This window comes from Columba livia, chromosome 3, assembly GCF_036013475.1.
Source record: "Columba livia isolate bColLiv1 breed racing homer chromosome 3, bColLiv1.pat.W.v2, whole genome shotgun sequence".
NCBI classification, from domain to species: domain Eukaryota; kingdom Metazoa; phylum Chordata; class Aves; order Columbiformes; family Columbidae; genus Columba; species Columba livia.
The window spans coordinates 20,272,770-20,377,737 of NC_088604.1; the positions used below are offsets into that span (position 1 = coordinate 20,272,770).

The 104,968-nt window shown below is 37.2% G+C and overlaps 1 protein-coding gene across 2 annotated transcripts; it reads left to right on the plus strand.

Annotated features, from left to right (window-relative positions):
- The first annotated feature begins 17,618 nt into the window (after positions 1-17,618).
- Positions 17,619-104,341, plus strand: PXDN (peroxidasin). Of its 2 annotated transcripts, XM_065055986.1 has the most exons (23): positions 17,619-17,968; positions 44,258-44,329; positions 45,907-45,978; positions 52,554-52,625; positions 59,732-59,803; positions 60,331-60,402; positions 62,375-62,544; positions 63,873-63,990; positions 66,034-66,203; positions 67,150-67,422; positions 68,837-68,953; positions 70,117-70,275; positions 72,626-72,738; positions 73,754-73,910; positions 77,652-77,760; positions 78,227-78,384; positions 82,757-84,260; positions 85,042-85,176; positions 87,286-87,494; positions 96,952-97,072; positions 99,400-99,532; positions 100,633-100,746; positions 101,393-104,341. In XM_065055986.1, the coding sequence occupies exons 1-23, from the start codon at positions 17,742-17,744 to the stop codon at positions 101,513-101,515; spliced, it is 4,470 nt and encodes a 1,489-aa protein (XP_064912058.1). In that variant the 5' UTR covers positions 17,619-17,741; the 3' UTR covers positions 101,516-104,341. The 2 variants fall into 2 exon arrangements, with proteins under 2 accessions (XP_064912058.1, XP_064912057.1); XM_065055985.1 differs by lacking the exon at positions 52,554-52,625 and having other exon boundaries at positions 17,623-17,968.
- Positions 104,342-104,968: the final 627 nt, after the last annotated feature.

Sequence of the window (104,968 nt, forward strand, 5' to 3'; positions counted from 1 at the left end):
ATCCTAAGTGACCAAGACAGGAGCAGCCATACAAATTCTAGGCTGTCTCTAGGCTGCTCAGCTTCTGGGGGAACAGGGAAGATATAGAGGGTCCAGGATACTTTGCACCGCAGAATGCAAAGTAGAAAGGCAGGTAAAGCCGTGTAGTAAACTGAGGACATCACAGCAAGAAAGTGGAAGGTAATTTTAAATACCACCTTGTATATCCATGATATGGAATATATTTATTCTGTAGGTAAGACAGGCAAAATTTCAGAAAATCTGACCTCCCTTTTTAGCATCAGATGTAAAAGCTTATTCTTAATCAAGTATACATGATATACCCAGATCAATTTAGTTTCTTTTTAAGCTGGTGGCATTATGATCACGTACTGCCATAGAATGCTTTTTACATTAGAATTTGGTTTTTCATATTGTGAGACTTTTTCTGAAAGAAACACAACAAAATGGCAAAGTTTATAGAAAGAGTGAGAAACTGCAAGAGGTGAACAGATTAAAAAAATGAACATTTTTTGGAGGTTAGCTGTATTTTTTTCTAATAATCTCTAGCACACGGTTATCCAAAACATGAGGCCTAAAAAGACATATAGGAGATTATTTTGCTTCATATATCCACCACATGGGGTATTTTACTGGTATCAGTTGTGTTAAAGAGGAGGCCATGATATGAAGGGAAAATGAAAGAAGTACAATACACAAAAGAACCTTTACAGCCATCCAAAGACATTGCAAACACTAATCACCAGAGGAAGGAACCTACAACAGTTTGGTGCCATTAACACCAAATGAAATAGTATCATACAGGAGAGAATTGTCAGGCAATTCTCAAATGTATTAGAGCTCTGGAAAAGTCAGAATTCAGCTTTTTGAGACAGATGGGAAACAGATCAAATATGTTTGAATCCTCCTTTTTGGAAACAATAAACAAAAAAAACCTACTCGTATGGTGAGTGGTAACACAAAAGTAATTCAAGATTTCCAGTCATGGCATTTTGTCTGATTTGTCATCCCATTGCCCCTTCTCTAAAAACTATTTTTTATGTAGAAATCACTATACTGGATCAAGATGGCGATGCCCATGAAGCAGTAACCTGCCTGGGACAATGGCCAGGGTCAGTCTCTTTGCAGAAAAAGCCCTGAACTGCTTACAAAGCAGCTGAGGGACAACCTTCCTAAAGAGGTGTTTCCCTCTGAATCTCAATAGATAGGGCTGGCTGGGAAACATAAATACTACAAATCTCTTCTTAAGCCGTGCTGTTGTTTTATTTTAACTCTTTATTAGTAAAACTTTGGATTTTTCTTGCCCAGATATTTTCAGTCATAGTGTCCTTTAGCAGCTCTCATGAGAAATTCAACAAAACATTTTTGCACCGCCATATACCTATATATTTACAAAATTATTTCTGATGTTATTTCAGAGTACCAGAACTTTTAATGCATGATGTAATGTTCTTATAATATGAAGCTGCATTTGTATGCAGTCCAGAGCTACAGGACAAAAATATTAAATATGGTAGTGTTCAATCCTGATAAGAAGGCAAATAACTGTACATCAAATATAAAGAATATACTAGTTATAAGCCTATAATTTTGTCACCTCATGTCCAATAAAATGGATCTGTGGCCAGAAAGCAGGTACCCCCAACTAGACCTGGTTCAATACGTGGTGGGCTGGTATGATGCAGGGTACATAAAAGCATCGTGCTCTCCACTTTAGGAGTCAGCTGATGGGTGGTAGCTGAAGCAGTCAATGCCCACTCCCAGCTTCTGTTTCCTGCCAACATTAGTATTTGTCCTGAGAAATGCTTTTGCCAAAGGATACGAGCCAACTCCTCTTGTCTTGCAAGACTGGTTTTCCATCGTTGTGATCAACAGACCCTTCTCTGTGCCTGTGGACATAATCCTCAAACTTTCTTTGACTTAATCCTTCTTGAGCCTACTGTGCCTAGTATCCCAAGCAATGCCTTCATAAATAACACTAGATGTCTCTGTTGCTATTGCCCAGAAATACTTTCCATGTTGTTACATCCTCATATTACATTACATTACCGATGGCTCCTAGACCTGTGATCAACAGTTACATTTTGATCAAGTTTTGGAATATAGCAAAAAAGTTCTGCTATTTCTAGGCAATCTTTAACCTTGCCTTTTTATTTAGTCTGTCACATCATCAGGTTCCTCATATACAATACAACAATTCTGTGCTGATCAATCTTCCCATCTTTGGTCGTTTCTGTTTTTTTTATTTAAGATCACTAATGGGATTATTTTCCTCAATAGTACCAAAAAGAGACAAACAATGGCAAAACGATATTCAAAAATAACTCTGAGCTCTGCCTTGTCACTACTATATATAGAGAAGTTTTACTTCTGTCAAAAAGGGAAAAATCATGTGGAACGGGACATGTGCAGTCAATTATTCACATAACACTTTTTGTGGAGAAAATCAGATCTAAGTCTAGAGCAAGAGTTTTTAGTGCAGACACTTTTTTCAATGGAGGCATTGATCTCTGAACAGAACATTTAACCCTGTTGACAGTAGATTTTCTTGACTACCTCTCATGGACTGTTGGGAATAATTTTTGGATTCTCCAAGGCTCACTAACTGTATATTGATAATCGCTCCTCTTTCAAATGTTTCCAAAGAGCACAATCAGCCAAACTGTCTATGGAAAAGATCAAAAAAGAAGAATCAAAAGCTACAGGACAGGTACACAGGGTCAGTAAAAAGCAAGAGAAACATGACGGTAAGACCATCAAGAATAGAGGCATATAAACTAAAGATGGTAACAAAAAAGAAAGGAAGAGTTGTGCTGTGGTATCACAACCATTCCGAGAAGAAAAAGGATGCACGATACTGTGGAGCTGGAGGATGAAGGAAGTTGCTCAGAAGCCATTTTGTTTTTCTGAGATTCACATATTAGCACTTGCATTTATTTCTTCTTTTTGCGTTGGGCTCTGGGCTCTGCCCTGTCTGAAAAGTTTGCTCCTTTTGCAACTGCTCATTTAGGCAGTGAACAAGAGAAGCTTTAATCTTAAATTTGCTTCAAATGTGTCCTCCTTTTATGATCTAAAAATGAGAAATTCTTAACACTGAAAAGTCAAACAATGCTTCACTGAAAAAAGCAAAATTCTTTCTCCTACTGCACATCAAACGTTAGGACAGCACACACTTTCCATGGAGCACACGTCTGAGGAGCAACCAACTGCACTGGTGGGATTGCTGATCAAGTTTCTTTCTCCAACTCCAAAATACTGTGTTGCATGACAACAAGCGAGTATCCCCCTGAAGAACAGAACCTTGGGCCGGGTTGTCTCCTTTATCAGATCTTGTAGCCTCACATGAGGATGTCCCTTGCTCTGGACTCCTCTGGTAATGCTTGTCCTGATGGGCCTCACCAGGAGCTCCGGGGCTGCAGGCACCGGGAGAGACCTGCAGCAGGTTCAGGGACACCAGCAGCTACAGCAGAGAGGTGACTGGGCTGACCACAGCACCAGCTGCCTCAAATCACACTTTAGAAGGAGGAGTAGGAGTTACAGTATATTTACACAGTCCTAAAATTACATTTGGCCCTTTGAAGGCAACCACGAGGCTGGTGTGGCCCCAGAGAAAATGAGTTTGACACCCCTGCTTTAGAGCATGCTCTTAGTTTATGTCCTATCTGTGGTTATTTGTCAGGAAAATGTGGCATCAATTTATATGCAGCAATTACTTATAATGGGAACAGTACAAGTAGCTGCATGGTTTTTTCCATTTTTGTGGTGATCATGAGCTGGTTGCGGTTATTGTTAAATGGTTTTGTTACTTGACTTAATATAAATAAACGGGATATATTCAATAGGATCTGAGCAGTGTGCAGTTAGTAAACAATATGGTTCTTAAATAACGAGCTGTTGAGTGACCCTCCTAACATATGGAACTGCTTGTACTCCGTTCTTCACTGACCACAGCTTTTATAAAGAGAGAACAGAAGTGCACAAGTCATTACTGGATTTACACATTAAGGAGGTGTAACAAAACAAAAACAGGTTTTAAGATTTTCACACATTAAAATCTTTCCCTGTATGGACCATGTTGTGTTTGCCTGAGACATCATTCCTAAAGAGAGTTATCCTCCACATACAAGAAACTTTAGGTTTATTTTTTTTCTTGTAACATTAACACAAAAGACTAGACTGTGCGTATGTGCACATAATCTTGAATTGTGAAGTGTGCTGCCTCCCAAAATCCCTGGCCATGCCCCAGAGCCCTCAGGCCCTGGCCAGGTAAATGCCCAAGATGTGTGAGCCACACTGATATTTAATCAGATCAATGTTAACACCTCTGCCAACAGACATATTTAAGTGTAGGTAGAAGTCAGGGCTTCACTCTGATATGAGTAATGTCTAATCCTTATTACTAAAATAGACATTTCAGCTCTTATGACTACACATGACACGATACCTATTCACCTCTCATGTCTACACTTTTAGAATTAATCTCCTCTGTTTAAAAATGCTGATGCTCCAAAATTTCTCATTTCCTAAGAAAAGATGGATCAGGAGAGCCTTTCTGTGGTATGCCTCTTGGACCAAGAAAGAGCTTTATCTTTCAGCTCACATTCCACTAACACTGTGAGTAAACTGCAAAAAGAAACGTTCACAGTAAAATTTGGTTTTACTGCTCCATCCAGAAAACTGGCATGTCAACAGTTATAGCAGCAAATGTAACTAATTCAAGTCTGTTCAAGAGAAACATTCCTGTCAGGTGACAATTTTTCTTAGTCTCACCTCCTTAGTTATATGCTACTTTCTTAAAAACAAACAAACAAACAAACAATCTTTTGAAGTTCACTTCCAGTTATTCCACTCTTTCTCATTTGTACCATCTGTGGTTATCAGAATACATGTGAGGACAATTTCTGAAAATAACTTAGCCGAATTTCCATCCCAGGAGGCATGTCTGGAATACACTCCCTGGAAGAAAAATTCATTCCAGAAGAAAGAAAATAGTGATCTTTTTAAGCCATTTCTTTTACTGTAGGACAGCTGATGCAAAATATTTAAAATTAAGAGCAAAACTGTGGTATGTCTAAAACCAGATATTGCATGATCAACTGAACTGCTAAGTTTTTGTAGTCATAAATTGGATGACTATATACGATTATAAGTATTGAACTGTCTGGCATAAAAAGAGAATCCTTTTCAGGGTAGGTGGATAAATAGGCAAAAGGTGATAGCAATATTCATGGCAAAGGTTCCACCTCTAATCGGACATGCTGATTCAGGTGAGGCTGCATTGCACATGACGTGATTTAATCTATAGATAAGGATCATGCAAATCATCCCATGGTGCATCTTGTCTACACATGATCAGAAGTTATCTGAACAGAGGTGTTCAGCACCCTAGAATATTATTGTTCTTATTGCTTCAAATCCTGCCTAAACCTTGATTTTTTCAAATTGCAATTTGAATTCATCAACCATTTCCGAAGGAATCTGATATACATAGTTAAATGCAGATTACAAACAAATCAATAGATAAAAGGTAAAATAGTTATGTTGTCTGTTATTATTAATACTCATCTATTAAATTATCTGGTTTAAATATTCCAGGTGTACTCGTTCAAAATCTCACTGAAGAGAAACTGGGACTTTAATGAGCAGGACTTCAAAATGTGTGAGAAGATCCTGCGCTGGCTTTGAAGAGAATCTGCCTGGGTGTTCTCCTCATAGTAAGCTCTCCAAAGAAGGCCAAAAAGATTCCAGGCATAAAAACACAGGTTTCAAACAAAAGTAGGAGTTTTGATTTTTTTAAGCAGGGAAAGCTCAAAGCAGCTAGAAGAGAAATAAAAATGATTGTAGAGATGTCCCCAGGAGAGCATGTCCTTTGTCCCTGACTCAGCCCTTGCTTAGGCCCCTTGGTCCCAGGAGACTCTTGGAAGCCTCTGCTATGACTTTCTTAACCCCCAGCTCCTCACACCAAGGGGGAACCCTTCTGTGTCTTTGCAACTGTTTCACCTTCCTTGATATTTTTTTTAATAACACAAATTTATAACAATCAAATGAAATGAACACCGTGACTCAGAAAATGGAATTAGGAACCACTCAAGCACCTTCTGATCTTCTGGTTTTTAAATCTAACACTAAATACACTTTGTGCCTTGGAGAGAAAGAGCAGGGAAAACATTAAGAAGGATGAAAAAGGAAGTCTGAAATAAAGAATTAATGACTGTGTCCTTTTAATTCTGGTATCTTTGCAAAAGTTACACACTAAAATACTAAAAGCATGTTGCTTGTGATGATGTTACAAATGATACTGAGATTTTTTTAAATTATTAGTATTATTATTATTATTTTAAGGGCGAGTATTTTGTACTAAGATGCCAGTCAACTGTTAAAGAGGACAAGGTGTTTTCTTGTCTGTTTGTTTCTTCACAAAATTCTCAATTAGACTTCAGCTAATTGAATTTCAATGTCATTCTATTTCACCACAACTGAAAAAAATACTGTGCAAATTATAATATGCCATTTTGGTACTGGTTCATTATACATTTGTCAGGTAAAAGGCATTTGGTGCATATTTACAGTAAAAATATTTTCCCTTTTTCAGTAGGGAGAGAAGACATGAATTAAAGTTTCAGATTGAAACATGATATATCTTTACTACAAAGCATTTCAAATGAATGGAACATTTTATTCGCACTGGATTTTAAAAAATACTGGCCTTTTTGATAAAAAGTTGCTGTTTTAAAAAAAATGTTCCTTCCTCACATTCATCATTTCCTGACAGCTTTTTTTAGCTGCTGTTGTTCTGCTAGAAAAGAGAAACAGTGACAATAGAATGAGAACTAACAATGAACAAAAAAACAAAGAAAACCATAAAAAAAAAAAAATCGAAAATGTGCTCATTTTCTAAAATTACACAGAATCACAGAATGTCAGGGACTGGAAGGGACCTCAAAAGATCATCTAGTCCAATCCCCCTGCTGGAGCAGGAACACCTAGATGAGGTTACACAGGAAGGCGTCCAGGTGGGTTTTGAATGTCTCCAGGGTAGGAGATTCCACAACCTCCCTGGGCAGCCTGTTCCAGTGCTCTGTCAACCTCACTGAGAAGAAGTTTCTTCTCAAATTTAACTGGAACCTCTTGTGTTCCAGTTTGAACCCATTACCCCATGTCCTACCGTTGGTTGTCACCAAGAAGAGCCTGGCTCCATCCTCGTGACACTCACCCTTTATATATCTGTAAACATTAATAAGTGTCCTCTTCTCCAAGCTAAAGAGCCCCAGCTCCCTCAGCCTTTCCTCATAAGGGAGATGCTCCACTCCCTTCATCATCTTTGTTGCCCTGCGCTGGACTCTCTCCAGCAGTTCCCTGTCCTTCTGGAACGGAGGGGCCCAGAACTGGACACAATATTCCACATGTGGTCTTGCCAGGGCGGAGTAGAGGGCAAGGAGGACCTCTCTCGATCTACTAACCACCCCTCTTCTAATACACCCCAGGATGCCATCGGCCTTCCTGGCCATGAGGCCACAGTGCTGACTCATGGTTATCCTGCTGCCCACCAGGACCCCCAGGTCCCTTTCCCCTACACTGCTCTCTAATAGGTCATTTCCCAACTTATACTGGAACCTGGGGTTGTTCCTGCCCAGATGCAGGAGTCTACACTTGCCCTTGTTAAATTTCATTAGGTTATTCCCCGCCCAACTCTCCAGCCTGTCCAGGCCTCGCTGGATGGCAGCACAGCCTTCTGGCGTGTCAGCCACTCCTCCCAGCTTAGTGTCATCAGCAAACTTGCTGATAGTACACTCTATTCCCTCATCCAAGTCATTGATGAATATATTGAATAATATTGGCCCCAGTACTGACCCCTGAGGCACTCCACTAGATACTGGCCTCCAACTGGACTCCGCACCATTGACCATGACTCTCTGGCTTCTTCCCTTTAGCCCGCTCACAGTCTACCTCACTACCCGTTCATCCAGACCGTACTCCCTCAGTTTAGCTGTAAGGATGCTGTGGAAAACTCTGTCAAATACTTTACTGAAGTCAAGGTAGACCATGTCCACCGCCATCATCTATGGCCTCATTAAAGACTATGAGGTTGGTCAAGCACGACTTCCCTTTGGTGAAGCCATATTGACTACCCCTAATGACTCTCTTATCCTTGATATGCCTTGAGATGGCAACAAGCATAAGTTGTTCCATCACTTTCCCAGGGATGGAGGTGAGGCTGACCGGTCCATAGTTACCTGAGTCGTCCTTCTTGCCCTTTTTGAAGACTGGAGTGACATTTGCTTTCCTCCAGTCCTCAGGCACCTCTCCCGTTTCCCATGACTTGGCAAAGATGATGGAGAGTGGTCCAGCAATGACCTCAGCCAGCTCCCTCAGCACCCGTGGGTGCATCCCATCCGGACCCATGGATTTATGGATGTCCAAGTTGTTTAATTCCTTCCTAACCCAGTCCTCATCAACTAAGGCAGACTCCTCCATTGTCCTGACTTCCTCTGGGGTCTCAGGGGTACAGGGCTCCTCAGGACAGACTCCAGCAGTGTAGAAAGAGACAAAGAAGGCATTCAATAACTCTGCCTTCTCTGTATCTTCTGTCACCAGGGCACCCACCTCATTCATCAGTGGGCCTACATTGCCTCCGGTGTTAATTTTATCTACCATGTATTTGAAAAAGCTCTTTCTGTTGTCCTTGACCCCTCTTGCCAGGTTTAGTTCTAATGAGGCCTTAGCTTTCCTAGTTGCCTCCCTACACCCTCTGACAACAGCCTTATATTCTCCCCAAGTGGCCAGCATCTCCTTCCATGATCTGTAAACTCTCCTCTTCCACTTGAGCTTACCCGGCAGTTCCCTGTTTATCCACGCAGGTCTCCCGTCTCCCTTCCTTGACTTCCTACGTGTCGGGATGCTCTGATCTCGAGCTTGGTAGAAGCAGTCCCTGAATACTAACCAACTATCTTGGGCCCCTTTACCTTCAAGCAGTCTTGCCCATGGGATTTCCCCTAGCAATTGTTTGAAAAGGCCAAACTTTGCCCTGCTGAAGTCCAGGGTTGCAATTCTGCTTGCTATTCTGCTCCTGCCACAGGAGATCCTGAACTCTATCATTTCACGGTCGCTGCAACCAAGGCAGCCCTCAACCTTTGCTGCTTCAACCAGATCCTCCTTGTTAGTGAGGATGAGGTCCAGCAGTGCACCTCTCCTGGTTGGCTCCTCCACCATTTGCATCAGAAAGTTATCATCAATGCACTGGAGGAATCTCCTGGACTGTGGCTGGCTGGCTGAATGGTCCTTCCAGCAAACATCAGGGAAGTTAAAATTCCCCACTACAACCAGGGCCTGACACTGTGAGGCCACTCTCAGCTGCCCATAGAAGGCCTCATCAACTTCCTCACCCTGATCTGGTTGCCTGTAACAGACGCCCACAACAGTGTCACCCCTGCCAGCCTGTCCCTTAATTCTCACCCATAGACTCTCAACTCACTCCTCATCCGTGCTGGACAGTACTCAATACATTGTAGTTGCTCTCTCATGTAAAGAGCAACTCCACCACCACGCCTGGCTGGCTTGTCTTTCCTGAAAAGGACATAGCCATCCATGACCACATTCCAGTTATGTGAGCTGTCCCACCATGTCTCTGTAATTGCCACCAGATCATAATCTCCTGCCCGAACATAGGATTCTAACTCCTCCTGCTTATTCCCCATGCTGCGCGCATTGGTGTACAGGCATTTCAGAGAGCGAGCTGAGCACATCGATTTCACCACTGATTTCTTCCAACTAACCAAAGTTTCAAACTATATGATAAGGATACGTAATAGAACCTTAAATCCTGTAACCCAGACATATTTTATAGATATTGTTACTTCCAGTCAGAACTGGATGGGAATAGCTTTCCTTTCCACAGGCTATGCAAAAATAAACAAAGAAGAACAAACCGGACAAATGTCCTTTTTGTACATGAGTGTAGGACAGAAAGACTAGTGGAGGATTTATTGCAAGGATCATTGAGAATATAATTACTATCTGTGCAACTGAAGATAATTGTATAATACATTATATTGATTTGCATGCAAAAGGTACTGCCACAGGTTTTGTAGTGGGGCGTTTTCTCTATTTGTTTCTTCAGTAGGCTCTGTTTTGCTTACTCTTACCTAAGCGTTGCATCTGGAAAGGCTGTTTCAGTCTCCGATGGGTCATTCTAATATTCAAGGGCCAAGAGAGCATAGACAGTGGAGATTAAATCTTGGGCATGATGCAATAGTACGAGTTACAAATTAAGACCCCTGATTCCACTGCTACTGTAACTCAGGGTTGGCCACCTGGAGCAAAGAACACATTTTTGTTTTGTTCTCCTTTTAGTACTTATTTGTCTGTCTGTATTCGCCTTTGCAGGAATGTCTTACTGTCTAGAATGACTTAATCCTAACCAGAGATCCTGTAACAACAACAGAACATCAAAGGTGACTAAAGGAGGAAGATCAAACAGGAATTAGGCAATCCAGGGAGCAATTAGAGGACATCAAAACTACCCTGAGGGAGAGAACAGCACTGAGCTAGCCCACCCTAGTTGAACAGTCCTATTGACTTTGAACAGCCAGGAAAACCTGGATGAGATGAGGGAGGTCTGTTGATAGCCCAAATCTCATACAACCTGGCTGAACACACCCTCTTGCCTCTTAGCATACTTGGGTATCTGACCTGAAAGTTCAAGGAACTGTATCTTTCTGGTTTACTATTTTTAAACACAAAAATCTCTATGGAGTAAAATATTTTTCTAAATGTTCCATTATATCACATTACTTCTGTTTTTTTTCAAAGACCTTTGTTTAACTGTTACTCTACTCAAACTATGGTAAGTAGAGTTTGCTCCACAAGAACTGTTGCATTTCACTGGAAGGTAAGGCCATGATGACTAGAGCAGACCATTCCTGTCCCAGATTGCATCATACTGGTAAAGTTGCTAATGACTCAGCTTTTAGGCTTGTGAGGCATCTTGCCCAAGCTAGTTGCCTAACCTCATGCAATTGTTAACAGGGAGATGGGTATTTCCAAAGGGCAAGTCATCAGATCACAAAACCACAGAGATGTTGGCTGGAGGGGATGTCTAAAGGCCTCTTGACCAGCCTCCTGCTCACACAAGGACTATTGCCAGCACTACCTCATATCAGCCACATCTTTGTTTAATTGAATCTTGAGAATCTGTCAGAAAGAGGATTCCCAGCATTGCTGTGTAACCCATGCCAGAGCCACACTACCTCCCTGATGAAAAATATTTTTATGCAATGTCCAACTTAAACATTTCAAGTCACAATTTACAACCATTGCACCTTGCTACATATATCATCTGCCACTACAAAGAATTGTTTTGCTTTGTCAGTTTTTGTAGTTTCTCTTCAAGGTGTCAGTTTGCTGTTGGATCACAGCCTTGCCATCACTTCAACGGATGAAACAAGCCCAGATCGCTTAGCCATTGCTTATAAGTTATGTACTCAAGGCCCTTGGGCATCTTGGTGGCCCTCCTTCCAGTTTCTCATCATCTTCTTTGATCTGGAGAGCCCAGAACAGGATGTGTCTTTCCAGGTGGGATCTCATATACACCAGCTAAGGAGGAAAGCAGCTTCCCTTGATCTGCTGATTATGTTTCTCCTAATGATAATCATTCTTTTAAAATTAGGATCAGAAAACATTTACATCGCTCTGGAGAGTTCAACAGTACTTCTAGCACCCTTCCTGGGATTTGGTATCCCCATGGCCAGGAGAGGCAGGGCCTGGCAGACAGGAGCAGGACAGCGGGGGACACAGGGCAGCGCCAGTGCTGGGCAATGAGCACCTCCCTGGGGAGTGGGATGAGCCAAGGCTGGGCCAGGATTTTGACACATGGTTTGGGGTTGGGATCAGGTCCACTGGGGGAACGGGGATCAGACACACCCCTGGAATGTCTGGGCAGCGTCATGGGGATGGGGCTGTGCTGAGACACGGCTGGAAATGCCAGTTAGCTTAAAAGTAGAGCTGCTTGCCCTCACAGGGGAGGCTGACTCTTCTCCTCATGGACCAGCTCTGCCATTCCCAGGCTGGCCTTGAACCCTGGGCTCAAGGTGCCCAGAACCCTGACAGTTCCTGTCTGGGAAATGGGCACAGCTCTTCTGCATTCTTCTGTCTTCAGAGAAGGAGTTGTTTTTTATTTATGTCTGTAAAACTTGTGTCCGGTTGGCTCTGATACTGGCTGAGGCCTCCAGGCACAGCTGCAATACAAATAATAGCCTGGAATCTCTTTTGAGTGAGTGAAGTATTTCCTCAGTGTGGGGAAGGGATTCAGCTAATAACACCCAATTTCCCATTATGCTGATATTAAGGAAAATTACTTTGTGGGAAACCAGGAGCTCATTGGTTCAAATACACTTGCCTTTTGTAAAGTCTCTTCAGGGGAGTTTTCTGATTTTCCTTTAACATTGCAGGCTACCTCTTCCACTAGGTATGTTGGCTGGCTATACAGTAAGAGCCCATGTTTTACTACATTTTTAGCAGCCTGCCAAAGGAAGCCTCAATGTAATTTTTCATGTTTATTTAATATTTTTTTAGCATATCACTTAAAAAGTCAAAAGGATAATAAGCAGTTTATCCTATTGCATTATTTTTCAATCCTGACTTCACTAGCCAATACAGGTTGACAAGTGTCTTATCCCCAGTGTGTTACCTGTAACAGTTGTGTGAGATAACTAACTAACTAACTAACTAAATAAATAAAAGCTTATGGACACTTTCCTAAATATCAGAGAATGGGTTAGCAAGGTCCATTTCCTATAGCTACGCCTAACAAACTCTCTCTTTGAAATGGAGGAGACATTAAAACACATTGAAAGAAAAGAAATATCTGTTCAATGTGAGTTACACTGGCTGATTTAAGATACAGTAAGCATCTTGGGCACACACGGTAGCCTGGCTGAGGTGAAGACTCAAAGATACTTTGGAAGAGAACCTTTTAATTTTTTGCCAGTTTATATAGAAACTGTCCTAGGAATTTCTTGTTATAAAGAAACTAACAGTGCTTGTTCTGGTGATCTGCAAGAAATGAGGCAATTAAATATATCCTAGCACATTCCAGAGAATGGTACACTCTTGTTTGAACTCGGAAGCAACCTTCCTCATAATGTAACCAGTGAAGGAGTCATTTTTTTCTATAAATTCATATTATATTCAGGAAAGGGATATCAACATCACTTTCCCAACTGAGAGGAAGAAGGATGTCATTGCCTCTGATCTGAACGTGAAGAAGCATGAGGTATTTCAGCAAGTATGTATCTGAGTATAGTGTAAGCTTTCCTGAATAGTTAAGAAAATCTTATGAACAAACAAACATTTATGAATTTAAATAATTTATTTAGCTGGTATCCTGAGTTTACCATGCTTGCTGACATGCCATCCAGCTAGCCCATGACATTCATTTTTCATATAAAATAAAAATAAAAGGCACAATTATATGCTCTCAAAACCAGTCTGAGTTTTGCTTCTGCCTTTAAAAAATTAAAGATCAGATACATTTAAGTTTTAGAGTCCTGTGCTGGTATGTTATCATAAAAACATTATAAATATAAGTTTTTATGGTGCTTCTTCATCAGTTATTTTGACAATCTGCTCCTTTTAACACTTACTGTTATTGTGGAAAAAACTGGTTCTAAATGATAAACTGGGTCTTAACTTCATGCCTGCTGAAGTCAATGCAAAGTGCTCCCATATTCAGGTATCTGAAGACATATTGAAATGTCTTGAATGCCTCCTTTTATATCCAGAGATAGAATGTTAACATGGAGATACAAAATTACCTGAAGAGGATTTGAGCTTATATTTCTTACAACTGAATTTTTAGCAAAACAGAAGATAAAAATATTAACTATTTGATCTTTTTGAGAGTTTTCTTTTTTATTGCTTCAGCAAAGCAAAAACTACAAAACTAAATTACTGGTACGGAATAAAACCAGCAAGTGGCAGTATTCGACAAAAATCTGAGAGGGAAGTAGGAAATTTTTAAAAGCAAATGGAGATCTACACTATATGTAACTATAAGGTAAGCACTTCTCCTAGTATTTAGAAAGAAAGATCTCTCATTTACAGCACAAATATCTTATTTTTTTCTTAAATGAAATCCTCAACTAGAGAAATCAGAAGACAAATTTCCCATGGATATTTATATGTAGGGTCAACAAAAATGACCCTACACATTTTAGAAAAATTCTTCTATGAAAACGAGCTAAGAATAGAAAGATATATCAAAACCATTTGGAAGTCTTATTTATCAGAAACCTTTCCTGACACTAATTTAGAATAGCATGCAATCAGTATTAAAATCACTGTACAGTTTTTTTGCAGTGCTTTTCATAAAAGAAAATAAGATGTAGATAAATCAGAAAAACAACAACAAACTCCAAACAAAAACAAACAAAAAAACCCCCAAACCAAACCAACCAACCAACACCAAACAAAAAAACTCCTGTAAATTTAAAAGGTAACAAAGGTGCCAGAATCAAAAAACGATGCTAGCATTATTGAAAAGTATAACTATGGAGTGATGTCTATATTTTCAGCACCAAAAACATGCAAGGACCAGAAGACTGAGAGTTAAATTAAATTCATAGCAGAAGTTTTCCTCCAATCTTTAAAAACTATGGTTTCATGAATACCAGAAAAGATCACACAAAAAAAGCCTTTAGGCCTGACTTCCTACTTACTGAAGTCACTGAACTGTTTCTCATTGATTTCAGCTATTATAGCTCTGAATAATTTGTGGCTCAAGTTTGCTCAAGACAAATTTCCTACTCCTGTTGTTTTATTACACAAAAACTCTTAGTGGAGGAACAAAGAAAGAAACAAACAAGCAATAAGATTTGAAGTTGTAAAATAAAACAATAAAAACCTTAGGAAACAGCAGAAATTTGCCTTCTCCATTGTGCAACTGCATTAAAATAGTCTTCAGACATTTTTCACAAGTTTCCTACTTTATTTAGTTCAAAGAATTAGTGATAATCTGGGGATGAAAACTCTTCTATTCCAGAAAGTTTGTGAAGAACACTTAAGAAACTGTGAGGACTTCTAAAAGTTAGCCTAACTTATAACACATAATAATTTAAATACTGTTCATATGCAGCTTTAATTCAAATGGATTTCCTTTTTAACTCATTCTCTGAGCACGTTTTTAAACTCTCCCTTTACTGCTGGAGAAAATCTCATGAAAGCTTTTTTGGATCATCTTATTCACCTCTGCGAAGACTTTTCAATCTACCCATATTTCTCTCATCTCTTCCCTGCCAAACTAGCATTTTATAGACTGAAAACAAGATGCAATTCTTGGCCTCAGAAAATGTAGCCTTGAGTCTTTAGTCAGTGCACTGACAAGGAAAGAACTGACTGCTGTCTCAGCATCCCAATGAATGTCAAGTTGATCTGCGTTATATTTTAATTAGAAGCATTAGTATTCTATCCAGTGTCTAGTGCTAAGCTAATTGCACACCACCTCATACTCTACCAGATTCCACAGGGCATGAAAAAGTCTAAGTTAAATGACTTATGAGGCATTAACAATATATCAACGGAGAGCCTGGAGGTTACATGTAACTTAAACTAAATGTCAAGAATGCTATATAGCATGTTAAGGCTAAATTACCTAATTAGAGTGAAAATATCTATGCACTTTTAATCTTACTCTCAGAATTACATATGTACAGCATAGATACTTCTAATGCATAGTACAATAGCCTATCAAGTGCCCAAATGCTAAAATCTTTTCAGAACAATTTTCATTTCCTGTAGAAAACAAACTTGACTATGTACATTATCTTTTAAAGAATCATCAAAAAGCACCAAAATGACACAAAATAAATTTTCATCATATTTTCCTAAATGCTATGAATATTCTAATTCAGTGATATCTCTATGTTACTGGGTTTAATTATCTAACCTCAGATGTTCTGCTGTTTTTCATACGGGCACTGCAGGAGGACAGATTTACAACCTCCAAATGTTCTAGTGTGAGTGGCATTCCCAGGACAAAAAACTTACTTGTTCCAACACTTGCACTTCTTAGGTCAATAGTGCCTGAGCTTTTCCTGGACCAGGAAACAAATATAAGTTTCAGATTAAAACATGCATATATCCCAACACTGATTACAAATGCAGAGGAGATGATACACATAGCAGCTGCTTGCTGAATCTACATCACATTTTAATCTGCTGCTTCTGTAAACTCTCACAAGCTTCTCCACGCTCCCAGTTAGCCAGCCTCCAGCTCCCTGCGAGGATGAAGGATGTTTTAAAGGGCTCAAGACTCCTTAGAAGAAGAATAACACTTCTATGCTTCCATTAGCTAATTCCTTTTGAAGAGATAAGCAGTGTCTTGCTTTAGAGAAGAGAGACACAATGACTCAGGGAATGCATAGTCAAATAGTGTGTCTGCAGAAAGAAAGTTACAGGTAATGACTCATCTCAGCATATTTTGATTCCAGGCCCATCAGTAATTTCCAGCACTTGTAGCACATTTCCAGGTTCTGATTTCCCACATGAGGTGTATGACTTGGTGTTACAAACAAACAAACAAGCTGTTCCCTGACTCATGTGCTAAAACTAAGTTTTCCCAGTAAGAATCAAAGTAAGAATTGCTATAGTTAAGTTTCAGGCAAGAATGGCCTTTACATAGTTTCTTGAAGAAAAAAGGCATGCAGGCAACCCTGCAGAAGTGCCATGGCTTATTTCTGGGGTGGAACTGAGGGTGCTGACTCCCACCATTTGTAAAACAACGTGTTGTTGCTACATTTAATAGGTTAGTTGTGATGACTGTTATTGTCATCATAGAAATGACATTCCAATGTTTTCAGCTGGGACAGTCAAGGCATGAAGAGGGTTGGAGAAAAGGTATCTCTCTACTTTGGAACTGACATCACAGAAAAAAGACAACATATTAGGGCAATGTTAGAAATCTCAAAGATAACCTATTTTTGTGTTCTCATGCAATTTTTGTTTTGAGAAAGAGTTGAGATCTTGAGAGATAAGGCTGCAACCGTTAAGTACAGTTACATTCTGATAGTCTTCTCACACCTCCTTGACAGCGTACACATTTACACACCCCAAACCATCAGTCGAATGTAATTCAGAGCAAATCTGACAGATTTTCCTTGTTTGGCCATAAAGCTGCAGCGCTAAGAGGTAACAGACCAGGGATTGTGTACATGGGTCTTTCAGACTGGGGCAGAAATGGGACTTAGTTTGTTGAACTTGCTTCTTCCCGTAAGGGTTCCTCTTTCCCTTCTCTTTATTCCTCTTTGCATTCTGTTCTCTTTTCCTCTCATTTCCCTTCATTTTTCTTTCCCTTCTCCATTCCCCTCACTTCATTTTCTCTTTCTTCTCTCCTCTCCCGGGGTGCACGCAGTCACCCGTCTCAGGGGGTACCTTCACCCCCCTCCCTTCCCGCGGATGGAGGAGAGAGCCGGGGAGAGGCCGCCTGGGGGGGGGCTGTCGGGCCCCCGGCCCCGGCGCTGCCCCGCGGTGCGTGCGCAGGGCGGTGCGGAGCCCCCGCGGCGGGGCGGCCGCCCAGCCCGCCGCCGGCCGGGGCGGGCCCACCGCCGTCCCCTCCTCCAGGCTGCGCGGGGGGACGGGATCGCCCCACCGCCGACCAGAGCTGCAGCCGCGGCCGGGGAGCGGAGCGGGCGCGACGCGGACCTGCCGGAGCCCCCCCCTCCTCCTCCTCCTGCCCCGCGCCCTGCAGCATGGCCCGGCGCGAAGCGGCGGCCGCCCCCGGCCTGTGCCTCCTGCTCCTGCTGCTGCTCCGCAGCGGGGGTCTCGTCCCCCCCGCCGCCGCGCAGCCCCCGCCGCCACCGCAGCAGCGCGGGAGCGTGTGGTGCCCCAGCCGCTGCCTCTGCTTCCGCACCACGGTGCGCTGCATGCATCTGATGCTGGAGAGCGTCCCCGCCGTGTCCCCCCAAACCACCATCCTGTGAGTACCCGGGCGGGGGCTGCCGCGCCGGCGGCCCGGCGGGCAGGGAGAGGGGCGGAGGGAGGGCAGAGGAGGAGGAGGGGATACCTGGGGTGGGAGGCACTTTGGCTGGCGGTGGAGTCTCAGCCTTTTGTCTGCGGTCGGGGGAGGGGGGATGGACCCGCGCCGGTGGCTCTGCCCGGGCGCCCCCCTGACTGCTGACGGGGCTCGTCGGTGAGCAGCGTCTGTCCGTCTGTCCGCTGGTCACCGAGGAGCTCCACCAGCAGCGGGGAGGCGCCCGGGGCTGCCCGCGGCTCGACGGGGCCGGGCTGGGCTGGGCTCGGCTCGCCGCCCCCCAGCCCCGCTACCCGCTCGGCCCCGCGGCCGGTCCCGGGGAGTGGCGGTGCCCGGGGCGCCCCTGCCCGGCTTTGGCAGCGCGGGGGGCGGGCGGGGTCTGGCCGGTGCCCCGGGTTTTGCGGGGGTGGTTAGAGGTGGATATTCTGGTTAACCTGCGGATATTATATCTCGAGTTTAATCGTCCCTAAAAGGATTTTGCTGCTTCCTTACTATCCTGCTTAAAAGCGTATTCAGTTGGCCAGGAGGGTTGCTAGGGATCTATGTAGCACTTTCCGTTCATTTCTGAGACATGGTGGGGATGTAAGAGCAAACCGGGACCCAAACCCCGGACTTCAGGAAAACTAACGCGGTTCGAGTTCCTGCAAAGGACTGAGGACATGCGAACCTGAAGAGTTCTCTATCTTTTGTTTTAATTCGGGCACTAATGTGTCAATTGAAGTGTCCGGCCATTCCTCTATAGTGTCTGATCAATGTTTTGAGCAGGATCGTGTTGGTAATAAAATTCAGTATTGACAAGGATTAGCATTTATTTAATTCACATTAATTTTAACAAAATGCCAACATTTCCAGCCATATTTGCCTGTAATAATTACAAAGATTTAAACGAACATCACAAACTGTTTTGTTTCAAGGCTTACCGTAAGGACTGGATTTGTTCCACTGACCTCCTTATATCGTTACTCGGGCTCAGAAAGCTCTTGGCATCAGCTCTGTCCTTCCTTTACACGCAGCCGTGGAAGCTCAGCAGAGCTTGGCCCTGGGAATTTTCTGCAGGGCCTCTTGTAATAAATTGACTTGTGACTTTGTCAGATATTTTCAAAAGGGAGCTATAAAGCCTCGGTGTGTTTCAGCTTCCAAGTATTATTTAATGTGGAGAGTACAGTAATTTCACATTAACTGAGACCCTCTTTGGCAAGGAGCACAGCCTTTTGGCAGAATGGGATTAGTCCTGCAGTACTTGTAAACCTTTTAGGGAACAATACAGGAAGTGGGCGGTTAATGTTTCTTACATTTGAAACAAAGTACATTTACAGAGCACCTTTTGCCTTGAGATTACAGGAAACTGTGTAAAGCTAGTTTAGCAAACCATCTTAAATAAAAAATAATAATAATAAAAAACAACTAAAAAAGGCAAATCTTTAGAGTATGGAAGTCTTAATGGCTTGGTTTCGTGTTAAAGGTAGAAGTGTCTGCAGCAGCAGAAAGTATGAGATGAAACCTAGCCAGGGTGGAGCTCCCCTTACGGTGGGTATTTATAATTTTGCAGTGAGTCAGAGGAGAATGTGTGAACAATGCATGCATTATACTTGTCTAGCCCCACTAGTGTATCGAATTATCTAGTATCCCAAATCTGAAGTATCATTCTGGTATAATACAAGCCACAATGCAGGAGAAGTAATGAAAAGGAAGTTAGAAACATTTTTTTCCACTTGACAAAGAGCAGTACTTTTCAAAATACACATGCGGATGATCAGCATTCTTCAAAACATGTCTTCTGCTAATGGGTATTCTCTTTTTTCACCAATGAACTAGGGGATAGTTATAAATAAAGTAAGTAATATTACGTCTGTAAATGCCCAATTACTCCTGCTACAGTTCTGCTGAATGCATGCGAATGGGAAGGAGATGGGGCAGAAGACAATCAGGCAATATGAGTCTTTTGGACAAAGAACAATGGTACCGCTTATTTAGTAATCAGTAGTTTGCAGGTACCAATTATACATAAATAGCTTACCTATTGTGTATAAATTGCCTACTTTTAGCTGTAGTATGTACTTTCAGAATAATTATTACATGTCTGAGGTACTCATTGAATTCCCAGATGGTTTACCGCTCATTTTTACCTTACTGCCATGCAGAACGGTGGTTCTGCACAGCAGCGTTATGCCTAATGGAGGTCGCCCATCACCACAGAGGGCTTTTTATGCTCAATAATAGTTTCTTTTTTTTTTTTTTAAGTATGAATATAAGAAGCAGTTATTTCATCTCCGGTTTGGCTGTTGCAGTTTGCCTTCCACGTGGAGCCTATATATTAAATGTACTTTCTTTAGTGGTGGTGTTGATAGCTAGATAATTATAAATAGTGGATTACATTTAATTGAATACCTTCCCCTTTAAAACATGGACTTACAAAATCCTGCAAAGTGTGGTGCTGATGAGTTAAACCACTGGCACTGGTGAATCCCACATTCTTGTCTGTTTTATTTCTTCCTTAGGACAACAGATGGACCATACAATTTTGTAAAAAGAAAAAAAAAAATCACCAAAAGTTTTTCATTGTTTATAAGTTTATATAGTAATATTGGGTTTTGCTGAGCACTAATTCTGAAAACTGTCCCATCTTGGAAGCTGAGTTTACTTTGCTCTACTTCACATATAATTTGTTATATGGATTAAAACAATGTGGGCCCCAGACCAACAGCGCAGCCAAATGTTTTTCTGCACATATCAAAAATATCTACTCCTAATCTCAGGCTCCCTTTTGAAAACTGCTCATAAGATCACCAGTTGCTGACCTTGCCAGTGCTACTTCTGGCTGTACATTTTCTCACTCTTTCCTGCTTCCCCCACTTTCTGGCACTTCCCCCTTCCCTGCTGCAGCCTGCATGCACAGCTTCCATTTCTTCCGTAGGGTGGCTTCTGCCAGCTTCAAAACTATCTTGCCTAAATATGACCAAAATCCAAACCTGTTGTCAAGACAAGTTACACATACTCAGACCAATACTAAACTTTGTTCAGAGTTTTTCTTGGTAGCACTTGGATGCTCTCTGATTTTTTTTGCTAGCTGTACAAGCATCATTGCATTCACTGCAGCTGGATCTCAAAGACTGAATAAGAACAGAAACTAGCATTCTGTTATAAACAGAAAATATAAAAATCAATAAAAGATAATTGTCACAAAAGAAAGTGAACCTCAGTTGCACTAAGAATAGGATGCAAATTATTGAGAAGAAGAAATTATTTTGAAATAAGTCACTAGTAATAATATTTGCTACAGGGAATTATTACTTTGGCTCTCCTGTTTGTCTGTTATGAATAAAACACGTGAGCATAATTTTAAGTGATCAGACCTTAATAGGACTTCTAAAACTGCAGTCATTCCAGGTGAGTAGCTTTTGAAGGTAGTAATGAAAATTAAATTGAACATAACAGTCTCAGTGTTGCTTGTTACTGTTTTTGTTTCCATGATTCCAACATATTCTACACATTGGATTGTTTACAGTGCATACCTTTTTGTTTATTGATTTTCATTTCTGGTTTGTAGTGTAAATGTTAAGGGTTTATCCGAATGGAAAAGAGAAAGTGTTAGTTGTTTAATTCTCTGAGTTTCTAAACAGCTGTGTAAGTAATACTTATACTTTTTTTCATAGCTCCATGCGAATTTTTGTGGAATCTGATGTACAGTTACAATGCCAGTTAAAAGCATTACTGATGCTTTTCAAAAGCATCTATCTTAATACAAATTAAAAAAAATAACTGAATTACACAAATCACACATCTACCAAAGAGACAGGGGTAAAGGAAGCATAATGACATTTTTCTATTTCAGTGTTGATTTGTGATAACATTATGCCTCTTAACAGAGACATTTAGGGAAAATAAACGGGTGATATGTATGAATTTTGTCAGTGCAGGAGTCTCTGGGCTATATAGCAGAGTGATGCATGCTATTTGCAGATCTGCTGTTTGCAAATTATGCGTTTTCAGTCAGCAAACCATCATCCCATTCTTATCTGAAAAAACAGGATCCTCACTTAAGATAAGAAATTTGAAACCGTTTTATATAACTTCCAGTAAGCTAAGCAATTAAGAGAGCAAATAAATACACCTCAACACCGTGAAGGACAAGATTGTAGTCTCAAATCTGGACTGGTCGCTTCACTGCTGAGCATCGATTTATATTTAGGAGGTAGTTGAGAGATATGACACTGGAGTAAGATTTTAGTTAATACACAGAGATTTGTATACACATAGTGTTCAAAAAAGAAGAACAGATACTGAAGGTTTACTTGAAGTGTTTGAGAATAACTGAATATAGATCTTGACACACTTTTGGCTGGGCAGCAAACTGCATTAGATGCCAGTGATGATTTACTTGATTTACACAAAACAGAGGGAAAGCATAAGAGTATTTGAATAAAAGTTATCTGATGTCTTACTTTATGGAAATTTTATGACCAAGTGCAGAATTCAGGTTTAGATTAAAACACCTACATTTAGGTATCTGTAGACCAGAGTCTACAGCCATGTTTGCTATCTGAACTTTCTGTCTAGTGAGTAGCAGCTCAGCCAATACAGTCCATAGTTCCCGGAGCAAGAGCCTCACTTAATGGGAATACCTATGACTCGATTCATATTCCAGTAAGAAAATTATTTTTAGCCTCTAGCTGCCTCTTCAAAAAGGAGGCAGGTCTCCCATTTGGCCTGTGTCATACCTGCTTGCTCCCAACAGATGTCTCAGATAGCCTGGGACATCTGAACTAGCAGCAGGCACCACTGTTTGGATCACAACTGAATTAAGCTGCTGCTGTTTTATTAATTTATTTACGCTTTTTCTAGCATGAGTGTGTTGACTTGTCTTCTGTTGACAATAAAAGAAGTTTAAACATGTGTATGTAGATGTTGATATTTATTTGTCTAAACAAAAGTGGAAAATATTTATCAGAAGTGAATGTTTTCATAGTATTTTGGACAGAAGGAACCTACTTGCAAAAATTGAGCTAAGGAGTCATACACAATACAGAAAGTAACTTAATTTAAAGTATGTTAATTGTTGCTAACGGGAGAGTATTTTTCCTCCATTAAGCCCTATTCTCTGAGTAGCAGCAAATCAAATGGATACTGCAAAAGATACCAGACCTCCGCAGCAAAGCAACTTTGGGGGGTGTGCAGGATGTGAACCCTGGAAAACCATTGCCAGGCAATGTCTGTCCCACTGATGTAAGGAGCCAAAACCAGGGCATGAATGCATTAAGGAGACATTTGTAGAGTTTGTAGAATATGCTTGGCCATTAGCAGGGGCAGAAGGGCACACCATTAATAGGGTGTTTGGGATTTGCTGGGAGACAAGGCAAATTTGCTGAGGGAGGCAGCAGAAGGCCCAAATGAATCACTAGATCCACTAGTGGGGAAGTATTTTTGTCATCTCAACACCAAGTTAACCTTCATCAAATTCTTTGTTGAAGAATGGGAAAACATAGAGCAAAAACATACCCATAATTTCCTGCAAGTATCTTAATGTACGTTTAACATGCTGTCATCAGATGAATACATTGTCTTATGTTGCAGTTAATAAATATAATTTCTGACTTTCATCTTCTTTACTAAGATGTGTTCTTGACCAGTAAATACTTAACATTTGAGTGCTGAAATTCTAAATATGTATTTATTTACAGACATACATCTGTAACGAGTAAAGCCAAAGATCCATTTGACCTAATAGCTGTTCTTTGAGAGTGACTGAAAGGGCAGCTTATAAATAAGTATATAGCATACAACAGTGTATAGTGGTTCATTCCTATAATAATCTGCAGTTTAGGGATTTTCCGAGCTAAATATTATTTCCATATTATATGTAAATCTTGATTATTTTCTACTTCGCAAATTCTTTAACAGCCTTTTTTTTTTTCTTTCCAACTGATTTAGCTGTTAGGTACACTGATAATTTTTTGGTACAAGGAGAACTATACACACTAGATGGTGTAAATTGCTCTCTTCTTTTGTTTGAAGCCTGCAAGTTGCTAGCTTCACTTGGTGTACCCCATTTCTTCTGTTAGAGTGAATACTCAATCTCTCTCTGTCATCTCAGTGCCAGCCATGATTTTATGACCTTTGATCATAAGTTTCTCCATTCATTTATTTTTAAAGTTGAGATATCTTCTCACTGAAAGGTTGGTGTTCTTAACCTCTCATCATCTGAATTGCTCCTTCTCCGGTCTGCTGTGTTTTGAGATGAGGAAATTATAACTTCCCCCAGTAGTTACGTGGATGGATCTGGTGTGTGAGCTGAGGATTTATACATCAGTATTAAGATCACCTCTGCTTTTTATTTTCTGTTTCTTAATAATTCCCAACATAATATTTCCTTCTCTTGAACTGTTACTTTCACGGAATTATCAAGGGTAGTTTAAGGTCTTGTCCATAAGTAGTAATGATCAGTTCTAGGTCCACCATTTTGTTTGTAAAGTTTGGTTTTCTCCATATACATTACTTTGTATTAATACATGTTAGGTCTGTATTTTGTAGAATCATAGAATGCCCTGAGTTGGAAGGGACCCACAAGGATCATTGAGTCCAACTCCTGTCCCTGCATATGACAACCCCACAGTTCACACCATGTGTCTGAGGGCATTGTCCAGTCTCTTCTTGAACACTGTCAGGCTTGGGGCCGTGACACCTCCATGGGGAGCCTGTTCCAGTGCTCCACCATCTTCTGGGTGAAGAAACTTTTCCTAATGTCCACCCTAAAACTCCTCTGGCACATCTTCCTGCCATTCCCTCAGGTTCTATCATTAGTTGCCAGAGAGAAGAGTTTGGTACCTGCCCTTCCTCCTCCCCTTATGAGGAAGCTGTAGATGCCATGAGGTCTCCCCTCAGTCTGCTCTTCTCCAAGCTCAACAGAGCAAGTGACTTTAGCCGCTCCTCATAAAGCTTCCTCTCCAAACCCTTCACCAACTTCACAGCACTTTTCTGGACACTCTCTAGTAGCTTTTTATCCTTTTTATCCTGTGTCACCCAGAACTGCACACAGCGCTGCAGGTGAGGCCGCACCAGTGCAGAGCAGAGCGGGACAATCACCTCCCTCGTCCAGCTGGCAATGCTGTGCTTGATGCACCCAGGACAGGGTTGGCCCTCTTGGCTTTAGTAGCCATTCATAGACTGTTGATAGGTCCTTCTGCTGTTCTTTCTGGTCAGACTGTGTTAAAATAGATCAAAATCATAAGCAAAACTTTGTTCTCTCTGTTGTTCATCGCTCTTCCACTCAAGAATAAATTGAACAACGTAGAACCCTGCATGGCTTTCTGTAAAACTCTACTGGTAGCCTTCCCTCACTACAAAAATTCACCATTTACTAACAAAATCACTTTATATGCTCATCTGGACTGTGTAGGATACCTGTTTTCTAGCTGTTTCAAAATATTGTCTTCTAATTCACAAAGCTGTGGGAGTTTGGACTGTGGTCAGCACAAGATTTTTTTGTTTGTTCTGCTGCAATGTTTTAGGAAGCCATGGAGATTATATAAACCAATGGATCACTTGGTATTGTTGTCTAGGTACTCAGTTGAAAATTACAAATTTAAACAATTTTCTGGCTTCCTGATTCTGCTAACAGATAACCTCAGTGTCTAAGCCCTTATTAAGTTTTCCCAAAAACCAGCAACATTTAAAGTGGTGAGTTACATAAATTTTCATCATTACTTTGGGGAATTTAGAGGCAAGAGGGACACTGAATAAGAAACTTTGGAGTAGCAGAGACAAACATGGGATTAGTCACTGGAAAGAGTAAGAAATGGATGCTTGGACATGAGTAAATACACTTTTTTCTCTCCTAATTCCCAAAGAAGGCTGGTGGAAAAATAACAGGGAGATGCCTTTTTCTTGCATCATCAGAAGGGTCTGGATCCGAGACACAAGGAGAGGAGTGAATGTCCCATCTGACATTGTGGTAAACACACGCCTAAGAAAAATACGACTAATAAATATTCCAATCTCCTCCATTTTTTTGAGTAGCTCTTACTGACTTGTTTCCCAGGTGAGGTCAGTGCTCATTAAGAGATGACATGGGGATGTCGTTAGCCAGCAGAAAACTCCATCATTTAGATATTAAGTAAATGTTAGGCTGCCCATGTGTACTTACAGATTGGCTCATAAGTAAACTAAGTTTAAATTAAACAGCTAAAAGTCTAGCAGAAATGGAAAACAGGTAGTATAGCCAGTAAAAAAAAGAGGACTGAGCTCAGCATGAAGGTAAAATGAAGCTGTGGAAAGAAACCAACATAGCATAATAGAAGAAATTGTAATTGTTACTATGACATCAAAAATAGCAGCCAACTATACAGAAAACAACAAAAGAAGAAAAGAAATACTGCATGGAGTGTAAAATTGCTTAATATTTTATTTTTTTAATTACAAAATGCCCTTTTACAGCCATTTACTGTGTATAATGGATAAAAAGAGAATGTTAGATTAAAATTTTCAGGCCCCAATTCTATTTTGAGCAATTGAAAACCAAACTGTACATTTTTACCCCTATTGATTCATCTCTCAAAATGGTATTTTTTCAATTATCTCTTTTTGGATTCAATTTTCTGAGACTTTCAAAGCCTATTGTAGCTTGTTTACAGAGTTCTTCCCCACTTCATATATTATTTTGTGATCAGCTATTTTCTGCACTCTGGATCTCATCTTACAAAAACGAATTTATGCTTTGTTTTGTATACATGAGTAATCCCCAGGCTTCTGATTCTTCCTGGGCTTGGACTTTTGCTGAGTCTCTTTCCAGCAAGCCAAAATGTTTACAGCCTTGTAGGCTAAGACTTCACTTACAGAAAAGGTCCATTTATAAAGGTGACATTTAAAATCTGTATTACACAAGCTAAATATTTATAGTTGCTTGTCTTTTTGGAGAAGTTTATATATAAGAATAAGTTAATATTTTAAATACTCTTGTGTATGTCTGTGTCTATATATGTATACATACACACATGCTATACATATTGTGCATATGTATGTGTGTGTATACATATACGCTAAAATGGAAATAACTGAACCAAATTGTCTTTGCCACTTGTTCCATTTGGATTTGATGGAAAAAAAAAAAAAAAAAAGAAAAAAAACACCTAAAAAAACCCCCAATAAAACCAACCAAAACAAAAATAGCTTTACAGGCTTTGTTATTGCAAACATGGGCAGAGTTTCAAGACAATCCAAAGAGGTGGTGCAATGAGAGCTGGCTGAGCTGGAATGGAATGACATAAATATTTCCTTTTCCTTCCTTTGCTTATAGGGCTGCCAAATTTGATTTCTTTTTGGTATGGAATTACTACTGTTGCTAATGAGAGTCAAGTGATTATTTTAAAAAGGAAATTGAATGAATGTTTAATTTATTGCAAATAACGAAGATTCTCAGACTTCTTGAGAAAGACGTGAGAGAGAGACCAGTGTGGGCTCTCAGCTTTGTGTCTTTTAGTTTGATCTGTTTTTACAAATATTAGCAAAGATTAGAACATTGAAGAGTTTGTGCAGTGCCTGGTGTGGCTTCTTGAAACTTACGAAAGTTTGTAGCATGAAAACTGTGAGGTTTGGTGCAGTGTATTCTCTCTTGTGTTTTGTTTGTTTGTTTTTCTGAGTTGTTTATAAGTTTTACTAAGCAAAACAATGAGCATACATATTTAAATCCTAAGTTAGTTTTAACTCTTTTTTTTTTTTTGTGATCTAATGTTGTTCAGACTTACAGGTCTTTTATTCTGTTTCCAAACGCCACTCCCTGGATCTTTCGGAAACATTTTCTTTCAACATTCTTTTGCCTTAAATCACTTATTACAACAGTTTGTTCATTGCCTGGCTGGTCTAAAAAAGGAAAAGAATGTTATTTTGTACACAGCATTACCTCAACTAATGACTGTTTTTTGGTAAGCAGCATGATGACTTCTAAATGTCAGATTATTTGCATTGTGTTAGCCAGACTGATGGATTTAATAGCCTTTTATTACCCATATGTCTCCTTTGTAGGAGAAAATATATAAAGTAAGCGAGCCCATGCTTGCTTTGACTGATCTCCAGGCAGTGTGAGCTTCATAGCTGGGGCAGCATGAAATTCAGCGCGGACTTCTCAAAACAGCTAAATTCAGAGACTTGTAGCCTCTGTCCAAGATCCACCATGCTCTACATTGTTCTGATGGGCCACTTTGATATAAAATCCCACTGTTTGATATCTCGTGGTGGCTTCTGTTTAATGACTGTTTATCGTGATAATCAGAAAAAATTCATGATAATCAGATTAAATCTGCCATGAATATTTAAATCTTTAAAGTGCATCTGAATCAAAGTCTTATAATGTTTCAATGGTAAGGAAACATTTTTTTTACCGTTTTTCAAAAATATTTTGGAAAATATGTGGAGCAGTGTGTGGTCTGGTGCACAGATAACTCTAGTGAGCCTTTCAAAATTTGAAATAAATACAAATAAATGCTGCATTACATTGTCTGCTAAGATAATGTAAAAAGCTGGAGCAGCAGTATGGTGGTGTGGCAAGCCTGTGTAAAATACACACCATGATTCATTTGCTGATGGGAAGCTGCCTATCAAAGCATGATGCCTTTTAAGTGATATTTTGTCACTGTTTGGGATAATAGTTAATTTGAGTTCAAGAAAAAAATATTGATTTGATAGCATTGTGATAAACTCTCTGATAAATTTGAAAGGTGAGAGTATTTTAAGTTATCATAAAATTCAGACCTTTGGCTTAGGTAACATTCTCAGTCTTAAATAAAGAAAACCCAGATACTTGGCTTAAATTGCCAGAAAAAGGACAGACTTCCATCAGGCAAGAACAACTGCAGAGCTGCAACAGGGCTGCAAGAGCTGGAGAGAGCAATCGGATTATGTGAATAGGTGGTTTGCACTGGCCAGGCTCAAGTCATTAACTTTCTGATTTACTTTTATTGGCCTGGGCAGAGCTTAAGTAAGTGCGATAGCACCTATGCAAGGGGTAGAATCAGCTAAAATAAATCCATTAAAATGTTCGCTAATTAGAATTTTCTGTGCTGTATGTGTAGATTGAAGATATAGCTGTCAGAAGTGTAAATAATTACTACCAGGCAATTATTAAAGGTCTGTAAAGACCTTTCTTAGTATAGAAATGTCTCCTATACTGTATTTAAAGCAATTTTTAAAACTTGAACTATTCTTTTTCCTGAGTTAAATAATTTGAAATTTCTAAAATTTGGATACATGCTGAAACATATTTCTTGATTCAATAAGTGACAGTTTTAAAAACTTAGCCAGAAAATCTTCTGATCTTCCTGTTATGCCATCAGTGTTTTCTGAGATGCTTTATACTGTGTCAACTTCATGTTCTTTCTGGAGCAGGTGTTTTCTTTTTGACATGTTCTGCTTTCCTTATGCATTTTGGGTAAGTCTTACATGTGAAGAGTTGCATAAAACTAGTGGAAACACAAGAAATATTGTCTAAAATGTAAAAATAGGCAGAAATAATTTAATTGGAGATTTCCAACTGAACGGTTTGGCAAAGTAGTTTAAGTGGCAGAAAGCAAGACTAATAAAAAAGAAAAATAACAACCAGCATTCAATGTCAATCTTTATACTGGTCATACCTGTGTAAAAAATATCTGTCCATCAATGGATGTAAGACATAACTATCTTTTGTAGAATTTTGTGGGTATGCCAAACACTTTAAATAGTACAGGGGAAGTTTTCCATTTTTTATGAACTTGCAATGTGAACAGCACTTAAGAGAACAGGTATAGGAGGCAGGTAAATAACTTGTGTATGGCCCACACTCAAGTACTCAGGTGTATTAGGCAGGTCAGTTTTGTAACTCTGTGGCATATGTTTATAATCCCTTATTTTTCAAAGAAAGAAATCAGAACTAGTTGTGGTTTGGCACTCACCATTCAACAATATCAAGTTGAATTCAAACTAGATTTGCCATTTCAATATTGGTGAAGTTTGAATTCCCACATTATGTATGAAAACAGTAATATCTGTGCAACCCAGATTCTTCAGGTAACAGTTTTCCATTATCTTTCTTTTACTTTTTTTTTCCTGTGGATATCTGTGAGGAATTGTTTTGTAATAGTATTAGCATAGTGCAAGTACCCATCTTGCTTGTCAGACATTGTTTATGACAGAATTTGTATCCTGATTTTTTTCCCCATACCTACCTTCCTAAAGTCTTCTCCTGAAAATCAGAAAAAAAAAATATATATAATCATTAGTCTATAATAATAAATGCACCTTTGTCTATTACCTGGACTAGAATTTATATTTATTTGATCCTTAAATATTAAACTATATTTCATGTACTTATTGGCTTTTGCATGTTGACTTTGCTTTGAAAATATCCTTATTTCTCTGAAGGACTATTTCATTTTTCAGGAGCCAATCTTCTGGACAGTATTAAAAAAAATGACTTTTTAAACAAGCTGATGATTGCAGTGGAATTAATTTAATTTATTTTTTAACTTTGAACTCTGGAGATAATTGGGCACTATGGTATATGCCTATAAAATAAATCATTTTTAACATGTGGACTGACGTGTAAGAAATTTCCAATAGCATCAGGATTTGAAAAACTTACTGAATGTCTCTGTGGATTTAAAATTTGCCTTTTTTTTCTCTCTTGGTTGATTTGTCTTTTGTTCTGCAAATCTGTTGTTTTTAACTGCATAGTGACAAAGCATCAGTGGGATGGGAAATAAAATTCAGCTCAGTGTTATCTTCAGGATTTGTCCCTCTAGAGACCAGAGCGCGTCTGTCATCTCTCAGGAGAGATTTCAGCTGCGACACTACTGTAGTAGCACAATATCTGATGCCAGAGGAAACTTTAGTAATGAAATTTATGTGCTTAAGAAGTTAAGTGCTGGGTTTGTGGCTTGCACTTCTCAGCCTCTTAAATTCTACTTAAGGTGTCTTAAGTATCTGTGGAAATCCCAGCCATGAAGTGGCATTTGTATGCCTCTGGATCAGAGGGTGTATTTATACTTCTGACCAGTCTTACCTCGGTTATAGTTTAGCTGTGGGTCCAAGACAATACTTTTTCAGGTGAACTTAAAATTTGGTGGATAATATTTGTGGGAGAGACTTTTTTCACTGGCTTTTAAGCTATATGTGTGGCAGTGTTCTTAGTCAAGCGGAGTAGTTTTACATTTCCAAGACATGTAAATATGTATTTTTAGTTGTTAGAAACATTGTAAAAATCTATTATTCGAAGCTGAAAAGTAATTAGCAGATATTTTTGGTAATTTTTGGCTGCAGATACTACTCAGACTTCTTTTTTTTTTTTTGAGATGACTATATTAAAAGATGATATTAAGTAATGTATTTAAGTAGTTAGTCTATTTAGTACATTAATGCTAGTATGTACCCATTTGCTTTGTTTCAATTTGCTCTTTTAATTTACAAAATAGAGATTGTACCACTTCACAGTTAAAAAAACTCAACCCAGAAACACTCTTTGAGTGGTACTTGGGTTTCTTTTGGCTGCTGGGTGTCAACAGTAGTGGCTTGTTTCTGCCCTTGGTCTTCTCAGTCAGTTCTCAGAGTTAGCAGAAAAATTAGCAAGGGAAAAGCATTTGGTTTCACTTGAATCATTCCCTGATTTTGTGGCCTGTGATGTCTGTGGCCCCTCATGTTAGCCCTGGTGAAAAGGTGGCCTGGCAGGCGGCGGGAGGGGAGGAACTGCTTCCTGAGGAAGCTGTTAACTGGCCCCTGGGGCCTCACTGGAATGGGCCTGCACTCAGGGAAAAACCTTAAAAATAAACGGAGATTGTGATACAACTTGAAGGGACAGGTTCTGCACACACAGAGGACTGTAAACACCCCTGTTGAGATCTTCTTGCAGAAGAAGTCCTCTTCCACTTTCCCTTCTTGCAGGTGAGGGAGAGCCACCTGCCCCGCACTCCATGTTTCCCTGGGCATGCTGCTTCCACCCAGCAGCAAAAACAAATGTCTTACTTCAAAAACATTAAAATTAAAAATTTTGACTTCCATGAATTAATTTTTAATTAATCTCCCCTCTGTTGAGTTGTTATGCTAGGTATGGACCTGTTGGAGAGGGTCCAGAGGAGGCCACAAAAATGATCAGAGGGCTGGAACAGCTTTGCTATGAGGACAGGCTGAGAGAGTTGGGATTGTTCAGCCTGGAGAGGAGAAGGCTCTGGGGAGACCTTATTGCAGCCTTTCAGTACTTAAAAGGGGCCAGTAAGAATGATGAAGGCAGACTTTTAGTTGGGCCTGTTGTGATAGGACAAGGGGTAATGGTTTTAAACTAAAAAAGGGAGGAATTTTGTACAATGAGGGTGGTAAAATACTGGCCCAGGTTGCCCATAGAGGTGGTAGATGACCCATCCCTGGAAACAGTCAGACTGGATAGGGCTCTGAGCAGCCTGATCTAGTTGAAGATGTCCCTGCTCATTGCGGGGGGCTAGGACTAGATGACCTTTAGAAGTCCCTTCCAACTCAAACTATTCTATGACTCTCTGACTTGTTATGTGGCTATTTTAAATTGTGATTTTTCTGAAATGCAGGTTTGCATTTCATTTCGTCTTTTAGAGATATTTCTAATATTTTATTTTCATTCTATTTCTGCAAGACTAATCAACCCATAGAATCATAGAATCATTTAGGTTGGAAAAGACCTTTGAGATAAAGTCCACCTCTAAACCATGTCCCTAAGGATCTTACCTATGCATCTTTTAAACACCTCCAGGGATGGTGACTCCACTACTTCCCTGGGCAGCCTGTTCCAATGCCTGACAACCCTTTCTGTGAAGACGTTTTTCCTAATATCCAGTCTAAACCTGCTCTGATGCAACTTGAGGCCATTTCCTCTTGTTCTATCACTTGCTACTTGGGAACTGAGACCGACACTCTCCTTGCTACATCTTCCTTTCAGGCAGTTGCAGGCAGCGATAAGGTCTCCTCTCAGCCTCCTTTTCTCCAGGCTAAACAACTCCAGATCCCTCCTTTTAACTTCTGTTTTATTGTATGTGCATATGTTTGAAAGCATTTTTCTTTCCTTTTGAACTCTGGGAATGACCCCTTGAGAGTCCACGTTAGATTTAATGTGTTACTGAGAAGCGCATGGATTTGCTCTCCATATGGCCCAAATAATATTTATATGGCCTGACTGATAGCAAGTTTGAAAGTGATAAGGAGTGATGAAAATAAGGATGTAAGTTGTAACATTCAAAATGGAAAAGTCTTTAAAAATGGCATTAAACTGTAAAGACTGAAGCAGCACAGAATCATCTTCACTTATACTGAGACAGGAACTTTTGACCTTGGGAACAACATGCGTACAAAAATATTTTCTGGCTAAAAGTGTTTCAGGCTTCTTTCTGGTATTTTTGTACTTTGTTAATGTAATGAACATTACAGAGATACTAAAAAGTGATTTCTAATAAATTGTTGACTTACTACTGTCAATATGAGAAGCGCTATGAAGGGGGTACATTTTATTTAGTTTAGTTCTACTTTTGCAATGTGAGGTAAAATGAGATGGGTGTTGATTGATTCAAATTATAGAATGTGATTAAAATGTATAAAGCATAATAATTGTTATTAATCATTGATTCTCTTGATGCATTCTGTAAAGTAACCTGTTCTCTAATGAGTAGGAAGCAGGAATTGGAAGTGAATAGTAGCTCTAAAATTGCTTTATTATTTTTTTTCTAGTTTTGATTTTGATAGGATGGGCATAGAAAGAAGAAAAATGAAGGAATTATCTTTATTCCCAGAGATTCCCTTCCCTGAAAGTCATTCAGTTGCGTACTTTAAGGTTGAGGCTCTTCATAGTCAACAAGCAGCTTCTCCCAAGAGCCAGGAACACATGGGTGCCTGTGCCGAGGCAGGTTGTACTAATGAGGAATGAGAGGATAAATATGAGAGAAGTCCTGACGCAGCCTTGTCACTCTCAGTTCTTCTGAGTTTGCTTTGCCAGGAGCAGGAGGAGCTGGAGGCAGAGCAAGAAAACAGCTAATTTATCTGCTCTGGCAGCCTGTCATTAACTTCAGGAAACAGAAAATAAATTCCAAGAGTTGCAGCTTTTTCAGTGAAGTGACCTGGGATTTTCCATGAAGTGGAAGGAAGAGCTGTCACATTGTCTGAAACCGGGAAGCGGGTAGTAGAGTACCTAAATTTTTGTTTTTACGCTTTATGCAAGCCAATAGTACCTTCCATATTAATAGAAAATGTTCTTGGCATTCTGTAAGAACAAATATCTAGATAAATTATAACAACACCTGAGTCTGTTTGAATCTAAAATGGTAATCTCTGTATTGGAAATACATAATGGTTGGAAATATGTTCCAATAAAATCCGCCTGGTACAGAGGGAAGAGTGACGCATAGATTTACAATGAATAAAGGCTTTTGAGTCAAATTTAGATGCTATTTTTAGTTGCAGTAGTTCCTTCAGTTTTCCACATCCTTTGGCTTGATGTTGATCTTGTATTGCAAGACTTCTTTTTGAACTGAAGGAGACAAAATGTGTATTCTTTAGTAAGGTCATTGGCGTTGTAGATGCTGGATGTTATTTATTGGTATAATAAATGTAATTCAATCTCCCATGCACTGCTTCAGTGAGGCTGCCTGCCCCAGGAAAGAAAACCCAAAACAAACAAAACAAAAAACAACAACAGACAAACAATCATTAAGAACTGCTGAAAAAAAAACACAAAAAAACCCAACAAAACAAAAAACCACATATGAACTTCAGTGCTTAACCTCTCTGGACCTATTTTAAGCAAAATAGTGTTACTCCTGACTTACAGCTGTTTGCTTCTAGTGAGTGGAATCTGAAGGTAAATACACTCAAGCTGGATGCATGGCTAGACTATCCTGTTTTTAACAGTGAATGTCGTTAAGTACCAGAATGACTTGCTTTAGGTTTTACTTGATTCATGGTCCTTTGAATCACAATTTTCTATTTTTCTCAAAGGCATGGTTCAGCTCTGACAGCAATAATTGCTGTAAGACAGGAACTTCTCTACCATTGTGTGATTTGGCCTGTGTGGGAGGTCAGAGGATGATAATATTTCTTCCTGGCTTTCAGTTCTTTTCTCTGAGAATATCAATATTTCATGGACATAGAATTTAGACATAAGCATCCCTGTGAGACAGAGAAGTGCAGAAACATTATTTATTTTGCAAAGCGGTAGATGCAGGGGAGAAAGGCTAAAGCATAAAAGCAGTATTTCTGGTGTTTTTTTTTCCTCACAGGCATTAATTCACATGACTGTTAATAAAATTAAACTGTTATTGCGTTTGTTTCAGTGGTTCATGCTATGTCATACACTAGTCAGCTTCATTTTTTTGCTATCTTCTTTTGCCTGCTATAGAGGGTATACTTTTTTTTTTTTGATTGAAAAATACAGTTGAAACAAATACTGAGAAGGAAACTGAGGTATCATGTCCAACTGTCACTAATAATCTAAAAATATTTCAATGTATCAGTAGCTCTTTACAATACAGACTGTGCCAGTCATCAGTTCACTGTGTGCTTGTCCTTATCCGTCATGTATTTCTGTTAACATAGCACTCATGTGCAGCTATTGTACCTTAATTTATTGGGCATGGCACAAATACAGGACAAGAAAGCAGCCCGTTCCCAGAGATACTTCTGACAAAAATAATCAGTAATGAGTCATTTGGCTGTACTGTTCACAACCCTTTCATTGTTTGGTTTTAGAAACAGATCTCTCTGAGAGAAATAAAGACAGATTTCACTTTTTCTTGTTATTCCTTCAGACTGCAGAAATAGCATTACATCTCTTTGAATTCTACCCACACTGTTAAAAGGTTTTTTGATTATTTTTTTGATAGCATGAGAATTAAAAACAATTATAAAATGAAATTTCTAGTTTCAAAATACAGTGTTTCTGTAGCAGAGGGAGTACTCTGAAGTTGGATGGGACAAAGAGCCATGATCATGTCAGAGTGAAATTTCCATGTATAATTCTTGGCAATTAAGCCTACATGCCTAAAACTTTGAACCAACAAATCCTACTTGAGTCCTATAAATGGCACTACATAGCTGGTTGGAAAAGTTGGCAACAAGGGCAGCAGAGGGATCTACAGACTTAGTAAGACAATACTGTATTGCTTTTCACCGAGTTCACATTTAAATGTTTTCCTTTCAACACTAATGGCAAAATAATTGTTAGTTAAAACAAATCCTTAGCTCTTGGAGAAGGCTGTGTCATAAGCTCTCCATTCACCAAAGCTGCACCTGATTAATATATATATATTTTTTAAGACTTATAAACTTGAATTCCCTTTCAACAGATATGGCATATTTTACAAATCAGGTACTGTAATTGGATAATTGATAGATCATCCAGATTTAATTCTGGATACTTTTGTAAGCATGGCTTTATGATCAAGGTGAGTACTGCCAAATGTTCTGCATCCTGTTCTATAGTTTTCAATATTTCTGTGATCCTACCATTTACTTTTGTTAGCAAAATTACAGTATACTAGATATTGCAGACTATGATAGCCACTCACTGTGTAGTAATTATGTTTTAGTTTCCCATCTTAAAATGCAGTGGCTTTATTTTATGTGCCAAGTGCTGATGTACAGATAATAAAAATCTCTCCAAGTAAATTAGAGAAAATCACATATTGTATCTTGTAATTAGACTGGGGAAGAATTAATCCAGGAAATGAACTGCCAAGAAAAAGGTGAACGATGTATTTTTGTTTGTAAAAGAATCACTAGGGCTAAATCGTAAAACCAGGCAAAAAAAACAACCAAAATCCTAGTTTCTCTGGTATTCTAGAAAATGTTCCACCGTTAGCGGTGAGGATTACTATAAGTAGTGCTATGGCTGAAAGTGGGGCTTGGTTTTATTTTTTTTTAAGTGGTGGCCTACTCTTTGTTTGTTCAACAAAGTGACACATTTTTTTACAGGGCAGTAGTTAAAGCAGCATTAAAGTGCCATTGACATCATCCAGTTACTGCACTGACTTGATTATATAACCTCTTTTGTGCGATTTTCATGCTCTGCTCTGTTTGAATGTTTTTACTATGCTGATGGCTGTTTTTCATTTCCTGCTGGGATGACCTTGAATAAAAAAAGAATAAGAATAAAGTAGACATAAGCAATGTAGTCTTGCTGGCATTTGCAGATCTTTTGTTCTGTGTTGAGAAACATAGTAGTTTGGCATTTATGGTATAGGTTATTTCTGCTGGGTAGTAATTAATCTTTAACGGTTAGAAAAAAATTAATGTTTTTCTCGTATTTTGTTCTTTTGAATTTACCAGTGGCAAAGAGATGAGGTTCTGACAGTTCCTACCTTATTAAAACTTCTGAAGAGAGCTAAACAAATGATAAATGCAGTGGTCATTCTGTAACTTAAATTATTATTTTAACCAATTAAATCTAACAAACCTATGAATCTAAAATTTATCTATTAAATTGCTCCCACCTTTTTTTTTTTTTAAAGGAAAAGGAGATTAACTAGTTTGCACTTTTTTCCAGATTCAGTATATGTCATGCAGCTGAAGGAATTGCTATTTTTCTGTTTTGGCACTTCTTGCTCATAAACATTTCAGAACTAGCCTTACAGATAAAGCTGAGTAAGAGTGCATTGTCTTTTGACATATACACTTTTCAGGCTTTTTATTTCTCTCGATATCAGAAAGTTGTAACAACGATAAATCCATCCTTTGAAAGTAGTTTGCATTGTTTCTGCTGATTCTTACCCTTGGTTGGGTAAGCCACCTCCTCCTCTTAATTTGTCAAATGAAAATAATAAAGATTATTTTACTGTACAGTTTACAATCACATATAGATGAAGACTTTTTGCTTTAAACAGTTTTCACTAGGCGTTTTTAAAGTATCTGCCTTTGGGGCAGGGGGTTGGCACAGGGCTTATTCTTTTATGATCCGCAATTAGCATTTGAGAACCTTTCAGTTTTTAAGATTTACTGGAAGAGGGTGGAATCCTTTCAGATGTTTCTATTTTGCTGCTGTGGTGATTTTGCTTATCTCATGAAATATCTCTGAATGTAAGCTAATTTGTGTCCTAAATCAATATTTTACTGTTCAACCCTTTAAATAAGGTAATGAGATACTTATCATCACAGCTAATAAAAAAATCAAGATTTGGTTTCATTGGTAAATGCTTCAATATTTTTCTTTTTAATGAAGATTGATTAAAGAACTCAATAATGTGTCAACATTGTGTTTCAAACATCAGGGTATTATGTGACTATGTTGATTTCATCCACATTGCCTTTTTCTTGTCCAAAGCTAAAAGATATACAAATATTTTCGATTTAAAGTATGAAATCAAATGCTTTCAATATGATAGGCTAGTACAAATGCTTGTCTTCTAAACCTGAGTTTAATTGCATTGTTCTATTTTGCCAATGGTAAATCTGATCCTTTGGCTTTATTCTGTCTTGACAAATACTGGTTTTGGAGAAACTTGGAAGTCCTACTTTTTTTTTGGAAATCCGTTTGTTTGTTTCAGTTTGATTTTCATGTGGTATTTCTCAGTATGAACATATTAATGTGATTTATTACCTATTTTTTAGAGTTAGAATTTTTTAGGGTTAGTACTAACACAAGCAATGAATGCTTGGTTAGATGAGCTACTTGTCCTCCTGATCCTGCGCAGTGAAAACAGTAGCAAATGAATGTAGATGAGGTTCTTAGGGACATGGTTTAGTGCCAGTCTTAGGTTAATGGTTGGACTCAATGATCTCGACAGTCTCTTCCAACCAAAATGATTCTGTGATTTTAAATGAATGTATTATTTAAAATTTGTTCTTTAATCTGAAAAGGATTTTTGCATTGATCTTTATCAAAATCAGGAGGGCTGTGAACGGAAGATGAAATTACACATCATGCCTAAAATTTTCTCTTTGCATAAAGAATTCTGACTTGTTTTGGTGTTGAGTATCCACAACTTGATCTGCAGGCGGCCACCTTCTGAGGTGCTTGACAGGGGTACACGATGATGCCTTGGCCACCCCTCTTTAAATCAGTTGTAGAACTGTTCATTATTTTTCTTAGTTTGACAAAGCAACAGAATCTTTAGAAGTCAAACATATGCAAAAGGAATTTGAATTAAGATTATTGAAGTACACCCAGTCTAGTATTTATAAAAGTAATGAAATCTAAAGCCTTAACTCTTCTCCCTGTATGTTGGTTGTTTTCAATAGTTAAAAACCAAAAGAATAAAGGAAGACCGAACTTCAAGTATGTTTTATAAAAAAGTTATAATTTTAATTTCAGTACATGGTTTATCCTGAGTAAAACCAGTCCTTTCCATAAAAGGGTTTCCTGTATTTTAAACAGTGTGATATAAAACTTCTTTAGTTGAGTTTTCTTGTAAGTGGCTTGATGTTTAAGGTCAATATATTTGAAAGCTGTATTGTTTGCTGGTGTATCGTGTGTGATTTTTATATTTCAAATATTTATTAATGACTTTTGTAGTCATTGCTTTATTTATTTTATAAATACCTCCGAATTAGCTCCATGAATTATCACAGACCAGATGATACAGGGCCAGGAAAATAGTCCCGAGAGTATTTGGTTTACTTGGTATCATCGGCACGTTGTTTTGTTTGTGTTATTCGAGGGAGATGTAATGCTTCACAGTGATGGGCTTAGCTTCTGTGCAAGTCTGTATGGCTGAAGTGTATTTTTACAATATAAATAGTTAAGCTGTGAAGGGCTGCAGGAAGGAGGAAAATGGCAGTTGTTAGTATTTAGGATGTTTTTGTGATTTAACAGAAAGACAAGTTTTAGGGTTTTATGTAAAAGAGACAAATCATTATTGTTGTAATGGCTCTTCCATTTTTAAATATGGAGTTACCTGTGGGTGTGTTTGCAAATGAGAGCTAACACTGTTAGCAAAGTGTTTTGGGAGGTCAGACAGAATTTCTTTGAAGGAAGATGCTTAGGTACAGGACCACAAGCTTAGAGAATTCAATACAAGAAAGCAGCAATAGCATACTCTTCCTTAAAAGTATTCTTATGTTGCCAAGGTATAATTTTAAGAAGTAAATGTTTTCAGTGTGAAACAAACAAGAAAGGAGACAATCTGAGTTAGGAGTTAGGTTTACTAGATTTTTATTTGAAGAACTGAACGCATGACACTTAGGTTTAGATTATTATGCAAAAGTGATTATATTACTCTGAAATCCCATGCCATCATCTTAGGTGTTTGCATTATTTTTATTGGTTGTTCCATTTATTATTTAGAGATTAAGAATGGGAAAAATTACAGTCAGCAACTGGGGTGGACTCTCTCAGTCTACTGATTTAACCTTTTGGTGCACTCCAGCCAGCCGGTGGCAATCAGGCTTGCTGAGCCCTGAAGAGAAATGAATGGGCAGGGAACAGGCTTTGTGAGTAAGAAGTCATGTGGCAGTGTGGTTGGGCAGGATCTACTCTGAAAAAAAGCAGACAAGAAACCTCATCATGCTGATTAGCCACACATTATTTAAGCAACACAAAAATCTCTGAGGATCTGGATTGTAATGGGCTACCAGAGCTATCCTTACTCGTTATTCAGCCTAACACAGGCCTTGCTCCTGCTGTCCACTCTCCGAGGGCATGTTTCCCTGAGCTCCAGTTGCTGTTATGTGTTCTGAGCCCTTCTCCTGTCCCCTGGAATGTGGTCAGTTCTCATAAGCTGGACATGAGGTCTGTACCAGAGGAGAATGAGAATGACATTTCAAGCCTGAGAAATATGTAATCATTTACGGAGACTTTAATTTGCTTTGAAAAAACTGGTGGCTGTCTGATTCTTCCCTTTCTCATTGCCGTTCAGTTAATTATTTCCACTTCTCAGGGATTTATAACTTCAGGCTCGTTTCTAATTTCAAACATCTTCCAGAGTATTTGCAGCCACTCAAAATTTGCCAACATCTGCAAACTTAATGAGTTTATTTTTTTCTTTTTACCAAGCTTGTCTTAAAAATATTTAATAACTTATGGGAGATTTCTGCCCAGTTCTATTGATATAGCATTTCAGTTCAATGACTAGTCTTTGCTTATCCTCTTTTTCCCTATCAGTTGAACACTTGGTTTACAGAAATTTCCTCTAAACTGTACTTCTCTGGTTTGTTTATGTGAATGGCCTGTGTCAAAACCCTTAAACTAATGTGTGCAATGTATACTCTATTTTCTTTATCTACTTGACTTATTATCCTGTTATATAAAGACGTTAAGACAGCTTGACAGAATTTCTTCTTGAGGAATCTACAGTGGTTATGGCTTAACTTCTATCTTCTGTGTACAAGAAATACCTTATGAAGTATAATTATATCAATTTAGAGAAAAAAATAGCTGCATGTTCTTTGAGTAGCATTTGTGATTTGCCTCATTCTTTATTTTGTGGGATTTTGTACTTAAAAATTGCTGAAAAAACTTCAAGTTAACGCTTAAAAATGTTACTTCCTTTGAAGAAAGAGCTCCCCTTTGAAGGAATGTACCAAAATCGCAATCCTACATTTTAGTAAGATTAACATTGTTTTTTCTCCAATTTTAATGTAATTGTAGTACTAACTTGAAACAAAACATATAACTAAGTGTTCTAAATATGTATTTTTGTCATCATAACTTTCTATGAAACATTTTACTTACAAATATCAAATGCACTGGGCTCTGGAGAAAATTTGTGTGCTGTGTTTTTTTACAGCTCTTTTTTAATACCTCTATGCAAAATGAACACAAATGGGTCACGTTTCAAACATGATGTAAGTCTTAACAACTTCATATAGGAAGGGAAATAGAGTGAGGAGCTGGGATAAAATATCACTATCTGCAGCAATAGTAAATAATATAAATGATTTTGATTGGTGTTGCAATCCCTAGTTATCCGTGTGAGTTACTGTGGAATGGATTTGACAAACGCTCATTTTGATGCTGACTCAGAGCACTGGCTCCTTCATTGCATTCATCAAAGTTACATATTTATCAGCTCTGCTTCACTATAGAGAATGAGCTTGCTTTTCATATGGATGAATGTATATTCTTTTTGTTCTAAAAAGACATTCTGCATTCTGTCTATGCCCACTTTGGGTAAAGTTTTATTTTTAATTGTGGAACTTAAACAAACAAACAAACAACAATTTGAGCAGTCCTGTGTTGTTTAGGAGCTAAATATTGCTAGCTGTAATGGTATTTTGAGGCTTTTGAAAAATACTCAGTTTTCCATATTTCATTAATGAATATTGGATTTTTGCACTTTTGATCACTTTAATCAAAATTAAAATGCTTGCTTTAAACACAGTAAACTTTCAGAAAATCTACAAAAAGCTCTCAGTGAAGTGGAATGTCTTGTCCAGTGATGCTCACAGAGGGATCTGCTGTATCTTCTCTCAATGCAGGCTATGACATTCAATGCTTGTTTAGAAAATCTCAGCACCTCAGATTCAGTGGCTTGTAGACAGCATCGCTTTCTCACCAAGGACATGGGTGTTTCATGTGTCGTAAGTGAGCATTTCTTGTGTGTGTGATGAACAAAACATGATGCTGTTTAGCTGCGACTAAAGAAGGTGCTTTTGTAAAGAGCAAATTCACAGTGTGACAATTTGTTTCTCTAAATCTGGAAGTCCTTACTTCAGCTGGGAGTTGAGCAAGGGGTCTGTCTCATGTCTACAGGCAGTTTACACATCTAAATAAGGGATAGCAGTTTGCATCCCTAGTTAATTCCAGTCACTGGTCAAATATTTTGGTGGAGTGTAATGCAAACAAAACCATCTCTAACCCTTTCCTTACAATGAATAGTAGGCCACATTCTAAAACACTTAGGGAGAAAAAGTCCTTCTGAGGCCATTATCCAGAGCTGAACAAGCCCTCATGGGCCAATTCAGGAGGAATGATGTGGAAGTACAGACTTCGCAAAAGACTTGAGGCAACTACACCTGCCATTACCTACAGTCTCAGTCACTGGTGTTCTATGGGATTAGTATGCAGCTGACTTTTTCTCTGCTTTTGTATATTTCCTTTGACTAAGTGCCAAATGCCAGAGAGACTTTTTGATGACATATTACCTGTTAAAATGCATTGCATATTTGTGGTTTTATTAGGACTAGTTTTGGTGCTGAGATTGAAGGTAAGACAAGTTTCTGTCCTACTCTTTGGAAGCAATTGATAAGTGTGTTCTAGGAAGGACAAGTGCAGTAAATGTCTTTCAGATTTCACTTACTTTCTGTTTGCTTCCCTCCTGTTCTCTTGCCAGAGCCTATAATGTCCTGGTGCCCTTGGTCTGCTCTTAGGAAAGAGGCCAGATCTGCTGCCCACCTTCCTTTCCCCTGGTCCCAGTCTTTCCTCACAGTCCCTCTCTCACCTGTGTGACCTCCCAGGAAGCTCTTTCAGTTTGCTAATCAGGCAGAAAATTGTTACTTTTTGTTTGGTTTGGTTTGGGTTTGTTTTGTTTTGGAGCCAGGCAAGGGAAGGAGGTGGGCAGAGATGGTAAAGTCCTACTTCTTTCATCAGGAGAGAGATTTGAGAGTGGCACAGCCACAGTGTTTCCCCACACCTGTGTGCTGCTGCCATCTCCTCCCTGTCCCTGCTTGCTCTGCAGCACCTTGCTTGGGAAATCAGAGTTTCCCTCTCAGGGGACCAGTTCTCATTAAGCTATGGATATAACAGCAAATTGATTATGTTAAAAACATATCAAAAATTAAGACAAAATAAAATTAAATAAGAAAATCAATAGCTTCTTGCAGCTGGATGTACAGTTTTAAATGCAGGCCAACATAAGGCATTTAAGCCCCCTTACCCAAAACACAAGAATGAAGTGGCGTATAAGTCTTGAAAGCCATCTCTTGTTCTCTGAATTTTTTTCTGATCCCAGTTTTTCTGTATCTGTTTCACTGTATTATTTACAAGCAACTTTTAAAATACAAAGACAGTTTAATTTAGTGAAATACAATTCAACATCCAGTTACAAGATGCTTCACTGTGGAAGAGAACATCCTTCATCACCACGTGTCCAACTTAGGCACAACCTTCAGCATTGACTGCTGAGGCTGGGTTTGATCAGTCCTCTGCTTAAACTTGTCAAAGCAGGGTCTGGATTTGTTTTGCTTTCTCCTTTGGTTAAAAGCTGTAGTTTATGGACAGAGACTGGTCATGGTGATCACAAAAGACTCATACTTAGTTCAGTTCTTCAAATGAAAAAATACGTTGATTCATTTTTTTTTTTTTTAATAACATGATTATTTTTCTTTATTCTACAGAGACCTAAGATTTAATAGGATTAAAGAAATCCAGCCTGGAGAGTTTAGACGGCTTAAAAACCTGAACACACTGTAAGTTCTTTATCAACCCTGAGGTGCTTTCCTCTTTTGATTTAATAAGATTCATTTGGTAATGTGCCAGATTTGCTCACTTTTCACAGGTAAGTAGTCTCACACATTTCAGTTTTAACACAGGTGAGAGACTGAGGTTTAGGCACAAAGCAATGAAAGCAAAACCAGGTATGTGTCTATTAGAATAAAAAAGGAAATTATTTAAGTCCTAATGTTCTAGTAGAATTCTTTAATTGGAAATACAAAAAAATACAGACCTTTACTATATGTTTTTTTCCAAATTGTGCAAAATTACTTTGGTGGGATATCACATAATAAAACAGAGTAATGTCAAAGCTGTTCAAAGGCTCAAATGTGCAAATGTGTTGCAGTTACAAAATATTTGACAAACTGTCATGTTTTGAACTGTGCTATTCTAATGTGCTCAACAAGACTGCCAGAAGTTAAATGGTTTCGTTCCTACTGAGCTTCCTTTTACAGATGTCTCTATTAATGTATAGATTTGTGAAGAGAAGTCATTGTTTTCTAAAAGACTTTTACAAACCCATATTACCAATAGTATGTGTATTATTGTTTTAACTTATAAGAGTATGTCCTTTGTCATTCCTTCAAACATCAACTTTTGAACAGATGCGTGTATGTTTCTTTACTACATTAGCAGACATGAGGAGGAATTACAAGGGGCACTTGTTCATACTTTTAAGTGTACATAATTTACAATTGCAAATTTGACTGTTTTCTAGAACACAAGTAGTGTATGAACTGAAATAGAATACGATACCAGTGAGCTTGGGGCTGTTACTATCGATTTATCTTGCATGAACATAACAAAAAATGTATCGAGGCATCTTGTAGTGTATGTTCACACCAGAAGAAATGATGTGACTTTCCCCAAAAAGTATATTGTCCAAATCTGTGCTACCAAGACATTTTTACTAGCTATCCCTACTCCCAGTCACCCAACCTGTGTTGGCAGTTGATCCCCAGTTTCAAATCGCAGTTTCTGTCAGAATCCAGCCTCACGTTTTAACTGTTCAAATCACTGATCCAAGATCCGCAAGTCCAATTAAAGACAAGATTCACTAAGTCTGGATTCCATTCTCTTCATAAAACCATTGCATGACAGATGAGGGCAAATCGGTAAATACAGATAGTTGTGTTCCTGTATGATGTAAAGTGCCCAGTACACACAATACCACCAAGAAACATCTAAGAAAAGTCATTTTAATGCACCTGTTAATGACAAATCTTGGTTAGTCAATTTTATTAATTTCAACCGCCTGTGTAGACTTGGGACGAGGATTATTTTTGCTTCATCTTCATTTCAGATACCCACAAAAAGCCACATAATTCCAGTTTTTAGCTTGGGGTTTTTTTTGTCTAATTATTTTAGTTTTCTCCTGAGTAGTAGTGGCACATCACTTTTTTTTTTTTTTTCTTCTAACAATTACTGCTAGGGCAAAAGCTTTTTTTTTTGTTACTAAATTTTCTGCTACATTTACACCTACTATTATGCTTTTTTTTTTATCTACTGTTCAAGTATGTTAAAATAAACAGCTGTTTATTTCTTTTCACAGGCTTCTAAACAACAATCAAATCAAAAGAATACCTAGTGGGGCATTTGAAGACCTTGAAAATCTGAAATATCTGTAAGTTAAATGAATGCGATTTTTTTGTATCAATATGTAACTGAACTTCTTCAACAGGAAGGTGTTTTAATCTGATTCACTATCTCAGCAGATAAACTGCTTTGAAAAATACGTGAAATGAATTTATGAGGTGGGGACAACTATAGATCTTTGTTTCTAAAAGTAGATGATTTGAGATTTGCCAATATAAGACTGATATCTTTAGGCAGTAGATTTTAAAGGTCTTACTAATTGCTTTTTAGTATATGCAATTTAAAGATAATCTAAAATGGCATATGGTTAGAGGTTTAGGAGATTACTTCTTTAAAGGTTCACTGAGACCATCACACAAATACTATTTAAGTTTATGTTTTGAAAAGTGTTTTAAAAGCAGCTAATCCAGGATTGATGTTTACAGAAACTTGTAGCTTACATAATCTTTTACAATACTCATAAATTGCTCAGTGGATTCAGTATAAAATAGTAAGAGAAAAATCAAGTCAAAGTCAAAATAGAAGAGTACCTGTACAACCATAAGGTCTGTGTCTTCAGGCAACTTGTATACTTTAAGAATATCTCCTCCCATTTTTAACAAACATACCAAATGTATTCATTATCTGAAGAAACAGAAAACATTAAAAATGTTATTTTTATCTGCAAAAAATACTTTAGTTGAATAGTAAGTCGTCACGGATTCTCAGCTCTAGTCTCTTGAGTCCAGCTCGTGTGGTGTCACATAGAAGAGTTTAACTCTACTGTCTTGGAGTATTGATCATTGCTTGAGGGCAGTAAAGAAAAAAATGGTCCCCTTGAGATTTCATTGTTTTGAAAACAATTTAGAAGCTTATTTTTTCCATCTGGTTTTCAAGAATGCTGCCTCAGTATCTCTAAGGATGTTGGAGAAGGGAGGAAAATAAAAATCCCATAAGTCTGTGCAGATGCATTACCTAGTTTTCCCCACTGTGTTTGATTACATTTCATGGTCTCATTTTTATGTGTATTGTTTAAACTCTATTGAACTAGAGGAAAAAGAATACTGAACAGACTATCCCCAATGAATTATTAAAGTCCATGATGATTGTGTTTGTTACAATGTGTGTTTGTATGGTGGATCTGGTAGTGGAGTACGTAAGGTCTACTAATTCAGGATGGCTAAGCTTCCTTCCATAGTCAGCAATTCTGCAGAAATACTACTTGGTTCTTATTAGTTCTTTATTTTGGCATGCTTGTCTTTGGCTAGCTGTAGTAAACCTGAGATAAAACTCATCTATGGACTCCATTCAGTTCAATAGAAGAGTGAAAAGAGATAACTGAACTATGTGTTGTTTGTTTTCATATACATGTAGTGAAGTTTAGATATATCTATATATACACATATAGATATACTGTTGAGAGGAAGATCCTTTCGTTCTTCTTGTTCTCTGGAAAATCTGGATATAAAGTTCATTGTGGTAATGCATTCAACTGCAGAGAGCTCTTCTTTAAAGCCATTATCCCCTATTTTGCAAAAATAAACCTTAAGATCTTTTTACCTATTTCAATGGTGATATAAATGTTCAGCCTTGAACTGTATAGCCTCAACATTATAAAAATACTGGTACTGGTCAGATATTGATACAGAAGACTCAAATGTACCCGATAAATACAGTTCAGCTGTGAAAATGTTAGCCAAGTAAGTACATGCTAAGTATATTCAATGGAACAAAGGAAACTGAATGGACTACTTTTTCCCAATAGAATGAACCAAAGTAGAAATTAGGAGGATGAAAATTGTGTTATTTATTAACAGTCAAAAATATTGTTCAGAATTCAATGTTATATAACCAAATCATATGAAATATTGGAGCCTTTGAATGGCCTGATCCTGTGGATATTTGCAAATCTAACTTGTATTATCCTGTTTTAGAAAATGAGATCATTAGTCCCTGTTGTTGTGTTCTTATGAAAACTGAAGTACTAGATTGCAGGTGGTTCTGAAAATGTATAATTCACTGAGTAATTTTAGAAAACCTCTCATTTCTCAGTGGCTTTGATTTAGTGAAATATAACTATATAGTAACATAACATATATAACTATTAGTAAATGTAATTATATAAATACGTATAAAAATATATTTTTAAAAGTCTGAGAGACAGATGTTAAGGCCCATTTTTGTATCTCTGCTGGAGTTTTCCATCTTCTAAACAAAGGTTTTTCCATCAAGGCCAAAAAAAGTCCTGGGAATTTCAAGTGCTTCTTTGTACTGTTTGTTTCTGAAATCCAAATTAGAGGTCTATCATTTGTATATGTTTTCAGAATTGTTTGTCTTGACAACAAATTTTGACAGAGTAATATTTTCTCCAATTCCTTTGCATTAAAAATATCATTGTAAAAGTTGGAAAGAAATAGATGTAATTACTATTGTTTTGCTATGAAACCAAGAGGATACTTTTTATTTCTCCTTTTCTGCCTGTCTTTCTTATTTCATATATCTTAGTGGCGGTAATAGGGTTCTTTAATAAGGATCAAAAAGGCATTAGTGGCTTGAACCTCATTCATAATATTATTTCTTTCTGCACTTCAGTGATTCCGTATAATGTTTTTTGCCTTACATTCCCTCTCTGCAAAGGATTATAGAAACAGTCTTGTCTGAAATAAACTTTAAAAGTTGTTGTCGTATGAGCAAAATAATTGTTAACTTGTCTGTAATTTGTTGCTCCTGATACAAGGTGTATGTATCCATGATGTATATGGTACACTGAATATATTTAATTGACATCCTGTGAGTTACTGAGTTTACTAACTAGAGGTGGTAGTACAGAAAGATGAGAAAGAAAAGCTTCCCAACTGTGTAATATAGTTGCGGGCACATTTGTGGAAACTTGGTGGGATAATCCTTCCCAATCCCGAAAGTCAACAGTTTATTCTCTGAGACAGAAGATAATTGGGAACTGAAGGAAGAGACACACAGTTTTAACGTGTAGGATATTAGAAGTTTTGGAATCAGCAGTGGAAACAATGAGGTTAAGTTAAAAGGAAAGAATTTAGGGCAGGTATATGGAAAGACATAAAATATAGATAAGTGATTACAAAGAGCTTTCCAGATAAAGAGAACATGCTTGATTTACAGAGCAGTAAACTAGAAGTGAGTGTCAAGAAAGTGAAGGAAATAAAAATGGGGAATGAAAATGACTTTGGCAACAACACTGAGACATGTTCACTTAGTAAGAAACAGAGAGGTGAGGAATCACACATGGCAACAGTGCAATAAGCAAATGATAAATGGAAATTAAGAATGTATTAAATGTATATTTTCTGGAAGTACTAAAAAGTAACATGGGAGATTTGTTTAGCATTTGGCGAATGAAGTAATAATGGCAGAAGATATGCTGTAAGTTGCCAAAGTGCGAAGTTGCTCACCTCACCCTCTAGAAATGGGACTAGGTCACGTTTCCTTCTGTGCCTTCGACCGCCATTGCTGTCACGGTCATGTGACTTTTTCCTTTGAATACCTCCTGTGATTCTGGATCTTATTTCTTTGCAATTCATGTTGCTGATTCCACACGCTGTCTCTTTTATGTCTCTATATACATCTCTTTGCTATATTTATTTGCTTTATTTACTCTACACTGCATGATAATACCACTATTTCGAACATCTTTTTTTCTCCTGTTCCAAACAGACATATCTGGATCTTGCTTTCCTTAAATCACATGACTTGCAATATAGTCCATAAAACCCTAGAATTATCCTCCTAGGGTATCTGTCAAACTTTTAAACATAAACTTATTCTTTTCTAATTTTCCGATAACTGTTTACCTACTTTTTGTTCATTTCCCAAGTGTAGGACCAGTACCTCTGGTTTCTAGCAGCCTTCCTTGCATTTCTGGAAAGAGGGTTGTTTTTTTTTTTTAAACTCTTATAAAAACAGTTAGTAGTAATTGCCAGAAGACACATCTTAATCCATTGTGTATTCATCCTTTCAAAAACTCTAACAGTTCTGTTCTGTAATAAAGCTTTTAGGTAAATCAAATTATAAAGTACTTTGTCCTTAATTATACTTTAAATCAGTTTTCTGCTAATGTAACTGGGATAAATGTTGAGTTGTGTGTTTTGATTTGTTTTAGTGCAGTTTCACTTGTTAGGCACAGTAGCATTTTAGAAAGACATAAGTATTTTCAATGGGCGCTACTTAGTTGTATTTTGTATTCTGTTGTCTCCTTCATTAGGCAAGCATATAATTTTTTATCTTTCTGTTAATATCCTCAAGAAAACATCTACACGACTAAATGGAAATGTGGTTAACCATCTATCACAGGACATACCTTTTTGTACCCTTGGGGTGGCTGAGATTTCTCTGTGGAGGGGGGACAGGATGGACTGAGGTCAGCTGAGTGTCCTGCAGCTTGAGGGTTTTCTGATCAACATGGAAAAACTTGTGGTTTAAAGTTCAATCCCAAATGAGGTCCTACCACAGTGGCTTGGTAAGAGCTTCAAAAGTGGACGTGGAAGGCTACTCCCTTCCCTGCAGTATGGTGGTAAAAGTCTGTAAAACTACAAAGTAATTATCCAGGTCTGCCTCTAACCCACTGTTGTTCTTCACTCTGCCTTACTTTGTCTGCAGAGAGTAAATAAAAGTTGCATCAGTGATTCTGGTAAAACTTTTTTTTTTTTTTTTTCTTTAATTTGATTAATTCAAACTGCTTGAATAAAATTTTTCACATACTCACAAGAGATACTTAACTGACGCTAATTATTAAAAGCATCGTAGCCCATTCAGGTTCACTGGTCTGAGCAGACATACAACACTCAGAGAAATAAGAGGAATTTCTGAACAGCCAAGTGGAGTGTATTAAGAAAGGTAAATAACACTTTGGCTGTTCAGTCTTTGAAATTTTCTAAGGAGTGAGAAGAAATGGTGTATTTGAAACTATCACTGGAAAATAAGATAGAAATCTGATATCACACAGATTAAAATTAAGGAGAGACAAAATTGGAATGACTATGATCCTCAAATGAGTTGGTAAATCTGAGTCAAAACAAATATTTGAATACCCGTGAAATGATGTTTTTTGCAAATAGATTAATTCCACATCCAAAATAAGTGTGATATACACATTCTCTCTATTTTAAATGATTTTAAAAGTTTTTACACTCATTTCACATGACACTGTTTTTTTTTTCAAGTTTAATTTGTTCAGAGTTTTGAGCATTTAAAGAAACTTGCGGATTTTTGCTTATTAGTTATTCTATTATTGGAAGAACTCTGCTTTTCACTCAGATGTCTATATTAATTAAGCACATTTGAGCCTCATATGAGATTCATGTATTGGGTTCTCAGCAAGCAATACACTGTAAAACTAAATTTAGACTCAAAGGAAAATTACTACTTCATATTGTCTCCCAAAGTTATCATGAGGTGAACATCAGATGTCTACCACTTTTTTCCTTATTAGGCCCTATTGTGAAATGTTGCCCTTTTTCAAGTCAATGTGAAAACCACCATGAGTTCCAGCAGAGCCACTATTTAATCTGTTGCATCAAAAGAACTTTGCTATATTTCCAGTAAGTTACTGAAAACTGTAATAATAGAAAAGCCAAACCCACTACTAATAAAATGCCTGCTAATAGTCATTTGTGGTCCGAAGTCTCTTCATCCCTTTTTCATAGAATCCATGCCTGATTAACTGAGTTTCAAACCATTTGTCATTAATTGTTAGAAAGTTCTTACTGTGAAGCTGTTCCTAACCTAACACAAAAAGAGTGGCTGACTTTGAACTCCGACATATTTTTATTTGCTGCCTCCCTGCAGAAACTACAGTAATCAGTAATTTCTGCAACACCCTCTCACTAAAACATCCTTATATGTAAAGCATGATGAACTTTATTACCTACAGTGTTCCATCCTGTTTTATTTTTATTGTGTAGAAATGGTAAGACAGCACAGGTGAACATACTGGTACTCTGCATGTGTTTATTCTATTTATATTATAGAGTATCAACGGGGACCTAATGTCCATATTCTACACAGTGATAAAACAAATATACAATGCTGTTTTATGTATGCAATGCCAATATTCTAACTTGTGTTTTTTTGTAAATTTTCAAAAGGTGACACAGGCAGAGTTATAGAAATTCTTACTACTTGCTCTCCAAGTCCACTAAAAAGACCAATTCTGTCATAGTTTGGATACTTGTTCCAGTATCCACATAAGATATTTTAAAGAAAGTAAGAGGCCAATGGCATCCCCAACGTGTCACTTCTGATGCAATTCTGTCCCATTAAAATGAATTTATTTTGGCTTTTGGCAAGCCCATCAAGAAACTGAGGGGCAAAGAAACAGTAAGTAGAAACAGCGAGCACTGGGAAGCCCAAACCATCCAGGTGACAACCTCAGAGCCTACAATGCCCCAGACTTTTGCCTTTCCTGGCAAATATTTGGGATGAAATCTCAATGACAAAGTATTTTTATGTGTACATGTTTCATTTTTGTTTTGTATATTTTTTCTAATATGTAGTTGAAAAGCTGTCTTCATGTGTCAACTTAATTCTTCTTTTCCACCTTCATGTAGCTCTTGTTTGTGTACTAATATTACTGATTGTTTCTTGTTTCAGCTATTTGTACAAGAATGAAATCCAGTCAATTGACAGGCAAGCATTTAAAGGACTTGCCTCTCTAGAACAACTGTAAGTGCCTTTTCTCTTCTGTGCTGTCATCTCCATGGTTCCCCTGCAGAGGAAAGTGCACGCCTTGCTCCGTACCTCCTGCCTGCATGCTCTGCATGGCTGCACGCCCTGGGTTGTTAGGCAGAGAGCCCCACAATCACTTGCATGTGGAAAACCAAAACCAATCTCTGTGTCAAATTCCTCATGTCCGTGTTTGTCTTTTGTTTGTGATTTGCACTCCCAGTGTCCCTATACATTATTACATAGCTTTGATGAAGTGCTATTGTGCAAAATGTTGAAAACTGATGTGTATTGCTTAGAGAGAGATTCTTATTTCATTTCTGTAGGTTTTATAACATTGCAATTCCTTTGATTGCGGCAGTTGCTTTGTTTTGTAATGGCATAACTAAAGCTGAATTAGTTTCTTGAAGTTCAATCCAGTTTTGTTGTATTTTAAATCAAGAAGAGATTTAAAAATTAAAACCTTACTATTACTGATATGCATTAATCATTGCCCTATACATACGTTTAAAAAGTATGAAAGTTGATTGATTGTAATATAGATGTTTCAGTAAAGTCTTCTAGAAAGATTGATTAAAATCACACTCCTTTTGCTGTATCTTAACTGAAGAATAATGGCTGTTGAAGAAGAATGAAAAATGCAGTCATTACCATGACAAAAACTGCTTGTAGTGATTCAATGAAGTTTAACTATATTTTGTTTTATAATCAGAAAGCATTGCTATGCGTTCATTGTGGTAATGGTTAGAAAAACAGAAAGAGCTATAAATGCGTGACTGTTTCACAGCTTGGCTGCCAAATAATAGCACTAGACCAATGAGTTTTGTAGCACATACATTTTGGGGGTTGAAAATCTTCTAGGACAAACATAGATGTTGAAACTTCTAACAGTTACCAGTGTATTACAAATTTTCTATGACATGTACCAGTTTCCTTGTTACTATAAACCTCTAGTGGATATTAGTGGACACAGTGTGTATCTGAAATAAAAGGACACTTCGTAAGGGTACAAAATGATACAATCTCATTTTAGAGGGCAATGGAACCTTCGGAAGAAAGAGCTTCTACACAAACCAAGAGCAATAATTATAGAACATATATAAATATGTCATTTGTTTCCTTAATGCCTTCCTCTTCCTCTTCTTCCTACTCTAGAAATGATTACTGAAGCATATAAGAATCATAGAATCATTTCGGTTGGAAGAGTCCTCGGGATCATTGAATCCAACCATAACTTAACCTAACCAAACTCTACCACTAAACCATGTCCCTAAGAACCTCATCTAAATGCCTTTAAAACACCTCCAGGGATGGTGACTCCACCATTGACCTGGGCAGCCTGTTCCAGTGCTTCACGACCCTTTCTGTGAAGAATTTTTTCCCAATATCCAATCTGAACCTCCCTTGGCACAACTGGAGGCCATTTCCTCTTGTCTATTACTTGCTACTTGGGAGAACAGACCAACACCCTCCATGCTACAACCTCCTTTCAGGTAGTTGTAGAACACAATAAGGTCTCCCCTCGGCCTACTGTTCTCCAGGCTAAACAGCCCCAGCTCCCTCAACAACTCCTCATCAGACTTGTGTTCCAGACTCCTCACCAGTTTTGTCGTCCTCCTCTGAACTCTCTCTAGTACTTCAATGTTTTTCTTATGATGAGGGGCCCAATACTGAACACAGGATTCAAGGTGTGGCCTCACCAGCACTGGGTACAGTGGCACAATCACTTCTCTAGTTCTGCTGGCCACACTATTCCTGATACAAGCCAGGATGCTGTTGGCCTTTTTGGCCACCTGGGCACACTGCTGGCTCATATTCAGCTGCGTGTTAATCAACACCCCCAGATTCCTCTCTGACAGGCAGCTTTCCAGCCACTCTTCCCTGAGCCTGTAGCGCTGCCTGGGGTTGTTGTGACCCAAGTGCAGAACGCAGCACTTGGCCTTGTTAAACCTCATACAACTGGCCTCAGCCCAACGATCCAGCCGGTCTAGATCCCTCAGTATGGCCTTCCTGCCCTCCAGCAGATCAGCATTCCCACCCAATGTGGTGTTGTCTGTAAACTTACTGAGGGTGCACTCAATCCCCTCATCCAGATCATTGATAAAGAGTTTAAACAGAACTGGCCCCAATACTGAGCCCTGGGGAACACCACTTGTGACCGGCCGCCAACTGGATTTGGGTCCGTTCACCACACATCTTTGGGCCCAGCCCTCCAGCCAGTTCTTCATCCATTGCAGAGTACACCCATCCAGGCCATGAGCTGCCAGCTTTTTCAGGAGAATGCTGTGGGATATGGTGCCAAAGGCCTTCCTGAAGTCTGTTGCATGTATAAGGGAAGAAAGAACCCAGTATTTACTGTGGCTGGCAGGATCCTTCTTAAACCCCTGTGGCAAAATTCTTAGCTGCTTATGTAGTAGAAATATCTTTTTCTTTGGAAATTTCTGCCAAGAGAATAAGATCTTTGAATCAGATCTCGAAACTCACTTGTGCCAGAGTAAATTCTGAAAAAAACTTCATAGTTTTAGATGCTTAAACTCACTGAAGCCATACATATTTCGTCACCTAAACCTTCAGTCATGGCAGGGTATGAAGGTAGAAAGTCAGCTGATGAAAACAGCCACTTAGTACCAGTTTCAACCCTGTTAGACCTGCAAGACATACGTTTGTGTTTGGCAAAGGTGACACAAATCTACAGGAAACTTGCCTTTTTTCAGAGCAGCAGCCAGAAGGCAACGAAAGCTGCCTCTATGTGCCCGAGCTTAGACAACTGAATTCCACCTGAAATGTCACAAATACTTGGCTTGGGAGGTCGCATGTTTGCTGTATCTGGATCCCAAGATGGAGCTCTAAATGCAGTCTATTTCCAGATGTGTGTGCATTGCTTTTCTTCCAAATATCTATTATATTTTTTGAGATCTCAGCGTAAGAGCTGTATGTATCAGGGACCAAATGTGTCCTCTGCAGTCCTTAACTAGCAGGATCCCTAAATACTAGTGGACTTATTGAAATCTCTTTACTTGATCTTAGTGGAATACTAATTACGTATTTTAACTTTCATATTAACATACTATTTTTGTTCTTTATACACTATGATTAGAGTTTGTCTGTAGTTTGTGTACACAGGTACATATTTTGTGGGGAAAGTAATAGATAAAAACATCTTAAATATAGTGATGGAGCTTGTTATATTCACTTTATTTCCCTCAATTCAATTTTCAGTACCTCTTAAATGTTGCTGTGATTTTTTTTTTAAGTTTTATATTACAAAGAGTTACCTATTTTTGCATATCTGTATGTGAGAAGGTATGCACATTTAACACAGTGGAGCCTGATTAAAGTCTTAGTGCTGCTAAAAATACCTACAGTAAGCAGTAATGAAAGAGAATCAATTATTAAACAAACAAACCCAAAAGGTATGAAAAATTTCTTGAGAAGTAAATCCTTATTATTCTAAAATAAGACTAACTAGGGACAACAAACCTAGACGACTGGAAACAGATATTTATCTAGCCTTATTTTAAGTCTTTAAAGAGAGGATTCCATAATCTCCTTAAGTATCCTCTTCCAACGTTTTGTGTCATTACTATAATATCTTATTTAATTCTCTTTCCTCATGGTGTAAGCCTGTTAATTCTTGTCATGCCCTTGGGCAGGGAAGGCTCTTTGATAAATGTGGTAAAAATGTGTTTGTTGATTCTCTTTCAAATAATAAAAATGGCAACATCCTGTTTACATATTCATGCATGATACTAAACTAATGGTTTTTAAGTACTTCCCCAAAGGTGTGGAGATACTATTAGAAACAAAATATTGGCACATATGATAAAAGTAAACCTCTACAAAAATATTATGCCACAGAAGATACAATCTTAAGTTTATTGCTCTGAAAAATGCCAGTGAGACTGAATTTTACTGTAAATGTTCATCCTCCGAGATTAATAATAACAAAGAGAAAATCTGTACCATGCTTATTTGATCATTATCTTTCTCTAGGTGTGTTTGGTTTGGAGGTTTGTTTTGTTTTGCTTTGTTTTGTTTTTTCTTTTTTTTTTTTTTCCTTTATGTATTTCCTTCTGTTTCATCCTTGATAGTGAATTCAGAATTAAAAGATGAAGACACAAGAGTATTGAAAATCACTCTTGCATGCTTTTTCTTTGAATTTCCGTTATGAAAGTCTTTTTAATATCAAATTCATTACATCATACTACTATTTTTAAGAGTGTTTTATATTCTGAACATAAAAGATGTCTATAAAGACATGTCAGTATGAGATTATTTCCTGAATATGATTACTTTTAAAGTGAACTTCTAGTCCAAGAAATTATCATATTAATTACAATATTAAAATCCTTTAAGAAACCATTAATGTGGTACATAGAAGGAAAGAATGTAAATGATTGATAAACCTAGGTCATAAAATGTGATTAAAGTGTAGGTTGTAAAGCCAAGGATATTTTATATTTTTTATTGTAGACTTACAATGCAATCTTGTTTCCGTATCTATTTTTTTCAGAACTGCAGTTGTTGTTAATTGCTTTTTCCACATATTTAACACCTTGTTCTGTTCATAAATTGCCTGAAAACTTGCTCAGGAATTTTTTTGAGGTCATAATTTAAACACCTGCAAAACTGAACTAGCTTGTCATATGAAGCAGTTCAGAGTATTTTCCAGTTGAACTTCATGATTTTTGAGCTGCTTTAGGCAACGTGATTTCTGATGAGGTGAAGTTAACTGTTAAAATGTGCTTCAGTGCCTGAATTGGTGTAGTTGCATCTGTGATGCTTTGAGGTTGTAAACAAGGCAAGGTTTGTAACAGAACTAGTGTTTTAATTAGACTGATTAATTTGGTTGCAAAAATGAGTTTTCAGACACATAAATATTATTTACATCTGTAATTGTAGTAGTCTTGAATACTACACAGCAGTTATGAGCTGTTGCTTCACTTAGGCTGTCTGAGAGAGGTGTCCTTTCTTTTTCTTTGTTGATTTCACCTCTGATCCATGGACCTGAAGAAGGGGTTGTGTGCCTCGATGTGCTTTTGCCAATGTCATTTGTTCTAGCGAGAGGTGTTACTTGTACCTGCAAATCTTGCCTTGTCATTACCAAAGAAGTAAAAGAAATAAATTTATTGGGAAGATAAGGAGATGCATTTGCAAGGTGCTCTTGAATCATAAAAGTGCAAGCAGAATTAACAAAAGTTAAAAAGGGAAAAATACCTGTTGACTGCACAAGAAGCAGTGTAGGTAGTTTTTTCCAAGATTAAAGCTGCTTCAGAAGTAACAAACCCTATAGCTGTGTCTGCTTTTTCCCTTTGTCCTCCTTCACCGCAGTGATCCCCAGCTTGCCTTGTGCTCTCCCAGCTGCTGCTGCTGCTGGGGAGGTGGTGAGCAGAGCCTGGTCACTGGCAGGGCAGCCACCAGCTCTGTCCTGCCTGTCCTTCCTCAGGGCTGGACCTGACTGAGGTATCTCTTCTCTCTGCTGGTGATCCTGTTGAACCTTGCAGGAAGTATCTGCCTCTGAGATGTCTGTCTTTTTAATTTAGATTCAAAAGGGAGATGAAGACTGGCAGGCTCAGCATGACTACACAGTTGTTTCCTTATGCAAACAGGATCATCCTCTATGCTCACTGCAATTTGTGGCCACGCGTTGCGCTGGCACTGAGCAGACTTGACAACGCCAATGCGCCTGATCACATCCGTGCTGATTTATTGGCTTTTTCTGTGGTCCTCATTCATCGCTCCCTGGCACCGTGTGCCGGCTGGCGCTGGGGCCGTGCGGCCGGCGGGGGAGCTGGGAGAGCGCCAGACACGTGCCTGGCTTCCCGCTGCTCGCACCTCCCAGGGCTCTGCCGTAATCGCTGCTTGTTCCCGCTTTCCTCTCTCCCCGGCGACCATTCGGCTCAGCTTGCAGAGCAGAGCACGTGCCATGTTTTGCTGCAAGGGAGTTTCCACATCCTTTTGCTTTTCACACTGAAGGATGGATTTTTCAGGAGATTTGGGAGTCTGAGATTTTCTCTGCTTTTAAATGATGGGCTTTTTCATTTTCAAGCTTACAGTGATTTCTATATATGCACATTCTCCAGATGTTCCCGAGATTGTCAGAGGTCAAGTAGGAAACTTTAGGAGCTTTGGATATGATCAGGATCCAAAGTCTATAAATAATTTCCACAGTTCGTTGTGCAAATCTTATCAATTACTTCTTGTTTTCTCGTCTGCAAGATTGTGGAATACTTCCACAACGGAGTCAAGACTGAAATAAGTCTGCCTCTGCAGTCCATTTTCATAGCAATAACAGATCTATAATCTGGTTGATTATCTTACTATTTTAGACTTTTTCAGTTTTGCAAGATTAACAGCTGTGTAAAATTGTTGCTGTATAATACTAATAGCTTACATAAGCATCAACAGAACATCAAACAGAGCACAGCTGCGGTGCTTGATTGTGCCCCAGTTGCTGAGAAGCCCTTTGTCTAAAAGTGATTCAATCAAACTTGGGTTTATATTATTATGTTTTTGGCTTTTGAGGGTGTTCATAGCTTTAAATGCCAGAATTAATGGGCCAGAGCAGATTACTTCTCCACACCTTATGAAATTTTCCCTCAATGTGATAACAATGAAAACAGTTGCCCACTAAAAATGTTATTTTTCTGGAAACTATAAATGTTTTCTAAACAATATGCAACATTTTCCTGTATTTTTTTTTTCTATATATATTTATTCAAGTATGCATACCAATGAAAACTGGACTTGACAAAAGAGGGTTCAAAGTAGTATTTCCAAAATCTCCGAAGTGGTGGTTTCAAACAATTTCCTTTGCACATACATATACAGACACACACACACACACACACAAACACACACACACACGATAGATAGACAGATAGATAGATAGATAGATAGTGGTCTGCAAACCCTTCTTGTTTGTCATGCCTTGTATTTCTCAGATTCAAGTACAGAATTCAGATGATAACAGAAACAAGCCACTATGTCACTATCACCATTTGGATGTGTAAACAGTGTGTAAACAATAACAAATGCTTTATAATATTTCAGCTTCGTTAAGAAAACTGTTTCAGTATTTTTCTTTTTGTTTAACGTATTTTCAGGTACCTGCACTTTAATCAAATAGAAACGTTGGAACCCGAATCCTTTACCCATCTTCCAAAACTTGAAAGGCTGTAAGTTTGTTTATCTTGGGGTAAGATTCAGAAGTCAGCTTGCTTCTTTGTTTGAATTAAGTCAAGTGTTTGAAACTGAAAAATAATATTTTTCTCATTCCCACAGATTATTTTTAATCTACATTTTTTATTGTAACTACTATGTAGTCTTTGCCAAGAATGCCTGGGTCAGGCTGATCTTATAGGCATGCAGCAGTGAGCTGTGATCTCTGTTTGGCCTAAAATAAGTGTTATGAATGGAGAAGTAGATGATTCATATGATTACTTTTTTTTTTAGTTTCTCATTTGAATGCTTATGAACTCTCTTCTTTTGATTAACTTGGCCTTTTAAGACTTCTTTTTTCCCTTATGGACACACCAAATATACCTTGGAGACCACTTTAAGAATAGCAGCCAAATAGCAGCTGAAAAATATATATTTTTTAAAATTTTGTAGAATTACTTTAAGGACTTCCAGAAGAAGTTAATGAAATGAGTATGTGTCAAAATCTGAATTATCATATGAATATTTCTCTGCTTTTTAACAGATTTTTGCATAACAACAGAATAGCTCATTTGATTCCTGGAACATTTAGTCACCTAGAATCTATGAAGAGATTGTAAGTAAATTGAATTATTATTGAACTAAAGGAAGTTTAAATAATCTAATGATACTGTATCTCATCTTGCAATTTTATCTTCCTTGAAAATGCCTTTCATTGTGTAATTGTTTTAAATACTGTATAATTTTTCCTAAGATGTGCTCCAGTTGTTTACACACATAGAGACCATTGCTTTATATACTACACTCTTCAGTGACTGACTAAATCCTTTTGTTTTTTTCCTGTCTTGGAATTATTTGTAGTCATATGGTCTTGTTTTGTTGACCAAATAATATAGACAGCTCCTTCATTGGTTTGTTTTAATTTGTTTGGTTTTTTTGCCTCTCTTCTCTATATGTTACTGGATGATCCTTCTATGATCTCTTTCAATATTTTATTACTTTGGTATTTTCTTTTCATTGTTTTCCTTGTCCTAATCTGATGACAAAAACAGAGTTATAAAAAGGTACTCAGTAGTGTAAGGATAAATATATTATTTGCAAAAGCCACTCCAGAAGCCAGTTCTTGAACCGCCACTCGCGTGGAAAAGAAAAGGCTTCTAAGTCCCTCAATAGCATTTGAAAACTACATATTGATCAGAGTGCCATAGTAAAATGAATTTCAGAGGGTTTTCCATCCCTTATTTGGATGTCCACTGATCTAGCATAAATATTATCTAAAATATTGAAGATTGCTGTTTTGAGGCAGGCAGTCAGGTATTAACACTCCCCTTTCCAGGAGGACTGCGGAGGGTGAGCTGTGCAGTCACAGCGCCAGCTCCACCAGGAACAGAGATGGCAAGGGAACAGCAGGTCCTGCTGGCTTTGAACAGTTGTGGAGCCACTCCTTGAACTAGGGGTGAAAGGCAGAATTCAGTAAATTTTGATGGTGAATGCACCTTCCAGTAATAGCTGCTGCACACATACCTCTCTTAAAAGTCCTGTGGAGTTCAAGTGAACAGAGAACGATGCTTCTTTACATAATGCCTCGGTAAAGGGGAGTTTTAGTAGTGTCTGTTACTGGAACAGGACACTGAGCTAGACTGTCCTGGTACTTTCTGACCTGAGAAAGCTTATCCCTAAAGGTAACATCATGACATTCATGTTCCGGATTTAAATTCTACCAATAACATCTGATATACTAGGAAACATTTGTTACAATAGCTTGTAAACCAGTTTTCCTTGGTCTTCCCTATTTTTCATAGGAGAGCAGGGAATAAAAAATATTTCGGCATTTTTACAAGAGGTTAAAAAAATATTAAAAAAATGATCAAAATGTTTACTACTCCCAAAGATAAACCAAACTGAGGTTTCTTTACCACACAACTTTATTTCCAGTTTAAATACGTACACATCTAATTGTACAGATTTCTGTATTTAATGATTTTTTTTTCCTACAGAGCCCTCCACCAGAAAGTGTGGTGCTCCATGTAGTAACAGGGCTCTCCACTACTGGAAAGAAAGTCAACAGAATTTATGCGTTCTCATTATCTGCAGTAGGCAGGTGTTTTACAAAGTTACTAACCCACTGAACTCGACAAGAGCTTAATGCTTAAATAAAACTGTGGGTCTTTGTCTCAGTTGCCTGATCAGCAAAATGGGAAGCTGTAAAAATGTCAGGTTGGCTGTCAAGTTACTACAGTAATAAGTATTAAATGGGAAAAAAAAGTGTATAAGTTTCTTATTTAAGCAAAGTTTATATAACGTCTAAATAAAACCTGATTTATTCACTGAATGCTGGGGTTAAAAAAGAAACATTCAGCTGCTTGTTATGTTGAACATGGTCCAAACCATGCAGTGAAAATAATATGCATTTTTGTAATAAAGACTACCAGAATGCATATAAGTGGGTGACCATCACCTGTGTTCCAGATTACCCCTTGTCTCTATTGACAGAAAAAGGTGCTGCCCAGGTTGCAGAACCATTTTGATCTCAGCAAAATAATCAGAGCTTGCTAAAAACTGTTGTGGCTGCTTCATTTTTTGTGCAGGCGTTTGGATTCAAATGCTCTCCACTGTGACTGTGAAATCCTGTGGCTGGCGGAGCTGCTGAAGACGTACGCAGAGTCGGGTAATGCTCAAGCAGCAGCCACCTGTGAGTATCCACGGAGGATCCAGGGAAGATCAGTGGCCACCATAACACCAGAAGAACTTAATTGTGGTGGGTTTACCACTTCCTCCTGGATTCTTTAATGTGTTAAAAAGTACCCAGACTTTGTTGTTGTTGTTGCTGCTAAGAGTTAGTTCTTCTGTTCTCATGGATAACACTGACCACTTCTCGTCAGTATTGGTTATTTCCAGAAAACTTCCTGTGTTCCTTCTTGGTTTTTGTCTGCTTCTGCTGGAACCGGTTGCTTCCACACCTCAGCTTATCTTTAATAAAACAAATACAGCCATGTTTGACATTTATTGAGGAACTAAATGTGACTAAATGTGAAAGAGTTTATTTTTCCTTTTTGTATTTCAGTTTTGATCATAAAAGGATTGCCCACAAGGGTCTTTGGTGTTCTGTTAATAATGTTTGCCCTTTTGTTCAGGGGAAAGGGACGAAAAAAAGCATACAGAATTGCTTCTGATTTCTGATTGTTAAAACTCTCGTTTATGTTATTGGAATCTGGGTTGGGTCACTGGATTTATTTTTTACTCAGCTATATTTGCAAAGTGAGCCCTGCACTGGCACTGAAATCACACCACTGAAAGATCAATGGATAAGCACTTCCATGAAAATCCTTTTGTTCACCTGTATTCCTTCAGCCTAGGAGTGCTCAGGCTGTTCACTCTGGGTGTCCTGGGGCTCAGCCCCAGCACCTCTCTTGCTCCAAAGCCAAGATGAAGGTTTCTCATCATGTGATGGGCCTTTGCCTGCTAGATATAAAATAAGTAAATTGTCCTTTTGGTTATGTGTTGGGTATAATTCTGATAATGAGAATTGTGACCGTAAGCACCTACAAAGTTCTTGAAAAATACAGTAAAAAGGAAATTTGGTGCAAGAATAATTCATATGGCATTCTGCCAGCTCTCTGCACATCTAAGGAGCCTGAATATGGAAATGGCAGGAAGCAAGCTGGACAAATTCTTCTGTATGAGGCAGGTTAGGCACTGATACTTATCTAGAGGAAGTTATTTTAAATGGCACTTGTGCTTGCTGCTTTCAAGTTTTTCCTTCATAAGCAAATTGAGCAAATTGAGCCTCTGTTCAAATAAATAAAACAGCTACTTTAGAACCTGATACAAATTTGCACAATCCATTTCCAGTCTGCTAAAAGGTCCTAAGGAACAATGGAGGAGGCCAGAAACGCCACAGTCACTTTTGCATGTGGAAAAGTGTGTTTAATCCTGATTTAATCCTGATTAAGCATATAAATATTTTAAGGTAAAACATTTGTGAAAAATATTTTTCTACAAGGTGTATGGAAAATTTTTTATTTACCATTCTTTAGTAGTTTTAGAACAAGTAAGTGTTCCTCATATGTTTTATTGTTGATACAGAGAGGCCAAGAATTACATCAGAGCCTCAGGATGTGGACGTTACCTCAGGGAATACAGTGTATTTCACTTGCAGAGCTGAAGGCAATCCTAAACCAGAAATTATCTGGCTTCGAAACAAGTAAGTTTAAAGAGGAAGTAAGAAACTTGATGTAAGTATGTTTATCTGTGTGTGTGTATGTTTTTGGGTGCATGTCCACATGCCTTACTGGCTAATATATGGAAGAGTTACATCAGAAACCTATTATAATTAAAAGAAGTGTATGAAGTAATAATGACCCAGATCTGTTTTATTAGTAATTCTGAACACTTAAGAGCTGATAATTTTAGAAAATATTAATTTGTAACTATAGTACTATTGGTAAATTTTTAGCTGTAGTTATACCTGAAAAGTCACTCACACCTGTAGAGCTGTGAATCATTTGTATGCAAGTACCTGGCAATCCAATATGAACATGTTGTATGTGCAGTCTGTGGGTTTAGCCAGTGATTGCATACTCTGTGCAGATCTATTTGCATTACATTTTGAGGCAGAGCAAAAGCTACTTTTTTTAAAGGAGTTCAGCTGGATAGGAGTTAGGTTTCAGAGGAAGCCTTCCACAAGCCCCAGCTCTTCAGAGGCAGCTTTCCTCCAAGGTGTAGCTCCATCCCAGAAAACGAGAGTTATAGCAATTTGGGTTGGAGGGGATCTCAGGAGGTCTCCAGTACAGCCTCCTGCTCAAATCAGGATTATACCAGGTTGCTTTATCCAGTTGGGTCTGAAAAGCCTCCAAGGATGGAGGTGGCACAAGCTCTCTGGGCAGCCTTCTCCATTGCTTCTCCTCACTGGCTAGGGCAGGAAGAGAAGCCCTATAAAGGACAGGTGTCTTCCAGCAGCCCAAGGGCCAGCCTGCTGCAGAGCAGCTGCTTGAGCTCTGCCCTGCGCCTGCTCCCTCCAGCAGCACTGGGCACAGCATGGCCAACCAGCCATGTGGGAGCATGTTGCTTCCCCATAAACAGTTGTTAATTTATGACAGACACGTTAATTGTGAGTTTACCTCTAGTTTATTCAGGCTTTGGCTAAATAATGCTCTAATACAAATGGAAAACCTGATCTGGAAAATAAATTCCTTCACATTTTATATTATCAAATGAACCATTTTAGTTTGTTAGTTGCTGATAAAGTGGAACAATTTGGAGTCCTGGTTCTGTAGCTTTGTGCTGATGTCAGTAAGAACCTCATGTGCAGCAAGGGTACAGCGTTTATGGCATATGTCAAGAACAGAGCCTTGAACTTGGATGGTATAATTATTTCATTAAAATTTTCTTTGGCTCATGTACTTTTTATAATAAACAAAGAAAACATGTATTCAGAATACACATATGAAAGAGTTTTAAGAAGAAATTTGAACTTGGGGTGTGGGATTGTTGACTCTGGCTTGTTTCCTGGCTGCATGAATGAGAGCAAAGCTCTTTGCAAGGTACTTGAATATGGCAAGATTTCAGTCAAAAGCCATTGACCTGTTGAGCAGTATGTAGAATAAATCAGCAGTCAGACTGGGTTTTGTACATGGGGGGGTGAGATCTCATCCCTCCTCTGTGCTTTGTTCATCTTGTAGTAAGGAATGGACTGAGAAGCAGTTCCTTTAATAAAAAACCCTTAATTGTTCTTAGTTAATATCACAGAAAAGTATCCATGACATAGCCTGAAGACCTGATCTTAACCTACGTTTCAAGCCAGTACAAATTCTAATCATTAGTACTCCTTGAGAAATCCAGACAGAGGTTTGCACAAAGATGGTTTTACAGCAACTAACCTCTCTCCTAGCAGAAAGTATCTTGAGTGTCGAATTTACATGAAATACTTCCAGCAGAAACAGTCGTAAAGGAAAATGAGACCAGCTATATGTATTTTGTTCACTCTTTTCTCTGTAAGCATTTACTTATAAAAGTATTTTGACTTTTCATTTTGAATATGTAATATTTGCATAAGCAAAATTGGTTAATTTTTTATATTTCTTCTCTTCTGGATAAAACAAAAAGTTCTATTATTTTACTTAACACAGTAAAACTTTTTTTTTTTCCCCATGAGTTATTTGGGTAATATATTTTGTGTTTTATTATTTGGTAGTTTTCTGTGCTTGTGATTTAAAGGTTTAACTCCAGCAGATTGTTTTCTTCACAGTAATGAGCTCAGTATGAAAGAAGATTCCCGTCTAAACTTGCTAGATGATGGCACGTTAATGATTCAGAATACTAAAGAAACAGATCAAGGCATTTATCAGTGCATGGCAAAAAATGTGGCTGGAGAAGTGAAAACTCAGGAAGTTACTCTTAGATACTTTGAGTCACCAGGTAAAGAATATCGTCTGAATTTTGCATTCAGATAGAGAATTATTTTGATAAGAATTTTGCTAAAAATAAGATGCTTTAGCTATTGTATGTTCTTGACATGTAGATTTCTTGTCCTTGGGCATCTTAAGAACTAGATCATGAGGTTATAGTATCTCTGGAACAAAAAAACAAATCAGCCAGTTAATTATTATCTTCATTGTAGTATGCAATTCTGATTATAGTCATGTAGGCTAATTGTAAAAGGGTTAGGAAAAGAAGCTGTTGCATTGAGACATTGCTCAGTGCAATGATGTTGTCCTTGGGTACCTGAAAACCACAAGCTTCCAAACAGGCCACTCATGAAAGCTTTGACACACCAAACACAGCCATCCTTGTCAGGAACCTTCTAGCCTGAGTCTCTGTCTAGCCAGAGCTTCATGTTTGCAAGTACTAAATTCCTGTCCAGGTCTGTAATGTTTTCAAATTCTAAACTTCGTAATGAGAAATTTTGTTTTGACACTGAGTGTCAGGTAATCTTAAAATGTCACTGCAACACACACCTGTGTTTGGAAAAAAGTTACCACAATGTAGCTTAATCTATTTTGTCTTTTGAGCATTTGTGGCAATTTTTAGCCAGTTTGTTTTCTGGGTCTCAGTTTCTGTGCCTCTGAAGAGACCTTTGTAAAGATCAGGAAATGAAAAGGAAATATTTGAAAATTGTTTTAATAGGAGTTAAGAGAAAACATCAGTGCAATTGTATGAGCTTTTATTTCTTATCTCTTGATATTTCTACATGTCTGCAGCTAGATATGGCTTAAAACGAGGCAGAATTTGCACCAAGATTAGAAGTATGTTGGAACAGAGCTATTATAAAACCCCTAGTTTCCCCAAACTGTTGCAATATTCAGCTAAATTAGTGCTATGTGAACTAAAGTTCATATTTAGGCATTGCTCTTTTTTTTCGCAGCCCGGCCTAGTTTTGTGATTCATCCACAAAACACTGAAGTTCTAGTTGGAGAGAGCGTTACCTTGGAGTGCAGCGCAGCTGGGCACCCTCAGCCACGAATCACCTGGACCAAAGGCGACAGAACCCCTTTACCAAGTGACCCTCGTGTCACAATAACTCCATCAGGAGGACTTTACATACAAAATGTGAAGCAGGAGGACAGTGGCGAGTATACCTGTTTTGCAACTAACAGCATAGATAATATCCATGCCACTGCATACATCATAGTCCAAGGTGAGTAACATTACACTAGGAGTGAAATGCTGGAAAACATATTAGGAGGAGCAGATTCCTTCAAATTGTGTGATTTCATCTTTTTTTTTTTTTTTTTTTTTTCTGAATTGTCAGAGCCGAACTAAAATCATAACAGATTTTTCTTTTAATTACACTATTCTAGTGTAGTCCATAGGAAAGTTGCTATACATTTCATTGACAGTATATGATATATACTAATTCTCTGAAAGTTAAGTTTAATTCATTATTCTCAGAAGTTAATAATTGGTGTTTTGAAATGTATGTTTTTTATTATATGTTTTGTTTGCCAGTGTCCAGCTTTGGGGTAACTAAATGTTTTCTGTAATGGGTAGCAATTGTAGAAAATATAGCTTGTGTGTGAAGTACTAGAAATGGAGTTTCAGGTACAGATCTGTGCTGCCTTTCTTTTGTAAACACTTGAGTGAATGTGCGTACATTTTCTCCTGAGTTTTCTGGAAACTATCACTCTACTAGTTGAGGCATTAGCATAGCTTTTCTGGAAAACAAAACTCTTAAGTACTCTAACTTATTGTGGTCACAATAACCTTGGCATTATATGTCAATAGTATGAATATAAAGTGTTTATATTCATATATATATATCAAAAAGTTTCCTGTGTAGATGGAGACTATTTTTTTTACAAATGTTTTAATACTGAAACTTTTATTTGCAGTACATTTTGAGTAACCTTTAAATTTGTTTCTGTCGTCATATTAAGATATCTAGTTGGCAAACAGTTTAGGTTACAAATGCTTTGTTCAATTTTTAAAGCTGTACACAACAACTTGTCTGTGTGGTTTGTTCATTTTTCATTTACCAATGGTTGATTGTGTTTTGAGAGCTGAACAAAATTTCTTCTGACGCTGATAATGCCATGATGTTACTGCAAAAACTGGCCCGCACTCCACTCACTGCTTTCCTTTGTGTAAAGAAGAAAACAAGCAGCTCAGGGTGGTTTTGACTACATTGCATTTTCTTCACGATTTAGCTGAGGATTTTTTAAGAGAAAGAGAAGAAGGTATTTTTAATCCAGGGAACACTGTGTTTGATTCTACAAGTCTTACCATACTTCTTATATTATATCTATGGCAGCAGATCCCAGAGGCCTTTGCTGACACCAGGGCCAGCTGTGAGGGAGATGTTCTTTTTGCACAAGTGGCTGCCCTAACTCTGTGCCCCATAGTGGTCACAATATAAAACAGGGTCATTAATATCTCTTTTACCACCTATATGAGATATTCAAGTCACACAGAAAACTGTTCATCATTTCAAACAGTCATACATTTTTCAGGCTTCATTTTTTTGTTTGTGTTTTGTTTTGTGGTTTTTGTTGTTATTTTGGTTTGTGTTTTGTCGGTTTGTTTTTTAAAACATTTTGTTTTCTCTTCTGTAGCTCTACCTCAGTTTACTGTCACTCCTCAAGACAAAACAGTGATTGAGGGACAAACCGTTGACTTCCCTTGTGAAGCACAAGGCTATCCCCAGCCTGTTATTGCCTGGACTAAAGGAGGTAAGTGTGTTCCTTTTTTACTTTTAAACTATTAGAATAGTTTGACTGTTATTTGGGAGTCACTGGTACACTGAAAGAAATTCCATGTGTTTTGATACTTCAGTCTTTGAAGGAAACAGGGCTCATCTCTCTGCTTTAGCTACAAAAGGCAAGGTGTCCCACAGAACCTAGCTACCTCAGCATTTTTAATTATTCAGCAGAAAAGTCGCTCAATATATGTCCCCATAATTGATTCCTTATAATAATTGTTTAAGAACTATGAGACAAATCGCATTTGGTACCGATCACTGCCAGTCTGCTGCAGAAGAAATGGGGATAGCTGTCATTAACTGGAGATTGGAAATTAGGTAGGATGTGCTCCCTTCAGAAATCAGAACAGTCCAAGCGGTAACTGACATCAGTATAACTGCATTTCTGTCACTTAATGTGCATTGACAGGAACACCGGGGTGTACTCTGCAGGCTGTTTTATTAGGTTGTGGCTTTAAAGGCAGTAAGCCAAATCCAGTGGGAAGAAATACTGTAGTGGATATATGATTAGTAAGTAAATATTCCAGAAATAGCTCTGTCAGGCAAAAGAAGTATTAGGAAATTCTAGATCATGGTAGATAAAGTAGATTTTTAACAAACTCTTTGTCACTTTGATGCTGATAATATCCCTCTTTCTCCTTCTGCTTCAGTCAAATGAAATGTCCAGAAAAGAAGAATAGGGTACAGGCACTGATGTGCCTTTTATTTTGTTTTTATTATATTCAATTTTTTCAAGGCTCTATGCATTTTTCTATGGATTCTCTAGATGGTCTAGGCATATGAGATTGTGTCTTACTCTCATGACATTAATATGAAATAGACAGTAATACCTATTGGTGTTCTACTTATGATACCTTCTCATTCAGCTGCTTTGTTGTGCTCCTTAAACAAAAATATTTATTTCTACCACAAACAGAGGAGAGATCAGGATTATGATTGTGTACATATGTATGTTTTGTTTGCTTTGTATGTTTATCTTCTGAGAAGTAAATGTTTCAAACTTTTTAATGAGATACTTAGTTTTTTCCCAATGTTTTATCAAATTTAAAATCTACTGGATTTCCCATTTTATGACACAAAAGGACTTTATTCTGCACTGCTATAAATAGCAAATGCTGTTGCTCTGTGTTTCAGGAGGCCAGTTGTCTGTTGACAGAAGGCACTTAGTTCTGTCCTCAGGAACCCTAAGGATTTCCAGAGTTGCTCTACATGACCAGGGACAGTATGAATGCCAAGCTGTCAACATTATCGGATCTCAACGAATTGTTGTATACCTGACTGTACAGCCTAGAGGTATGTTGTCTAGATACAGCTGATGGGAAAACAAAGCAAAAATTCAAGCTTACACTCCATACACAGTGCTTTGTGTGGTTTATTTTTCCCTGAAATTTAAAATTGAGAATCAATTATTTTTGATGGCACAAAATGTTAATATGAAGTAGTTTACCTTTGTTTAGAATTGAAAAGTTTCTGCAACAGCTTGAATAGTGCTTGGGTTTTTTCTTCCGGACTTTTGTTGCATTCTAAAATGGATTTAAGTTGTTGGTTTTCAATCACAAGTTGTTTTATTAGTTTTTGTAAATTGAGCATGTGGGACAGTGTACCCTGATAGACTTTATTCAAAGTCACTTGGAGACTACATATGCTTACAACTAAACATGGCCTGTTTTGATAAAAACTTGTTAGAATGAGGCTATATCTTTTGTTGTTTAAGAAACTTGCTGTTCAAGGTATTGCTAACGTTTCACATTTCTGATAATTATTTCTGGGTATATCTGGTTTTAGATTCCAGGTGTTTTTTAATAGATAATGTATGGATGCTTGTCAGTATCTTCTGTGAAAGTGGTTTATCTGATTTATTTATCTTTTTTTGTAAAGAATGGAGGTTTGCTTTGAGGATGACAGTATTCCTATGCTTGGGAAAATGTTTTGTGAAAAGTCTTGTTTCTTAAAAGACTCTATGCTCTTAACTAAATAGTGTTATTAACATAATGTTTTGATGTCCAGAAAGAGAACACTTTATTTTACAACAGCAGAATGACCTTCACAATGAAAAATCATTCCTTAAAATAAGGTGAGACAGGAAAAAAAAAAACCCACCCCATTTTTCTTGTGTTTTTCTTCATGTAAGTTCTAAGTAAGCTACTTCTAGGATTAATTAGAATCATATTAATTTAGTTAAGTACTTTGCTGTTAAACTAAATTCAAGGAGGTTAAACATTTAATTCAAAGCATTTCTTGTTAGTAACATAAACAGTATTTTAGTGAAAGAGGCTCAAATGTCTTCCTGAGTTTAGATGTTTCTCAGAAAAAAACAAGCACATTATTTTTTCTTAGTTAAGAGCAGTACTGGGAGATCGACTTGTCAGAATCAAGATTTTTTTTCACCTGTATAAAATTGTTGACTACACAAAACAAAACTCAATTTTAAAAAGTGTTCTAGCCTTCCAGTTATATTATAACTTGCGTAAAGTTTAATTAAATCATTTTTTGTGTAATTCAGGTTGCAAAATTCAGTCACCAAGGCTGCATATGCAGCCTGAAATGGGAGCTCTCCATACATTCATTGCAATGCTATTTTCTATTGTGCAAGAAAAAACCCTTTTTCTTCTGGGATTCTAACAAAAGGACTGTTCATCTGAGGAATGTTTAGTCATTGGTTGCTGTGGCTAAATCTGTGTTAATGAACTGAGATTAATGGTCCTGGTGTGTTTGCTGGCTTGATGTTGCTCACAGCCACAGAGCCAGATGCTCTGACTCCCCAGGCCTGGATACCTCCCTCTGGATTTGAAAAGGTTTCTGGTCCATGACAGCCATTTGTATACAAACAATTTAACACCAGGTCCAGATTTGGCTCGTAGTATATATGTATGCTCTGTGGACAAATACTTCACTGTAAAAACACAGTCCTGTCCCACTCTCCTCAAAGTACTGATATGTTACAGCAGAAATTCATGATCTTGGATGTGCTTCTCATTATGATATTTCAGATGCTGGATGTTAATGTGGATTTGAAGGAAATTAGGATTAAAAAATGCATTCGTTTTCTTCACACTGGATTTAGGTAACTGTGTGCCCCATGTCCTTAAAACTGAAGGTGATTTTCTGATGTTTTAAGGCCTAGGGGTCATTGGCGTCAGGGAGGTAGGAGCTCTGCGAAGGCTCCGCACCTCAGCTAAATGGGCTGAGGGAATCACAGTTTAATGAGTTGTGAAACGTTTTGCTTTTATCATCTAAGAAATCTCTGTTGTTGCTGTTTGGAAGACTAAAAATTAAAAAAAATGACAGAAGTTGATGGGATATTGATTCTGGTGACTTTGTTCAGATTTAGCTATTCACAGAAATTTTTAGATTTTTTTCAGAGTTTTTGATTTATGGAACTTTGGTGGTTTTGGCAGCTACTAGCCTGTTTTTTTAGAAGTTAGGAGTACTTAAAAATCAGTCTGAAGCAGATGTCAGGAAGAAGGATTTTTAGCTCTACGACAAACTTATAAGCAACTGAAAACTTGCAGACAGAATTGGGTTATAGATTAAGAAATGTTGGGTAACTGGAAAAAATAGTCAGTGCTGGCCTCTTTTTAGATCATCTTTCACATAAGTTGTATTTCGTACTTTGTCAATATGTATCATTTATTGTTTTTAGTGACTCCTGTATTTGCCAGCATTCCCAGTGACATGACGGTGGAGGTTGGCACAAACGTGCAGATCCCATGCAGTGCTCAAGGAGAGCCAGAGCCAGTAATTACATGGAATAAGGTACTAGATATTTGTTTGGTTGTTGCAGAAAGGCAGTGGCCTTTCCATCTCTTCATAACTAGCTATTTAAAGTGCACGTTATCAAATTATTGTTTGCTCTGATGTCTGATAATGTTACCTGGAGTTTGATCAACAAATATTCTTTAATAAAGAGCATGTATAGAGATATCAAACCTGAATTTTATAGATATATAAAAATATATCTATTGTTATGCAAATCACAATACAGACCAGCTAAAATTCATAATGTAGCCCTTAAAAAGTCTACATATTTTAGTGACAGTTCTTTGTGAATATCCTATTAATATTCACACTTTCAGTGATATTATAGGTATAAAAAAATATAAAATACTGTATTGCTGAGCTCTTTGGTGGCGTTAGGTTGACATTTCAGGCAGGACATGTTTCTATAACTATTTGATAACCTCTGTGCGGCTTTGATTTCCATTGGTGCAATAATGGTTATATCAAATTATTAGTTACAGTTATTAGCAGAATTATGGGTGAATTAATGGGTTGCTAATATTGATCTTCAGTTTTCCTGATTATCTTATTATCTTTTCAATTAGTGAGCATTAGAAAATATATTTGAAGGTACCTTAAATAGCTTCTAAATGAAGAACTAATATAGATAGAGCTCCTGAGATCTTTTTTAGTTGTTTAATTTTGAGTAAAATGAAATATATATGTTCTCAAGAGATGCTATCTTATTTTTGGGTCTTTGATTTTATGTAGTGAAGACCTATAACTATTAAAATACTTTGATTTATAATAATGAGTACTTCTAGAGATAAATAAATACACTATGCAATTTAGAAATACATGCAAATCTTCCTGACAACATAACGTTGTGTGAGCTTTTTATATAAGTTTATCTGAATCTATTTGATTATTATCTTGGCATACAAAATCTAAATATAAAATAAAATGTGAAAATAAAAGAGAAAAAGAAGGCAAAAATTCAGGTTTGAAAACAAAGAATATTTAGATAACTAAACATTATCCTTTGCTGCAGGATGGAGTGCAGGTGACTGAGAGTGGAAAATTTCATGTGAGTCCAGAGGGATTTCTTACCATTCGTGATGTTGGAACAGCTGATGAAGGTCGATATGAATGTGTTGCCCGGAATACCATAGGATACTCCTCTGTTAGTATGGTGCTTAGTGTTAACGGTAAGGTGTATTAATCAGAGGTATGAGTTAGATTATTAGTTTTATTCTAGTTGATTAATTTTTAAGATGCAAAAAATTAATAAAATGTTAAATTATTTATTTTATTCATAATTTTATTTTTCTCCCATAATGCGCTCTCTCTTTTTTTTTTTTCTTCATTCAGTTCAGGCAACTGTCTGCACAGATGTAAGAAAGATGGGGATATGTCAGCCAAAATATCTCTAGGAGTTAAGATTCAAAACAAACAATGCTTTGGGTTCCAGTTAATCATAGTAGTTTCCTCTTGAGATATCCTTTGGACCTATTACAATTTGCTAGTTGAATATACAGTCTAATCTTTAGGGATAAATTGACAAAAAGTCTTGTGTCATCTTTAAAAGGGCACTTATGGCATTTGTTTGAAAATTAGGCTGCAACCATTGTGAAAGAATTCAGGAAAGTCATAATGATCTTGAGAAGCTAAAGGAGAAAACAGAAAGAAAAAGAGAATATTTGAGCTTGTTCTAATTATTTGAAAGTAGTAATGACGAATAATAGTTATCAATTATGAATACATAGTAATTGGTAACAAAGCAGCCAAAGAGGATAAGGAAATAACTTTGTTACACAGATTGACCCTAATGCTCTTCTGACTTATTAAGTAAAACTACAGATTGTTCAGACTCATTTTGATGGAAAATATTAAGGCAACTGTATGATTGTTGGGTTTTTTTTGTACTTCAGTAGAAAATTTAACACAATATTTTTTGTACCATTGAAAAATAAGTATTGAGCAATGATTTCTTTTACATATTGGATATTGTTTCCCAGTGCTAAGTCTGTATTTTGTTTACTAAATTCATAAATATGTATCAGTGATTTTTCTAATGTATTGATTACCATTTTATCATTCACATGGTGTCAGTAAAACTATGATGTTTCCTCACTTAAGTTGCTTTTAGTAGACTATCAGTCTATCCCCTCCTCTATAAAAAATAATATTCCTTTGATCTATAATGATGATTTCTGAGAGAAAAACTGCAGAACTGGGAATCGTTCAATGATGAGGTTTCATCTATATATATGAAGTCTGCAAATGAAAAAAAATCTGTAAAAATCAATTAATCTTGGTTACTCTGGAGGTTCATAGAAAAAAACTTGGGGTTTTGTTTGTTTGTTTGATGGCTTTTTAAAATAAAAAAATAGCCAGATCTCAAATCAATAAGAACTCTGACAAATGAAACCATGAATTGAGCTATAAACCCAATGGAAACCAGTTTCATTCACTTAGTGTGGCTGTCAACTGCTTATTCTCATCTACTGAAATTAGGAACCTACAAAACTTGGTGCTTGCTGATCTGCAAGATTTAACTGTAATGTGGTGATTTTTCTTGTAAACTATATGATCCATAAACCTAAGATTAGGGAAACTACCCTTGATTAATCTGCGTTCAGTCTGAAAAGGTAAATGATGTTTCTCCTTAAAACTAATGGGATGTCAGATGCTGTTTCTTTATGTTGCTATAAAAATGAAGCTGTCAGAGAAGCAAGGAGGAGAAGTGGACAGATGATAAGTACCGGATATTTGCTATCTGGACAGTGTTAATTGTGGCATAGCCAGAAAGGTCTAAAAACTTGCATGTCAACATTTCTTTTAAACCAACATAATGTTTTATGAATGTTTCTAGTGTATAAATATCTTATCATTGAGACAGAATAAAGGCAAGTGTATGGAAGCTGGGGGGAGGGGCAGGTTTTGCTGACCATATTTGGCAATATTTTGCTAATATTTGGTAATACTTTTGTCATTTTCTTCTGTCCTTTTCTGTTGTTTTGTAAAAGTCTCTGGTTTAACTGTAAGGCAGGATGTGTATGGATGAAGTTTCTGTTGCTTAAAAAAATTGCCATTACTCTACCCCCCCTTAAAAAAAAATAGGTGTATTGTGAAAGGCATGAAGCTTTAACTTTGAATATTTATCAGTCTAAAATGTGAACTGCAGGCAGCAAATAGTCTAAACAAAAATAAAATACAGTACAGTTGACATGTGACCAAGGTTATGATTTAGCCCATGTGTACCATTAATCAGAAGGAGAGTTCAGAAAAACAAATCTCTAAAGTGAACACCGAGATTACATCTGTCATGGACAGCACTAGGGAAGGTAGCAAGCCACTGGATCTTTACAATCTGCAATGTTGCAGCATTAAGATGGTTCATGGTGCACACACAGTGTCTGAAAAAAACTAAAATGAGGGTCGCAAAGCTGTAAGTGCTTAAAATAAATAGCTTATCTGATAATATTTCTGTAGGGTTTCTGTGGAAGTGAAGCTGTCAAGGAAGGAGGACAGTTGGTAATTAGGAAGAATCAGGGACTATTGCCTCTGGGCACTGTGGAAAGGGTCACCCCGGTTTGGATGCTGAGAGGGTGTTGTCAGCAGCCCCAGACAGCTGCCTCGGGGCAGAGAAAAAGGAGCTTCAGTTACCGAGTGCCAGAGACTGTTTTATTTGACAGGACAGATGGTTAAGTTTGATTACCCAGGTCTAGACTCTGAAACTCATATAGACACTGCCTAAGCTGCCAGTTATGAGGGAATAATGAAATATTGCCTAGAAAAAAAAAAGTCACTAAAAGCTTGTGAACAACGGGTTTTATGTCAGCTGATTTTGTACATCTGCTGATTTTTAGTCCAGTGTATTTGCTTTGGACTTTTTCCCTACTTTACCCTTCTTCCTGTGTGACTGTTCCAATCCAAACACACTCTGGAAATTGTTAGCAGTTGCCCCTGGATCTGGTAGTTCTTGGTTTAGGCTGAAAGGAAGGTTATTAGCCTTAGATACGTTGTACAAACATCCAGCTGCAACTGAGTGCTGTATAAAAAGGCTGATGAATGGGCCTGTGCATTAGTGAGTTTCCAGTATTGTTCAGAGTCGTTAAATAGATTTTAAGCATATGATTTTTAATGTAGTATTGAAAAGCTAGGTAAAGTAGAAAACAAAGTGGTGATCAAAATAAATAAAATGTTTATAGCTCTTTAAAATTAATGTGCATTGCTTGTTAGAGTAGAGCTCAGGAGAGGAGCAATGTTAATTTACTGTAGCTATTTGGGAATATATTAAGTTCTATGGGATTTTAAAAATTATTGTCTGTATGTGTTTTATTAATTTTTTTGGTGAAATCTCTTGGAATTTACGTGATGCATTCTAAAGGGCAAACTAATTCTGTAATTATTTTCCACTTGTTACCCATTCCTCTTAACCCCTTCATTTCTTACATTGCTTTCAGCACTAATTCAGTTTTAATTGAAATCAAAGGGAATACTTGCATTGATTTCAGCGAATGTAGGTCAGACTCTCGATATCAACACTTGAAAGCTGATAATACACCACACCAGGAAAAAGACCATAATCTTAATTCACTTTTATTTTGGTCATTTTTACTTGATAGGACTAATTAATGGAGAGTTAAAGGCTGTGTGCATTTATCTACATTTTATTTTGTTTCAGAATTATTAGCAAGCTGACTTTTAAACCTATATTAACTTTTTTCTTTTTTTTTTTTTTTAATTAAATTTTGGTCCACTGTGATACGCTCTGGTAGAATTCCAAAATGGTTAAGAATTTTATATTTGTACAAACCAATATTTAAAGAACAGCGGTTTACTTTGTACAACTGAAATGATGTCGTGTCTAGACTCTGTTTTATGGAGGTATCTTTTTGTGTGTGGCCATTTTTGCAATAACATGTGAATTCCTCTTTCTGTAGTCCCTAATGTCAGCCGAAATGGAGATCCTTTTGTACAAACATCAATTGTGGAAGCAATTGCAACTGTTGACAGAGCAATCAATTCAACACGTACACATCTATTTGACAGGTATCCCCTCCTTTTTGGTTTTTTTTTTTTTTTTTTTTTTTTTTTCAGAGAAGTTAAAATTAATTTTGCCTATACTAGAAATAATGGTACATTTGTTAAGCAAGAAACCATTTTATTATTTAAAAGACATTGTGAACATCTGATTAGTTCTGAGAATACTAACAGTTCAACATGTAAAAATTCCTATTATTTAAACACTCCTATCAAGATCTCTATTCACTGCAGCAGTCTTTCTGCTGAGATAATTTGTATTAAAAAGCTACTAAATGTTTAATTGCTACTCAATGTTAATATTTTATTACTTCATTAAATATATTTTTTTTATTTGCCTTCCATTTTGAGATGAGTAACTAAGGTATGTACTAATCATGTTGATGTGCTATTCATGTTGCTGAATGTTTACATGATTTATTGTTATTTTGTAACTTCTGTGTATACTTACTATATTTTTCAAATTATCTATCAGCCGTCCTCGTTCTCCAAATGATTTGCTAGCCTTATTTCGATACCCAAGGGATCCGTACACTGTTGAGCAAGCAAGAGCTGGGGAAATATTTGAAAGGACATTACAGCTTATTCAAGATCATGTACAAGATGGTCTAATGGTTGACCTGAATGGAACAAGTCAGTACTCTTTCCTTATTTTTCTGTGTTGAAGTGTATTTGCCTTCTTAAGTCATTTTACTTCAAGAGACATTTATTTTCTGAGTCTAGGTCTCAGCTGCAGAACCATTACATTGAACTCAGTGAAGTATTTGACTTTGCAAAAAAATTTTTGTTCAGATTCTTCTACTGGTCAAATTTGGTATAACACAAGTGCATAACACGTCGTTTTTGTTAACTGCCTGTGTGATAATTCGTTAAGACCGTTGTTTTATAGAAGAACAGACTTTTATGTTATGTATTAAATAATAATCAGGATTTTATTCGTGTCTCTTTAAGTAAAACAATTTAGTGGTGGCATGCCTTGGCAAGGAGAAAAGACGATATAACAAGAAGGATTTCTATACTTTACAAACCAAGGTTTCTACATGTACCACAATAGTATTCAAAGAATTATTTGCCTCTCATTCTTAAAACGCATATCAAACTGTTTTCTTTGACACTAAACTTATGTAATGAGAAATAAAGTCTTTGCTGCTTTTTATAAACAGCAGAAAAATTCCAGGTTTAGTATTTCTACCTTTTAGTTATTGAAGTCCAAGTGCAAATTTATGAAGTCCAGCTGGAGCCTATACAACTAAAACGTGTGTAGATATATATGTGGAAAGGCTTAAGACACAGAACTGAAACATTTGGACATAATGATAGACTTTTAGGAGAGCTTTTGAGACTTGAGACATAGCCAAAAGCTACAGTGAAAATCTAGAGGAAATATTTTTACTTATTATATTCTTTTGGATGTTTATAATTGAGTATTTATTGTAACTTCCGATAACTTTGACTGGGAACTAGGCAAGTATTTATAAGGCCAAAGACTGCAAACTTTGTGGAGTACTGTAACATTTGCTAGTAAAAGAAGCTTGTTACTCATTATTAGAGCTGAGTAAATAAATTATGATGAGTAGTTTACTACAAAAACTCATTCAAAATTCTTTGAAGGCTTACATTTTAAAAGAGCAACCGGATTTAATTTGATTCTCTGGTTAGGTGCATATGCATGTTGAATATAATACTACGAACATTTGAAATCTGATGTGTGATAATTGCTTGATTGCTTTTCACTAGGGTTTGGAACAGTGAAATTCAATCACCTAAAGTTTACCAAAAATTGACATTAAAGCATACAAAGTAATGAACACAAAATAAGGCAACTTTCTGTGATACTGGAAATTCTGTTCACAATCAGAGCTTGCATCTCAGCCCTACAAAATCCATAGAAACCTGACTTTTAGGGAAACTCGAGTAGCAAAATAAATCTGTTTTCGTTTAAATAGCCTAATGCTCAGATTTTAATACTCATAATTGTCCTTATTTGGTTTTATTTCAAAATACAGAGCCGAATGAAAGGTGTTATTTAGTGCTTTTGCATTAAGAACAGTTGAGAAACTTGACAGTTTCCCATTCAGAAAATCTTGGAATATCCCAAGGAAAGACTATAGAGCCAAATTCTCCTCTTCAGTGCCAGACTGTATAACAAGGGGAATGGCCACAAATTGCTGCTTGGGAGGTTCAGTTTGGATATTAGAGAACACTTTCTCACCAGGAGGACAGTGCAGCACTGGAACAACTTACCCAGAAAGGCTGAGGAGACTCAGTCTCTGGAGGTTTGCAAGCTTGCTAGACAGGGATGCAGCTGAGCTGATCCAGTGCTGGAGACAGCCTTGCTTCCAGCAGGCGCTTGGTCTGAGTAAGAGGTCCCTTCTAATCAATATTTCTGTGACTGTATGAAAAATCTTCCTTGCAGTTTGAAAAAAATATAGCTAACGTTATGTGACTGGAGCTAGCTAGCTTCTAAGCACTGGAGATGCTCAGCACCCAGCCTTTCAGAAAACAGAGCCAGAGTTAGTGCCTAATTAAGGCACTAATTAGAGACTAATTAAGGATCTGAGACTGTCGTTTATGGCAGCCTTCACTCTGCTTAGAAAGTCGCTGAATCTAAACCATAGACGAGACATTGCCTCCAACTTGAACTTCTAAACAGGGAAGTTGAACCTTTTATTTTACTTTAGTAATGAAGGTCAATCCACTGAAAACATTCATAGTCAAGTTTTGCTCACAGCTGGGTTTCAGAAATGTGGGTGGCAACCAGGATAACCACAGCAGACAAATGCTTATGTAAAGACTGTAGGAATAATGATCTTAATGAAAGAACTTCATGATGAATTAAGATCATTTAAAAATGGATGTTATTATAAAGAAGATATGTTTTCTGGTTGTAGTGTTAGAATTAAACTGCCCTAGTAGCCAGCATATTATAATATGTTATCAATAATATCCTAAAGAGAGTATTTTGCTGTATTACCTGGTGGCACTTACCAGTTTTACTGTGTGGTTTATTTTTCTTTTTCCTAGTCTGGAACATTCCATAAAATAATTTATGTATGTCTACAAGAACAGGTCAGTTTAGCCTAATGCAAGCACTACGTCTCTAATATCCTTGCTCTGACTTGTAAACCACTCAGAGTACACACGGCCTGAGGCTGAGAAAAAAGAGATGCCCAGACTGAGCACAGGTCCTGTCCCAGCTGAGCAGCTATGAGCAAGCCAGTCCCTTTCAAGGCAAAGACAAAGCAGGGCTTTAGGGGCTTGGTTTGAAATTGCCCTGCGCTGTAGCAATTGGCAGAGAGCGGCAGTGTGTCTAACACGCATTGATGTGTTGAATGGAGGTGAAGGTCCATGTCTTTGCAGGCATGCTGGGACTGAGCTTAGGACTAAAAGGAACATTCCCTGACTGTGTGCAATTAGCCTGTGCCAACCTCTTGCAAAACTGCGTTCACTTCATATTCTTTCTTGAGTGATTACTGTCGTGGTGGGAACCCTGTGAGCCTGTGGGTATACAGTATCACTGCAGATTCACTCATTCCCTTTTTGCCTTCTGCCTTTACTCTACTTGTTTGGTTTTACTCCTGACTGTAGCCTTTCCAGATTGAGAACCAAGGGGGTGTATGATGGCTCCGAGGGAGCCAGAAGTACATATGCATTGCCCAATATTTTGCCTCCTGGGCTCTCTTCTGGATCCTGGAACCTCACTCATCCACACTGTATATCCGTGAATCAATACCTGTGCTTTGGATCAGCAGGGCCCATTTGAAGTGAATCTCCCAGTTGTCCCCACCAACTGAGCTTTGGTGTGAGTTGTGCTTTCGTCTTGAACAGTGTGGATTCTTCTCATACTAAGTGAAAAATTTGTTCCACAGCCACATTCAGTGCAGGAAAACAAAGTAAAGCTCCTCTGAAGGAAATCTATTATACAATGGATACAATAAGAATGTCTTTCTCAGCATCAAAAATTTTGCTTTATGGACAGATTTCTGTTGGTCTACACAAGTTGATAAACTACATATAGCCCAAATCAATGACTTTTTTTTTCTGAAATGAAGCGCAAATGTTTCTAAGAAAAAATCTCTTTCAGAGTGACTCCTAATAGGCAACATGGACAAGGTGCAGCCTGACTTTCTGTCATTTGCCATCGCCCTACACTGTACTAGGGGGCCTTATGGTCTTCAGTCCTTCAACATGCTGTCATATCACAGCAGAGATCATGCAACATAGCCTTACTTTGAAGTTATAAAAACATAATTCCGATGAGTTACACTATCTATTTTGTCTATATTATTTTTCTGCGAACTGAGAAAAAAAATGCAGGAACATGATAAAGGTGTTGTAGTCCCAGGGGCAAATGGTGTGGATTGCAGAGGGAACCTGTGCCAAGTGTTGTGTTACGTTTAGAAACTAGCCTTGGGTAATGTGAACGTGAGTTATTTGACACCACTTGTCCTAGAGATCACTCCTCTCTTTATCTATATTGCCTGTGATTATTTTCTTTTGTGGTTTTTACTGATTTTTTTCTTAAGATTGTGCAACTTTAACTGTAATAATGCAAAACAAAATAGTCATGTTCAGTGAATTATCAAGTCTCAGAGACGAAGCCTTGAAATCCATGTAATTGTTACCAACAGTTTTTTAAATGCTTTTACTGACATGGGCAAAAATTTGCCATTTTTCTCAATATGAGGTTTTTATTTCCGAAAATATCTCTGCTTTCTTATGTGAGCAAATAAGGAATGAGCCCCTTTTGTAAATATTTTATAAAAGTAGTACTTGAACTGGCATTTTACAAAGTTCTCTCCTGACCTAATAGTGGATGTTACTTAAATGACCTAATGGTCTGTTATACCTATATGATTATTATTGTTCTTTTGAAACAGTGGGGATATTTAATGTGGTGGAAAACGCAATACAAAAATTAACATTTCAAATAAATTAATCATCTGTGGAGACCATGAGTCTATGAAGTCTCTGATTTTTCTCTCTGTGTCTTTTCTGATTTCAGGTTATCACTATAACGACCTTGTATCCCCACAGTACTTGAATCTGATAGCAAATCTCTCAGGCTGTACAGCCCATCGACGAGTGAACAACTGCTCAGATATGTGCTTCCACCAGAAGTACAGGACACATGACGGAACATGCAACAACCTTCAGCATCCCATGTGGGGTGCTTCTCTGACAGCCTTTGAACGTCTGCTAAAGTCAGTCTACGAAAACGGATTTAATTTGCCTCGGGGAATTGAACCCAGGAGGCTTTCTAATGGCTACGCGCTCCCAATGCCTCGCTTGGTTTCGACTACTCTGATCGGAACAGAAACAATCACTCCTGATGACCAGTACACCCACATGCTCATGCAGTGGGGTCAGTTCCTCGACCACGACCTTGACCTCACCGTGGCTGCTTTAAGTGAGGCCAGGTTTTCAGATGGTCAACATTGCAGTTCAGTTTGTACAAATGATCCTCCGTGCTTTTCAATCATGATACCACCAAATGATCCCAGAGTTCGAAACGGAGCACGCTGCATGTTTTTCGTACGCTCCAGTCCAGTTTGTGGAAGTGGCATGACATCTCTCCTGATGAATTCTGTGTACCCACGAGAGCAGATCAACCAGCTGACATCATACATCGATGCATCCAATGTGTATGGCAGTTCGGACCATGAAGCACTAGAAATCAGAGACTTGGCGAGTCAAAGGGGTCTTCTGAGACAGGGCATCGTACAGAGATCTGGCAAACCCCTTCTTCCATTCGCTACTGGCCCACCAACGGAATGTATGAGAGATGAAAATGAAAGCCCGATTCCCTGCTTTTTGGCTGGTGACCAGCGTTCTAATGAACAGCTGGGTCTTACCAGCATCCACACGCTGTGGTTTAGAGAACACAACAGAATTGCCACAGAGCTACTGAAACTCAATCCACACTGGGATGGTGACACAATATATCACGAAACACGCAAAATTGTTGGTGCAGAAATGCAACACATAACATTTAGCCACTGGCTGCCTAAGATCTTTGGAGAGGTAGGCATGAAGATGCTTGGCGAATATAAGGGTTATGATCCCAGTGTTAATTCTGGCATAACTAATGAGTTTGCAACTGCCGCTTTTAGGTTTGGTCACACACTCATTAATCCTTTTCTGTATCGACTGGATGAAAACTTTGAACCTATTCCACAAGGCCATCTACCTCTTCATAAGGCATTCTTCTCTCCATTTCGGATTGTAAATGAAGGAGGCATTGATCCACTTCTAAGGGGATTGTTTGGTGTTGCTGGTAAGATGCGTGTCCCATCACAATTACTCAATACAGAATTAACAGAAAGACTCTTCTCCATGGCACGTACTGTGGCTTTAGATCTGGCAGCTATGAATATTCAGAGAGGCAGAGATCATGGAATTCCTCCCTACCATGATTTTAGAGTTTACTGTAATCTTTCTTCAGCTCAGACTTTTGAAGATCTGAAAAATGAAATTAAGAATCCTGAAATCAGGGAGAAACTTAGCAGGTGAGCCTGAGATGAAGAAAAACACCTATCTGACTGTGCATGCAAAATTAGTACGTAAATGTCTTACCTAGAAGAAAGTATTTGTTAAGAAAGGGGTAAAGGGATTTTTTAAGAAACTTCCATCCATACCAGGGAATAGACATGGAAAATTCCCAGATGTAGATGATTTCTTCACTTATACATCTCTGTGAACAATAAGAAGTTCCTATACACTGTATGTGTTCATTAAAGTATTACTTTGAAATTCTGGTTTTATAAATGCTGTTAAATATGGATGTTGTTTCAATGTAAGGTCATATTTAATGATAGTCTTATGCAAGTATTTACATTTTCAGTTCCATCCATTCTGTACACTAAAACAAATAGGAATATTGTTCATTGTATTTTCATGTGTGTTTGAAAGTATGTCTTCAGCTACCTGCTACCACTAGCTTATCTGCACAACATCAGACAGAGAATTGATCTCAGCTACAGTAAAAGTGTGCAAAGGGGTAGGAAGGAGAAGCTATTGAAAAATAAACGGTTCTAAGAAATCAGAAGAAAGCTACTAGAGGAAACTGTAGGGTAGACTTGCAGACCCCCATGATGTTCTCACATACTCAACCTACGTAGCGGGATGTCTTGCATATACACCCACAGGTTGTTCACAGAAGGAGTAGTGCTATCACTGTCACCTTTACTGTGACTCGTGTATATCTCTTGGCATTAGTTTTACCACATACTGATTATTTTGTAAATGTAAAATATTTGACATTGAATATTTGTGCTTTTCTATTTATAGGCTGTATGGTTCCCCACTGAACATAGATCTATTTCCTGCTCTAATGGTAGAAGACTTAGTTCCAGGGAGCCGCCTGGGGCCAACTTTGATGTGTCTGTTAAGCACACAATTTAGGCGTATTCGGGATGGAGACAGGTAAATTGAAACACCATGGAAACCAAAGCTGTTTTTAAATTGAGGATGCTTAATAACAGTTGCAGTGTCTTGTTTCCAAATCAAACTGCATTTTATTTTCATTTATGATTTTAATATATAATGGAAAAGATGAAGAATACAGGCTTAAAACTTTGTTAGAAGCTATGATTAATTAATATTTCAAATCTGTGACTTTTTCTGGTGAATATGTCATGGTGACCTCCAAGCACCACAGTCAACACATGCCGAGTTTCCTTTTGCCTGTTATTCAAGTCACCAGCCTTTCTGAAAAGTGGATATTACTCATCTCCTTTCATTGATATTTAATTGTTTTATTGGCAAATGAGCTGTGGTGGTTGAGACACTTTCACCATCTCTGTTACTTAAGCATAGACTGGAAAAGTGTCACTCTGTGTATACAACGCCTATACATATTTGAATGCAAGCAGTCTGTGCCCCAAAAGTGTTAAAAGCAGACAGGTTATGCCAAATAACACAGATTTGTAATTGGTTTAAAATTACTTTACATACATATAATGAGAAATTTCTCATTTTCAGTTTCTACAGTACCTGGAATAAGAAAATAGTCATTGCTATTGTTACAACATCTAGATCTTCTTAGATCTCCTTTACATACTCTTAGCAGACTTATTTGGAATCAGAAAATCAACATTTCCTTCATTTTAACATATTTCATGACCTAGAATCGTGTTTTTTGCATGGCATGAGGGTAGGTACACTTAGAGTGATTAGTCCCATACTAGTGAAAGAGAAGCAGATGAAGAACTGGGAAATCAGATTTGCTTCACTTTGTCTAATGTTACTTGCTTTATCTAAGTTGTAAAATTATGACTTAAGATAGTATAAAGCCTTTTTTATTTCTGTAGTAAATAACACAAGCCTTTTTGTCTGCTTTTTTAAAAACAACTTTCTTACGTAAAGTTTATTCTAAAATTAAGCTGTGAAACATAAGACTCTCATGCCTGGAGGCAGAGGGAGTAAAAGCAGAAATATGCACAGTATGAGCTCCAGATTGCTAGTGACAAGTACCTATTTGTGTCACAACAGGATTATGATACTGCATTTTGTGTGTGTGTCTGTGTGCATTTCTCCAGCAAAAGCTTTTTTTTTTCTTCTGAAATAACATTTACAAACCGTAGGAAAACATTGAATATTTAGGAAATGGGATTCTGCTGTCCAAAGAATACAAATGTTTTGAAGCATCATGCCAACAGTAGTAAAATATTATTAGACATAATGAAAGCAATTCTCACTTCTTTGAAAAGCCTTTACAATGGGCAGAGGATCAAAGCTGCCAGCACCACGCGAAACTAATGTGCCTGTGCAGGGAAAAGGAGTGATGTTTGAAGGGAGCCTAACTTCATGGCAAGATGGAAATTTCGGAATCTGGTTTTCTGATCCCAGTACTTGGAAATACACTGGCCACTGTCCAATGCCTTATGAAATGATACAATAAGTAGGTAAAATGAAAATTGTTGACCATTCTTCTAGGTTTAATATAAAATGGTTATGGATTTTTCTTATTTAGGTTGAAATAGGTGGAATAAAGTATCAATATAGAACTATAATGTTACAGTTTTGTGAGATGTAAACAATATCATAGGGAAATTCTTGTATGTTAGAATAGTGTATTTTGATAACAAACTAGGTATAGATTAACTATTCTAATCTTAGCAATTCTATCACATTTTTTTCATACCCTTAAGAAAGTTGCCTGGAGAAAGAAATCTATGGTGTTTTTAACCTCTGCCTTAAAAGAAACTTAAAGCTGGTAGTCTGGTGCTATTTTTTATGTCCCAAGGCACCTGAGACATCAAAATTGGACTAGAAGTCAAAGGATTTGTTGAAGACTTGGGAGTTTTCAGAGTGTCAGCATGACACCAAATAGGGCTGAAGTGACACGAAGTGACATTTTGGCATCTGAATCACTCTCTCAGATACTGTGTGAAGTTGAGAACAGGATTTATGGAATAATTAATTTCATACTGCATACAGTATTGCAATATCTCAGGATATATGTATATATGATATATATGTGATGTATATGTTTTATAATTAGCAAAACCTGTCTTTTCTGTGAGATTACAGGTTATGGTATGAGAACCCGGGTGTGTTCACGCCTGCTCAGCTCACTCAGATCAAGCAGACATCTCTTGCCAGAGTTTTGTGTGACAATGGTGACAACATAACCAGGGTACAACATGATGTCTTTAAGGTGGCTGAATTCCCACATGGATATAGTAGCTGTGAAGAAATTCCTAAACTGGACCTCAGGATGTGGCAGGATTGCTGTGAAGGTCTGTATACAGGTGGATTTGAGTATATAAATGTGCACTTTGTTTAATGTCTGTTTATTTTAATAATTGTAAGAAGATATTTGACTTGTTCAGGTTTTGTTAAGATGCTACAAACTCAAATCTGGAGCACAACCCTTGCTATGTGATCAATCATTCAATATTTTATATTAAAGGAATGCATTCTAAGTATAGTGTAGATTTGAGCATTACATGGTGTAGATAACTTGAAAAAGGTAGTAGGAGGCGCTGGATAGAGACTCGAACTCTTGTGGGTTACTCTGAGCAGTATTTATTGTAGAAGATTCGCAGGAACAGCAGCATTGGGTCACCTCCTCAGAGAGTGACAATCATACGGCAGTATAACTAGTCATTATATAGGATTCTAACAGGTATTATGCAACTAAGCAAAATTATCACTGTCTATCACTGTCAATGTCCTCAGGTTCCTTCCGTCCCAGTGGTCTGCGGGTTCTACTTCTTCTTTCTTGGCAAGCACTGAACAAAAGGTCATCGGGTCGCAGGGCTAACTTCTTTTGAAGTTCCACCTGTCTCATTTGTTATCCATAGTTCATCAGTTTAGCATAGAAATCAGCAACCCTAAGAATAGCATTTATCAATGTCTTAACTAAGGGTACAAAGCAAGCATAAGGTAACCACGCTCGTGGTTCTGGGTAAGGGCTATGCAGGGGACAAGCTGAGACTTTCAGCCTTACCAGCACAGCTTATAACACTGATATAGGCCTAAAATCCTAATTTCCTATTTCCCTACAACATAACTGTTTTCCTGTTTTCTTGCTTTTGTGGATAAACTTTCTTGTTCATTGCTGTCTCCTTCAAAAGTTAGGGTAGTGGGGTGATTTGTTTTTCTTCAGAAATAAACTTTTTTTTCCTCCAGAAACAGGATTTACTTAGCTGCATGAAGCACAGGACACTGAGAATCCCATGTTGCTTGGTAGCCTATATGTTGGCTTGTATTACAGACACAGATTTTCTGCATGGCCTGTCTTTAGCTATCATCACATCAGACTTCATTGCATCTGTAACGTAGTTAGAAGATCCCTTCCCAAGAGACTCTTCTGGATCTCACAGATTTGCAGAATGATTTGCAGTAGCATCAACAACAAAATACTTCAGAGGACAATGACCTCTCTTTATTGAGATCTCCTTGACAGTGTTATTATTATTTCCTTTTGACAAAACTTGAATGATATGCCCTGACTGGAAAACTGTATTCAGGTTTTCTGGGAACTTCTCTGTGGAACTCTGATTATCTGTAAATTGCTGTCAGACAAATTACTAACTGGAAAAAGCTTGCTATTATTAGAGATGGTAATGGTACTGTCAGTTGATGATTATTAGAATCTCGTGATTTACCCAGCAAAAATGTAGTTTCTGTACCAGTGTCTTGTAGATTTTCTGATGAACAGTATCTGGATCTGAGTTCTTAATCTTTTCTGGTGATGATTCTCTTGAGTTTACTACTGCTGAGTAGGCTATCCAATATTCTACCAGAAGATATGCATGAATAAAGAACCACTGGATTGTATTTCTGAGAGAGCTCACACTCTTCCACCAGTGTCCATTTAACTCTTTTGGTCAGATGTAATTCTCTCCTGTGACAGAGAGGCTTTTGGTGATATAGGTCAGAATTTAGGGCAGTAGGTAAACTGATGGAGGATGTCCCTTCAACCTGGTATAGATACAGTAAATACTGAGGAAGAATTCTAAGTAGTATGACTTTGCTATGAGAACAAATTCAGGTATCATTAAAAAAGACAAAAGTAGATACAGATTTACTATTCAAAGATATTGAATAATTTAGCATTTAAACTGGCTACTGTTGTCCACTGAACAACACTTTGAATAATAAATCCCTGCCTAAGAAAATTCTTCCTTGGAAGACTTGGTTCAAAATGTCAGTTATCTGTGTGAGACTAGGATAAATAAATACTTTAGATTTCAATTAAATCTTTTACAGTTTTCCCAGTTATCGTTTCATTTCAGTCTTACTCTATTTTTACCAGGGTTCTTTTTAGGTTATTCAGATTTTTTAAGCAATATTTACCAGGTTTGTCCTTCCCAAATAGATAATAATAGCTTATAAAGCTCTAGATACGGTTGACAAATTGTATGTTTAATGTAAAGTTTTCCAGAATCTCTTCAAAAGAGCCCTGACATATGCCAGGAGCATTGAGAGAAAATCAATTATCACTCTTCAAATTCTTAATCATACACAAGTAAATCATATTCTACCAGTTCAGGGTAAGTTCTCTTTGCCATGGTTCGTGAAGCTCAGTAGAGGGTTTCACAAATACATTCATTATATCAATTTGGAAAAATTGTAAAGCTGTTCTGGGAAATTATATGTTGCTTCTCTAAATGTTATGTTATCACTGAGCCTTCTGGAGCAGATGTTGTCTTTGGGAAGTCTTTAGAGTATTCAGCCATTCAACAGCCTAGGCTTGTATTTTCATTCAAGAATGTTACTACCAGAGAGTACTACTGGATGCAGTACAGTTATACAGCTGCCAAGCAAAAGCAATAACTAATGTTCTTTAAAAAATTGCCTATTTGTATCCCCTTCTTCTGAACTCATTTGTGCAGAGTTTAGTGAAGAAAAAACAAAGTGTGCATGGTTTGAACTGCTTTGTTGCGTGGGTGACTGGGTGTGACGCTTTCTGTGGGAATCCAGGTTTAAGCAATTAATTTTAAAAATGTATTTCACTCTGTGGCACTAGGGACTCACCACTGCTCTGAAAAAAACAACAGACTAAACCATTCTCCACATTTAGAATTCTTCTGATTATTTTATAATTAAAATTTTGCTAAGTTAAAATTTAGAATACAGAATACAGAGTACTGTTCATTGCACTTTATGTATATTAATAAGTGACCCATATGTTCAACTGTTTCAGCTTGGTTAAAAACCACATCTGTTTTTGTTATCCTTCCTGTTTTGTTCAAGTCAAAATGCTTTTCCATATGAAGAATAGGAAAAGTTCTTGGTTACAAAACCCACTTCTTAGATTTCTTGAGTAAAACTAGCATTTATTTCTTATAAAGCAGAGCATTATTCCTTTTTTATAATAACAATATCAGATTACCTTTAGATTTCAATTACTGAATCGTACAACAGAATTGCTAGTTCATGGTGGGAAAAAGAAGGGGTTCTGCTGAGGTACACAAGTTTTTCTTCTGGTTTCCTTTACTTTCTACCTTTCTTTGTTTTGTCAGAGATGGTGAGGGATTACTGCAGATTTACTGAAGCTCTTTAGTTGAGCAAAGAGCATTCAAGCTTCAGGTTTTCCAAACAATAAACTTTTGGTGCTATTTTCAGGCTCTCTAGTGGAAAAAAAAAAAAAAAAGAAAAAAAGAAAAGAAAAGAAAAAAAACAACCAACAACCAGAGGTGTTTCGTTTTAATTTGGGTTTGGTTTTGTTGTTTTGTTTTCCATTTTTTTTTTTTTTTAAGTAGTCAGTGTATGCTGCCATGATTACTCTTGCTGACTTTGTATCTCAGTTCTCAATCCAAAACACAAAAATAATAAATCTCTCTTCCCTCATATATAAGCCTGCAGTTATGGTTATGTGAAATCTTTTTTTGAGTTGAATTATATAAGAATAAGACTAGAAATTAGGTGCAAAGACATGCTGGCTCAAATGGAAACATGTTTTTACTCCAAACGTGTAAATTTGAAAAAGTTTCCATTGTGAGTTTTTACACTTTTTGTGAGTTTCACACTTTTTTTTTTTTTTTTTTTTTTGGTAAATCAGAATGAGAAATTTCTTTAGGCTTTTGTTTTATGTCAAACAATGACGCACGAGGAAGTGACTCAGACAAGATGCAAGTCATCCAGTCATCCTCATAAGTGTAAACTGATATAGGAAAGTATTTTTCTTAACTGGTTCTCAGCAACAAACCTGTTTCCTGTATCAGATATTTATCTTTTTTGTTTAATTCAGGAAACAGCCCTATACAGATTCTGATTAAACCTGTTTAAATCCCACTGAATTTTACTAGAAGAGTTATGACATTCTTTAAATCAGTGCATTTATACATGGTCTTCCAGTAGGATAGACCTATATTATTAATTCCTGCATTTTAAGACCAGACCAACAATTATGCCATCTCTAGCTTCTGTACTGACCACATTAGTGTATTTGATTTAAGGATTGCTTCTAGAAAGCCATCAACTATTTCTTTTAATGATAGTACTTTATTCCAAATTTAAATTTGTCTGAAATTTACTTACAGTATTGTATCTTACTATTCCCTTCTCATTATTCCCTTTCATCTTCAATGAAAATACTAAGCAACATTGGCCTAAGCACTAAATGCTGTGGAAGACTTAACATTTTAAAGTGTTAACAGTGATCTCACTGTGAGGCTGCCAGATCTTTTGTGACAATGGAAATTGTTTACCAAGAACTCTTCAAAATAACAAAATGATGCAGTTTATGCCTGAGCATGTTTTCTCTTCACATAGATCTTGTGGTTTGCTTCTGCCATATCATATTAATTTTGCTTTCTACATTCAAATGTATCTTTTAAATTTAAATTTACTTTTAATGGCAGTGTCTGTTAGCTTAATAACAATTCACACTATGGCAGGCTATTAAAATAAAGTTCATCAGTCTGTAATTTTAAGGATAGAAGTACATTTATTATAGTCTAGCATTTCTGGCTGATTAAAAATTTTATTGAATCAGTATTTTTATTTAGGTTTCATCCAAATCAGGGATATTTTCTCTTTTTTCAGGTATTCATGATCAGTAAAATATAGTTCTAGTTCAAAAACTTAAATTGAGGAGACTTAATCTATGACATTGCTTTGTCTTTACTACCAGGGGCCTCATGCCAGTAGTTGCCATGCCTAGTGAAAAGCAACAGAGAAGCGAGAGGTTGTTTTGGCTGGCATAGAGTTAGTTTTCTTTCTGTAGTGCTGTGTTTTGGATTTAATGTGAGAAGAATGTTGGTAACATGCTGATGTTTTGATTGTTGCTGAGTAATCAAGGACTTTTTAGCTTCCCATGCTCTGCCAGGTGCAAAAGAATCTTGGAAGGGAGTAAAGCCAGGACAGCTGACCCAAGCTGGCCAAAGGGGTATTCCTTACCATATGCCATATGACATCATGCTCATCATATCAGCTGGAGCTGGTCAGGGGCCAAATACCGCTGCCTGGGAATGGACAGGCTATAGTGTCACGGTCAGCGAGCAACTGCCTTGTGCATCACTCGTTTTTTATTTGTTTGTTTTTGTTTGGTTGGTTGGTTTTGCTTGGTTTGGGGCTTGTTTGTTTTGTTTTGTTTTTTCACTTTTTGTTTTAATTATTTTACTTTCTCCTCTGTGCTGTCATATTAAACTGTTCTTATCTCAACCCACAAGTTTTTTTTTTCCCCTTTCCAATTCTCTCCCCCATCTCCCACTTAGGGGTGGGAGTGAGTGGGTGGCTGCATGGTCCTAGTTGCTGGCTGGAGTTAAACCATGACGTGCTGTCATTCATACTGTTTAACCGCAAACTCCTAGATGAATCACCAAATCTTAAGTCCCCAGCCTCTTGAAGTCCCATTGCTGGCAGTAGAGGAAGAGATGTCTCTGGAGGGCAGTTCAGCCTGCAGTCTCTTCCTCTGTCAATGTCCATTGGCTGTAAAGGAAACATGAGCCGGAAAGCATCCTAGTGGAGGTGTCTTGGTGATTTCTGCAAAACTAGGCAGTTGGATGATTTCCTTCTTCCCTGTGTGCTGTCACTACCTTTCTAAAACACTGATACCTTCACAATCTAGTGGGCAGCTGGGTTCTTCCCATCCTTACTTTTCAAATTTCCATGTATTTTCAGTCTGTCTGTAATTATTTTTTCTCCCTGGTCATTGATATATTTGTTCCAAAAGATGCATTATTTTAATCTGCAAAACTTTCTAACTAAACCTGTTTATTTCTATTTTTTTTCTGCTGGGGAGTTTGGATTTGCTTTGGTTTGGTTTCAGAAACCTAATGGTTCTCCTATATCTTCCTGCAGACCATTCAAAACCTATTCAGATCACAAAGACATCATAGATTCTTAAATGTCTTTAGGCTATCAACCATCACAGAATCACAGAATGTTAGGGATTGGAAGGGACCTTGAAAAATCTCCTAGTCCAATCCCCCTGCTGGAGCAGGAACACGTAGATGTGTCAACAATGTATGTAGTCGTGTTCTGTAATTTATTTGGATATTTGCTTTCCCAATGATGTCTGAACCTTCTAGTTTTGGTAACATCAGTCTGTGAGCTTTGAGGTCAACTACAGAGAACATCTTTATATTATTAGAATTCCTCAGTATATCAGCTGGAAGATGGCAGTCTGGGTTGCCACTTTGTCTTCTACACCATTATTTTTGTCCAGATGTTTAAATGATGTTTATGCAAAATGCATCTGTTCCAATCTGAGCAGATTATTGTTGGATTTTAGACCAAGAAATTATATTTTTTGCTGCTATTAGATTTAGCATTTTTTAGAAAGACTTATTTAGCAGAAGAAATGAAGAAATGTAGTGTAATGTGCAGCAACTAAACCAACTATTTTGAGTTAGGTCTTCGTTTGGGGTGAAAAGTCTTTTTCCAATGTTGTGTAAGTTTTAAGTAGCTGCTTTGTGAAAACATCTAGTAAAAAAAAAAAATCTTTGACACTCAGACATTCTCAGTGTTTCTTCTCCCCTTTACTGCTCCCACTGGCATGAGCAGAAGTTCTTAAAACCAAAAATGCTTACCGTAACAGCAGCTTAATTCGCTACAATAAATCTCAGAGAACTGAAATATTATCAAATAGAAGCAGTAGTTACATTATCTGTGCTTTTCTTCACATTCTCTTAGTCTCTCGGGTTGTTTTGGCTTAAACTACCGTTTGATTAATTCTCCTTGGCCCTGCTTTTAGATGTGATTCACTGGGAATTAAGAGTGCTCAATGCTTCAAAGTGCCAGGGTTTTTTCTACCCAGTTTACGTTATAGGTGCATTTTTAAAACCTCGTGAGAAACAGGGAATTTTCTAAAGATGTAAACAAGGGTTCCATGTACATGTGGATTATCTTGCCACTTGCAGTGTAACAATATGTAGCTACTTGAAGAAAATGTTGTCCATAGAGAAAAATAATTCTTAGGTTACTTTTAACATTCAGCTTTGTGCAGAAAATTAAGTGGACTGGGTGTAGCTAATGTGAGGAAATGTTAGGCAGGCTGAAAAAAGCAGAATTTTAGGCTTATTTTTCTCATTTACTACTGCTGCAAAGGTATTCTTCATTAAAAAAAGAAGAGCTATAAACTTCTTGGTTTAGGCTTTCTGAAAGCCAGAGAGTTATGTCCTGTACCTCTCAGCAGTGACAATCTTCTTCCTTTTACCTGAAACAGAAACCAAGAACCAAGAGTCGTTCATTTGTCAAGTTGACATATTTAAGTCTTAAAAAATTACAGAAATGTCAGGTCTGTGTACCTGAAGCTGCCACTGCACATATGGTCTCATATTTACTAGTCTAATGTAATAAAACCTTCCCAGGATTTCAGACCTTTGTTTCTGAAAACCAGTCTAGGAATAAAAAAACCCACAATGGGCCCTTGTGTTACCATACATATATATATTCTGCATGATGACCTTAGCAGTTATTAAACAAAGGAGGGTGGCAGAAACCTTTCACAAATTGCTTCCAAGAGAAACTAAAATTTCTATGACACTCAGGAGAACTTTAACCAACAGATTATTTTAAGAAAATAATTCTTTCTAGTTCTTTCTCCAGTGGCCCTTCAGAGTGTGAGCCCTTTTCTCACCACACTAAATGCAGAAGTGTCTAAGGGTGATCAAAAATGCCTGCATGCCAAGCGTCTTACAGACACAGCGGTCTGCTCCCGTCTGAAAGAGCTTAGTTTCTGAGGGGGCAGCAAGAAGATTGTGTGAGAAACAGCAGAACACACAAGAAGAATGAGCAATATGTTGGCAGTAAATATCATCTAGTTCTTTGGTGGTGCTGTTATTATAGGAGGAAGGTAATAAATTTACTCAAGAATGGGACAAGCTGCAAGGAAAGAAAAGGGAAGGAGATTTGTGTGGATAAATTGCTTTCAAGAATGATTTCTAAGTATTGTTTTTGAACTGAAAATCTATTGCTACTTTTTTTTTTGTCAGTCTTATTTTTTCTGTCTTAATTGATATTAAGCCATGGACAAACTAAGTTTTTCCTATCAGCGAAATTATAATAAGCTAATATAAGTAAAAGTCCAATACAAATAAAAGCACTCCAAGATACTTATTTTTCTATAATCCTGAGAAACTTGAAATTTGTTTCTCAAGTTGCTCAGTTCAACAGTGGTTTGAAGTACTTTAGATTAATACTTTAGGTATTCTATCTAGCTACTGCTAAATTCCAGGAAAATACTTTGTAGAATGCTATTGACTTTCCGAATAAATTTCTTGTGGTACAAGTTAAGAGCAACATTAGGGAAAATCACTTCTTCCCCCGTTCAGTTGTTTTCATGGCTCATTCTGCTAATACCAGACTCAGTTGGCGTACGTCCGTGGGATTCTGTATTTCAGCTCTCCCTTCTCCTTTCTTAGCAGACTCTTTGCTTCTAACAGTTGAACATGCTGTTGGTTCCCACTGCAGCTTAACCCATTATAACTTTGTTTTAAAGCTTCTGTGAACAGAAATGAGAAAACTTCTGTTTTCTCATTGTCTCCTCTCCAAAATGTTGTTCCAGATTTGGTTTGTTTTCCTTTTCTTTTTTTCAAATGGGACTCCTTCCAAATACTCACTGTGGTTGGAAGGCTAAATATAAAGAATTAAAGGAAAGACATACTTCATCTTGTGAAGACGTCCCCTTAGGATCACAGGAGATTTCTGTCATGATTATTCTCAGGCTTGAGATTTTTGCTCTATGGTGTGGTCCTAGGTTCTAAGAGACTGGCAATATTTTCAAATCCCTCAAATTTGGAAATAGGACTGGTCAGCCAGTAAAGTGTGTCTGCAAATGTTCTCCAGGATTTAATTAAAGATTCTTTTTCAAATGCGAAAAATAACAAATAATAATGCCTGGAATAGATGAGGAAGCAAGAGGCTGTTTTTTCTATCATTTTCCTCCGTATTTAACTACCCTGTTCCAAAAGCAGAAAAGCAATTAAAAGCTGAGAGAGTGGAAATTTCGGAAGTGAAAAGAATAGCTAAAGTAGTACTGATATATTTGTGAAAATAATATTTATTCCTTTGTTTCATACCAAAAAGCTGGTCTGTGAATAATCAGATTCCTTGCAGCCAACTCGCTTAAATGTTGTATCACTGCGACATATTCAGCTGCCATCAAACCGATTCCAGAGGGATCACACTGAATGTATAAATTGCCTTTGCCAATTCAGAAGATACTGTAAAACTGTATTAAAAGTATAACTGCTGAATTATACTCTAATTTACAGTGTATAATTTCTTGTCTAATTTCAGACTGTAGAACTAGAGGACAGTTTAATGCATTTTCTTATCACTTTCGGGGAAGACGTTCTCTTGATTACAGCTTTCAGGAGGACAAGCCCTTGAAGAAAATAAAAATGTCAAAAACAGTAAGGTGAGATTATTATTTTTCTTTAAGGAAGTATGAAAAAAAATTGTTTTCAAAGTGGAATGGAACTGAATTATTTCTTTGGAAGCGCATGCCACGTTTTTCCAATGTCTACTTTCCCAAGTTTGACGGATGTATTTCATTCTGACATTATACATCTGCTAACAGTAAACCACTTTTTAAGTTCAGTTTTGTGTAAGACCCTTTGAGAATGAAACAGTGTAATGCTTTTGTTCTTCCTGATCTTTTCGTGAAAAAACTCTAGTAACGAAGCACCATTTGGAGGATTTGGAATCCCACATTCCTACTGTGCCTGCAGTAACCAAACTAAATTATTTCCTTTCCTTCTTGGAGCTGCTAGGTCCTCCTGTAGAAATAGGGGGAAACCAAGTGTTAATAACACTAGCATAAAAAATTGTGATAATGGTAGGGATTGCTTCTAGTACCAAAATATTCCATGCAGGAATGGAGAACAGTGGTGCAACAGTGTTGTTTATAACTCCCTAATACTCAAAATACTCTAGCAAGGAAATAAATCACAGTGTCAGACGCAAATGATCAACTGCACAGGGTCCCTGAAATTTCCAGTTCTGCTCAGACCAGACATTTCTTGTGAAAATCATTCCTGATGAGCTAATTTGTGACTCTTTTGAATTATAGCTCTTTCTATATGGCATGTGTTCTTTTAGCAAATAAAATTATCTGCTTGAATGAGAAGATTAGGCACTCTGGAAAGGAAAGCAGGTAGACAGATAATGTAGACAGGTAAATTTATTTCAGCAGTTTCAAATACCCATGTGGATGTTGTAGCACTGAGGAAACACCACCACTATATTTCACTTAATTGATAGGAAGCTGTCCTGAAGTAACAGAGCTTTTAGGTGCTTAGGATTTTAGAAAGAGAAGTCAGCATCTAAGTATAGGCTTACTTATAAACAATAGGAAAGAAAATGTTCCTTTGAAGCAATCTTTGAAGATGGATATTATATTCATCTTTGCCGGTGAAAAACAGTGAAATTTACAAAACAGTGATTTACTTTTTAAAGATGCTGGTCCCATAATTCTAAAGCTGTAGAAGGGTTAAATTAAATAACAATGAAAGCAAGAAAAAGAAATGCTTATATCTAAGAAGCAGCTTGTTTTCATTAACTTGCTCTTTGACTGTATTTCAGAAATGAAGCTACAACAGTCCAATTACTAATTAGGACTATAAAACTACAAGTTTAGAATACTTTATTTATAGCATAAATAAAGCTAAAGCATCCTCAGTCCTTTAGGATTTTTTTCAATAGCTTGAGCAGGTGGGGAAGAGTAAACTTTGTGTTATACAATAACAGCTGGTTTACTTGAATTTTGGCATGTTATGTTGTTTAGAGTTCTTTTTCTTTAATTTAGATGAAAAACTATGGGAAACTAAGTAGACTGAACACCTACCAATAAGCGCTCTTTTAATTTATGCAGAAAGATTATAAATCATGAGCCCTATTATATGAGAGAAGATTTCTTTGCCAGTTCATTCTTTGGTTATCATCTCTTAGGTCTGGAGAAGACATGCTAACAAAAAAATGAATGCTTGTATGGATTTAAGGATCTTAATGTAATAAGTGAATTAATAATTAGTGTTATCCTCGTTTTTGAATGCATGGTTTTTAAGTGGTGCCAAATAATATATTATTAGTTATGGACAGTTCCTTTGACAACAGTTTCCAGTCAACAGATTGAACTAAATAGATAGTTGGAAAGTGCTATAGACAAAAGACTCTAGATTTTGTGTATGATAATCAGTATTGTTTTCAAATGTTAGTTAAAATGGGACACATGGATATGTTCATATCTAAAAGTGCTTCTCGTTTCTTCATGAAAAACACCTTTTTCCTTTTTAAAGGAAATTTCTTTAAATACACATTTTGCTAATGAGCATATAGAGGGAGAAACTATGAATCTGAATGTGAAATGTGAATTAACAACATTTTTTTAAGACTCATTTTTGTATGCTTTTCATATTGAAGGCTCAGAGATTTCCCAGTGAATTTAAGGTGGTACTCTACAGTGTCACTGAAGACAACTTTGTGTGTGTGTCCCTGCATGAAATACATACATTATTTTTCTAAGCAGAAGAAGTTCCCTTTTGCTAGTGATATTAACGGTAATCCACAGCTCACCTGACTTGGGGCTGTCTTTAGCTCCAGTGGGTCTTGCATGCCGCTGTGGTTCATACAGTTCCTACATTTGCTGATTGCTCTTCTTGTAAATTTTTGCTAAGTATTCTAAAATATCTAGCCAAATAAAAATGAATTAGATTAATACTTTGACTTGGCATTCATTTGTTGCAGTTCTGTGAAACATAGTAAATATTTTCGTAATGCCACATCAGCATCTAATGAGAATACAAACATGCCTGCAGTGAATGACTTCAAAGAATTTGTTTTGGAAATGCAAGAAACTATTTCAAGCCTCAGAAACCAGGTAAGGTGCTATAATGGATAGTTTCTAATTGTAGATTTAATTTATAATATTTTCCTAATATCACTTGTCTTATGTTTTTAATATTTAGACATCCACTGCAACCCAAAACCAGCACATAGTACCTCAAACAAAACACATCACAAAACATGGTGTGTTATTATTTTTTATTTCTATGTTCTTTTGAAATCATACTGAAATATTCTACAAATAGACCCTCTTGACTTTTGAAACTGAAGCTTTGTGTAACCATTGTAAACTAAACATGGCATTAGTCTTTCTCTAAAAATTTGTCTGTAATGTTATTAAAATCTTTTTCCCTATCTGAAATGTATAGAATCTATGTAAAACTATTATTAAAATGTAGACTTCCTCAGAAGTAATATGCGAGACAACAGCTGTGAATATAGTTAAGATGTAGATCGCTTAGAGAAGGCTTCTGTGATGTGGCATAAACTCTTTATTCAGAGTAATTCAGCCATAGTGGAATTCACTTTTAAAAATGTACACCATACAGGACTGACAAGTCCATAGTACGCCAAAATGTTTGCCTAGAATAATTAAGTTCCTCCAGACCAGCTTTTCCATGCAATTTACAGATACAATTCATATACTTATTTACATTGTAACTTGATTCCATCTTTGATAGTATTATTTTGTCATTGTTGTACTCATCTTCCTTAAGGAAAAAACAGATAGTCAAAACTCCAAGCAAACAATATTAATTAAGTTGTTTGGGTTTTTTTTTTTTTTGTTTTTTTGTTTTTTGTTTTTGTTTTCCACCTCCTTTCCATTCAGACATGTTTTAAAGATTCGATTTGTCTGTCCATATATGTCACATATAGTTTGCTTCTCTTCATGTGCTCTAGTTGTATGTTCCAATGGTAGGAAAAATGTGTCTTCTGCTAGTTTGCTTTGGAAAGGCTGTTTGCACATGTATTACCTGTTTCTAGTCTTTTAATGTTATGAAAGATAAGTAGTCAGAAGAAAAACCCAGGCAAGTATTTTTCATGGATTAGGTAGCATAAGAGAAAAGCCAGAATACCTTGCACAAATAAAAACCTTTCTTTGATTCAGTTATTAACTTTTTTTAATGTTTTCAGATAAAAAAACTTGAATCACGCCTCAGTAAAACTGATTGCACTGATGAAAAGGGTAAATCATATTCCAGCAATGAAACCTGGAAAAGGGACCCTTGTACTGTGTGTGAATGCAAAGTAAGTATGTGGAAACCTATTTTGAGAAAGAAGTTATATTAGGATCTGCTTCTAAAACAGCAGTTCAGTTTTGTGCCTGCTAATTTCTGCGTAATAGTTACTAATTGCTTTGTTACGGATTTTTAGTTATTTGGTGCAAAAAGATGTATTATTCAGATGTCGCTGCCCTGGTCACTGGTTTTCAATCTAACCTTTATATACTTCTATTACATTTCCATTTACATTTATATATAGTTGTACTGGCAAAATTAACTGCAAAGTGAGAGACTTCTTGAAACAGTCTACTAAAATGCATAAAAATCAGTGAAAGCTCATCTACCTTAGTCCTTGATTTTTATTTTCTTTCATCATGGTGAAATTTTTAAAAAGGTAGTGAAATAAATATGTTGGTCCTTGATATCCCAGAGTTTCGTGCCTGAAAGTTAGATAAAACTGTATACTGCTCTGTTAAGGATAGTATAATGCAAACAGCCTTCTCAATATAAGTTTATGCTGAAATAAACTATGTGGAGTTAGTCATAGTAGCCAAGATCTTAGAGAGGATGAATGAGAGAGAACATATTCTTCAATAAAATGAAAAATGTACTTCCTTTTTGGAAAATGTTGCTAAGCGTATTCTGGTTTTGTTACATTTTTCCTGTCGCAGGTTGGTCAAATTACCTGTTTTGTAGAGTCATGCCCGCCGGCTGACTGCGAAGCGCCTGTGAAGGTTAAAGGAGATTGCTGTCCAGTCTGCTTAAAACAAAATATTAATAAAAATAAGCCATAAGTCTGCTTTTTAAGAATTTAGGGTGCATACTCCTCAAATCTCAATGCCTGCTGCTGGCAAAACCAGGTAACTACAGTCTTAACAACAGCAATAAATCAAGTTTTACAACATTCTAATGGTGCTGCAACAGTATAACACAACGTGTCATTTTATTTTCTGCCCATGAAGGTAATCACAATGCAAAAATTAACAAAAGGGAAATTAACAAACAGGTCAAAGTTAATTGCGTGTTAAGCTTCTCAGGTTAGACAAACTCAAACTGGTGCTACTTTAAAAGAACACTGTCAGGTGGTTTTAGGTACCCAAAATGAATGGGCTTAAGACTTTTTCTGAAATGAACACCTTGTTTCCTACCTTTAATTATCAACATCAGAAGTTTACTATCCCTTTTCACTACCAGTCTGACTTGATATTTAGCTCTTTGATAGTATTGAGTAAATGCAGGGAAACAGAAAACACAAGCACTGTGCCCAAAGCAATGCCGTAAGGGCCGGTTTCCGCAAACACCTATGCGTGGAAATTCTGTTGAATCACACTATCATTTCTTTATCTGGACCAGCAAGGAAATAAAGCAAGCTACATGACACCTTTCAATATAACTTCGTTAATTCAAGGAGCAAAATTAATCAAAATTTTCAAACATAAAAAAAGCTAGTTTTATTAAGGAAATATAAATAAATATAATTGGAAGATGCAAAAAGCAACTGAATGTATATTACAGATGTAATTGACAGTGTTTCTCATTCTAGGAAAACATACATGACAGAGTAGCATATGATCTTAAAATGAACGTAATCCTTTTTGTCAAAACATATGTAATTTCTTGGCAACTTGTTTGTTTGTTTGTTTCTTTTGTCTTAAATCATTGTACCATGACCATGCAGTCCAGTTTTAAAGCATGCTTCTGTTGTCTCAGATCAGCTCACATGTTTGTATGGCCCTGTTCTGAAAACGTAAAAAGATGTCACATGCCATTTTGTAAACAAAGATTTCTACTGATTCATTGTGCATATTGTCAATAGACGTATGTTCCTGATTATATTGTGGCACTGTTTGTTGAAAAAAAGAACAAACAAAATCAAGGATCATGAGTAATTGTGGATTGACTACTTTTTCTGACAAGGCATTTCATTTTTTTTTTGTTTGTTTTTTTCCAGTTTCATCTAATGCATTTATATTTTTACCTCAATATTTTTATCATTCATGTTAAAGATGGTCTACCAATGGACTTTCCCATTTAATAAATGTTTAATGTCATAGAGTAAATGTCTACACTAGCATTTCAAACTTGTGTACTTTTTAGAATACAAACTGCATATTTTTGACCAGGAATTATGTATTATATTCAGTGAAGGACAACTATCATACCTCATTTTACAGCTTTTTTGTGTTTATTCAGAATTGATTCTCTCCCTGAATACCTAATATGTTAGAATTTAAGGCTCTGTTCTTAAGTCCCAAGTCAGGACTAACTAGAACCAGAGCGCTTCTTTAGTTACATAGTTCACTGACTTGTGAGTTTATTGTTCAAATTTAGGGAAAAGAGATTTGGGTATCAAAGAAATCTGCACAAAATCAAATATTCTCATCTTAAGCATTTCCAATTATGCAAACAAACTGAATACTTAGCTATTGCATGGTAGATCAAATACCTGTCTAATAATTAACCTAGCACAGCAATATGAGTTCCAATATAATATTTTGGCACATAATTTCTCTGATTACTAACATTAATAGTTCCTAATTTGGTAAACTGAAACCGTGACACATGTTCAAACTTTGGTGTACCTTTAAAGCTTCCTGCAGAAACTTGTTTCTTACTACGGAAGGAGCGGTATGTACACGTGAGTGGTGTGTTAAAGGTGTGTGGTAGAGGTACACATGGAACTATGATTTATATTTTTAAGAATATTTTAATTGATTTTATATACAATGTTTTGACATGTAATTTTCTATGTTAATACTTCTAGAAATTGTGTGTGGCAAGTACGTTTGAGTATCATATGGTTCCTAGAGGTTGTCATTCCTGTATTTCTTTGATACTCTGGTATCGTGTTGACTTTTGTTGAGAGTCCAAACCACATGTCTCGTCCTGTAATTTCAACTCAGATGGAACTCCCATTGACCTATAGCAGGAATTCCTCCAAGAGGAAGGATTGCAGAGCTAAACCAAATAGAATTTAACTGTCTAAACAGTTAAATAAGGCAGTAATACATCCACCTGGTTTCTACTTGCATTCTTTTATTCCAATTTTATATTAAATAAACTTTCTCAAGATTTTTGCTTATAGGAGAAGAGAGTTTCCATTTATACGTTATAAAATAGTACCTTATATCTGATTGTTCCTTTTCTCCAGCCTCCAAAGTAAAGTGAGAGGTTTCCTTCGTTGCTCACTGTTTATTCATATGGTATATAAAATGGGCTTAGGAGTCTGGATATGCTTAAACAAGTGTAATATTGAGTTATTTTCTGTCATCCGTCTGCTTATAAACCATTCAGGAAAACCAGGTCTTTATCCACGGTTTAAAATGTAATGAGTCATGGATCGTACTAATTCAGTTTTATTGCAGTGTCTACAGAATCAGCATTGATTTTTAACACTTCTGAAACAGTGGCCAATGGCTAGATGACCATTTCCTCAGTATCCACTGTGAGAATATTGCTGTAATATGTTGCAAATTTTACATATTTATTTCCTGTGTTAATGTTACCTAAAATAAGTCATTGTTGTTTTTATTTTGATCAGTAAATTTACCAAAGAATTGTTTGCACTGTATAATGAATGCTTTTCAGTTAAAATAAAATGGGCCACCTTTCCAAGTAAATTCCAAGTGATTTCTTGTTGATACATGTATTGTTTAGATTATTTGCTGAAGATTCCTGATCATAAGCTTTTATCGAACATCCATCTTACTTATGCTGGATTGTCATGACAAAGACTCCATTTCTGAGAACTAAGCAATGAGCTAATGAATCATGTAAGTTCAGTAGGTTCTTTAATATAATGACACATCGAATTAAAGTATCTATTTACTTTTCTTTTAGGTGATGGGAGAAAAGTGCATGTAGACTCAGAAAGGTCATCTAAAATACACCTATTTCTTAGCACAAATGTGTATTTGAAAACAGTGCTGAACATTTTTTTGAGATGTCATAATACTTACAGCTTGTTCTTGCACAGTTTCTTTAATTCCAAATGTCTTCATATAGATCCAGTCATGACTTGCCTTCCAATGCACTTGATTCTATGTTCATTCTTTATACAAATCATTTCCCAAATGGATATCCAGGTTCATGCAATCTCAGCTCAAAATGAGTCTTCTATGCAAAAGAGATTCTCTTATTTACCTCATCTTGTTTCTCTGTCGCAGGATATGAATTACTGCTGAACACATGATGAGTTACTCTCATCCTTTGGTGAGGTGTTAGGCTCTCTAGGGCACTGGGGTCAC

What these genes read in the sequence shown, in the direction of transcription:
- PXDN (XM_065055986.1), top strand. Translation starts at nt 17,742, where the DNA reads ATGGCCCGGCGCGAAGCGGCGGCCGCCCCCGGCCTGTGCCTCCTGCTC. An exon ending in ATTATCTGGCTTCGAAACAA is followed by an intron (nt 63,991 to 66,033) that starts GTAAGTTTAAAG and finishes TTTTCTTCACAG; the next exon opens with TAATGAGCTCAGTATGAAAG. An exon ending in AAAATGTCAAAAACAGTAAG is followed by an intron (nt 97,073 to 99,399) that starts GTGAGATTATTA and finishes CATTTGTTGCAG; the next exon opens with TTCTGTGAAACATAGTAAAT.